At 39.9% G+C, this 144,179-nt stretch overlaps 2 protein-coding genes and 3 non-coding genes across 5 annotated transcripts; 4 read left to right on the top strand and 1 right to left on the bottom strand.

Annotated features, from left to right (window-relative positions):
- The first annotated feature begins 31,249 nt into the window (after positions 1-31,249).
- LOC131240297 (glyoxylate/succinic semialdehyde reductase 1) lies at positions 31,250-44,181 on the top strand. Its single transcript, XM_058238435.1, has 8 exons — positions 31,250-31,515; positions 33,514-33,624; positions 33,693-33,794; positions 37,472-37,573; positions 39,889-40,004; positions 41,926-42,004; positions 42,114-42,284; positions 43,978-44,181. Exons 1-8 carry the CDS (start codon positions 31,411-31,413, stop codon positions 44,074-44,076), a joined length of 885 nt encoding a protein of 294 aa, XP_058094418.1. The 5' UTR covers positions 31,250-31,410; the 3' UTR covers positions 44,077-44,181.
- A 4,986-nt stretch (positions 44,182-49,167) lies between these two features.
- LOC131240299 (golgin candidate 1-like) lies at positions 49,168-95,843 on the bottom strand. The gene is made up of 21 exons (XM_058238436.1): positions 95,585-95,843; positions 92,178-92,255; positions 91,924-91,973; positions 91,139-91,795; positions 90,964-91,026; positions 72,527-72,604; positions 72,191-72,394; positions 68,369-68,425; positions 68,172-68,246; positions 68,015-68,086; positions 64,630-64,692; positions 64,420-64,518; positions 63,880-63,957; positions 62,081-62,149; positions 61,873-61,920; positions 61,702-61,797; positions 61,492-61,568; positions 51,308-51,353; positions 51,125-51,223; positions 50,977-51,021; positions 49,168-49,676 (listed from the first exon to the last, which is right to left on the bottom strand). The coding sequence occupies exons 1-21, from the start codon at positions 95,610-95,612 to the stop codon at positions 49,605-49,607; spliced, it is 2,154 nt and encodes a 717-aa protein (XP_058094419.1). The 5' UTR covers positions 95,613-95,843; the 3' UTR covers positions 49,168-49,604.
- Positions 95,844-95,904: 61 nt separating this feature from the next.
- Positions 95,905-95,977, top strand: TRNAK-CUU (transfer RNA lysine (anticodon CUU)). The gene has a single exon. It is a non-coding gene; the product is annotated as a tRNA-Lys (tRNA).
- Positions 95,978-109,843: 13,866 nt separating this feature from the next.
- Positions 109,844-109,950, top strand: LOC131241598 (small nucleolar RNA R71). Its single transcript, XR_009169160.1, has one exon. It is a non-coding gene; the product is annotated as a small nucleolar RNA R71 (small nucleolar RNA).
- A 17,655-nt stretch (positions 109,951-127,605) lies between these two features.
- Positions 127,606-127,712, top strand: LOC131241728 (small nucleolar RNA R71). The gene has a single exon (XR_009169287.1). It is a non-coding gene; the product is annotated as a small nucleolar RNA R71 (small nucleolar RNA).
- The last annotated feature ends 16,467 nt before the right edge of the window (positions 127,713-144,179 follow it).

The following is a 144,179-nucleotide window of genomic DNA, read 5'->3' on the forward strand; positions in this document are numbered from 1 at the left end:
CATCATGTCAAGTATACATCAACTTTCACCCTTTCCCAAGCAACCCCCCAAAGTCAAAAAGTTCTTACACCACCCATATCCCTTCTTACAACTTTTGCCAAAAAAGTCAAAAAGTTCTTACACCCCTATCCCTCTCTCTCCCATCCATCACTCCATCACCCATCATTCTCTCTCTCTCTCCCTTACAAGTCTCTCTCTCATTCAAACTCTCCCATAGCAAAAATTCATACGTATGAGTCCTCCCTTGGTGAGAAAATTGCATTTGTGAGGCCCACCCTTCCTACCCCTTCATCTCTCATCTCAACCATCCATTTTTCATCTTCCTCCATCTAAGAGAAGCACAAGGAGCTAAGGAAGCCAAGCGAGCAAGAAGATCAAGTGGTGGGTGTTTTGATAGGGTAGATTTTGATGTTTTTAAGATGGGCCAAGTGAGGCCAACCGATCAATGGTTTGGATCTCACTTTGGACCCTAAGATGTGGCCAATGGCCCACTTGGATCATCATGATCCTTCCATGATGGGGCCATTCTCCATGGACCCCATCATGATGTTTATTTTCTTGTATATTTAGGGTCATCTAGACCGTTTAATTTAGTGGAGAAGGGATCTCCACCGTTGGATTTAATTTTAATGGACCCACATGTAATGGGACCCACTTGATGTATGATTTAGTGCAAGGGAGGGCCCATAGTGCCGGGGTCCCTCCATCACACGGTCTCACTCTCTATCTCTCTCCCTTTTTATTTTTTTTTAATTTTATTTTGTTGTATGATGATGAGGTTGTGTGGCCCACTTGAATGGACCCCACCATAGGGTATGTATTCCATCCAAGTCACCTACAAGTGGGGCCCACTTTGTGTGTAGTATCCACACCATCCTCCATGAGGTGGCCCACATAAGCAAGGCCCACCTCTAGTGTATTTACAGAGTCCAGCGTCCAGGGACGCTGGACGTTTCATGGGAAATGCAAATATTAGCTTGGTTTGGGGGTGGTCCACTTATGTAGGTCCCACCTTGATGTATGTATTAAATCCATGCCGTCCATTCCTCTCCCATGCTTATTTTAAGCGTTAAGCCAAAAGATGGGACCAATCAGACTTTCATGCGGGCCATGGTACGGCAAACGACGGGTTTACCATTGAATTTTCCCTGTTGTTTCTATACGCCGAAACAGGCCCAATATTGGGCTTGTTTTAAAAAAAAGGCCCATAATGGCCATTTCGGCCTGTAATGGTCTGTTACAGGGCCCATACAGGTTTTTTTCTACAAAAAATAAATAAATAAATCGAACACCCATTATTGAGTGAATCGTAATGGTAACAGTGGTGGCCGATGGGCTGGTTACCGTTTAAACCTTTCAGGCCCCACTTGATGTTTATCTACTATCTAAACCGTTCATGTGGTCGGCCACTACCCGACGTGGGCCCACCCCAAAAATCAGCCTTGATCCAAGACTCAGTGGCCCACATCATAGAAACAGTGGGATTGAACCACTATCATTGAAATCCCATTTTGGGCCCACAGAAGTTGTAGTTCACCTGAAATTTGTTTTTGCCCTTCACTTGGGCCATGCGACCTTATCAACGGTCTAGATGGAATATAAACATTATGGTGGGCCCCACATGGAGCCCACAAAGGTGTGTGTGTTTTAAAGCCACCGTCCAACCGGACGGATGGTGGAGCCCACCGTGATGTTTGTGTTATACAGTCCCACCGTCCCAAGGACGGTGGGCCTGTGATGGTGTGGTGCGTGCGTGTGTGTATATATATATATATATACATATATAATATTATATTATATATAATATTATATGTAATGTATATATATTATATATTATATCCTATATAATATAAAGGTGGGGGGGGAGGCCCATTTCAGTTCACTTATGGGCTAGGATTGAGGCCCACTTTGATGTATATGCAAGGCCCATGGGTCCGGGCCCATTTAATGCATTAGGGGCCAATGGGTCGAGGCCCATTAAGATGTAATGGGGCCAACGGGTTAAGGCCCATTGCAATGCACATAGGGCCCATTGGTGTGGCCCAATGATGTGGCCCTTTGATTTATAAGGCCCAGGTGAGTAGGCCCAGTTGATGAAGTCTAAGGCCCACGGGTTAAGGACCATTGCAAAGCACATAGGGACCATTGGTGTGGCCCAATGCTGTGGCCCACTTGATGAATATAAGGCCCATATGATTAGGCCCATTTAATGCATTCTAAGGCCCACGGGTTATAGCCCATTGCAATGAACATAAGGCCCATTGGTGCGGCCCATTGATGTGGCCCACTTAATGAATATAAGGCCCATGTGATTTGGCCCATTTGATGTATTTAAAGCCCAATGGGATGTACCTAAGGTTCATTGCAATGTGCAGTCCCAACATGATTTATGTAATGATGTTTACGTCAGGGCTATGCCTTGGGAGCAATGGTGGTTTAACGTCCACATTGCAAGTATAGTGTGGTTAAATGTCCGCATTATGACTTTCCCTAAGGCCCATTGTTAGGCTCGTGTGTCTGATGTGTAGGCCGTCTAGGCCCATCTTTGTTATGATTATCATCCATCCTATGTAACATGTTTAGTTCCATGATTCATGACCATATGCATCATACGTATGCTTGATATGAGAAATGACTGATCATAGCATATGCCTTCGAGTAGATTGTTTAGGGGCTCCCGTACAGGGGTGTTGCCCTACATGACCGCATGATACGCGCAGGATTGTTGCATGACCGGATAGTGTGATTCATGCATTCGCATTGTGTGATATGGTTACCGTACGCCCTAGCGACATCAGTGGCCGTAGCCTCCACGCATATCGTGGTTGGCGTGATCGATACCGAAAATACTGCTCTACATGGGGTGCGATAGATATCCCCGGGTGAAAGTTCCTAAACCCTTATGGTACCAAGAGGTTGCTCCAACGCCTAGACCGAGTGGGTGCATGAGCGCCGAGTGCCGATTACTGAGACGGTTGCGCTTTCCACCGTGTCGTGGTCGGTTGGAAGGGGGTGCGGCCTTACCCGCCCGAGAGTAGGGGGCAATGCTAGGCCGAGTCTACCCACTCGAGGAATGGGTCCGCTATCGACGAGCCGAGCCGATATTGGCAAAGCGGATAGTGAGGTCTTTCCTACTCGCTTTTCGCGTGATGGGGCGGCAATCTGGCTTGGAGTGTACTAGACCCCGGTGATATTCTAAATTTTTGAGCTATATTGATGTGGACTTAGATGAGGATTTGTATGCTTGAGTTTCATTTCGCATTGCATGGCCTTGGTATGGCCGACATCATTCTTTGCACCGCATGGCCTTAGTACGGCTAATGGTATTCTTGGCATTTATCAGCATGTTCCACATTACTCTGATACTGCATAACTGCATTACCACCTTATGCATACACTTTCACCACCCTCTAAGCTTTCTATAAGCTTATGCACGACCGTTGCGTGCAGTTGACGTTGGATCGCAGCAGCGCTGAGGCTTGGGCGTGTAGCTGATCTTTTTGGAGCTTTTGGTCGATCATCATTGTATTTCCCTTATGCTCATTGTACTTGTAAAGTTTTTTATTATAGTGAAAATGTGATGGAGTTTTTGGTTGTTGTTTGTGGGTTATGCCCTTGGTTATGCTGATTACGAATCAAACTGATGTTGAAAATCCTCCTTGTAGCATCCCAGTGTTAACTTGGCGAATGGGCGCCGGGAGCCGAGAATGGGGTTCTACGAGGCTGCATCCGATACATCCAAGTGGGCCCTATGGTTAGGGTCTCACGGATGCTGCTGGTTGAAATCAGATTGTGTACTGTTTATTGAATAAAAACTTACTGAGTAAACTGTGTTGGGCCCACCATGAAGGAAGCGGATTGGTTGGTGTACCACACAGCAGCTATATAGCTGGTGTAGGTACGTGTCGTGCGAAGACGAGCATGGACGCTCCTAAAGCTCTGAGTTGTACGAACGGTTCAAAGGAGATCTAATTTACATGAGCCCCACAATGATGTATTTATTATATCCACACCGTTCATCCATTTTTCGAGATTATTTTAGAGTACTATTCAAAACATGAATCATATCCAAAGGTCAACTGGACCACACCATAAATAACAGCCGAGATAATGGTTTTCACCATTAAAAACTTCATGGGGCCCACCGTAACGTTTATTTTCTATCCAATCTGCTCATAACGTTCCAAAGACCTGGATGAAAAGGAAAAACAAATTTCATATTGATCCAAAACTTCGGTGAACCCCAAAAGGGTTTCAATGGTAGACGCTCAATCCCCCACTGCTTTTTTTAGTGCGGTCCAATTGGCGATTAGATTTGTTTTATTTTTAGTCTCAATATTTACAACGAGCTCACAAAATGTATGGACGATTTGAATATAACACATACATCATGATGGGACCAAAAAACTTGCGACAATACATTAGCTATATAGCTGGTGTGTGGTACACTAACCAATCCGCTTCTGACCTTGAAAGCATTTGGCTCGTCTATCCATTTTTCCATGCCGTACGCAGATTTCTTGTTAAATCCTTTCACAGTAAGTTCCTGTGCGAGGTTGTTAGTAGAGCTAGGCATATCTGACCCGATCAGACCCGATCCGACCCATTCCGAACCGAACCGACGGCCTGGATCGGTGCGGATCATATAGGGCCATTCAGATCTGACATTTTTCGGATCTAGATTGGGTTGTGGTTAATCCGAACTGATCCGATCCGAAAACCAGATCCAAATGGATCCGGACTGATCCAATCCAACCTGATTTGAAGTGGTTCTTATCAATGATTTTACTTTTTCCTGTGGTATGGTCCACTTGAGCTTTGGATATCCATCAAATTTGGGTTCAACGACTAAAATTATCTGGAAAAACGAATGGATGGCATGGATAAACCACATGCATTCACGGTGGGCCCCAAAAGAGTTTATTAGTATAATAAGAAGAGGTTTGTTGGTGTACCATACACAGCTATATAGCTGCTGTAGGATAGGATAGCTGATGTAGGATATAGGCTAAAGCTGGAGGTGCATGTCGTGCGAAGACGAGCACTGACGCTCCCTCGAGCTCTGAGTTGTACGAACGGTTCAAAGGAGATCAAAGTTATATGGGACCCATAGTGATGTATTTATTATATCTACACCATTCATCTATTTTTAGAGATAATTTTAGAACATTATCCAAAAAATGAATCATATCTAAAGGTCATGTGGACCACACCACAAATAGCAGCGGAGATAATGATTTTCACCACTAAACAATTTGTAGGGCCCGCCATAACATTTATTTTCCATCCAATCTGTTCATAAGGTCACAAAGACCTAAATTAAGAGGCAAAACAAATTTCAAATTGATCCAAAACTTCTGTGAGGTTGTGACCCAAAAAAGGCTTTCAATGGTAGACGTTCAATCCCCACTGCTTTTTTCAGTGTGGTCCACCTGATAGTTAGATCTACCTTATTTTTCATCTCAAGCCTTAAAACAAGCTCGCCAAATGGATGGACGATTTGTGGACAGTTTGGATATAACACATGTCCCATGATTAGACCCACAGAACTTGTTAACATAAATGCAACAATGCAGGCACTCTCGTGCACGGCACGCTACACGCCGTGTACAGCACATCAACACAGCTGCTTGTAGCACCTCGAGCTCTGAGTTGTACGAACAGCTCAAATGGGAAAGGAGTGGTCGGTGGTCTGTGGGCTTCAAAATGATGTATATGTTTCATCCATGCCGTCCATCTATTTTTTCAAGTCATTTTATGGTGTGAGACAAAAAATGAGGTTTATCCAAATCTTAAGTGGAACACATTACCAGAAACAGTGTTGAATGAGCGTTGACCATTTAAAAACTTTTTGGGTGCCATAAAAGTTTTGGATCAATCTATTCTTTATTTTTTCCATTCATCTGGACCTTTATGACCTAATCAACATATTTGATTTCAAATAAACAGTACATTGGGCCTTAGGAGGATTTTAATTGTGGATATCCAATCACTATTGTTTTCTTGTGGTGTGGTCCACCTGAGATTTATTTCCCTCTCATATTTGGGTCAAGTGTTAAATGATCTTTAAAAATGGATGAATGGAATGGATTAAAAACACACATCATGGTGGGTCCCACAGAGCACCGACCACCAGCCACCGAGCTGGTGGTAGGGGGAGCAGCCAATCCGTTTTCGCTCAAATGATATTAACATCACATGGGCCCTACAATGAAGTATTTATTATATACATATTGTTTATCCATTTTTCATGATCATTTTAGAACATTTGGAAAAAAAAAAAACAAATCATATCTAAAGCTCAAATGGACCACACCGAAAATAGCAGCAAGAATAATGATTTTCACCGTTAAAAAAGTCGATCCAAATCGTACCCAACCTGATCCGACTCGATTTCCCTAACCAAGTTAGACTTGGTTCAGGTCGGGCTGAACCGTGTGTCGGATCGGTTTGAGTCCTGTGTCCCAAACTCGGTCCCGGATCGAATCGGGTTCACATCAGCCTAGCTACATTTCGGACCGAATCGAGTTGGAGCAAATCTGATCCAACTCGGTCCGATGCCCAGCTCTAGTTGCTAGGTGGGAAACGGATTAGCCACTCCCACCGACCTGGTAACTGGTGGTCAGTGCTCTGTGGGCCCCATCATAATGTATGTGTTTCATCCATTCCGTTCATTCATTTTTAATGATCATTTTAGGGCTTGATCCCAAAAATGAGAGGGATATAAATCTTAGGTGGACTACACCAAATCCTCATAAGGCCCACTGTACCGTTTATTTGACACCGATCTGTTGATTAGGTCATACAGACCCATATGAAGGGAAAAAAACAAAGATCATCTTGATCCAAAACTTTTACGCCCTCAAAAAGTTTTTAATGATTGACATTCATTCAATAATCTTTCCTATAATGTGGTCCACTTGACATTGGGATATACCTCATTTTTAGTCTCATACCATAAAATGATCTAGAAAAATATATGGATGGCATGGATTAAACACATACATCATAGTGGGGCCCATAGAGCATCGACCACCATCCATTAGCGGGTGGAAATTCACCCGTCCATCCATTTTAAGAGCTCATTTTAGGACATGGAATAAAAAATGAGGTGGATCCAAAACTAAAGTAGGCCACACCATATAGAAAATTAGGAAAAGAAATTCTCATCATCCAAACCTTGTTGGGCTTCACCTTAATGTTTATGTTCCATCCAAATTGTTCACAAGGTCATTAACATTTGCATAAAGTAAAATTACTAAAAATATTGTCCAAAATAAAAAGTTTATGGCCACAAGAATGTTTCAACGATTCACATTGAATCTCCACTGTTTCCTTAGGTGTGACCCACTTAAGTTTTGGATACACATCATTTTTGGTCTAATATCCTAAAATGATCTCAAAGAACGGATGAACTAAGGGAATTTCTCACAAATATATCGGTGCCCTACAGAATCCTTGGATGGGAACTCACTGCGAAAGGCTTTAGCAGGAAAGCCGCCTCATTCCATATCAAAATTGAAGCCGATCAAAATCTCAAGTTGATGGAAGTATTAATTTCCACCATTGAAACCTTTATAATGAGATATTTATTTGTCATCCAATCTATTTATAAGATTACATAGAAATGGATAAAGGGAAAACACAGATATCAGGTTGATTTAAAGCTTCTATGGCCTTTGTGAACTTTTGAACAGTAAATGTTCAATCCATACCGTTTTTGGTAATTTGGTACACATGAGCTTTGGATATAATTCATTTTTGGGCTAAAAGTATCAGGTAAAATGGACGGAGTAGATAAAATGACAGTGGGCTTCACAGAGTTTACCCAGTACGCAAATCGCTTTCTTGTTGGTTACTGGTCGCAGTCATAGTCAACTTTTTAGACACGTAAACTGGAGGGAGCAGATTAGGGAAGCGGATTGCGTGGTAACCCAGTACTAGAGGTGGGCATTTGTTACCCGATCTGCCAAATCCGACCCGATCAGACCCTATCCGGCCTGTTCCGAACAGAACCGACTGCCAAGATTAGGCCTGATCGGGTTTGAATGTTCAGGTCCGTTTGATTTTCGGGTCGGGTCTAAATAGACCTCTGTCCGGACCGACCCGACCCGTATACCCGAACCAAAGAGACCCGACCCGAACAGAACAGACTCGACCCCGATGAGCGAGCAGTATAAATTAAAATTTTATTTTTATTTTACCCTAACTTTCTCTTTCCCCTCTTCTTACCCTACCCGTTTTTACAGTGACTCTCCCTTTACTTTCTTTTCTTACCCTAACGGCCTAACCCAACCCGAACGATGGACGATCGTTGATCGCTGCCCGTCGGACGATCTTCTTCCTCTTCTTCTTCAGCGCCGACGTCCGTCACTGTCCCGCCGTCCATCACTGTCCCGTCGTGGATTTTACAGTGTCGTCCCTGTCTGCATCGATCAGGTAAGTATTTTTTTTCTAAATGCTCACTTGATTCCTGCCAATGTCTTCAATGGTCATCAAATCCGAACAGGAGTGTAGAGCTCATGGTCGAAGCATCGTGCAATGAAAGACAGATTCACTGCAAAGCTTTGTAGGTTGAGTTTGACCTTCAAAGCGATGTATAGGGCTGGCCATGATGCGTGCATAACATCTGTCGGTTGTGTGCTTCCTCTCATGTTTGCTATGGATCAAAAGATTGGGTGGGCCACACTATAGGGAACAGTTGGATGAGAAATCACACCGTTGAATACCTTCAGGATTGTGTGGGGCTCACAGTGTTCGAATATGTTATCCGCCCATTCAAAAGATGGTCCCCACTAAAATAAATGGACACCCAAGAACTCAGGTGGGCCACGCATGATTTTAGAGGCTTTAGGAATGGCACACTTGAGTTTCGGATATGCTTGATTTTCCACCGCCATTAAGAGCACGATGGGACTTACACAGATGGACAGATTGCATGCCATGAAAAAATATCAGTAGCCGGGCACATCACCTTTTCTGTTAAGATTAACCCACAGAGCTTTGTAGTGGATCCAACATCTCTGTGCAATACATCAAGCGGCTAGAGACACTTTGGCTTTGGGATGAACTTGTGAATCTGTGATACTCCCACATCAGCAGCATTTCTTGCTGATGCTACACATGAAACAGGCTGATTGTTTTAAAATAGCACTCCGAGGAGACGATTTTACAGCTTTTCACTAGAAGGGAATGCATGTAGATTACCTGTATCTTAACAGATAATATACCTATGTACAACACATAGGTATAGATCCTATCCTAACAGGACTCACCTGATAGATGATGTTTCTTGAGAATCAAATTTGCCCAACTCATCAGGAGAGCCATGAATGTGAGAAGACAATGGACCTTTTAGAAAAACTTGCCAATAGTCCATATTCACCTTACCACTTTCTCAGTCCAATCGACTGATCCAGGTTGTCTGATAGGTCCAACACACATTTAGTGGGCTACCATGTAAAATATCATAATGTTCGGATAATTTTTAACATTTCGATCAGTTGCCTATAAAATAGACTGTCAAGATCATTTTTATGAAAAAGTAAACCAGACATTTGATTGTTGGGCCTATCATGGATTGCTTATGGTTCTAAAGAATCATTTTTATCAAGGAGTCTCAATAATCCCATCCAGATTTCTGTTAGTTATATTGAGTTTCACATGCAATTACCATGCTGAGCTCCCCTAAAATGAGGCATGTCCAAATCTCGGGTGGACCACACCACAGCAAACAGTGGTGGACCTGGTGGTTCATCCATTTTTCCCTAACATTTTAGGGCTTGATATAAAAAAATGAGGCGGATCTAAATCTCAAGTGGACCACACCATAAGGCCCACTGTAATCTTTATTTGAAATCCAACCTATTGATTAGGTCATACAAACATGGATGAAGGGGGAAAAACAAATATCATCTCCATCCCAAAACTTTTCCAGCCCTCACCCTCAGGAAGTTCCTAATGGTGGGTGTTCAATCAACATTGTTTTTTCTGATGTGGTCCACTTGAGATTTGGATCTACTTTATTTTTGGGTTAGTACTATAAAATGATATGAAAAAATTGGATAGATGGCATGGATGAAACACATGTATCATGGTGGATAGATGGCATGGATGAAACACATGTATCATGGTGGATAGATGGCATGGATGATATAGTTAGCTTAATATGTATTACATTTTTTCTTCTTAAATTATTATTATGACTTGTTAGTTTATAGTTGTGACTTGTGATTGTTAGTTGTAAGTTAGATAATTAGTTACCCGTTTGAGGATTTCTATGTGGCCATACATAGATAAAGTGTATTTTTGGTGGCATAGAAATCGCTCAAATTGTCCCTTTTTGGACAGTTCAAGGTTAGATGGATGGTATGCTTTCATATAACCTATTTAAATGTTCATACCTGATCCACGATCCATCTCCCCGTTTCTCTCTAGATATGTTTCTTTCGTTTCGTATTCAATATCAAATATCTTTACATTGCTTTAGATATTTGACATCGGAATGTAACGTAAGATTAACTTATCTGGAGAGGCATGAGGAGATGCTGCCGGATTTTCGGCGTAGACGTTTAAATAGGAATATGAAAGTATTACAATCTATCCAACCTTAGATGGGTAACTAATTTAGGATTTAGTATAACTCTATTAGCATTAGATTGCTAATACTAATATGATTTAGTATATTTCAACTATCAGATGGAAAGCGAGGGTCTTTCCAATACCCTGTCCCTGGCCCCTGGTGGTCGATCAATTACATCACTGGTGATCCTTGAAGATGAAGGATTAGGTGTTAAACATAGAGAGGTGCCCGTTGACATGGTTGATACTAGTACCACACAGTCACATGTTGCGGAAAATACGAAAAGAGGTTGGCAGTGTGGAAAGATTTTGAAGAAGTAACCTTGAAGAACGACCAAGTGAAGATACAACGCAAGCACTGCAAGAATCAGTACACTAAGCAAGCAGATGGTTCGACCACAACATTGAAGAAACATCTAGCAAAGTGTCTTAAAAAATTGAGAAGTGGGCTAAGGCAACAAACACTTTCATTTTCGCAATCTGCAGGGGGTCCGTCAGTGTCCATCTACAAGTATGACAAAGAGTTGGTGAATGAGTGGACGGCAAAGTTAATTATTTCAAATGGTAGAGAGTCCTGCTTTCGTTGGACTAGCCAAGTGCCTTAACCCCAAATACGAGAAGGTCTCTCATACAACAATCAAGAGGGTGCGTATGAAGATGTATGAAGGCGAAAAGGTTAAGTTGAAATGAGAGTTGGCCATGATTTCCTGAATTAGCCTGACATTAGATTTGTGGACGGCATTCAATCAACGATAGGGGTATATGTCCCTAACTGCTCACTACATTGATGCCGAATGGAGGCTTTGCAAGAGAATAATAAACTTCCATTATCTTGCGCCTCCTCATAGTTGTTTGATGATTTCAGACTGTATACATAGATGTCAATGGAGTGGGGAATTGAGAAGAAGATCTTGACAATTACACCAGACAATACGTTCGCAAATGATAGCGTGATAATGAATTTGTGCAACCAGTTTAAGGTCACCGGTGACTTATATTTTGGTGGAAAGATATTTCATGCTAGGTATTGTGCCCACATCCTAAACTTGATTGTACAAGAAGCCCTTAAAATAATCGATCCTACGATCGAAAACATAAGAGAGAGTGTGAAGTACATACAGGGGTCACCTTCACGATTACATGCATGGAATGAGATCGTGAAGTGGTTGAATTTGTCAACTCAGAGAACGATGAAGTTGGATGTCACGACACGTTGGAATTCAACTTTTGAAATGTTGGATTCAGCGATAAATTTGAGACCTGCCTTCTCTCACTATACGGAGCGTGATAGTGCGTATATTTGGCTGCCTTATGAAGATGATTGGTCAAGAGCTGTATCAGTTCGTAAGTTCCTTTCTATTTTTTACAACTGCACGAAAAAATTTTCAGGCTGCAAGTATCTAACAAAAAATATATTTTTGCCTGAACTTTGGAAGGTAAAAGATGCATTGCGCAAAAGTAGTAGTGGACAAGACTTTTTACAATTCATGACCATAGGTATGCAGGTAAAGTTTGATAAGTATTGATCTGAGTGTAGTCTGGTAATGGGTGTTGCAGTCGTTCTTGATTTCCGGTACAAGATGTTTATGGTTGGCTTCATATGTAATAGGTTGTATGGTGTGATGGGTGTTGCCGAGGCTGAAAAGATTTTTGGTGCAGCCAGTGAATTGTACAATTTGTATGCGTGTACCGCAAAAAGAACAATCTCCTCCTGTAGGTTCTAGTTCTGTTGTTGATGAATTGCAAGAAGACACGACAGATGATTTCATGTCTTACCATACATAGCTGAAAGAGACTCAAGTACAGATGCATAGATTAGAACTTGAAGAGTATCTCAAGGAGGATATTCTAGTTCTAAACAAAGGCAAAGATTTTGATGTTTTGGAGTGGTGGAGGTTGAGATCTGGTAAGTTACAGTACCCTGTGCTCTCGTTAATGGCACGCGACATATTATCAATTCTAATTTCAACCGTAGCTTCAGAATCCGCTTTCAGTACGGGGAGTAGGGTCGTAAGCAAGTATAGAAACTCACTTACACCTGAATCGGTTGAAGCGCTCATTTGTACCCAGGATTGGTTGCGTCCGATGTGGGGAAAGAGACCTCTATTGATGAGGAGTTCGATGAAGAGGAGAGTGACAAGATTGAAGAGACAGTGCCTGCAGCTGCAATATGATTTTGATGCCTTCTAATTTTGTTAAAACAGTTACATTGAAGTTTTATGGTTATGTTTTATGGGTGGATGAATATTTCTCTTTTTTCATTAGTAATATTAAATTAAATAATGTTGTTTAATTCTCTTATTATATTGTTAGGTACTTGCGTTCATTCATAACTTTAATTTCTTTAATTCTCTTATTATATTGTTAGGTACTTGCGTTCATTCATAACTTTAATTTTTTTTTATCCTAAGCCAACCAAATATACACTAAATATGTCATCCGAAGATGATGCATCGGCAGATATTCGGGATTATGGAGTCCAAATCTACTCCCAGGATGGAAAGATAAAGTTGAAATGTAAGTTGTGTGGAAAATAGTTTGTCAACAAAATAAATCGACTCAAATTACATTTGGCTTGTCGGGGAGGAGACGCTGCACCTTATAGAAAAGCTTCTTAGGAGGTCCGAGATTTATTTGGAGCCATTCGCGACTCTAATACATAGACTTCCAACACCCCTCACCCTGCAACTACAACCAATATAACTAATAAAAGAATATATAGAAGTAAGCCTGTTATAAATGAAGAAGGGTTTAGTAGAGGAACTACAACGGCCTCTAGCTCTAGTTCCAGGCCTTCCACAACCACAATTAGTAGAAAAGAAGAACAAGAGAGAATTTTAAGGGAGCAAGAAGAACGGGATTTTTAAATGGCCGTCAAAGAAAGCATGCAAATGACATACAAATCAAGAAGTACCAGACAACAACATCTACCTCCGAGACAACATGATGCTGAAGCAGGCACAAGTAACCTATCAAAGTTTGTTAAAAGTCTTGCAGCATTTTATAGGCTATTGGGAATCCCGTACAAATTGGATCATAAAAAGCGTCTGAAAAATGTTCTTGCATCTGTGAATGAGGACGATGGGAAGAGATCCCCACCATCCGATTTAGCAGAGGTGAACGACCATTTGTTGGATACATCCAGCTCGGAGTCGCCTAAGAGTTCTCCTGCAGTTGAATTTGTAAAAAGAGAACCGAAGGATGAATCTGGCGACGAAGGTGAAGGTGGAGAGGGGGTTACTATTATGGATAAGGTTCATATAGTTACATGCCACAAAGGCATTCATCATATGAAGGGTATTGAATGTATGAAAGTTTTACCTAATCTATATGTCAGTATATTCATGTTAGGTTTTTTTACTTTTGATTTTGAACATGATGTTGGACATGGTTTATGTCAGTATGTGCATGTTACCTAATCTTTTTTTTTTTTTCTTTCTTTATTATTTTTTAAATTTTAGCTTAAAGTGTGTTTGGTACCAAATTTCATGAAAATCTACACCAAATTAGACTGATTAGTCATGAAATTTCATGGTATTTGCTGCAACCATAATAATTTTTTATCCATACAACTTCTTAACATCTTGGTTGCACTAAATATCATGTCTAATGTGGTACAAAATATCATGATATTTTCATGAAATAATGGTGTAATCTAACACATTGTCTCAATAACTTTTGTTTTGTGGGCTATTGATGGTGATTTTCAAGGTAGCCACCATCGACTTTGAAGATATTTTTCTTCTTAGAAAATGTGATTGAATGGAGTGTTCTAGTGTTCTTCTACTTAGGTAAGTCTGTTTTGTCCTTTCTTGTACTCTATTTATTCCCAAAGGGAGCTGTAAGATTCTCCTTTTTCTCATGTCAAACTTCAACTCTTGTAGCATTGAGCAAGGTTCTCCTTGATTTGGATTGACTTGGTTCTAATATTAGTCATAAAAATGCAAACACTTCTCTGCATTTGTTGACTGATCAGGCAAGTGGAATACACCCTTTGTTTTATGTATATTTTTTTCATGCACTTAAATTTAGATTGTCCAAATCGTGGGGTTGGTTGTGGATGGAGCATTTCAAATTGAGCATCATCCTATAACTTCCTATCAAATGGATGCTTACAGATGTAGAAATTGTTTAATAGTCTAAATTTAACAAATGAAATAAGATGGCTATGATCATTAATTAGTTCCGGTATCTGGCTATGCCCCACTATTTCAGTTTGGCATCAACATCTCTCTCTCTCTCTCTCTCTCTCTCTCTCTCTCTCTCTCTCTTCCTATGAGTAGTAGGAAGGAAGAGGAGCGGAACGAGAAGATCATCAGAGGTTTGATGAAACTGCCTCTGAATCGGAGATGCATCAATTGCAATAGCCTGGTAATTGCAATCTTGCCTATATTTTCTTTATTTTTTGGCATTTTCTTAGACGAAAATTGCAATTTTTTTCAACTTCTAGGGTTTTGTATGGAAATTTTCGATTTTTTCTGTTTCTGTTATGTAGAGATCTCCCTCGAATTATATCAAATTTCTAATTTTTTGAGAAAGATGTTTTTTTTTTTGTCTCTTGTCTGCAGGGGCCACAATATGTTTGTACGAATTTCTGGACTTTTGTATGTACAATTTGCAGTGGAATACAATGAGTAGATGTTTTCTTTGCTGTAAATTTCCCATTTTATCTAATTATTGCGATTGTGCTATTTTCTTTCTTGGAAAATGTTTTTTTTTTAACTGTATAGTGGGGGTCAGGAAGAAGATACTGGTTTCATGAACTTTGGACATGGCGGGTGTGTTTGGGCATCTGGACAAGTTGGAATTTGGGACGCTCTTAAGTCATTTAAATTGGTGTTCTCCTTCTTTTTTTGTTCTTTTCAAATCTCATACTGAAAAAGCTGCATCTCCAATCCACATCATGAGGGGGGGCATTTCTCCCAGGATTTGATGCGCTGCACTAGTTTTTATGGGGAGAAAGTCGGCTCCACTCATATTAAGAAGTCCACTCAAACTTGCCTTAAGATTTTTTTAATTTATTTTTATGATTAATAATCTAACTGATGAACCAAAGCACATATTTTCAATCGAAGTTCATGTTTGCAGAATTTTTTGTGTTTTAATCGAGTTTCGAAATGGTAGCTACTTTCGTAGAAGTTATAACCACTTATTTGCAGAATTTTGTGTGTTTTAATTAAGTTTCAAAATGGTAGCTACTTGCGTAGAAGTTATAATCACTTGTTAACGGTTTGAATATAGACTAACCTCAACTAAACTAAAGATGAAGTGTTGGTAGAATCATTAATTGGTTGAGCATTGGTCAAGAAGTTGTGGCTGTAACTTCCTTGGTATTGTTAGTAGCATTTTGATTGGTTTTAAGCATGGCCCCCTTAGGTAACCTTTTTGTAACCCTTGCACAAACCTTCTACCTAGGTTCCAATCCCAGCCTCCTGCTTTGAATCATGTGTCACATCACTCTCCTGCCTCTTAACTATATATATATATATATATATTGGTACTCACTACCATTTCTCTCTTCAAACTTGCCTACTCACTTCTCTTCACAATTCACGTGACTATGTGTAACCATAATCCTTTTATTGGTGTATGGGATGCCTCTTCATTCTGAGATTTGTTTGTGAGTTTACCATTTTTTTTAACAAGAAAAAGGAAAATGTTGATACTGGCACAATCCTGTTTAAAGGAGCAGATGAATGGCCCATCTAATAACAAAGTTTATGAACAAGGTGCAAAAGGGGAAATGTTGAGACCAAGTCTGATAATTAAATATGAAAAAAAATAAAAGATCACCGATAGCTAGGGAGCTTTTGCTTTGAGAAATGTTGAGAAATGTTGGGACCAGGCCTTCAGTCTTTAGTGTCAGGCCGGATCTGGGCTAGCCTGGCTCTCTTCTCTCTATGGATTTTTTGATTCATGAAAAGTAGAGGAAACATTATTCCGCATTAAACTAACTCTTCGGTGTCTGTGAGTTCCTTTATATATATATATATATATATATATATATATATATATATATATATATATATATATATATATACATATATATATATATATATATATATAAACCTTCCACAATGAAAGGAAAATGGGTTTCTTGGTTATTAACCTCAAATGTGCTACCATACATCTTCAATCACTTCACATATGTCAATTTTGATGTCAATATCCATCTTTCGTTAATGCCCCATATATGCTACTTTGCCACATGTGCCATCATCTATTTTCTCTTTTAGCCCACATGTATAAAGTGCCCCACACATGCTAATCAGATAGATATACCACCATTTATCTTCTTCATAACCACATGTTGTAACGCCCTGAAAATCGCACCTAAGTATAAAGACTTCGATCCCGAGTTCTCGGGTGTTAACCTAATGAGAATGCACATGTTTCCTCATTCAGATTCAAATTCATTTTACATACGGATAATCAGAGTAGCGCAATTCGAATTAGCAGATCCAAAGCGAGGTAGAGATAACAATAGATTCAGAAATATATGACTAAAAGTTAAAAATATAGATCGAATTGTGATGATTGCCCAAAATAGGATTATACAAGTCATAATATACAATATACATACCAAAGACGGTTAAAGTGTAAAGCTTTCGGTTTACACCTAATCCTCCAAAATATAATGGCGTTGGCATAACCCGATATGAGCCTACCTGTCTGAGGTCTCACTAGTACCTGCATCAATGATATGCTTGGTTGGTATTTTAAAACACTGTCCCAGGTGGGAGTGAGTAGCTAACTCAATGGTTCCATTAGTTTTAAGTTAAACATGTTATCAACTCAATCAGCGCAGGTAATGATAAAACAAGAAATCAAACATTTCCTAAATACTCATGTTAAATGTACATATGAAGATATGACATGATGCATGCCCTTTCTAAATAACACTCCCTCACACGCGACTCCGACTACCTGTTTTGCAAATGACAACACCTCCTCATCACGTAACAATCACGCCTATTTGCCACATTCTAAGCTAATTCAATGTGGTAAATGATCATGTTAGCCAAGTAATTATTAAGTTCAATTCATCCAGTATATTGGCAAAGTAGGATATCGACGTTATATCAAGAGTTCTTATCCGGATCACGTGGCTCGTTGCCGCACGTAGTGACTCCTTACCAGTGTCTCTTGATCCAAATTTAGGTATCACTCGTTTATATCACAAATTAATAATTCTAAAGATATAATATGATACCTAAATGTATGAGGATCAACCCAGTATGGATCGTCACCCAAACCAAGTATGATTACTTAATTCCGAGGTGCGGGCTTGTCACATAAAATTGAAAAAATAAATAAAGGAAAGTGGCTTATAACCCAATTCCATTCACGCCTGGGTCGTTCAAATGGTGCTCTAGCACGCAAACATCAGCCGGATAATTTGACGGGGGCCGTTTGAATAATGGTCTATCACTTCCATCAGTACTCACTGGTCAGGCTCGTCACCCTAGCATAGGCCGACAGCTCGGACACAGTATCCCATACCACTATGCCCGACTCATGAGTCTAAGTTGCTCACTGGTCACTACGGGGAGACTCGTCACCTCAGCGTAGGCCGAAAGCTCGGACACAGTCTCATACTACCATGCCTGGCTCATGAGTCTTAGGGGGATCGTATCGCACTAACAGTTATGAATAGACCATCCATTGGGAGCATGGTATCCTAGATTCAATTTAGATGTGTCATGCATTGTGAACATAAATGATCAGTCGGCTAGTGGACTAATTTGATTGACCTGTGAGAACCCCGACGCAACCGGCATTAGGTGCAAGCAGCCCATGTAGTTCAGCTACTGTCAGTCGTTCGTGTTCAACCCATGTCGATCGAACAAGCCTAGGGTGGCCGCCTTAACTTAGGCCACTCCTTTAGTTCGGGCGGTTAGCCAACCGACCCAACATCATAGAAATCCTAAGTATCGCTATGGACTAAACATTACATCACATAATTATAGCAGGGGTTCTACTACACAATCACTCAAGCATTTCATCGAACATATGAGCATCAATAGAAGCAACACACCTATTTAGACATTTTTTCGAACATGTAAGCATCAATGGAACAACACATCTACTTAGGCATTTCATCAAACATGTGAGCATCAACAAATAACACATTCAGTTGGGCATTCAATCAAGCATATGAGCATCCATAAAACAACACATTCAATCACCTAGACCTTTTATCAAATATGTAGGCATCCATATGCAACTAATAACATATATTATAGAAAAAATTAAAATCTCAATATATTAGCATGCACAAATTCATCTACAAGCATTTAATTATTAACTGAGACCCTTAAGGGTTGATAAATGAACACCTATAAATAATGGTCCGCACCTTAAGAAGGAATATTGAATTTTGAGCTCATAGGATTAGGGATTTGGGGAAAATAACAAATTCCTATATAAATGCCAAGAACTACAAGAGATTTATGCAATTCATTTTAGAAAAACTTAGGTTAGGAAGTAAGATTTGTTTCTTACCTCTCAATTGCAAGTAAGGTGGATTCGGTGGAGGAAAATGATTGAGGCTAGGGCCTTGATTGGAGGAGACCGATGAAAGGAAGCACCAAAACCTCTAACTCCTACTCCCACTCTTCTTCTTCTTTCTCTTTCTCTTTCTCTCCTTTAGAAAATGCAAATTCGTATGGAGAGATGGGATGCTCAAATGAAGCCCTTATATAGTGTCAGATTTGGTGTAAATGGCCCTAAGGGCTGGGTTTTTACTATACTAACCCTATGGGAGGGTTTTTCTAACCTCTAGGACCCACTATGAGATGTACATATTGACATACACCGTAAGATAGTTAGCCCTAATGATGATCTACGTACGGATATTATCGGCCCGCCATTTGGATGCGCCAATCGACATATATGATTAGAAGTTTATTCAACAGTCATCGATAGTCATCGGGGTCGTGGCTATACGGATATATTTGGAGAAATATCTTTAGTCAGTACCCCAACTTTGGTCATGAATTGACGGTCCGAAAGCTACAACTTTGTGAAAGAACAAATGAACTTATTTCACTTAAGTTTCAAGCTTCAGCCTAAGGTATTTACGCATTTCAAGCACTCGGCCTCTGGCTCAAGTTGCGCAGTTCTAGATACTATCTTAATTCTCCACCTGCGATAGATGTCAAGCCCAGTGAGACAAACATTATTCTATAGTATCGAGTTTAGTGGCCTACTAACGAGCAGTTTAAAGCTTATTTGGATAATCAGGGCATTTCTGAAATGCATTGAGTATCGAGATTTCTTGTGCGTAATGATTAGGGTTTAGATTAGTTAAATTCATAGTGTGGCCTATTCGTAACTAGCAGAAATGATGATTCAGTTATACTCGCCCTAAACCGTTGGTTCTTAGGCTAAAAGGATAAGTGGGTCAGTTTAGTTTGCTAATTAAGATTTGACCCCTAATTGTCTTGACTTTTGGTAGGTCTTTATTTAGTTATGGTTGTCTTGATTAGTTAGTGATCGGTCGGTTAGATTTGGGCTCCATATGACCAAATCATGCGGTTAAACTCGATGATTAAGTGATTGGCTAGATTCGTTGGCTTCCTACGGTTATTTAATCGGATTTGTGCGGTTCTTTATTGGTACCACTTGCGTATAGGCTAACATCAAGTGTTAATGGTCAGTAAGTGACAATATAAGTTAATAAAAATGAAAATTTTCAAGGGTTTTTTAAAATCCATGATAACGAAAATCCAGGACGTCACGCATGTACACAACACTCCCACATGCATCAATGTGCCACATGTGTTATTGTTTATTTTTCAATCACTCCAACGATGTCATATTTGCCAATAGTGCCAAGATGCACAATGCATCTAGCTTCAAGTGCCCACATGTGTCAAATGTGTCAATGTATGTCCTGTGCCACATGTGCTATTGTACAGCTTTAAGAATCTCACATGTGACACACGTGCCACAAATCAGCTTCAAACACCCAACATATGCCATCTACATCTTCAAACATTCCACATGTGTCACATATAATAATCTCGTACTTGCAAATAAGTGATGAAAAATATTTTCCAATTAATAGTTTAACTCTTTTTCTTTGAATACGGATGTTGTCTTTTAATTTTGAATAATTAATGGGTGTACATTTTCCACTTTGAGAGTATTTTGGTATTCTTCAACCATAGCAAAGATCATCATAAAACTAATTTAGATTAGAGAATAGAACACTGGTCCAACTGTTAAAGGTCTCATCATTGCATTCAATAGCAATAGGATTTAACGTAGGGAATTTTACTGAAAAAAAAAAAACTTAACATGTTATTTATATGCATGTACCTTTTTCAAAAAGCTACCTCATTGAAGCTGCTATGCAAGAAAATGGGTAAGTGGCTCAAGTTGGCCCCACCAAGATGTCTACATGATATCCACCCCAACCACTAAGTACATCACCCCATGTTAAGTCAAGAGCCAAAAACTCAGCTCCATTTGTGATTAGAGTTGGGCATGCAAGGACTCGACTTGTCCAACTCGTTCAGACTCGACTCGACTCAAACCGAGTGGGTGAGTCGATTCGAACTAAGTAGACTTTGTCCAATCCGAACTCAAACTAAGTCGAGTCGAATCACTCAGTAACTCAACTCAACTCGACCCGAAATCTGACTTGTTACTGACTTAAGCCGATCTAAAACCTGACTAGTACATATAAAAAAGATGCAAATTTGATATTTCAGATCTAAGATGCCGTGTAGCTGATGGATAGGTTTTGAATAGTGATTTCAACCCATGGATACCTGTTGTACCCAACCCAACTCAGTGCTGACTTGACCCGACTCAGTACCTATGATCGAGTCAGACTTGATCCAAGTTAGTCCAAGCTAGACCCGGACTCGGATCAGGTTAGGCATGCTGGACTTAGTACTGAGTCGGGTCGAGATTGGGTCTTGATTATTTCAAAATTAGGTCGAGCCGGGTGAGCCCTAACTCGATTTGACTTGACTTGATGCCCAACTCTATGTGTGATTCAGATGGACCACATGATTGCAAACAATGTACAACAATGCTCGCCCTTTAATTTGTTTCCATTAGCGTGCTCCAAGTGAATCAGGGACAAATGATTTTTGCACTAGTAGTCTAGCTTTTTGTGAGGAATCTGAGGAGTTATTTAACAACATGGATTGGAGGGCATTCCAAATCCAGGGTTCTTTGGATCCAGGATATTTTGGAATAGAGGGGATTGCCAATCCTCTCTTTTGTTGAGATTATCCATCATGCAATATAGGTGACGTTAGGCTATTAATCTATTATACACGTGGCTCACCGATGATATTCCAAAACAATCAGATTATCAAGTGCATCACTAAAATTATAAAAATCGAATGATCTAAGCAATCCAAAATTAGCCATGTAAATCAATGGTTAAAAAATGTTGGTTTGTCACTCGATTGTGATCCTGTGCTTGTGGCTCATCTGATACTTGGAACTCATCATTTTATACAAACGTATATATTTTAATAGACTTATTACAATCATCGTGTCAAACATCACAACCATACGCTCAATTAGGGATACTAAAGTTGATTTAGTAATTAAATTTAAATTCTTGTAAATATACTAAATAATTTCAATGAATTGCTATTTTTTGGATTATAGGATATTTTAAACACAGGACACCAAACACAACTAATGAATCACCTTAGATTCAGAATCCAGGTAGTTGAAATCAAGCTCCCAAAGGTTCCCTAATGGTTAGAGTGGATTTCACATGATCATCACGGTGGATCTTTTAAAAATCGAGTGTGGACATCTCTCTCCCAACTATTTCCTTTGGTGTGGCCTACCAAAATCACAAGTGAGGTTGATTTCTTATTTATAAGCATGATATGGGACTAAACATCTAATGATAGGAGTGGATTTTGCATCAACATCATGGTTGGCCCCTCTCAAAATCAAGAGAGGCTGCCAGGCAATTCCTCATCTTTTTTCTAACTTATGTCCTGTACTTTTGGACAGAGGCACCTGAGAAATCTACTCCAAGTTGTAGGGCCTGTTTGGGATGTAGATTTGGAACCCTTGGATTTGAAATCCTTGGCACCCTGGACTAGGAATCAACTTTAATCCAAAAGTAGATATGCATGGTATATTTACAGGGATTTGAATTTAGGGCCTGTTTGGTTTTCTGGCTCAAGTGTAATTACATTGTAAATGAGTAATCATTATTTACCAAGGTAATTACCTTCATCTACCTTCGTCTTTCCCGATACTAACTTGATCGGTTACTTTTTAAGCACTCAAATCGAAGAATTTATAAAATAAATATGGGGCCCACCATAATGTGTGTGGCTTATCCACACCGCCCATTCATTATGCCAAATGAATTTAAGGCATGAGCCCAAAAATTAGGCAAATCCAAAGGTCAAGTGGACCACACCACAAGAAATTATGAGAATTAAATGCCTACCATTAAAAACTTGTTGAGGCCTTAGAAATTTTAGATCAGGCTTATATTTATATTTTTCACTTATCCATGTCCATGTGACCCTATGAACAGGTTAGATGGTAAATAAACCTCAACGTGGGCCCAGTAAAAGAATCAACTTTCAATGGTGGACAAATTAAGTCCATTGTTTCCTTTCACGTGGGCCAATTGAACATTAGATCTTCCTAATTTTTTTTCAGATAAAGCCTCAACATATTCTAATAAAATAGATGGAGGACATGGATAGATTATACACATTATGGTGGGGCCTATGAATTTAAATCAACATTTTTGGACCGGTTTCCCAAGTAAGATTACTCACACGTTTCCAAACTGGTGAAAGAATGTAATAATTACTTTTTTACAATAATTTATAGCAATTTACTTGTATTGTGAAAAACCAAGCAGGCCCTTAATTACTAAATCAACTTTAATGTCTCTAATCAGTGACGTATGTAATGTTTGATACAGTGGTTGTAATAAGCTTGTTGAAATATATGATTTGCCTCGAAATGATAAAATAAGTCTCAGATGGGCCACAAGCACAAGATCATGTCCGAGTGACTAAACAACGATTTCAAGCCGTTGATTTACATGGACAATGTTTGGAGGGTGCTGATCATCATATTAAAACAATTATAGTGATGCAATTGATAATCTAATTGTTTTTGGATATCATTAGTGCACCATGTGCTCAATATTATAATAGTACGGTGACACGCATGCTACACATGTAACTATACAAAGGATTTTAGGTGTAATTAAAGCTCTCACCGGGATTTGAAACCCCTCCTTTGAGGGGATTCGAAACCCCGTTTGCTTTTATCCTGCCAAACAACTTGGGGATTTGAAATCCCCTCAAATCCATGGTGCGAAGTGACCCATAAGATGCATGATCCTAGTTTAAGTCTAAAGCCAGGCTGACTTGTGATTCAGCTACGCCACAACTGGAAGAGAGACTTTCCACCCTTGATTTTTATGGGGACCATCACGACGATTATCTGAAATCCACTACGACCATCAGATACCAAACCAAAATTTAGGCTTGGGTCCTAAGAACCTGATCCATCTGTGATTTAGGTGGGCCATATCAAGGGAAACAGGTTGAAGGGCAATCATTGTCTGTACACTGCTTCCAATCATGTGGTCCCTCTGAATCACGAATGAGGGTGAATTTTGAGCCCTTGGTCTAACATGAGCTGGTGCACCTAGTGATCGGGTGGATTTTAAATAAATATTATGGTGGGGCCCACCCAACAAGCCTACCCTTTTGCTGGCACGCCCACTCAACCTAGTGTAAGAGAAAATGATAGCATGACAATTAATCCATTAGTGAGGCTGCGTTTTTTTTAACCTTTTTAAAAAAGTACCCAATTTTAATTCCATGGTAGGTTGTATTTTGTAAATTTCTATTCAATTTATCCTAACAAAACTTAGCTGGCGACTGTATAAGGGGTTCTCTAGATTGGAGGCAATCCAATTCTAGTACCATAATGTCAATTTGGACCTGATTTTTTGCATTAATACGCACCGTTGAAAAAAAAAAAAAAGAATAAGGAGAAGGATGGTCTAAAGAAGAATAAGAAAAATGAAGAAAGAAAACCCCACGGGACCTACGATGGATGATCTAAAGCAATGATGAACCGGTTAGTGTAATCAATATGGACAGTCCATTTCCTTAGCTATTGACTGGACTATTAGGTTGATCCAATTGATGTGATTTTTGAGTAGGATGGACAATCAAATATGGGATCCATATGATGGATGGTCTAGATCAGTGATTGACCTGTTTTTAGTATGATCAATACTGATTCTCCATTTTCCTTGTCATTGAATGGACAGTCAGGATCATTCCAATAGAATAATTTATTAAAGGAATGGAAATTTAAAAGTGGGCCTCACCTGATGGATAGTCTAGATCAATGACCGTACTATTCCTAGAATGATCAATATTGGTATGAGTGATCAAAGGTGGCCCCCAATGAGGGTGGTCCAAATCAATGATAAGAGCTACTATAGTAATAGCTCAATATGGACCGTCCATTTTCCTAGCCAATAATTGGATTGCTAGGATCATGCCATATGATTAGATGGTTATTGATTGGACATTTGTTATATGATCACTTTGGACTGTCCGGCCCAATTGATTTTAGAAAAGGAATTGGCAATTAAAGGCGGGATCCACATGATTAGATGGTTAATGACTGACCATTTGTTGTATGATCAATTTAGACCGTCCGAGTGACTTTTGGGAAAGATGGTCTATCAATCGGTGGGACCCTACAAGGACGGACTCAGTCCTGGTAGGGCTGGGCCTGTCAATGGGCTAGGCTGGCCCATCCGGCCTTTGAACCTGGTTAGTCTTGGGCCACGCTACGGCTGTAGTATCAAGCTCGATGGCTGGGATTGGGCTTTAAGTATCAAACCCGTTTTGTAAAGAGGCCAAACTTGGACCATGTATAACAGCCCATCAGTCTGGCTCGAAAAATAAGAGCTTCTGACGTAATTTTGTAATATTTTGTAAGAAGATAAAGAAAGAGAGATTCATTTTCTTTCAAAACTAAGAGATCTTTCTCCTTCTTTTTGCCGGGCTCAGGCCTGTATAAAATAATGGGCAGGGGCTTTGTGGGGCCCACTATGATGTATGTGTTTTTCTCTGCGTCATTTATCCATTTGCCACGTCATATTAGGGTTAAGCCCCAAAAAAGGGCAGATCTAAGGCTCAGGTGGATTTTACACAGTGGGGATTGAATGGCCACGATTAAAAACTTCTAAGAGTCTTCGAAGTTTTGATCAAGCTGATATTCGTGTTTGAATTTCATCCATCGAAGTTTATGTGACTTGATTAACATGTTAGATGGCTAATAAACATCACGGTGGGCCTTAGGAAGGTTTCAACGGTAGGTATCATTTCACCAATGCTTCGTGTGGTGTGGTATACTTGAACCTTGGATCTGCCTCATTTTTGGTCTTATCCTCTAAATTGATATTTTAAAATGTATGGACGGTATGGATGAAACACATACATCTTTATGGCGCCATGGAGCACCTGCCAGCAGGCAATCCACAGTCATTACCCCAAGGGAGCGGATTATGTGCAGCCCTGGCCATGGGGCCGAGCTTGATGTATATTTTGTATATCCACGCCGTCCATCTGTTTTTCCAGCTCATTTTTGGGCGCTACTCAAAAATTGAAGCAGATAGAAAGTAGAGGTGGACCATACCACAGGAAGCAGTGGTGATTGACCATTAAAATTTTCTTATCAGCCACAAAAATTTTGGATCAAGCTTATATTTGTTCCCACCCCCCCCCCCCCTTCATTTAGATCTGCATAAGATTATCAACAGGTTGGATGGAAAATAAACATTATGGTGGCCCATAGAGAACTTTTTATGGTAGGCATTCAATCACCACTATTTCTAATGTTGTGGTCCTCCGTAGATTTCGATCTTCTTAATTTCTAGGCTCATACCCTAAAATGAGGTACCTAAACGGATGGACGGAAGGTGGGCCGCTATCAGGGCCACACCGTGTTGGGTGAGGCTGGGACGCATGGGAGCGGATCAGGTGCTACCATGCGGCCAAACTTGGATGTATGTGTTCTGTGGGCGCGGATTGCGTACTACCCCTGCCCGTCCCTAGCTCCGAACGGGCAGTTCTGTGGGCAGTTCTGTGGGCAGGCCCACCGTGATGTACCTGTAAAATCCAAGCCGTTTATCCCTTTTCTAAGATTATGTTAAAGTATAAAGACTAAAATGAAGCAGATCCAACAGTCAAATGGATCACACAACAGATGACTCTTGCATTTAATGCAATTGACATTTAATCCTCCGTACATTTTAATGCAACCAAGCTTATTATTTGGTGTGGTCCACTTGAGCGTTAGATCTGTCTCATTTTTGTGCTCGTTCCTTAAAATAATGTGAGAAAAGGGATTGACGGCTTGGATGTACAGATACATCACGGTGGACCTGCCCATAGAACTGCCCGTTCGGAGCTAGGGACAGGCAGGGGTATTACGCAATCCACGTACGTGTTCTATCTACGCTGTCCAACTGTTTTGTCAGATCATTTTATGGCATGACCCATAAACGAAGTAGATCCAAATTTGAGGTGCACGAACACCCTACCATTAAAAACTTTTTAAGGCCCACCATAAGGTTTGGTTAATGTTTATTTTCCATCCAACTTGTTGAGAAGGTAACATAAACCTGAACGAAGGAATAAAACAAAAATTAACTTGATCCAAAACTTTTGTGGCCCATCATTGATCAATCACAAAGCCGATGGCATGGTGTGCCACACACCACTAATCTTAGTAGTGTATTGACGTCACCAATTTCTGTGGACCCAACATGATATATGTCTTGTTTTCTCACCGTCCATGCATTTTATGATATCATTTTACAGCATGGCTCAAGTAAACCACACCAAATGGCTCCAACAATGAGGCAGATTCAAAGCTCAAGTGTACCACACTGTAAAAAACAGTGGAGATTGAACATCTACCATTGAAATTTTTTTGAGGCCACAGAAGTTTTGGATCAAGCTGATATTTGTGTTTTCCTTCGTTCTTAGATGGCAAATAAACATAATGGTGGACTGTATGGAGGTTTCAAGGGTTGATGTCATTATCAAAACTGCTTTATGTGGTGTGGTCCACCTGAGCTCGGATCTATATCACTTTTGGATTCCTGCCCACCTAATCCTTGACAGGCCCCCTGTAATGTATATGCCTTACAAACACACCATCCCATCTATTTTAACCACTCATTTAAGGGCATGATGTAAAAAATGAAGCAGATCCAAATCTTAAGTGGACCATATCGCAAGAATAAGTTGTGATAGAATGTTTATTTGCCATCTAACTTATTGATAAGGTAACAAATTCATGGATGAAGAGATCACATATCTAAAATTATTATAGCCCACGAGAAGTTATGATTGGTTGATTACTGCTATTTCCTATATCATGGTCCACTTGAGATTTGGTTCGACTTATTTTTCGGATCATGTCCTCAAATAAGTGCTCAAAACATATGAATAACATTGATATAAGGTACATATATTAAGGTGGGCCCCCATGATCATAGATCACACCATTGTTGTCATGTGCGATCGCATATGTGCATATCCATATGCAGATTGCATATGAGATCACATATGTTGCATATGTAAAAATATGCGATCGCATATGTGATGTATACAATTACATACAGTATATGCAATCGCATATTGGCCAACGGTTGGCATATTATTTTATTTTATTTTATTTTTGTAAAAAAAATAACTTTTAGTCTATAAGAAAGCTTCCAAACCTCTCCCATCTGCAATATTCTCACTTCAAAATTCTTTTACTTTATCCGTATCTAATATTTCTTAATTCTAAGTGATCTCTCTCTCTCTCTCTCTCTCTCTCTCTCTCTCTCTCTCTCTCTTCTATTTCCTACTTCTAAGTGGTCTCTCTGTCTCCCCTACATTCCCTTTCTTAGAAGTTGAAATATTAAGATTCAAGCACTTGTTATTTAATTAATTGTTTAATTGATTTTATTTCTCTCAAATATATTTTAAATATGTAAAATTAGTTATTTATTAACTTAGAAAAGTTACCCTTAATTTTTTCTTTCTTTTTCTTTTTACAAATTTTTTAATTATTATAGTTTTTCCAAAAATAAAAAATAAATAAAACAAAAAATATGCGATTGCACATGTGCATAAGCATATGCAATCGCACATCATCGCATATGCAATTCGACAACATTGGATCACACCCACTTTAGTAGATCTTGGGATCCACCTAATGCATGCCCTCCCTTACAAGGCAACATCTGCCTTTGCTTTGACTTGTCACAGTGATATCTCTGTGCCCAGGTGGAGTCTACATATATGCCCGTAACAAATCCATTTCATCTATCAGTTTTGAGAGATTACAATAAGATACAATTCTAAACATCAGCCAATTTCAAAACTCAGGTGGGTTACACCAACAAAACATTTGAAACAACAATGTCCAACCATGGAGCCTTTTTAGAGCTGATTATGATATTTATATGAATCCACTTCGTATAATTATTACCACCAGTGGGAACAAAAATCATCCAAATAAAAAGTGCTCGTTTGATGACCACCGCATAAGTTACCTTTTAAACTTATCTAAGTAGAAAAGTAACTTACCTGGCACAAGGTTGATTCATGATAAATTATAAATAGAATATTTTTTTTTATAAAAAAGATTTAAAGTTATTTAATTACTTCAATTTAATAAGTAAAAATCAAGATACTTATGGGTCGGGTAGACTCACAAGATGTCATAGATTCTAGTGCCTATTGAATGGAAAAATGAAACAGTTATAAATACCAAGTCGACCACACTGCAAAAAGTGGGGGGGTTTTTATTTTTTATTTAACAAGATTATTATTATTATTATTATTTTGTTAGCTTGTTAGTACACCCACTGTGGATCACACTTCACTGTTAGCCACCGCTACTAAGGAATCGATGCTACGACCTCAGTGTTAAAACATTGTATCTTTCACTGTCTACCACTTGAGCTATAGATCTGGGTGTAAAAGCAGTGGGAAGGATATTGAACGTCTACCATCCAAACCCTTTTGGCGGTCACAGGAATTTTAAATCAATATGATGCTTGTTTTAAGTCCTGCGACCTCATGAACATATTAGATGGAAAATAAACGATTATGGTGGGCCTAGAATGTTTTAACGGTGAAAATCACTATCCCGGCTGTTATTTGTGGTGTGGTCCAATTGAACTTTGGATATGATTCTTTTTTTTGGCTCATACTTTATAATGATCCAAGAAATGAATGAACGGTGTGTATAATAAATACATCATTGTGTGTTACACCAGCCAATCCGCTTCTCCAGTTATGCTTACCAGGTGTCAAATTCCTGCTGGCTTAGAAAACGATCGGCCGGCAAGTGCATCGCTACTCCCTTCAGTCGTGGAATAAAAAGTGAACTCGCTCGCGTCAAATGTAAGTGGGGCTTTGTTTTGAAAGTAAACAACATAGAATACGATCGAGAAATCTGACCTCTTTGTCAGAGGGGAAAAGTGTGATTTCTCTGTTTCTCAAAATTCAGACTGGTATATTTTTTATGTGCGACACATCTTATGAGAAGAAATGGACCGTTCGATTAGAAGATCAATGATCTGTCTTCAAAGAAAAATCACTGCTATCAGAGAACGCCCTACATTCATTATAGAATGAAAAATATTATTAACGGTTGAGATCTTTAACCAGTTGCTCAAGTTGTCAACCGTGTCGCGATGTCATACGTACATCTCACGCGTAAAAAGCAGAAATTAGTCATTTCGATTTCCTCTCTCTATGGTTGGTTCATACACGTGCACTCAGGAATGGAATTTTCAGCATCACTTAACTCAATTTGAACCGTCCAGATCGTTTAAAATTCTGTTTATAGCTCATAAATTTATATTATAACACAAAATTTGGCTATGATTAGTCGATGTTTGTTAATGAAATGAAACTGTTGAATACGTTTCATCATAACCATACACTAGATGTCCACAAAATCAGATTATTTATTGGTCTTTCATACATATAAAGTCAGAAAAACTATTTTAATATTTTAATTCGAGTTAAATATATGCCACGTGTACAAATATTTAGTGAATGTGTATAAAACCATCATACTCTGTCGGTGTATCAAATTTTTTTTACCTTAATACGTCAGCGCTCTCTCTCCTCCCATAAAATAGCGAGAAGCAGAATATTGACGTGGACGACATCGACCCACCTTTTATCTATTCCCCGATGAGAGTGCTAATTGCACTCGCGCGAGCGCATTTGCCTCACACGTGTGTATCATCAGACCGGCTTATCAGGCGATCCGCACCGTTCACATTCCATCCATTTTAAATCAAACCAATATAATAATCAGGCTAGTCCAACACGTGTAGAAAATTTGAACAATTGCTTAGTTTATTTTAACCGTCCATTTGTTTCGTACAAGTGCAGTCGACTCAATGGTCAGGGACGCCTGATTTCCGCCACATCGGATCTACATCGTTGGGATTACGGAACAACAGGATCTGATCTTTCACACGTGTGCATTGTGTACACGTGTGACGTGAAAATACACTCGAGGGAGTGGAATTAGCATTTTTATTCACAAGATTCGACACAGAGACAACGGCGACGGAAATGTTAGAATATTCATTACAATAATCTCTCCTTCTCAACATAATCCTAGCTTTCAATCAACCTCATTTTTCTTTATTAAGGGAAGAGAGAGAGAGGGGGACAGAGGTTTTCTGCTGCTTTCTTCTCTTCTTCTGTTCGTAGTTGTAGTGTTTTTGGGATTCTTTGAGAGAGAGAGATGGAGGTGGGATTCTTAGGGTTAGGTATAATGGGAAAGGCCATGGCTCTCAACCTCCTCCGCAATGGCTTTAAAGTTACTGTCTGGAACAGAACTCTTTCTAAGGTAATCCTATGATTCTGTAATTTTCATTGTCATCGTCATCGTCGTTTTTTTTAATTTTATAGATTCTTTGAGGAAAGATTGATTTTACATTTGTACTTTTTTATTATATTTTTTCATTTTTTGTGAGTTGTTAATTTGATGCCATGGCGGTTCCGACATTTTGTATCGGTTTGGATGCTGAGTTGAGTGCCTATGAGGATGAAAATTCTGATTGGTCAGGTTTGTGGGGCCCATTGATCGGTCGACCGATGATGGGGATGACTGAATGGACGGATGATCTTGATTGGCCCTGCAGTAGATTTGTAACTCTATAAATCTCATTGGTTGGACAATCTAGCCTTCTGATCAATGAAAGTGATCATGGGTTATGTTCAATGAAGAAAATCAGCCATGTAGGGTTGGTTACACTGGTGACTTGTACAGTTATCTGTCGATCATAAGGCCTGCCAGACTGATCGATCGGATCATCTGACCGTGGCCTATTCATATGGGCTGAGAAATAGACGTAAATCCGGTGAAAACAAAGCATTATCAGTTCATTTGCTTATCATCTTGAGGCTGGGATTATATGCAATATTGACATTAGGTGTAACTAGTGGGTTTTGCACATGCAATGCATGTCTAGAGAGAGGAAGTGGTTTGCAAGACATGGGAGGGTGGGAAGACAAGTGGGTGTGAAAAGGACCACACTAGCTCCACTCGTGTAGGCATAGAGGGCGTGACTTGCGCCAATTGAGCTCCACATGGGGGGAAACATAAATGAGATCCACCCCCTCCATCTTGGGTTGCCTCATTTTCACCATGGATGCCAAAACTCAGGTTGATGCAAAACTCAGATGGGATACATGTAGGGAACAGTGGAAAATCATGCCTAGAACCTCTAAATTCACGTGGTATGGCCCACAAGGATTTTGAAATCCTGGTTTTTCTTTGGTGTTCCTTCATCCTAGTGGGCCACATAAGATGAATGGATTGGATTGCATATACATACCTTGGTGGATCTATGAACAATTTAGAAGGTTTTAATGGCGGGTGTTTCCATCCAACTTTTCCCTATGGTGTGGCCCACATGAGTTTTGGATCAGCCAATTTTTTTCGCTTAGGTATAAACGCAGTGCTGCGCACCTGATGGACAGGGTGGATCCCATGCATAGAAAGTCTTTCCCTCCGCCTTAGCAGTTAGCACAAGTCACACCCCCTATGCCTAGGTGAGTCATGCGAGCGTTTCCATGGTAAAAGAAGTGAGTGGGTAAAATCTAGACCAGCGAGCGAAATCTCAGCTACAAGTTGTTAAATGTATGGCTGGAGTCACTACTAATCATGTCGATACCATTTTATCTGGTTAAAAACCCCTTCCATATCCTCAAAGTAAATTTATAGTGATGTCAAAAACTAAATGCCTGAAAAGTTCTGCCCCTGGCTGCTCACTGGTAGATATAGTTATTTTGATAGAGAGGAAATGTACAATTTGTAATTACCTTTGCTAATCTTTATAATGAGGAGGTGGCTCTCAAATTGTAGTTACTTTCTTTTCTTTTTTTGAATGTTTACTTAAATACGAGTCCAACCTCCAACCTGAAAGTAACATGGTTGCATTTTGGCCTAACCCCTCAACATGAATACGGAGGAAGCAACTACGATTTGGTCATTTCCACTTTATTGAACTTCATTGAAATCAAATCAGTAGTGCATCCAAACACAACCTTATTAAGGCATGATCATAACTATGTCTAAGAATATTGGAATGCTAGTGTGTCAGCTCAAGCCTGATATTCACATGGAAGGTTTCAGATATTAATGTTTCAAAGTATATTGCACATGATTGGATAGTTGAATGGCTATCGCTTGCTAATATTGGAATTTGAACTTGCCTTAGAATATAAGTAAAATGGCTTTGAAGATGAAACTTCAATGATCTTGATAATTGTCTTAGCATGCATTATGGTGCACTGGCTGATTTAATTTTTTAAGCTCTGAAGTCTGAACATATGGTTACAGTGTGATGAGCTTGTGGAGCATGGTGCCTCAGTTGGAGAAACCCCTGCAGCAGTGATCAAGAAGTGCAAGTACACCATTGCAATTCTGTCTGATCCTTCTGCTGCTTTCTCGGTCAGTAAACCAGTGATTGATTTCTACAAGTAGGAGTTTCATTTGATCACCATTTTCCTCACGCACAGGTGGTTTTTGACAAGGATGGCGTGCTTGAAGAAATATGCAATGGAAAAGGCTACATTGATATGTCAACAGTTGATGCAGAGACATCATCAAAGATCAGTAAGGTATCAATTACATGTTACTGCTAAAGTTATTGGATCTTTTAGGGGTCTTTAACTCTTATTCCCTTGTCTTTCCTCCTCTTTTCTGAGAGGAATATGTCTTGTTTCCAAAGCCGCAGATACATTTCTTTTAATTCTCATGAATCCACATAGACCTAATTACCAAAGAAAAGTTCCCATTTAGTTGGCCCAAAAGTTATCAGTTGAGATTACATTTACGCAAAGTTTGAAAGTACCCTGAAATTAGAGTATTGTGTTTTCTCCTTAGTTACCATCAAAAGCAAGCCTTATCCAGTCATGAGAAGGGAAAGTATAGTTGTCAACAGGGCAGGATATAAGGTCTTCATTAAGCAATCCAGACATTAGCCCTAAAGTAATCCTTATGAAGGATTAGTTAGAGATTTCAAGAATGTTCACTTTGCAATGTCCCTCAAGCCAAAAAAACACCTGGCTATTCATCCGGATGCTCAAGAGAGTGGAGAGGAAATAATACAATAGAGAAATTTGGATTTCTCTTTCTCATCCACTTGACACCGTTGTCCAAAGGTCGGGAGTGAGAAACTTGTCAAAAGTTCTGTACCTCCCATGGTAGGCTCTGCAATTTGGCTTCTTGCAATGAGGTGAAATTCATTGATTGCTTTGAGAGATTAGGTGACCAAGTTGTTTGCTCCCGTCTTTCATGGAGATATAAATGAAGTTGAGTTTCTTAGTCTCATGGATCACTTAATCACGTGGTATCTGATCCTTTCAAGGAGGATAGGAGACTGTGTGGGACCCATCCCAGAGCTCTTTGGTAAAATCAGCTATAATGGAGTTCTTATGGTCACCTTCATCGTAGGAACATGGCTTTGGTCGATGGATGCTGTTTGTGCCTGAGGAGTACCAGAAACGTCAATCATTTGTTCATCCATTGCCCCTTTGCATTTGAACTGTGTGCTCGATTGATATCCTTATGAGAACTTGGGGATTGTGCCCTAGAGGTCGTAGGAGGAAGGCATTATGGAGGCTTTGTTTTCTCACAGTTGTGTGGGCTATCTGGAAGTAGATAAATAGTTGGACTTTTACTTTAATAATAAATGTGAATCTATTTCCCATATAGTTGGGAAGAGTTAAACATCTTGTTAACTCTTGGGCATTGGCCTTGGAGATTTTTGCTAATGCTGGTTTAGCGGGCCCCTGTTTGAATGGGAAGACCTTTTTGGTTATGCTCTAATGTTGTAGGTGCCTTTGAGTCCCTCTCTTAATAAATTTTTTTTTTTTTTGAAGAGTCCCTCTCTTAAGAAATTTGTTTCTTACCAGTGAAAGAAGAAGAAGAAGAAGAAGAAGAAGCCAAATTACAGTATGAGATGTTGGAAGATTGAGAATTCTAATATGTTCAAGGCAGTTTATGAATATTTTGTTCGAGGGTATACATGAATGATCTTAGAGACACCAATCTCATTTGAGGTGTGTGCCTGATGCTGGCAACATCTGCATGTCACCCCTGACATGCTTTAGCATGAACCTTTACTATGGTGCATGACTCGAGCACAGCTGCCATTGATTTTGAATTCTGCAGTCTGTATGCTTTAAAGAATGCAAAAATGTCAAGAGCGCATACTTCCTTGGAGATTTGGGCATTCTCAAGAGAATCCATTGGCCTAATTAGAAAAGTTGATAGAACTGGAAAAGAAAATGTTGATCTCATATACTTCGGATTCAACAGTTCCAACCTTTTTGCTGTATAATCTTATTTTTTGGGTCCCTTGCTGGTCGGTTTAATCCACAAATTAACATATAGTTAATTTCCTTTTCAATTCAAGGACTTATTTTATGTTGTATTATTATTTGTTAGATATTTCTCATTTTTGGCATTTACGTTGACCCATTCAGATCTAGGGTTGGACTTATATCTGATGGCCCTTGTTCAGATCAGTGTCTAGTTTGTCACTAGGTTAATGAACTTTTCCTTCCATCTACAATTTGAAATATCTTTTATGCATTTTTTCACATTGAATTTGTAGTCGCTGTTTGATGATTCCTGCAATCTCCAACTGTGCTGTGGGAAAATTCTATCAGATTGACAAATTTTCTGCTCATGCACATGCATCTGTTTTGGGAATGCATATATGGTTGCCTCACTTCTTCTTCCTTTTTTTTTTTCCTTTTTATAAATTTTACGCCAAGTGTATGGTTACATGTTGTCTACTTACATGATGCATAGGTGAATATATCAGATTTTTTATTCAGTTTTTCAAGCTCACGCTAATGCACTACTTTGGTTGATATCTGTGGATCTGCATCTCTGCATATATATGTGAGAATCGCAATGCATCAACTCTTAAAGTAAGATTCGAGTAGGTAGTTTTCCTTTTCAAGCCATTTAAAGCTTGTGGAAGGCATTAGATGCTGATTAAATTTGTTATCTCATTGTCATAAAGATAGATACAATGAAACTAAAAGAGTTGTGCAAATGAGCAAGTGTTAAGAACAAACAAAGTGTACTCAACATAGGACGATTCCTCCGAGCCATAGCTGATTCCCGATCAGGAAGTCCATCCCACCGAAGGAGCTCCCGAGCATGTTCTGGATCCAGATCGGGGAGAAACAAAGTATACTTAATATCATGAAGGGGACTTGTTTATATACAGTAACTAAAGTGCAAAATCAATGCTTTGGCTGCCTTTCATATCATCCGTCAATTTGCCAAGTGTCAAGTATAAGAAAAAAGTCCATATGTTTATGAGTTTATACTTAAGTAAACTTATATTGTCAAATTTAACTACATATTGTAGTGAAATCTAGAATGTACTATGTAGTATGGGAAAGAGTTTCAACATTTTGATCCTTTCATTGATATGTAAAAGAAAATATTTACATATTAAACAAAAGTAAGCTTGTAAATCATCCTGTGTCTTGTGCTTCTAAATTACTGATTTTGTGGCTTTTGGCGCCACTTACATCTATCTGTATAGGGTGTCATTAGATTGCCTTGAGTGTATTATTTAAAGGGGAATGATCACATGGAGCTGACTATGCCATATAGCTGATGCATGTGTGAGGCCCAGGTCATGTGTGTGTGACATCCAATCCATCCAAAAGGTGTGCCCCATCATGAAATTGGGATGTCCCACAATCATGGCCAATCTAATCATCTGGTTGGTACCGCCTCTTGAACTTGAAGGTTTTTGTTTGGTTGTCCATTGTTCCTCTAGTGAGACCCACCTGATGATTGGATTGACCTTGACTTTTGGATTGAGCGATTTGATGGGGAAATTCCTGTTGGACAGGTTGGCTGTCATATACAAACCAAGGTGGGCCCCCATACTGAATTTGGAGCTTTTGGGTGGTTGTCCATTGTTGTCTATGGTGTCACTCACTTGATGATTGGATTGGCTTGTCGGACTGGCTGGATGGTGTGCTCGTATCGTGGGGCACCCCAAACAGCTCAACTTTACTCCAATTGTGGTAGAGTTGACTGTATGTGATCATTCCCCCATTATTTAATATTTTATCATGGTTCTTATTGTTGCCTCAAGTTTGATTATTATTCTCTTGATCTATATTTTAGCTTAACCGAACCTAAATAGTTGGGATACGGTTTAGATGATGACCTATATTTTAGGTGGTTGCCTTGGCTATTTTAAACTCAGTTGCATCTTTTGATTGAATGCTCAGTTCTGGACTCTTCTGACCTGTAGGCAATCACAGAAAAGGGCGGATACTTCCTTGAAGCTCCAGTCTCAGGTAGCAAAAAGCCTGCTGAAGATGGCCAGCTGGTCATTCTTGCTGCTGGAGAGAAAGTAAGTTAAAATGCAGATCTTGAGTTTGCAGTTGCTTGCTTTCATGTCTTGCAGGGGATTGCCTACATGTGATTATGCATGCTTTACGTGTTGGAATGCATTTGCTTTTATGTAAACTGCAAATGGTTTAATGCTGGTTTTAGATTTAGCATGTTATGTTTCTTATCAGCACAAGCAATAGAAGGGCATAGGCTGAATTCTTTCATAAAAAAGGAATAAGAAATAAATGGACTGGGATGGATTCTGAATCAGCAGAGCACACCCAAGAATATGCAGGCTTAAATGTATGAAGGGTGCATCTGTGTGTACCACCAGATCATGGTTAGTATGTCGTGTAGGACGGCCTAATCCAACCCTTAATGAATGCGGTATTTAAAAGGGGCAGATTTATGTAAGCATTAACAATCAAAATTTAGCACTATACATTATAAAACAAGAAGTAACTACGGAAAATTCAGCAATGATCATGGCCATCCATTACAAAAATGTTGTATTGAACCTTAAAATATGAATTTAGTCGGATCCGGCGAAACATAGGACTTTCATCTTACAATAGGTTTGTCTGACGATCCAACTGGATTTTCTAATCCAGGAAATATGAATTTTCTAGATTGGAAAATCTGAAAAATTCAGAAAAATTGATGGTTCTCTGATTATAGTACAAATCTAGGGCCTTGGGTGATGGGATTTGAAGAAGATCAAAATATGTTTATGTGGGGATCAAGATCTTTCAAGATCTAATGATTTGAATTGAAAAGAAAAGAGATTGTCTTCTAGATCTAGAGAATTTAGAAGAAAATAAAGAAAAAATAGGTTTAAAGAAGAAAATACCTTGAGAAAAGAAAGAATGAGAGAAAATAAGAAGATGGGAAATCACTCCCTGGGCCTCACGCCTTCTTCCAATCACTGGAAGTTGAAGACGGAATCGTCCTGCCTTAAAGAAATAATAGCTCTCCTTTTTTTTTTCCCCCATAAACGTAACATAGCATTCTTTTTTAGGTTTAGGGCAAAACAAACTTATAAATTCGAAATTATATTAAATAACCAAAATACCCATAATATAAAAAAGTTTAAAAAAGAGAGAAGAAATTCACACAAAAAATTGTGCACGCACTGTCTCAAAACTCAAATAAATAAAATGTTCATAAAATAAATTCATATCTAAGATGCTCAATGAGCCCTAATGATAGCGCAATGAAGGTGGGTCGTGACAATCCAACGGTCCGATCACACAATCCTCGTAATCCAACGGTTCAAATATCTCCTTCAAGCAACTTACACATGTCACGAACACATATTTAAGGTCTTCAACCTCTAGAGACCCGACCTATACCCGTCATCCAACCACATTGACACGGGTAACGCATACCTCTTGTGTTTATATACTTTGAATGGTTTGATGTCCACATCAGGATGACTTCCCATGCATACTTAGAGAGGCAAATGGATCGAGTGGGGTTGAGGGAAGTTCCAAATGATACTTGTTAATATCTAGGTTGGGTCAGGTCCAATTCAAACTAATTTGGGTTTGTTTGAGATGTGTTTTCCTAGTCTCTAATTCTGTATTGAATATAGACTTCCTTTAAGCTCCTTACCTCATGTTTTCTTTTGTTAGGTTCTTAGGTTTCAGTTAATTGCCTTTATTAGAGAAATTTAAAGGGTTGGGTCCGAGTTGGACACATTTTGGATCATCAAAACCTGACCCAGCATGGGCAGTTCATGTTGGCTTGGAGAGGTTCCAAAGCTGACACATTTGAATTGGCGTAGTGTTTCAGCCCAAACCTGTCTGAATTGAGATCCATGAATTTATTAGCGAGTCGGGTCCAATGATCTTCTGGTCAACCCAACCCATTTGCACCTGTATGCGTACTTGATATGATTAGTACTTGAGGTGGTCCAGGAAAGGGAATCTATTTTAGTTATGTCTGCATTCTAGGTCTTTCCTCCTGCCAATAAAACTTTATTGCACCATCTTCCAGTCTTTTCAATTAATCATACAAGGGATTTTTATGATGTTGGTCTTTCCTCAAACCCTAACCTCGCGGCGTGAAGCCATTACATGGACTAGCTAAGAAAGGGAGGTGAAGGACAGCTCTTGCATTATTTAAGTCCATAAAAATACAAATGCAGAAAATTATTAGAAATCTAGGCATTCATAGATTTCCTTATAAAATATGCCAGCACATTAGGCTTGTGTCTTAATGTTGATACCTCTAATGGTTTCAATGGGAGATATGGGCTGCAAAAATAAAAAATAAAAAATCATCATTGATCTTATTTGTTAACAAATGTTACCGTCTTGTTTATAAATGCAGACATTGTATGATGAAGTAATCCCAGCTTTTGATGTCCTTGGAAAGAAGTCTTTCTTTCTAGGGCAAATCGGGAATGGAGCAAAGATGAAACTTGTTATCAACATGATCATGGGCAGGTAAAGGTTTATTTTGATCAGAAGATCTTTTACAGCTTTCATGGAATGTTTCATTGGCAGGGCTACAACGTTGTGAAAATCTGAAAGTTGGTAGAGGTAAGACCACAATGAAAGTGGAGAACATTGACTAGGAATACCTTGGAGTGATAAGAGAAGATTATTGCCAAGCATGGTTGACTTCATCGTAACTATGCTACATGAGGATTTGATTATCATAAACATGAGAATTACGTAGACTAGTCAACAGGCTCTCTTTAACAGTTAAAATGATTTTGTGAAAAACATGGATCATCTCACCTTTCCTTTTCTTTGGTTATTGTAAATATATATTTAGGGTGCGTTTGGGTGCCCTATCAAATTGAGCTGCAATTGCGAGCCCAATAATGGGGAAACAGCCAAATTATAATTTCCTTACCCTGCATTCCTGTTGAGGGTGTATTCTCCCAATTGCAATTACATTACTTTCAAGTTATACCTGAGTGAATTGTTACTGTAATTTGAGTTCATTAGATAATGTTCATAGTTCAATTTACTTGTGCACCAAAATTCAATCTTAAGTTACCAAAACCATCGACTCAGAAGAGTACTCTGCCTCAATTAAAGTTTTACTCGTTGTCATAATGCAGCGCAATGAAACTGAAAATCTGATTTCATTTAATAGTTTCGTGATAAGAAAATAATATGAAATCTGATGAGATTTGATTCTTTGTGATTGGTAGCACTTGTATGTGATAAGATCACAGGCTATAAACAATGCTCCTCACCTGGTTGAATAATCTCCAAGAGTCACAAGTAGGATGTAAAACTCATAACGGATTGTTGAAGAAGACTCCAAACAACTTTCTAGGGCATGAAACAACTTGCACTATTCTAAACACTCCAGCCACTAGAAGCACAACAATGCTTACCATATTTGTTGAAATAACATGCCTCTTGGTTGGATTTGGGCCAACATGGGACCTGCTTGTGCACCCCTAGTATGTGGGCCCCACAATACTTGTGCAAAAAACCCCCATTGGGAGCCATACAACTCCCCCTTCCTCTCCATTTTTGGTGGGTTTTCAAAGATCAACTGGTCTCCCCCATTATATCTATATATTTACACATAATGGGGGTGCTCAAGAACTCTTTCCAACCCCAAAAACAAATCCCTATGATGGACAGAATAAGAGAGAGAAGGGGAGAAAAGGAGAGGAAAGAGAAATGGGTCTGGCCTACTTCTGGGGTGATTTTGTCTATTGGTCAAAAGGCTCATCTCTGTTTGGTTGTCATCTATGCCCTTGGTTGAATATCATCTTTCCTTCTCATGGTAGTTGGGTTGTGGATCACCAGACCGCTCCACTGTTTTGCTTCAGCTTCCTTAGTCCAATTCTCAATGTTGTTGTATCACGTGTATTGAGACTTCCATATTGTCTTCTGTGCCTGACATCTTGAAACCATTCGCATGGTTTGCATATGTAGGTTGTACTTTTGCTAATTCCCTATTTTAGTTCAACTGCTCACAGTCTTGCATGTTGAATACGTTCATAAGAAGAAAGAATTCAATTAACTACTGCTTGCCCGAGAATGAGAAACAATAATACTGATTGTCATTTTTCTTATCAGTCAATATATACTAATTGTAATCAATCCACACTTGTGGCCCTATGATCCTCATGGACCACATTATGGAATCCTCTCAACCAATTGAATCCATGGGCCCTACAGGTGTATGACGATACATTTGGTAGGTAGCACTGTATCCTGTTTACAAAAATGTTTATTGGCTTGGCCCACAATCTGATGGGACCCAAAACCAGGCCCATAGAATCTGATCCATGGATTCTTTGCATACATAAATGAGATTTAAATTGATTGATATTAGTGGAACCTTGGTTCATCTGATTTCAATTTGACAAAAGATAATTGTTGGTTTTTGCAGTATGATGAATGCCTTATCTGAAGGACTTGTTTTGGCCGAAAGAAGTGGACTCGAGCAGCAAAAGCTTCTGGATATATTGGTAGGAGATTCTGCATCTTGAAACTTTTAAAAACATCAAACTGAGAGCTTTCTTTTTTCTTCTTTCTTTCCATTATGAGATTTAGAGTCTCTGTGTGATTTTCTGGCAGGATTTGGGGGGAATTGCTAATCCAATGTTCAAGCAAAAAGGACCTGCAATGATCCAAGGTAGTTTTCCCCCTGCATTTCCTCTTAAGCATCAGCAGAAGGATATGAGGCTGGCTCTTGCCCTGGGGGATGAAAATGCAGTAGCAATGCCGGTCGCTGCGGCAGCCAATGAGGTAATGGGTCTCCCTACTATCTTTTCCAGAGTTCAAAAACTGAGAAACCCAACTCAACTCCATGTCCAGCTCGCTTGGATTGACTGGAAGACTCAGGCGGGTCTACTCTTAAGCAGTGTCATCAAAATCCTATGGTTTACAATGTACGATTTACGATTTGAGTCGAATCTGAAGCAAAATGATTTGAATCCAACCTTTGAATCCCTTTTTATATGAATCCTATGATTTTATGATTTGAATCCTACGATTTACCATTCAAATCCCGATTTACGATTTAAATTATACTTGTTCTCTTCTATTTAAGCTGCACTTGGCTTTCATTGTGTTTTTAAATTGGTGGGGCTTTAAGTATTATTTAGAAAAGAAATTGAAAAATAGAAAAGAATTTGAAAAAAAAAAAAGAATCATTTAGAAAAGATAAATTATTTTATTTTATTCTTTGTAAGAGAAATGAAATGATGTATATTCTCTTAAAGTCTAAAATGATATATATTCTCTTAAATGCTAAATCGTAGATTTTTTTTTTTTAAATGATTTCTTACTTCGTAATTGGTCGAAACACCAAACTGATATATGATTTATCTGGAAAGTTTTTGTGGATGGTTATGATCATGTTGACTTATATGTATTGTGGAATGATGGTTAGAAATCAAAATATCTTTTTCCGTCTGTCTACAGAATCAAGTACTGCTTTTCCAATGTGATTCTACATTTAAAAAAGGTAACAAGAACATTTTTTTGAACAAGAATGGTAACAAGAACATAAATTATTAAAGGATCCTTGTATGTTTTTAAGGAGAATTTCTTAAAAGATAAAAAAAGGGAAAGATACGAATCTTTTAACACTATCATCACACGGTATTACTTGGTGCATATTGATGGCACCTGAGGGTTGAATCACCCTGATTTTTGGGATCAAGGCCAAACAAAAGGGTGATGTACCTGATGGACAAGGCAGATTTCATGCATGGTAAATCGATCCCCTCACATTAGAGAGTCACCCCAGTAGGTACCAAGAGCGAGGAACGCTAGCATTTTCCATTCGAAAAATATTATCAAAATGAACGACTTAAGAATTAACATATGAACTAGCATAGATGAAACAATTAAGTATTGCATTCCACACACCAATCCATAGCTCAAGTGATAGATTGAGTGAAGATAACCTTTCAACACTGAGGTCTTGGTATCAATTCCCAAGTGGGGTGTGGCGAACAGTTGGGTGTGTGCTAACAAGCTCATCCAAAAAAAAAAAAACAAGCAGTCTTGCATTCCAAAGCTAAATGAACAGAAAAGTGCTGGTGACTCTTAGGGGGTGTTTGGATCTTAAGCTACTTAAGCTACTTATGCCTTAAGTAGCTCATCTTGATTTCTACTTATTAAATTGAAGTGATTAACTTTAAATGAAAGAGCTACTTATAATTGATCATAAACCAAACTTACTCATCTACTGCTGTAAGTAGAAAAAGTAACTTATTTGGTGGTATCCAAATGGGCTCTTAGAAAGACTTCAACCTTTATTGTTATTATTACTATTATTCATTTAAACCTGTTAAACTGAGTCTGTAAGGTGGGTGCACGAAGAAAAGGTGATTCAACTCAAAATTCTGCCCGGTTGAGTCAGGTTGATGAAGTTTAAGAATTATGATTGATCTTCTCAAAGCTGGTGACTGACGCTGTTTTTCATACACAGGCATTCAAGAAAGCTAGAAGCTTGGGGCTGGGTGACAAAGATTTTTCAGCCGTGTATGAGGTAGTGAAGGTTTTACAGCACTCAGCAGGTAAGTCGTGATACGTGCTTAGATACAGACTACACATATAGGCACTGGACAGAAGAGACTGCAATGCATATTGTGATGAGAACGATTGAGCTCTACATATGGTTTGTTCATCTTCATGGAAGACTACAGATATAGGCAGTCCTTGGAAGATGACCAACTAGCTATGAAAATATTAGTTGCTTTTTTCTTTTACTTTTTTTTTTTTTCCCTTTTTTCTTTTATTGTATTTGTGTAAAGAATAAAGATGAACCAATCTAAACAGGCTTATTAGTGATTATCGAGTCTATCGGGTTGAGTCTTCGAGACCCGAATGAACATCATGTTGAGTTTCAGGTTTTCGAAACTTTGGTTACCCGCGATCTGCATCCATCAAATGCTGGCCTACATTTACGGACTCCTATTCGGCAGTGACGCCTCTGAGAGCCACCTTCGTGCTGGGCGGTGCTTGAAAAGCTGTGGGCCCTACTATGATGTATGTGTTTTATCCATGCCATCCATCCATTTTGCCAGCTCATTTAAGGGCATGAGGTAAAAAATGAGGCAGATCCAAATCTCAGGTGGATCACACCACAGGAAACAGTGTCGATTGAATCACCACCATTAAAAACTTATTATGGCCCACTGTAATTGTTTATTTGACATCAACACTATTGATTAGATCACACGAAAAAACACATAACGGAATAAACTTGTGTTCCCCAATAAGTTTTTAATGGTGGGCATTAAATCACTACTGTTTTCCCGTGATGTGGCCCCACCTGAAATTTGGATCTTCCTCATGTGGTGGGCAAAATGGGTGGAGGGCGTAGATAAAACAAATACATCATGGTGGGGCCCAAGCACCAACGTCCGTATTTGGAGGGGTCACTACCGAATCCGAGTCCCCTGTACACGTGGCACATGTTCATCGCATATGTAAAAGTGGAGCCTACAGTACACGGGGAACACGTTCATCAATCCTAGTCCACCAGCAAGACTGGGCGCGGATTTGGCACTACAACAGGCTCTGAGGGGCCACCGTAATATCTAATGTATGGTTTTTATCCAAACATGAGGCAGATCAAAGGCTCAAGTGGACCGCACCGCAGGAAGCAGCTATGAAAATGACGCCCACCGTTTGAAAACTTGATAGGGTTCAACTTTATGTTTATTTGCTATCTAATGTGTTTATAAAGGTTGCGTAGTACTGGTAGACCCGGATGAAGGAAAAACAAAAATATCAGCTTAGATCCAAAACTTGCGTGGCCCTTAAAGAAGATTTCAACCGCATGTATTTAATCCCCACTTTGGTCCACTTGAGCCTTGGATCTGCTTTGAGCTCATGGGAACTCCTTGGGAGATCGAGCTGTGTGGGCCCCACCATGATGTATGTCAAACATCAACACCGTGTATTTGATGGGTCCCCTTTAAATTATGGGATATCCCAAAAATCTGCCATATGCAGAACTCAGGAGGTGGGCCATATCATCTAAAATCATGTGAAGACATGGCTAAAAAATATAAAAGCACTTGGCGGGGCCCACCTGAAATTTGGATGCGTCCGAAATGGTCTGACCCCTCATCCAAGTGGGACACACTGAATGGATGGGCTGGATTTGTGAACCACATCTCGGTGGGCCAAAAAATGATTATGAATGTTTTAATGGAGGGAAACCCCTCTCAACTTTTGTATGTGGTGTGGCCCACATAAGTCACTGATTAACTTGATTTTTAAGCCCTAAGCCTATTATGGAATGGTGCATCTGACTCATGCAGTAGATGTTTGACACGCATCATGGTGGGGCCCACGCAGCTTCACCTCATGGGGAGTTCCCATGAGCTCGACCGCATAGAACCTTTTCCATATATATATATATATATATAGAGAGAGAGAGAGAGAGAGAGAGAGAGAGAGAGAGGTACTATGCGCTCGAGTTGACAAGACCGTCCCATGAGGTCGAGCTGTGTGGGCCCCACCTTCGAAAATCTACCCCATCAGTCAGATGCACCATTCCATTGTGGGCCTAGGTCTCAAAAATCAAGTCAATCCGTGACTTGTGTGGGCCACACCACATACAGAAGTGGGGAGGGGCCGTGCACCATTAAAACATTCATAATCATTTTTTGGGCCTACCGAGATGTGGTTTGCAAATCCAGCCCATCCATTATGTGTGTCCCACTTGGATGAGGGTTCAGACCAAGTTTCAGCAGCATTCAAAACTCATCTGCGCCCCAACAAGTGCTTTTATATTTTTTAACGGTGTCTTCACATGATTTTAGATGGTATGGCCCACCTGAGTTCCGTATACAGTTGATTTTTGGGATATCCTATAATTTAGAGGGAACCCATCAAATGCACGGTGTTGATGGTCGACAGGCATCACGGTGGGGCCCACACAGCTTGACCTCACGGGAGCTTATCTTGAAGTCGAGCGCATAGTACCTTTTAATATATATATATATATATATATATATATATATATATATATATATATATATATATATATGAAAAAAATGGATGGACAGTGGATAAAATCCATACATTACGGTGGCCCCTGAGAGCTTTAGCTTGGGACGTGCGGGGAGTAGCACCCAATCCCGGTCGCGACGAATGCATAAGTTAGGGTTGAGTTTCCAAGTAGAGAGTGGCACTTTTTCATCCCGAAATGTAAAAATAAGGGCCCACTCTACATGTGGCCCATGTTCATCAATCCTGCCTCAATGGCGATGGACGCGATTTAGCTGCGGCCCGGATTCAGTGATTTGGGAGGGACCTGCCGTGGGGCCCACTTCAATGTATGCATTGTATATCTACGCCGTCCATCTGTTTTGCCAGCTCATTTTAGAGCCCTACAATTAAGTAGATCCAAATATCAGGTGGACCACACCCCAAGAAAGTGGTGATTAACCATTAAAAACTTGTGGCCTAAAACCGTGGACCACAAAAGTTTTCGATCAAGCTGATATTTGCGTTTTCCCTTCAGATCTGTGTGACCTTATCAACTGATTGGATGGCAAATAAACTTTACGGTGGACCCTAGGAATATTTTAACGGTGGGCATTCAGTCACAACTGTTTCTTGTGGTGTGGTCTACTTGAAATTTGGATCTGCTTCATTTTTTATCCGATGCCCTAAAATGAGCTGGCAAAACAGATGGATGGTGCAGATATACAATGCATACATTGAGGTGGGTGCCATGGTCAGGTTTCCACCTGCTGCAATGTCGATAGGATACGAGTGGCGGGTGAAGTTTCAAGTTGATAGAGCGGCCACCACCATAGACTACACACATGGGTCATAACTAAATGTAAGTCACGTCCACTATATCTCCATCACTTGCTTTAAAAAAATAAAAATAGACAAGATCCGGCTGAGACGGCTGTACGCCCCAAATGGATATAACTCAATCTGAGCCAAATTGCCAAACTATAAAGACAGACTTTCCATTTCAGTGATCTAAAACTATTATCACTTTCAGCAATATAGACCGTCCATTTCAGCTATCCAGACTGTTGAAGAGTTTGTTTAGGAATGATAAGGAATGGGTTTTTACGGTCATGGATAAAAAACACAGGAATTCATATGTTAAAAAGCATACCAGAAAAGGCTATACCACCAGTAACTGCAATCATTCATGTGGGGCATTTACATTAGATGGCAATTGCAACGAACACAGGTTGCGTCCTACCACTGCCCGTCATGAACTCGACAGAAGATCCTGGCCATCTGATTTAACCCAATGAATTTGGTCCTCTCACCAATTTTCTTTTAACCATGCATTCATACACACCAAACAGAAAGTAACATCTGTGTAGTGTGATTTTCTGGGTATGCGCCATCCACAATGTGACCCATGATTTGGATGGTCCGTATAGGAGCAGATTGTCTAGTTACAATAGGGATTCTTAGAGATTTAAATATAAATCCCATCCATGTAAAAAAAGAAAAATACCATATGTGTTTGAGAGAGAGAGAGAGAGAGAGAGAGAGAGAGAGAGAGAGAGATTATGTCTAGGTGCTTCCCAATGATATGAGGTATTCCCCGTCCATGGTTCACTTCAAATCGACAGTCTGGATTACCAATTCTCGTGTTACACTTGCACGTTACGACCTCACAATTCATGGAAAAAGCAAGAGAATCATATTCGATTGTGACTAACATAACCCAGCCTCAGACCCGATATACCAGGTAGGGCCCGTGTTTTGGTGACTATCTTGAAGTTCCCTATTATGTAGTATATACAGAGTTTGTACATGTGGGACCCATTGCTATAGAAGAAACTTTCCCATTATACCATTTTGTACATGTGGGGCCATGGTTCAGTGATCCAGACCATCAACTTGATGGATGGATCGTGCTCCAATTCTCCTCAAAAGCCAAATCCTACCTTTTCAGCCATGCCATTGCTTAGCATAGACGGTTAAAAAGGTAATACACCCGATCCCCTTTTAACAGGAAAAAGGCCAAAAACGTCATGACTAGGATTTTCCAATTTTGGGTGATTTTTTGGGTCACCCATTCACATGGGGTCCGCCTGACTAATGATTTGGATAGCCAAACAATGGGCCCATATGTAAGAATCCAGACCACATTGTTAATCACATGGCTGGCATCACCTTTAAAATACTAAAATACCCTTAGGTTTCAAACCCTTCCCATGTTCTAACTAATACAATTTAAGACACTCAAAAAGTAATTGTTTAAAGGAATGTGCCCATAGACTACTTGGGTGTTATATGGAATAGATATAGGGTCAGATTGCCCAAAGCTTGAACCCAACCACAGCCCTACCTAGGTTCAGATTGAGGATTTCCAGCCCTAACCCAATCCGACCTGACCTGACCAAAGGTTCAGGTTGGCCAGTTGAGTTCGGGTTGAACCTGGCCCAAGTTGCACCTCTAATTTAGATTCATTCGTTTAAAAATTGGGCCGACTTGGAGCACACTGGGTCCATTCCAGGCTAGAGCCCAGAAAGAAAAAAAATTCCAATAACCATATCGGTATTCCCTTTGGTTACATCTTGGATGGTGGAGAGGTAGGGTGCACTGACTGTTGGTGCAGGAAGGCAAGCACAATTTCTTCTCTTACAAATTTTTATTAGGAAACTAATCAGTATAAAAATGCTTCAATACAATTGTGTTATTTCATTGATTACATCAGTCAAACATATCAGAATGTCTATAAAAAGTGATTTAAAACCCAGATAGGACTGGGAAGATCGGACCATACCGGCTATCAAAACAAGCCAGAGTCACACTAAGACCCGGTCCAGCACAGGTTTTAAAACATTGCCAATACAGCAAACCCATGAAATCCATGTTTGTATTTTACAGACTAGAAAGTGAGCTACCTATCTTTACTTTTGGGTAAACATACATTTTTTGAAAACCTTAATTGCACATCAACATCAACCACATAAGAACAACAAATAAAACCGTTAAGAATTCTACAAGGGGAAAGAATTTCTATGCAGGGGAAACCTTCCTGTAAACTTTTGGTGATGCCTGTGGATGGCACCAGAACAGCTCCGTTGTGGCCCAGAATTGATGACCATCATCTCATGGCAAGTTAGATTTGTCCAGTCCCATAGACGCCGCGACTTCTTTAGAGGCGAAGTTGTCTGCTTGCTCCTATAGATTGCACAAAGCACAAAAGCTGTCATGTTTGTTTTTTTTTTTTTTGTGTGTGTGTGTGTGTGTTTTTTCTCTCTCTATTAGTCAGTTTGCATGCAAGGATGCATGTGATGGTGTTTGTATCTACATACTATGTAATTTACTTGTGTAATCACGAGTTATCAGTTCCAATTTATGCACAATGGCAAAGCCTTCTTTTTGAGAATTTGGTTAATGGCGTTGATCTATTCTTCACAAAAGTAACTTGAGGGTGCACTTTGGTTATATACAAACAAAGGAGGGTTTTTTGTTTTTACAAATAAGTGAAATACAGGGGTTTTTTCACAATATGGTGAAAAGGGAGGGCTATCTTGAAAAAAACCCAACATTTATCAAAGACAAATACAACAATACATTGACACTTCTCATTTATTTGCTTCCTAATCTTCGTGTATCAGGGCATGTTTGGGCCATAGTTCTAAAGCTAGGTAATTCGACTTGAAACTCAGCTGAGTCAACTCAACAAAAAAATAAGCTGAGTTAACTCAAAACTCAGCTGGGCAAGATTTTGAGCCGAGTCATTGTGAAACCAGTATAAGCCTGACTTGGCCTCAACTCGGAGTGACTCGTTGAGTCAACTCACTGACTGTCGATCGATTAAACATGACTCTAAGCTAGGAGATTGCTTGGAAAACATTTTTAATGAAAAGAATGTAAGAAATGGGTTTTGAACCATGACATGTATGAAAGGTGGAAACACCTCAAACCACTAAGCTAAATATAGTGTATTCATCCATTATTTTTATATTTTATAGATGCATAACATTTAAAATATTTATAAATAATTTAAATATCAGAGATCGGATCAAGTAAAAACTTCTCCAAGTCTTTGAGTCAACCCAAACTGACTAGGCGCCCAGTCAAGTGTTTTGAGTTTTTAAACTATGGTTTGGAGCAGGTGAACATCCTTTTCATGATTATCAGAGAGAATTTGCATCTGAAGCTATTGGGTCTTATTTTATCCAGAGCACCCTGGCACATGTGGGAAACATGATAAGAGTCTAATCTATTTATTTCTGTCTACCACTTGAAACGAAATGGATAGAGATACTGTATCCGATTCGATCGGTGCCAGCCTGGAGGCTAACAGACTCTTAGATTCTTGAGCTGATACAAAGAGAGCAAATGCTTCCATGCCAATACACGAGGGGAAAAACAAAAAAACAAAAAAGATTGCAGCGGTGGGCTGCAACTGTAGGGTTATCATTCAAGGGAACACATTTCTTTAAATGTTGCATTCAAATGTAAACCTGCTTACCTGTAGCCGATGCAACAAATACATCAAGAAGAGATGTACAAATACCTGCAGAAGAGTACAGAAAGTTATGAAAACTTCAAAATCTTTTAAATTTGACAAAATTTTAAACTAAATTGCCAAAGAAGTAGGATTTAGGAGTTATTCTAACCAGGTAGAAGAGTAGGATAACTCGAGCAATTGGGTACCGCCAGAGAAATCTAGTAGCACTGACAGCACCCGAGTCTAAAAGCTTAGCTGCTCTTTGCAACTGCAAGAATCAATTATCAAGACAACATCCGGCAGTGGTGCAACGAATGCGATGGTGGAAGGAGAGACAGAGAGAAGGGGTTACCTGCATGCTTGCCCCAACCATATGACGTTGGTGCAAGGGGAGAGGCCTGCAGTTGTTATTCATTAGAAACACTATTACTTCTACTGTCTGTACATGCGAAGGAGAGATGCGTGCATGACCCATTTGACAATCGCTAAAAAAAGGCTCATATTGAGGAGTGGGAATGAGTGGCTAATTGAAGAAGAAAGGACTACAAATCATCGATTTCTGACCAAAGATCAGTGCTGGGTTGTATCTGGTCTTCTGGCCATTTGTTTTGTTGATAAAATTTCTTATTTCCAATCAAGAATAAAAGGAAAAAAGAAAAGAAGAACAGAAAACAAAAGCAGCAGCAGCAGCAATAACAACAACAAGAGAGAGAAAAGAGTTGCAAAGTTAAAAGAGTGATGGTTATCATAAATGTTCAAAAATTTCTATAAACATGAGTCTTCTTTTGCTGTTCCATAGATTTGGGCATCCCCAGGCTGATGTACATATGCATGCATCCATGCATTTAAATAAGAATGTATTATGAATTGTTTTATATGATTCTTACTTTAAAACTATCCGTGGCCAATGTGATGGATTGTAATCACATTTGTTATAATAATTATGAATGGTTTAGTGTAGACCTATCTTGGAAAACTATGTTTAACTAAAAGTGATGGTTTGGTAAATCTTGATGGGCATACCTCACTGGGATAGTCATTGACGCTATCGAACCATATTCAGTTGGTGCAGGAGACGTAAATGATGTACAAGTTAGTGCTCATGTGGAGCATGAGGAGCTGGATGATCTTGCGGCTCTAAATTATAGATATCATTTATATTGATTTTGTACTTTCCTGTATTTGTAAGACTTGAGTCATTGGTTTGTATAAGCCTTTGTATATCTTGGGTATTTAAATGTATATTTAGACTGTCCCTTTATGCTTGATTTGTTTCTCTTTCGCTTGAGAGCTCACTTATAAAAGAAAAAAAAATTTATGTTATGAAATGTGGGCTATCTTTAAAGGTTAACATTCGGGATTTCGGAAAACAAGTACTAAATTTGGGTTATGGGGTGTCACACATATAACTTTATCCAATATCCAAATTGTACCCTTGTAGATAACTACTACTAAAACAGGGAAGTATGTTCAATATATTTTTAACGTTGGTATTTTTCTAGTTAGGAAATAATGAATGTGGCATCTATGCATCTCCTTCCATAGGCATGAGCGAGTCTACTCAGTTTGCCAACTCAACCTGATATTTTTGCCGACTCAACCGAAACACCTAGAAACCCAAACTGTCCTGAAACACTCAATTGAGATTGAAAACTCAGATTTCTCTCCCTACATAATGTTTGATGTCTGGGGAAGACCCAAAAATCTTAACTTCAAACTTTGCAGCCAAAAGATGGTTTTTAACCAAAAGCCAAGTCAGGTTCTAGTTAGGTGAGTAACTTTGAACTGTAGAAACTCAGGATCTCCTCAAGCCTTTAGATTGAGATTTGGGAAGATACCAACTCCTGTCACACCCCAGACTCGGTAACCGGAATCACAAGGAACCCGATGGCCGGTTCTGGCCGTAACAGCCTCCATAGTACCCCATTCTCGGCTCCTGAAGCAGGTTCCGATCTTGGGATCCTATAAGGAGGATTTTCATAACAGTATAATCATTTCCAATATGAGCATGCCCAAGATCACAGCAAGTACATCTGAGAATAACAAAGGCACACATCGCAAAATTCACTATAAATTTGAACATTTACATCATCCATAAGGTCCAAAAGGACATACATGAGAATAAAAGGAAAAGAGAGAGAAATCAGCAACACTAGAGTCCTCACTGCTCAACTCTACTCCACGCTCTGCTGCTACGGCGCCTACCTAGAGTCTCCTGCATGCATCAATCGTGCATAAGCTTATAGAAGCTTAGAGGGTGGTGTAAGTGTGTGACAATGGTGTGCAGAAGAATAGTAGGAGGTATAAGGAGAGAAGCATGATGAATGAGCATATCACTAGCCTTACCAAGGCTTACCATGAACGCGATGCAATGAGTAATGGGTGTCATACCAAGGCAATGCATGAAGGGGGGCTTGTACAGCCAATACTAATGCGATGCAAGTAATGTCAGTGCTCATATCCAAACCATAAGTCAAGTACATTTCCAATCATAAGGAAATCACCGGGGTCCATTACACTGCTGAATGACTGCCGCTTTGCAGACCCCGCACAGTCAAACGAGCGTAAGAGACCTCACTACCTGCCTGTCGACAACCAATCACCAGCAAGGCCTGAAGGTAGCGGACCCATTTACGAGCTGGTCAGACTCAGCCTAGTAATGCCTCCTCACACCAGGCAGGTAAGGCCACACCCCTATCCAACCGACTACACGACAGTGGGAGTCGCGGCCTAACGGTATAAGGCTCTCGTGCGCTCATGTATTACACCCGGTCACGGCGTTGGAGCAGATCCTTGGTACCATGGAAGTTTTGAGAATTTCACCCATGGGCATCCTATGCACCCGGTATGCTCAACTAATATTTCCGGTGTCCAGACATACGGTCATCCACAAATACCCCTGTAGAGGTAAGGCCCTGATGAAGTAAGGGCGGATATCCACAAGCTATGCAATGCCAGATGCATGAATCACACAATCACCCATGCATCAATCCCAAGCATCTATCTCTCGGGGAGATACCAACATGTCCTATACAATGGCACAACCATGGCCAATCACACCTCAACCAAGCATGCTTATGATGCATATGGGAGTGGGCCATGAAGATGAATAGGGGTGCCAATGAGGTGAAGATGAACTCTCTACCTAACCATGAAGGGTCTAGGTACTTAACCAATTCCTCATAAGGAATACAACCTCTAGTGGGGGCCCATATACTTGGGATAGCCCACGAGACTAAGGAGAACAATGGTACAGGCCTAAATAGATGAAACGGGCCTAGTAAGGGTCTATGGTGGGCCTTTAACCACCCATAGAAGCCTATGGGCCTACCTTAGGGCCACCAATGTGGGCATCCAACCACAATTGGTCCCCAAGGGATAGCCCATCTCTAATTGATCATGGATCAAGGCTCAAGGACCACGCAACATCAGAAATAAGAAACGGGCAGTCATAGTCATACCACAAACACTCATGTTGGGCTTCAGAAATGCGGCCCAAGGCCTATCCAAAACATGAGTCCAAGGGAAACACACATAGCCCAACCCATATATACCATTATGGGCCCATAGGGGAAAGGTTAGGGCCCAACATAAAGGCCACTAATCTCATATATTGTGGTGGCCTAGTGGGCAACCCATTGCTCAAACCACATGGGCAAATGTCATGTTCTTAGTCAAGTGAGTTGGGCCTACAACCCAGCCCAAGTATAAAGTTGATTTGGTGGGCAACCAAGCGCCCATCTACTTGTGTAATCCAGCCCAGTGACCCAACACAATAGTATGGTAAAATGGCCCAAGAGTTCAATGGGCCTATCTGGAAAGTTCCAGCTCAATTGGGCCTAAAGAGTTCAACAACTAGCTACATTCATGGACCTAATTAAATTCAACTGTGGTGGGCCTCAAAAGTGCATTTATTAAGCCCAACATTTAAAGAACCAAAGGTATAAATTATTCCCTCTAAGATCTTCACAATGTGGTGGGCCTCACTCCTCAAAATTTCAGCCCAAAGGCCAAGCATAATTATAACATGTTGCTGTCCTAAATTTGGGCTCCCAGGGCCTCTAAAACTCTGGAAATTGAGGGCCAAGGCCCCTCATCATGCATACAATGAGAGGAAACTCAAAAAGGTGGCCCACTATCAGATGAAATATTTTTGAATTATGCTTTTATCAAGGCATATTGCTGGACTGCACAGCAGAAAATCTGGCAGCCCAACTATCTTGGCCCATTCTTTTGGATGCCCAAATGAGGTCAGTTGGGGCTGAAATTTTACAGAGTGATACTCCCATAGGTGGGCCACACCCTCTTAAAATTTCAGAATTTTTGGACATCTATAAATATTTTAATTCATTTAAAGAAATCAATCTGTCCTGAAAATCGGACTGATCTGGACACCATATTGTAATGGGCCGGTCCAGCCACCACTATGGTGTATACAGGTGTCCATTGACTCCAAAATTTTGTAGTTGGGTCCCACCATGGGTGGTCCACCTTCCTGTAAATTTTTATAATTTTTACACACCCAAAACTATTTTAATAAATTTTGGAATTCTAACCTGTCTAGGGTGGATTTCTGCTGGAACAATGCAGAAAATCCAGACTGTCCACCTCACTTGGACCACACCTTTGGGACCCCAATGAATGTCAGATGGGGCTGAAATTTGGGGGACATCAAGATGAGATCCCCACCTTTCAGAAAAGTATATTTGGTGGTTATGAATAGTCCCCCAAACAGTCCCAAAATCTGGTCCAAAATCAACCAGAAACTGTTCAGAAAATTCTGGACAGCAACATGTACTTGGATAAAATTAATTATATAAGTTAAATAAAAAGGAAAAATACTCCAAGAACTAGGTGCTATGGCCCTCCCTAGTGGGCCCCACAAATGTCCAAAATAAATCCGAAGGTTACCACACTTGCATGCATCAATAAAGGTCAGCAAATGGGACACCCAACCATAGTGTAGGTGGGTATGGATGTCCCACCCTAGCTGGACTTTTCTAGACTATCCAGGCCCACCAAGTGGACCACACACATCATCAACAATCATAGGAAAGGTGGAAGAAGAGAGAAAAAACATTCCGGCCATTGGGAGAAGGCTCCGTCACTATTGAGCCTTCCCCAACACAATCACACCCATACATTGCATTTCCATCTATATTTCACCATGGATCTTCATCATGCATGATCTACACTAGAGATGAATGGATGAGATACCATCCCAACCATGATGCAAGGGTCTAGATGACCCATCATGTTATGGAATGTGGAGAACCCTCCATGATGGGGTCCATCAAGAGGAAACCCCATGCATGGGACATGCATGCATAAGATGGACCATTTGGCCACATCCAAGGAATTGTGTAGGATCTCCACCATTGATTGGTGGGTCCTACACTTTGCGAATGAAAGAAGAAGAAGATCTACACTATGGAAAAGAGATTGCATAGAATAAAGAGGCACCCACCTAAATATCTTTACCAAAACTTGGATCACCAAGCTCCAAATGCTCCAAGGATCCAAGATAAATGGATGAGATGGGTTTTCAATGGATGGATTAAGAGGAAAAGGGAGGAGAAGAGGCTGGAGAATTTGGAGAAGAGAAGAGAGAGAGAAATGAGTGGGAAAGAGAGAAAAATCTAATTTAAGCTAAGTAATCATGAGTTTCTTACCTTGGATAGAAAAGAGAAATCATGGCAATAGGGAGTTAGAAATAATGTTGTAGGGTTAGTAGGCTTTTTAGGTTAGTGGGTGGTGTAGAGATAGGGCCTAGGTAGTGTGTGTGTGTAGTGTGTGATGGAAATAGTTCCAAGAGATGGGACCTACCTAGAAATCCGTGCACATCACCCTAAGGTGGGCCACATGATCATGATCAAGGGCTTAGAAAATGAAATGCACCCAACTTACAATCTACACATTGGATGGACGCACAAGACGCGTCGATAGAACCGCGGCGACGATGCGGTCACAATGGCATAGGTCTCAACTCGATCCGAGTCGGGTTTTCATGACTAGGCTCACAGATGACCACAAACACTATCCAAGGGTCACGGGTCGCCTGGATTCGACCGGTAGGACTGCGGGATCAAGATGGATGGAATGCATACTCACACACACACATGCACACCTGCGAACTCGAGTCGGGTCTCACAACCCTCCCCACCAACAAAGAAATTCCATCCTCGAAATTGAACAATGTAAGACAAAATAAAAGACAAAACACTACCATCATATAGCAATCATCATATAAGGAAGGCAAACACACGCGGCAACGATGCGGTCACAATGGCATAGGTCTCAACTCGATCCGAGTCGGGTCTTCACGACTGGACTCACGGATGACTGCAAACACTATACAAGGGTCACGGGTTGCCGGGATTCGACCAGTAGGACCGCGGGATCAAGATGAACAGAATGCATACTCACACACATACTACATAGGCCATATCCCTACACCACCCATCTCTAAAACACCACCCACTAACCTAAAAAGTTTACTAACCCTACAACATTGTTTCTAACTCCCTATTGCCATGATTTCTCTTCTCTATCCAAGGTAAGAAACTCATGATTACTTAGCTTAAAAAAGATTTTTCTCTCTTTCCCTCTCATTTTCTCTCTTCTCTTCTTCCCTAGCAACATTCCTCCAAAAATCCCCAAATTCTCTAGCCCCTTCTCCCTTTTCCTCTTAATACGTCCATTGAAAACTCATCTCATCCATCTGTCTTGGTTCCTTGGAGCATTTGGAGCTTGGTGATCCAAGTTTTGGTGAAGATATTTAGGTGGGTGCTTCTTTATTCCATGCAATCTTCTTTCCACAGTGTAGATCTTCTTCTTCTTTCATTCGCAAAGTGTAAGACTCACCAATCAATGATGGAGATCCTACACAATTCCTTGGATGTGGCCAAATGGTCCATCTTATGCATGCATGTCCCATGCATGGGGTTTCCTCTTGATGGACCCCATTATGGAGGGTTCTCCACATTTCATAACTTGATGGGTCATCTAGACCCTTGCATCATAGTTGGGATGGTATCTCATCCATTCATCTCAAGTGCAAATCATGCATGATGAAGATCCACGGTGAAATATAGATGGAAATGCAATGTATGGGTGTGATTGTGTTGGGGAAGGCTCAATAGTGACGGAGCCTTCTCCCAATGGCCGGAATGTTTTTTTCTCTTCTTCCACCTTTCCTATGATTGCTGATGATGTGTCTGGTCTACTTGGTGGGCCTGGATAGTCCAGAAAAGTCCAGCTAGGGTGGGACATCCATACCCACCTACACTATGGTTGGGTGTCCCATTTGCTGACCTTTATTAATGCATGCAAGTGTGGTAACCTTTGGATTTGTTTCGGACATTTGTGGGGCCTACTATGGAGGGCCATAGCACCTAGTTCTTAGAGTATTTCCCCTTTTTATTTAACTTATATAATTAATTTTATCCAAGTACATGTTGCTGTCCAGAATTTTCTGGACAGTTTCTGATTGATTTTGGACCAGATTTTGGGACTATTTGGGGGACTATTCATAACCACCAAATATACTTTTCTAAAAGGTGAGGATCTCATCTTGATGTCTCCCAAATTTCAGCCCCATCTGACATTCATAGGGGTCCCAAAGGTGTGGTCCAAGTATGGACAGTCTGGATTTTCTGCACAATTCCAGCAGCAATCCACCCTGGACAGGTTAGAATTCCAAAATTTATTAAAATAGTTTTGGATGTGTAAGAATTATAAAAATTTACAGGAAGGTGGACCACCCATGGTGGGACCCACCTACAAAATTTTGAGGCCAATGGACACCTGTACACACCATAGTGAAGGCTAGACCTGCCCATTACAACATGGTGTCCAGATCAGTCCGATTTTCAGGACAAATTGATTTCTTTAAATGAATTAAAATATTTATAGATGTCCAAAAATTCTGAAATTTTATGAGGGTGTGGCCTACCTATGGTAGTGTCACTCTGTAAAATTTCAGCTCCAACGGACCTCATTTGGGCATCCAAAAGAATGGGCCAAGATAGTTGGGCTGCCAGATTTTCTGCTGTGCAGTCCAGCAATATGCCTTGATAAAAGCATAATTCAAAAATATTTCATCTGATAGTGGGCCACCTTTTTGAGTTTCCTCTCATTGTATGCATGATGAGGGGCCTTGGCCCTCAATTTTCAGAGTTTTAGAGGCCCTGGACCCACTCCAATGGAGTGCCCAAATTTAGGACAGCAACATGTTAAAATTATGCTTGGCCTTTGCGCTGAAATTTTGAGGAGTGAGGCCCACCACATTGTGAAGATCTTAGAGGGAATAATTTATACCTTTGGTTCCTTAAATGTTGGGCTTAATAAATGTACTTTTGAGGCCCACCACAGTTGAATTTAATTGGATCCACGAATGTAGTTAGTTGTTGAACTCTTTAGGCCCAATTGAGATGGAACTTTCCAGATAGGCCCATTGAACTCTTGGGCCATTTTACCATACTATTGTGTTGGGTCACTGGGCTGGATTACATAAGTAGATGGGCGCTTGGTTGCCCACCAAATCAACTTTATACTTGGGCCGGGTTGTAGGCCCAACTCACTTGACTAAGAGCATGACATTTGCCCACGTGGTTTGAGCAATGGGCTGCCCACTAGGCCACCACAATATATGGGATTAGTGGCCTTTATGTTGGGCTATAACCTTTCCCCTATGGGCCCATAGTGGTATATATGGGTTGGGCTATGTGTATTTCCCTTGGACCCATGTTTTGGATAGGCCTTGGGCCGCATTTCTAAAGCCCAACATGAGTGTTTGTGGTATGACTATAGCTGCCCGTTTCTTATTTCTGATGTTGCGTGGTCCTTGAGCCTTGATCCATGATCAATTTGAGATGGGCTACCTCTTGGTACTAATTGTGGTTGGATGTCTACATTAGTGGCCCTAAGGTAGGCTCATGGGCTTCTATGGGTGGTTAAAGGTCCACTATAGACCCTTGCTAGGCCCATACCATTGTTCTCCTTAGTCTCGTAGGCTACCCCAGGTATATGAGCCCCCACTAGAGGTTGTATTCCTTATGAGGAATTGGTTAAGTACCTAGACCCTTCATAGTTAGGTAGAGAGTTCATCTTCACCTCATTGGCACCCCTATTCATCTTCATGGCCCACTCCCATACGCATCATATGCATGCTTGGTTGAGGTGTGATTGGCCATGGTTGTGTCATTGTGTAGGACATGTTGGTATCTCACCGAGAAATGGATGTTTGGGATTGATGCATGGGTGATTGTGTGATTCATGCATCTGGCATTGCATAGCTTGTGGATATCCGCCCTTACTTCATCAGGGCCTTACCTCCACAGGAGTATTCGTGGATGGCCGTATGTCTGGACACCGGAAATATTAGTTGAGCATACCGGGTGCATGGGATGCCCATAGGTGAAATTCTCAAAACTTCCATGGTACCAAGGATCTACTCCAACGCCGTGACCGGGTGGAATACATGAGCGCACGAGGGCCTTATGCCGTTAGGCCGCGACTCCCACTGTCGTGTAGTCGGTTGGATAGGGGTGTGGCCTTACCTGCCTGGTGTGAGGAGGCATTGCTAGGCTGAGTCTGACCAACTCGTAAATGGGTCCGCTACCTTCAGACCTTGTTGGTGATTGGTTGTCCACAGGCGGGTAGTGAGGTCTCTTACGCTCGTTTGACTGTGCGGGGTCTGCAGAGCGGCAGTCATTCAGCAGTGTAATGGACCCCGGTGATTTCCTTATGATTGAAAATGTACTTGACTTATGGTTTGGATATGAGCACTGATATTACTTGCATCGCATTAGCATTGGTTGTACAAGCCCCCCTTCATGCATTGCCTTGGTATGGCACCCATTACTCATTGTATCGCATTCATGGTAAGCCTTGGTAAGGCTAGTGATATGCTCATTGATCATGCTTCTCTCCTTATACCTCCTACTATTCTTCTGTGCACCATTGTCACACACTTACACCACCCTCTAAGCTTCTATAAGCTTATGCACGATTGATGCGTGCAGGAGACTCTTAAGTAGGCGCTGTAGCAGCAGAGCGTGGAGTGGAGTTGAGCAGTGAGGACTCCAGTGTTGCTGATTTCTCTCTCTTTTCCTTTTATTCTCATGTATGTCCTTTTGGACCTTATGGATGATGTAAAAGTTCAAATTTATAGTGGATTTTGCGATGTGTGCCTTTGTTATTCTCAGATGTACTTGCTGTGATCTTGGGTATGCTCGTATTGGAAATGATTATACTGTTATGAAAATCCTCCTTGTAGGATCCCAGGATCGAAACCTGCTTCAGGAGCCGAGAATGTGGTACTATGGAGGCTGTTACGGCCAGAACCGGCCATCGGGTTCCTTGTGATTCCGGTTACCGAGTCTGGGGCATGACAGATTCTCCCAAGATGAAGTTTGTGCACAATACAAAGAATCAGAGGCAAAAAGTTTCCCCATGCTATCAAGAAAGCACTGAGATCCCATAAGAGGAAAATAAAAAGAAGCAATGAATCTAATTAGAGAAATATCAACATACTGGAGTGCTTTTAGATCAGTTTCTTCTTCCCAAGATGATGATGTTCGACGAGAAACTCTACTTCTTTCTGCTTCAACCTGTTCAATAGAAGCCAATGTATTTATGCAACAAGAAAACCATGAGCTCCCTATGGTAAGAAGAACTGAAACATAATGCTGAAGATCAAGCTAAAATTTGAGCTGCACAGTTTCAATAGTTAAAAATGTAAACCTGTGCTTCTTGAAGACGCTTTGCCTCTTTCTCCAATTGGAACTCTGCTGCAGATTTTTCACTAGCCATGGCTTCTAGCTGTGTTTGCTTATAGTACTGAATCATGGAACATCAGTTGCGAAACTTAACGATTAACTTCATAAGAGTGAACAAGTATGGCTCCGTACATACCAATAAATCGGTTAGCTCACGGTATCGTTTCTCCAATTCCATGTGTTCCTGTATAGTGTTGGCATACACAAGCAAGAATTATTCAGTGAAACAACTGAAAGTATTATTGAAGACATAATTCATCAACTAATAATAGTGTAAAGTGTGAAGATAGATGATTGAATACTCTCTCTCAATAAAAAACAGAATAGAACTAGGAGTGCCTGACCTGCCGTGAATAATGCTCTGCATCCCTTTTCATGCCAGCCATTTCCACTCTCATCTTTTGCATCTCAGCCTGCAGATGCAGACATAACCATGGAGGTTCTAAGCAAGGAGCTTGAAGTGCCTCTCTTCAGAAGTCATAACATGAGTTAACATAATCACGGAGGTTCTAAGCAATGAGCTTGAAGTGCCTCTCTTCAGAAATCATAACATAAGTTATTTCGATTGAACTGAGATCAGAGCAGTCAAACGAACACCCACACAAATGAGTCATAACATGAATTATCTAGAGAAACGGTTATGGAGATTTGGGGAGGAAGAGGAAATGTGCAGAAAAAGGGTACTTGCTCACAAATATGGGGGAGAAGGAGATGGGTGGTTCACTAAGCAATCCACCCAATATAAAGCCTTTTTGAACTTGGAAAGCAGTTTTTAGGTTGAGTCTATTTTATGAGAGAGGTCTCTTTTTCTCCTGGGGACGGCACCCAGATGGCTGTATCTGCTTCTGGAAGGACTGCTGGTGTGAGCTCGTGTATTGCTATTCTGCCTCTGTTCAGAGTGGCTTTGGAGGTGAATGCAGCGGTTGCTCAGTGCTCCATCAGGGGACAGAGTGGGGTCTCCTCTTTTTCGTTAGAATCTGTCCAACATGTAATTTGAAGAATTGGCTACACTCTTGGATCTTTGCCAAGGTCAAGGGGGGTGCTTTGAAGGAAAGAGACAGATGTGGAATTTAGAGAGACCAATATGCTTCATGGTCAAAATCCTTCTATTCCACTATTTGTGCCGACCCTTCATCTAGCGTGTTGCCCTGTTGAGCCCTATCTGTCACATCTGGAAGCATTTGGGCCTGCCACGTGCAATGCCATTCGGTTGGTTATTGGCAAGGACACGATTAAGGGAATAGACAAATGATCATCACCAATGAGTGTATCAACTGGCTTCACAATATTGAACCTGTGTATCACCGATTTATGCATTGTTGCTGCTTGCAGAAGATTTTTTTTTTTTTTTGGGGGGGAAGTTAACTGTTTTATTGATAAACCGGCCAAAAGGCCAAAGAATTACAGACTTTCCCAATCATTACAAGAAAGATTGCATCCTCTTAATGCTGAGGATCCTGAAGCCTGTGCAATTACATCCATCTTTGCCCTATGGAAGACCCCCAGAATGTTCCCCAATATGTTGCGAGAGGAAGCGAAAGCAACAATTGTTCCTCTCCCCCCGAATTGCCCATAAGCCGGCTAGCAAAGGCCAACCTCCAAACTCTCCAAATTGCAGAAGATTTGGTCTTTCCTTGATATGTTCAAGGTGGATTGCGTGATGCCTGTTTCGATTGGTGATTTCTTCATATTGTGGCATTCTGACAGCTTCGGGAGGAAAAGGAAGATATTGCAGAGGATTGCCCTTCTAGCTGGCATTTGGTCAATTTGGTTGGATTGCCTTTGAAGACAAGTCGAGCTCATTAGAGGTCGTCGCTTTAAAAGCTGACGGTCTGATGGTTGCATGGGCTTGAGTCCTCACCTGTGTTAGCTAATATCCCTGTGGAGCCTACCATGGATTGTTAAGGTCTAATGTTCTTGTTTTTCTTATTCTCTTATCATCAGTTTGTATCTCCATTAAATGCTTTTAATATCTTTTCAGCTAAACTTTAAAAATCTACACTGATTGCTAATCTCCCTCCTAGTTATATAACACCATTTCCAGAAGAATAAAAGATCATTTAAGATACTGTCTTCTTTAACCTATAAATTTTTAGACACGTATAATATTAAAATTATTGGCCAAAAAATAAAAGAAACATGCCTCCAAAGAAGAAAGCTTGCTCTCTGCATCTCTTTGACCTTGGCGGGCACGCTCCACTTCCTCCTTCCATGCCTGCATCTTGAAATTTGAAACTTGGGGTAAATCGCTGAATGATTAGGTATCGTTGATAAAATGCATATCCACGAATACACAACATTCCTGTTAGGAAAGCAAGAAATGCTTGCACCTAACAATTACGATGGTTGAGTACAGAAAGCACAAAAACAGGGTCTTGAGTCTAAAACTCTAGCCTATCCCTGAACCTTGGCCTTGCCTGGTTAAAAACCCATGGTTTGATTAGGAGATCACTGACACAATATTTTCTGAATAATTAATAAAATGACAGTTCTTTGTTCTTTGTATAGACAACAGGTGCTAGCACAAGTCACCTTTTGCCAAGCATCTATATGATGCAGAGGAATCCACAGTTTTTAGCACATAAAATGAATTGTTGTGGTTTAAAACGGTCAGCCATCCATGATTAACGATTTTGCTCATGAATAAAGTTAATCCCAACCAATACAATCTTATGCTATTTACCTGAAGGGCTTGATTTGCTTCATCTGGAGACCTCTTCTGTTCACGACGAGCACGGGCTTCCATGTCTTGTAACTCTTGATTTAAAGATGTACATTCCACCTGATGAGACAAAAGGGATGGATGGATAAAATGAACAAGTTGGGAAGTCACGTCTTGATCTATAAAAAGAGAAACAAAAGAACAACAAAAAAGAAGTGAAGAAGTTTTTACCTCAAGCAGTGCCAATTTTTGCTCGAGTTCAGATGCTTTTGATGTCCTCTCCTCCACTGTTCTCTGACAATGAAGCCCCTTGTTAGAGACTAATAACATAAAATTAAAATGAAAGATGATGAGATAAATGAATGCATGTAAACTTCAGCAGGGGAGAATAGGAAAAAAATACACAACTTGAAATAACAAATAGAAGGACAGGAAAAGAAAGTTTATGTGCCGCATGTGAAGTGAGAAAATGCATTCTGCACTCTGATGAACAAGTCCACAGGATCAAAGCCTCCCCATACTATGTTCAAAAGGCATTCTGACACTCTGACGCATAGGTCCACAGGATCAAAGCCTCACACTGTCTTCCCCCTTTAAACCAAACGGAGCTGAGGCATCTAACATCTTGCATGGAAACCTTATGTATGCAAAATGAGCTGATCTTTTGGAGTACTGCCCCACCTGGGATACAGGTCAACTGAAAATGTTCAGGCACTCCACATGGAACAAAACACAGGAGACCCCCTAAAAAATGAGCTAGAACATCTTTACCCAAACAAAAATGGAACTTCCATGCAGCACTTTTGGCTTTTCTTGGGGTCCCATGACTCTCATCTAACATTGAGGCAGACCCATAGTATGGAAATAGTACTATCCCCGTCTGCTAGGAAAAATATATTGGTTGAAATTGATTCATTAGTAGTGGAAAAAATGAGGAGAGGACATCAGAGAAGGGCTTCCTCATTGGATGCATGGAGAACTGGTGGAGCTTTCAGTGTTTCGGTATAGAAAATGGAGCTGCTGATAATTGGTGAACTTAAAAGTTGAAAAAAAAAAAAGGGAATAGGAGATGGTGTTTATTCCTTGGTGAAATGGGGTAATTTTATATGCTTGAGAAGCTTCTTCTACAAAATTCTTCTCATGAGGGATTGAAGAGCTTTGTTTGTCACTTCCTCTTTTCTTTTTGGCAAGTAATGATTTTACTAGAAGAAACAAAAGAGTAAAATAACAACATCTATGATGGGAAAAGAGTTCAAATCATGCTATTAGGAATTATTTGCAACAATCAAATACTAACATCTTCTCTTAAATTTCAGTTCCAAGTTTTCTTTTCTGTGGATAGAAGGGGAATTCCAAGTGTTGACACAAATCAATACAACTTCAACTGCATCCACTAGTCCTAAAGAAACCTCATATTTGCCAACCCATCTAATGGCATATGGAATTCTTATCCACTAGGGCTATAAATTGGACAGAAACAGGTCCAGTCAAGACCGACTTGGATCTGAACCAAGTATTAAGTTGACCCTGAATCCGGATCCAGATCCAACCAATAAGAGCCAAATCTGGGTCTGGCCCTGGATCCGAGAGAGACCAAGCCCGCAGGTTATTGTTAGATCTGACTTGTTGATGCTCTAGAGGTGCGAAAGGTTCAGATCTAGATGGATTATAGCCAAACCCACTGGATTAGTAATTGGATCTTAGGACCTGGATTTGGACGTGTCTACCAAATGTCGGTCCAGAAGCAGATCTGTGGGAACCAATCTAATGGGTTGTCAGGTCGACCGGCCCATTGACAGTGCCCCATTATCTACCACCGAATCACCTGATAGCCAACAACAGAAAAGTTTGATCCCTTGAAGCATCAATTGGATTTCTACTTGTGTGAACCTTTAATGACCATACCCAATATGAATGCCTCACCACCCAAGCAGTTGAAAAGTTGTGTTAGGCCTTATCCATTTTTACAACCTTCATTTTGTGTGTGTGTGTGTGTGTGTACACACGCACACACTTTATTATAAAGCCTGTCAAAAGACAGGAAAAGAATAAAATGCAAATCAGGGCTCTGAATCACAGAAAGTATTAGCCGAAGCTGCTTTTACGTTAGGAGCCCAACCCTTTACAAGCTCCATGATTATCTTAATCACCCAACCACCGAGGAACTCCCATTTCTAAAACACCCCCTCCTCTGTGCCATGCCTAAAGGAAGTCTTACATGACTCTGGCATAACCTAGGCCACAGATTCGGCGAGGAAGTAATCCCACACTTCCTGAGCAAAGGCGCAATGTATAAATAAGTGATTGATTGTCTCTACATCTTTCGTGCACATCAAGCATATATTTGGGAGGACAAGGGATCTTCGTTGGACGATGTCGATGTGAGAATTCACTTTCGGCCGACTAACCACACAAATGCTGCCACACGAGGTAGGGCCCCATAGTGCCAATGAAGATAGGGGTGGGAGGGACCTTGGGAGCTACCAGAAGCTGAGATGTAGCAGAAAAAATAACTGAGCATCCACAAATACTACAAGAATCTTTTACTGGATTGTAAATTGTACACTTTTTAAAGATTGGCTAAGGATACTAAGAAAAGAACATGATGACCATTGGAAAAAAAATATATAAAAAAAATCAAAGAGTAGGATATTGCTTTGGGATTTATTCCCATACACACACATTGCTTAATAGCAATAGATGACCATTATCGTAGGATTAGTGACTGGTTGATAGAGCAGCCAGTTTGTGGTTCATAGTTTCAGAAAAGCAAATTCCTGAATGGCTAAATATTTTTTGCATAGAAATCAATTATAATGTACATCTATATTATTGTCAGCAGCATTTTCCTAAAAGGCACGTTGCACCAAAGTTTTCATTTTGTTGTAGTTCAATTACAAATTGCACAATTCTTCCACGCAGTGTGATCTGGTTAGCTGCTTCTTAGTAGTTACACATATCACTTGGTGCTCATTAAATGAAAAATTTTTATGGCAGCTAAAGTTGAAAAGACTGCATATATTTCCACCATATATGAGAAAAGGACCTCTGCCAATTTCTATTGAAGAGCTGTGCTCCATAAAAATGCTTCTTGGTATGGAACAGAAAAACAGGGTTGAACTCATTAGTAATTCTAAATGCATTCTTCACTGCACTGCAATTTTTTTTTTTCCTTTCTTTTTCTTTTCTTTTCTTTATTTCTTTTTCTTCTTCTTTTTTTTTTTTTTCCAGTGGGAATGGTAGAACATATTTTATTACCACCAGTCAAAGAGGAACCACAACACAGAGAGGAAAGAGATGGTGAGAGATCATCCAATTCTCCTTGCAACAAAAGATTAAAACAAAACCATCCCAAGTGCACATCTTTCCTTTTACATTCCTTAAAAATAGAGGATTCTGATATGTGATGAAAATTGGTAGAAAATATAATTCAAATTTTGAATACATAAAGAGAAAACAGAATGGACCAAGTTCACTAATATTTTCAGCCAGCTCATCACAAACATTGGAGAAGTATTTATTCTCCAGGTATATTATCAGTGCAAATTCAAATAAAAGATTTTTGCATATGCATAATATAAAGAGGAAACGCCAACAACCCCACTCTCTACAATACCTGGAGCCTAACAAGAGCTGTGGATGCCTCAATAGCTCTATGTTCTAGTTCTACTTCTCTTTCCATGGCGGCCTGTTTACTCAAACAATAAATGAATGGGCAGGAAAGATAGTAACTGACGTGAAATAAAAAAAAACAACACAGTTCTAGATAGAACCATTTTGGTTGTGCTGTGTGCAGAACGCTCTTCTTCTGCCCTGCGCTCTGCAGAAGCCAGTTCTTCGCGTAGAGCCTAGTATATAAAACATTTATGCCATTTCCATAAACAAATGGTAAAAGCAATAGATTAACTGAGAAGATATTCTAATGCATCAAATCAGAATATTAAGGGTCTGAAAGCTCTGAACTGCATACCTGCATCATCCGTGTCTCTGTTAGTTCCCGGTTTCTCACAATAGATTCCATGTTTGCCTGGTTTAAAGAAGGAAGTGCTGTTAATAAAGCAACAAATACTATAAATCGGAGCTGACAGCTTACAAGAGAACTAGATCAAATGGATACACAAATTTTGGAACCACATCTTAGATCACAGAGGCAGAATGTACATTTGACATAATTAACCCACCAAGATGATGAAAAGAGAGCCAAATGACTAAAATCAAGCTCATCTGAGTTAAGTTAGGAACAGTAGTGAATCATGGAGTTAGACATAATAGTCTGCCTGAAGGGATACATTTTCTGTATGGTTGTGACTCTATATAAGCAGACATAGTGTCTGCCTCAACCTCAATAAATGCAGAGGCAACCTAGAGATAGTCCCAAAGATATCTCACAAGCCGTCCATGTTGAAGGGTACGGGATGTACACACATACACACATTGTTCAGAGTATCTCCAATATTATCTGTATCTCCAGCTCGGCAATACTGATAACACTGGTAGTGATGCCGATAGCACTAGTAGTATCAGAAATTCCAGGTATCGGTGCTATATCGCAAAGTATCACCAATGTACCGATATTGATATTGTATTGCCACTATTTTCGACTGTAAACTCCAAGTGCCTCTTGCATCGCCAATATCACCAATATTTGCTACTGTGTAAATTCCAAGTGTTGCTTGTATCGGCAATATTTCAATAATATCGCCAATGTATCGATATCGCCAAAAATCTGTTTATTAAAAAAAAACAAAAATCATTTTTCAATGGGTGCATGCTTGTATGATGAAATGCATGTTTGTATGTGTGTAAATGCATACGTGCATGGATGGATGGATGGATTTACGCATGGATGGATGACTGGTTGGATGGATGGAAGTGTGTGTGTGTGTGTGTGTGTGTGTGTGTGTGTGTGCACGCATGCATGGATGGATCATGCATGTGTATTTGTACGCATGTACGTGCATGCATGGATGGATGGATGGATCCACCATTTTCCCCATGTTTCCCAGAGTCAACGATACATGCTTTCATACCCCATTAAAGGAAAAATTATTATTTGATTTTTAAATATGTAAATATGCATCTTTTTCACCATTATTTGATTCTTAAATATGCAAATGTGAATTCTAGCATCTCTTGAAGTTTCACTAAAAAATTCCACCATTTTCCCCATGTTTCCCCGCAGTTACGGGAATCGGCGTTATTATCAGAGATAACTGTTTTGTTTCCGTATCCCCGACTAGCGAAACTTGTAGCGATACCGATACTTCAAACACTGCATACACATGCATAAACACGCAGTAAAATGTGGGATATTGAGTTCATATTTTAAGTATTAACGGTAGTGATGTACACCCACATCACCTATTCAATGCAAAATTTGCAGAAAGTCGCAAAAACCTAATTGGGTCTATCCAATTTCAAATCATTCTTTGATGTAGAACGTGTCATAGATATGTTCCTAGTATGGTTGGGCCAAAAGAAGGTGGACTGCAAATTGATCGTAACTTTTGATCCGGGTATCGTTACGGGGCACGCAACCTATCAATCTTTACTGAAACAGGCCATCCGAGGTGAACCGACCCACAAAGTGGGTTGCATCTGTCCATTTCGTCAAAAAACGCGCGCTTTCAGATCAAAAACGAAATTATAGGAAAAAATTATTATTTTTAGTAATTCCGAATTTTTTAATATTTTTATTTTTAGATTTTTAGATTTTCTTCTTTTTTAGGAATAACTTGTAATCGTGCTAGGACTCTTCTAGCAAAAGTTTATTAGGAATTTTTATCTTAGAAATTAGGTTTTAGAAGAGTTTTATTAGAATTAGGATTTTTGTTAGAGTTAGAATTTTGCTATTTTTGGTAATTACGAATTTTGGATTTTTTTTTAAAATTATATATTAATGGTGTAACAAGGACACATTAGACATTCATCAATCAAATTACGAATTCTATAGAATTTATTTTCTAATTTCCTTTCTTTTTCCTCGTGGATTCAAGAAGTCTTTGTGAGGAGTCCAGAGAAGCTCCATGGATTCGGAGTAGTTATCGTTAAGGGAGGAAAAGAGTGATCGACCTCATCACGTTCATCCCTGCGTCATTCTTCTTTGTCGCAACTCCCACGAGAGACAAACCCACCTCTTGAATTATTGACAATAATTTTCGATAGAGAGTAAAAACTTCCTAGCTGACCCACTTTTTTTTAACCAGTAAGATGAACCAAGGGCCTGTTTGATTTTCTGGCTCAACTGTAATTACCTTGTAAATGAGTAATCATTATTTACCAAGGTAGTTACTGCATCCTTCCCAATGCTGAATTGACCTGTTACTTTTTAAACACTTCAATCGAGAAATTTGCAAAATAAATATGGGGCCCACCGTAATGTGTGTGGCTTATCCACACCGTCCATTCATTATGCCAACTGAATTTAAGGCATGAGCCCAAAAATTAGGCAAATCCGAAGCTCAAGTGGACCACACCACACGAAATTGTGAGAATCGAATGCCTATCATTAAAAACTTCTTGGGGCCCTTAGAAGTTTTAGATCAAGCTTATATTTATGTTTTTCACTTATCCATGTCTATGTGACCCTATGAAAGGGTTAGATGGTGAATAAACTTCAATGTGGGCCCAATAAAAGAATCAACTTTCAACGGTGGACAAATTAAGTCCATTGTTTCCTTTCTTGTGGGCCAATTGAGCGTAGGATCTTCCTTATTTTTTGGCTCATGCCCTAAAATATTCTAATAAAACAGATGGACGACATGGATATATCATATACATCACAGTGGGGCCCACAGATTTAAGTCAAACATTTTTGGACTGGTTTTCTAGGTGGAATTACTCACTCATCTTCAAACAAGTGAAAAAGTAATAATTACTTATTTACCGGGAATTAACCAGCATCGTGGAAAATCAAACAGGCCCAAATTTGAAACGAAATTTGCAAACAGGCTCAGAATTACATTACAACATTACCTGGTTCCATTCCTGGTCCAAGTTTATCAGTGTTACTGATATATAATAATAATCAAACATAATTTTATATTTTCTCTTAACTGGGAGATTAACCCCACACTAGTAAAAGGCTAACAAGCAATCATGGGCCATGGTACACTTCTGGAAGAAAAGTAACATTGAACTGAAATTGGGAACATGCAAAACAAAAGACAACAGAAGGGACTTTGAAATGTTAACCTTTATACTTCTATTAGTAAACCAATGTTATTTTCTTAATCAGCTTCTATTAATTAACCAATGTTATTGATGATTTATATAAAAAAGGAATCAAGCATGTAATTGATGATTTTCATCATCCATGCAGTAAGGCCAATTGCAGGCAGTAAACCTTTGTTCTTAACAGGCTTTAACAAAAAATAAAATAAAATCTTCCCTGCTATAGCAAGAAGTTACGCAATCAAACATCTCTCCCTTGGCATATAGTCATATAATTAAAAGCTGGCACATTTTCACCAAAGGCAGAGAATTGTGATGGACAAGTCAGCCTAGTCAAAGGAAACAACTAATCGTTTCCACCATATAAATCAGGATATGGACTGAAACTTCTCTCTAATATGGTAGTTACAACATGGCATGAATTGAACAAAGGAGGGATTGCTGAGTGCTGACTAATTCAGATTAAAGCTTCAACATGACAGATACAACTGAATGTAGAATGCTGACAGGTCAAACTAAGAAAGCTTCTTTATCCAAACTCATATCATGCCCATATAAAGGATCATGTCATCAAAGCTTGACAAACAGAAGTACAATTGGAAATGTCAGAACAAGCAACCTGCAACGAGGCAAGCTTTCCTTCGGAGACAGCAGCCTGTTTCTTCACTGCATCCATTGAACTTATGAGAGCCTCAATTTCTGAATTTTTGGCTACCAAAGCATCAGCCATATCTGATTCAACTTTGGTCACTGCAATCTTGGATGCAGACATATCTTGCTGTAGCTGCTTTATATGAGCCTCATATGAATTACTCCGTCCTCTCTGGTAAAATAGCAGAATTAAATTAGAAAATAGCATAACATTCTTTCAACAACATAATTGCTTATCAATATACAAGTTTACTGAAGGTTGGCATTAAGTGAATAAGTAAATAACAGTATGCTGACATTGCACCTCGGCAACAAGGAGTTCTTCCAGCTGTGCATTTTCCAACTTGTATTCTTGAAGGCGAGATGAAAGTCCAGCACAAACCTGCACATTTATAGAATAAGGATTGATTAATGAAAATAAATAAAATTACAGAGCCTGAAGCACAGGGAAACCAATAAAATTGTGCAAGCAAAAGCACAGTAATCCCAGTATTTCCTGGAATGTGTTTCGGAGATTCCATCCATTGTTTTAAATAGCTACGCTACGTAGCATGTAGCTTACGCTAGGTAGCTCATGAAAATAACTTGAGTGTAGCCTACGCTACATGATAATTTGCATATGCGACACGCTATGTGGATCACATTGAATGTTATTTTTCACTAAATCATTAAAATCAATTACTGTTTTCAATGATCTGTTACATTTTCTATTTCAATCAAAATTACTGTATCTTTTCAATGCTTCTATAAAAAATCGTATAAGTAAGGGTATTAATTTAGTTCCCCTGCTCTTTCTTTACCTTTACACACATGCAATGAAGCTGAACTAAGATGAAATAGGATATATAGTTTGACACATGTAAGCTGCCAACTCAGTCCACTGAGACGAAATCAAGGTAGAAGTAGGTTTATTCTGTGTCAGAATCAGTGTTTTACCATCCAGACCAGACTGGATGGTTGGACCAGTTTGGACCAGAACCAGCCACAAAAACAGGTCAGGTCACTGGAAACTCAGATCAACAATGTGGTCAAGAGTTTTCCTTAAAAACTGCAATGTCAGTGATGTAGTTCCAATCCATGACTTCCACTTGGAAAGTAAACACCCTAACCACTATGTTAGATGCATATTGTTTGTTAAGTCTTATTAGCCAGGTTCATGGTCAAAACAGCTTGGAAGGGACCTGACTTGTTGGACCTAAACACCAAAAATGGCTCGGTGTCTGAATGTGTTTGTTCGGACGGGGAAAAGTCCATGCTAGGCTTAAAGACAGGTGTGGGTGTGGTTGGTGTGATCAGTGTTTTAAATAGCTTAAGTCATATGTAGCCTACGCTACATGATAATTTGAATACATTACACGCTATGTAGACCATGCTACACTCTACATAGCTCACATTACAAGTTAACTTTCACTACAAAATTAAGATCAATTAACGTTTTCAATGATTTGTTACATTTTTCTATTTTCAATCAAAATTAGTTAATCTGTTCATGCTTTTAGTAAAAATAATATAAGTAACCCTTATATTATTTTTACTTAATGATTACCCTTTCCTATTACTTTATGCTGCAGTGATTGCACCAAATATCATGAAATTTTGTTGAATTTCATTATTAATCAGTCTAATTTGGTGAATATCATGACATTAGTGCAACCAGGAGTAACCTTGATTAAAAATCTAGCTGCAGAGGGATGAACGCTATGCCGCACACACTTCGCTATTTAAAACACTAGGTGTGATTATGCTTGGTGCCTGAGTGTCCGGTACAAAAGTGCACAATCAGTTACACAGACATGGTACGAAATGATCCAGAAGGCACACTTGCATTATTATTGCAAACACTCCCACTCAAATGGGTAGGTTTTTGTACCGACAGGGGCCCCACCATTTCTGCCACCCAAGCTAAGCCTTGTGACTGCCACAAGGGTAAATGCTTGCTATTACAAGTATGATCACGAGGGTACAAATAACCAATGGCATGAAGACATAGTGGGGACTCAAGGGACACCAACAGATGAGGACACTCGGAAAGGAGATGAGACTGAAAAGGAATGGCCCAAGCAATATCTTCTTGGGCAAGGATGTACTGAAGAGTGAAAGCTTAGGTAGAGTCCCTGGGGCCTTTAGCTGAGGCCAGATCCCCTTCAGCAAGAATGCACTAACAGGTGAGCATGGTATTAAAAAACGGTTGTGCTACGACCATAATGGCCCTTATGTAATGGTAACAGTGTGACCATTACACAATACGGGGACGTAATACCCAATTTGGGAAAAAAAAAGGTCCGTAATAGGCCGATACAAAGTGAATATATTTTCCTTTAAAAAAAATTGATCGTTATGGGGTGCCTAACAACTGTCATCGCATGTATTGTAATGGCCATTAGGCTGGACGTTACGAGCACCGTTACCGTTATTGAATACCTTGCAGGTGAGAGCTTAGATAGGGAAACGGACTGCATAGTGAGTAACTCACTACGCTTAGTGTACTAAGTAAACTCTAGGAGGTCCACCATGATTTATGTATTTTATTCTCTCCGTCCATCCATTTTATCAGATAATTTTAGGGATTGAGCCCAAAAATGTGGCATATCCAATGTTCAAATGGACCACACCACAGGAAACAGTTGAATTGAACGTATACTGTTGAAAACTTCTTGGGGGCCACAGAAGTTTTGGATCAAGCTTATATTTTACCTTCATCCATGTCTATATGAACTTATGAAAAGTTTGGTTGACAAATAAACATCACTGTGGGGCCTAGAAAGGTTACAATGGTGGAAATCATTATCCCCACTGTTTCCAGTGATATGATCCACTTGATCTTTGAATGTCCTTCAGTTTTGGGCTCAACCCATTAAATTAGATGGAAAAATGTATGGACGGCGTGGATATACCACATACATTTAAGGTGGGCCCAACTGAGTTTACTCACTACAATAAGAGCGTACTAAGTAACTCAGTACGCAATCCGATTTCCTTTTATAGTCCTCCCCATTCTTTAATGCACTGCTAAATTGGCATCAAATAGGCATTAAATGATTGCCGAAATCCTTGCACAGTTAGATTCTACAAATCAACATGGAGTCTTCATCTTGGAAGTGACTGAAAGTGTCTTCTTGACTCATTGAGCATGACCCATCAGCCACCCACCATTTGCATTTGTCAATATGATGCTCCTGGGATGTCCCTTGATGATTACTACCTAGCCGAGTGCTCGACTTCGTTGAATAATGCTTGGCTCAGTTCATTAGTGTTGACAGCCCTACTGTTCCTCTATTGAGGTAAGTCTGCATGAACAGAAGTAGTTGAGGTGCCTAACAGATTGCAGTATCAAAAGTGTCTTGATGCAGGACAATTAACCGCTTGCTCTAAAAGCTCGAACTGTTAAAGCATGGCGAATCAATCCCTTTATCTCATAGCCCATGCCCCACATCGCATGAGTTAGGACCTCGGCCGAACCCCCCTCGTGGGCCCCAAATCACATGGGTACCGCCTCACACGGGCTACCCACCCCAAGTGTGCCCTTGCATCCCACAGGCAACCCCACTAGAGCCCGATATAAAAATGCCCCTGCATTAATCACCACCAGTGAAGAATCTCGAACATGAGACCTCCCACTCTAATACTAATTTTATGCAGGACAATTAACCACTTGCTCTAAAAGCTCGAACGGTTAAAGCATGGTGAATCGATCCCTTTATCGCATAGCCTAGGCTCCACATCGCATGGGTTAGGACCTCGGCCGAACCCCCCTCGTGGGCCCTAAATCACATGGGTACCACCTCACACGAGCCACCTATCTCACACGGGCTGCCCACCCCGAGTGTGCCCCTGCATCCCATAGGCAACCCCACTTAAGCCCGGTATGAAAATGCCCCTATATTATGTCTATTATGGGTTTTTAAAACATTAGTCAAAAGAAACTTGATTAACTTCAAGGATTTCCACCGACTTAATTCCAAGGGCTATGGGAATCCCTTATCCAAGGTTGGAATCAAATTCTAGAGATGAAACTTCAATAAGTGAGAGTATGGTTTCAAGTAATGAGGAAGGGAATGCATTAAGCACCATACTCACTTGTGCAAGAACATGATCTCTACTTGTATCATAGCGGGAAAGGATCCGTGGCAATTTCCTTAAAAGGCATGAGGCCTACTTAAGGCGATAGAGACCTATGAGGTGAGGTGTAACTAAATTCATGTAAGACTTGAGGAGCACCGATGCATTATCCTCAAAAACTAAATCCAAAAAACATTTAAAATAGGAAAAAAATTATAAAATGAAGAAAACTTTAAAAAGAATTGAAAATAACTGAAACATAAATTACAAACAATGAAGTATAGCATGTACGAGGCATGTTGAGTCTATCACGAAGAAATATAATTGATTGATTTGTGTTATAATGGAATAATAATCTACTATTACTAATTAGCCAATGCTATAAATAACTAAAGAAAGCTGATGGGGACATCTCGCGCAAATGCACGCCCCCCTATGCACGTACACAAGGAGGAGGGCCCCACCATTGATCTGGATCGATGACGACATCCATGGAGGGTCTCCTAGTTAGAGGACTGTGTTTTGGTTCCTTGGGGTGAACTCGACCATTCATTGGATCTCATGATCGTGGCCCACTACCCTAGGTCACCTAGGACTTTGAGTTTTACTTATTACCATTATTAGGAACATCTTGAACGGTTTGGATTGCATTGATTAATTATTATTTTTTATTACTTCGTCTTTAAGTAATAATATGTGCACATGGCAGGGCTTTTGAGGTATAGGTTTTTCTTATAAATAGGCAACCCCTTGTAAGGTTTTTTTTCATTGAAGATGATTAATAAAATTCTGCGTTTTCCTGTTTCTCTAATTCTCTGAGTTGTGGAAACCTAATTGGATGCGAAACTCTCCCTTCTTCGAAGGGCTAACTACCGTGATGCGAAGCCACACTCATCCCAAATAGCCCCCATCTCCTACCCTCCATATTCCTCATCTCCTACAGCCATCCCCTTATCAAATCCACCCATGCTTGCAGCTAATCTTTCTTATACAGTAGATTTCCAGAATCTGCCCCTGCGGGAGGGTTGAAACTTCGGCGGAGCACCGTGTTCAAACCGATCATCCGTTTGGCTTCAAATTTGGAGGGAAGGTGGCCCATCCTTGGCCAACTAGGCCCTAGCTGGCTGATTCCAGATTCGTGGGCCCCACAGACATGTGGGCCGCCATCCACACACGTACGTCAGGCCGGTTTGCTGTCCACACGTGTGGGTTGATCACAAGTTCCCTCTCATCTCTATTTCACTCCTCTTTCACCTTGTTTCCATAACTCCAACCCTAGATCATCTCAAATCCCCAAGTTCTATTCCACTTTTGAAACCCTAGGATTTTCCGAATTGAAACATGTGAATCCCTTTGATTGGAAAAATAATCCTTTGCATGTGTGGATGAATCTACTCTCCTTTGATCATTGTTTGGTCTATAATTTTAATTGATTCAGCCCTAGCATGTGTAGGCTTGGACCCTTGTAGATTCCCCTTGATTGAATGCTTGATTTTATGTGGGATGTGCAAGTTTTGTGAATGTTTCTAAATTAGTATGATCTAAAGTCTGAAATCTTACATATCAGGTTTAATTTCCATGTCCTGCATCAAATTTGGTATCAGAGCCTAGGTTTTTCATAGGAGATTGTATTGCATGTTTAGGGTTTAGTCTACTCACGTTTAATTTGCATTAACTCTCGTCCTATAGGGCTGTTTAGGACCCATCATTCACAACATGGGATGCTGAATTTTCTGTTGACAGACTTTTTGGGCAGTTACATTGCTGGAATTTTAGTAGCATTGTGTAGCTTCCCTCATATAGAGCCCAATAGGATCATTTAGTCTCATTTAGGTACATATAGTTGTGTTAGAGGGTCTTTGAGTTGAGTGAGCAGTTGTATGCCCACACGTACTAGTCATGGTTTTGGCTTACACCCTACACTAAACATAGAGCAATTGCAAGAATCAATGAACAATATTGAGTCTTTAGGTAGGTGCTTGGAACAACGTATGGACCAACACTTTGAACAACTTAATGTGCGCGTTACCCAATTAGAAACCTCCACCTGGGCAAACCTCACCATTGGGGAAGATGTTTAATCTCAGAGAGGTGGTCAAGAGGATAGACCAAGGAATGGAGGTGGCCAAGGAATTGGTCACCGCGAGCGGCATCATGATCATTATGACCCAGATGCGCAACTTCTCAAGGGAGTTAGAGTAGAGGCGCCTACATTTGATCGCCACTTAGACCCTAAGGCTTTTCTAGATTGGTTGGCAGATATGGACCACTATTTTGAGTGGTATGACATGTAGGATGCTCGTTGAATCTGATTTGCCAAGATGAAGCCCGTGGGCCAAGCAAAGAGATTTTAGGCTACTGTAGAGCGAAAGAAAGAAAGGTCGAAAGAGGACCCAATAGTCCATTGGGGAGAAATGAAAGAAACTCTTTAAGAAAAAGTACCTCCGTTTCTCTTATCACTTGAGGTTCTTTGAGGAATGATAGTCTCTTTGACAAGGTTCCATGGGTGTTGCTAAATACATTGAGAAGTTCGAAGAATACTTGACCCAATGTGAAGTTGATAAGAATCCCGTACTCACTTCTGCTCGATTTAAGACGGGCATCCGTTCTGACATTAGGAGAGAATTGCTCGCCAAGGACATATATACTCTTGAACAGATGTATCAAGTAATGTTGGAGATCGAGCAATACCTCAAAGCATCTGTGAGAAGTCAGTTTGAGTCTCGTGATTCTGGCGCTAAGGCCAACCCTTCTGGGGATAAACCTGACACTGGATATCAGTACAAGCATTCCAGTCATTCTCAGTCTAGGCCCAAGGATGTTAAGGGTAAAGAAGTTGTCGGATCTATCTTGCGCAAAAACGATGCGACTAGGTGTTTTAGATGCCAGGGGTTTGATCACTTTGCCCCCCAGTGTGGCATAAAAGAGGGCACTAAGGTGTTCCTTATTGAGGGGCAAGTGAAAGTAGTGCCTCCAGAAAGTGACAGTAAGGAGGAAGAATATGAGCCAGCAGAAACCCCTAGTGATGAGGAAGAGGGAGCACAAGAGTCCGCGACCCTTGCATTTGTGCATTGCGCCTTTGTACAAGCAAAGAATACCGACGATTGGCGTCGCAACACAATCTCCAATACGTACACAAAATGTGGTGATAAAAGCTGCGAGATGATCGTGGATAGCGATAGTTATGCCAACATGGCATCAACTGGCACTGTGAGCCGTCTGGGCTTGAAGCTTGAAGCCCATCCCCAAACCTATAGAGTATCTTAGGTTAATGAAACTTCCATTCCAGTTTCGCACCGTTGTCTTACTTCTATTCAGTTTCGATCATATAAAAACACATTTTGGTGTGACGTTATTCCTATTCAGTTTGGGACATATAAACCTAGGAAGCCTATTGATTTTGTCCCTATGTCCCTGTCCCATAGGCCATCAGAGTCTGCAGAGTCCTTTGCACATCACATTAATTCATTGCATCAAGAAATCAGGCAAAAGATCAATACTAGTAATGAACATTACAAAAGTTTCTGCAGACCAACATAAAGGATTCAAGGAATTCAATGTAGGGGACTCTGTGATGGTCCGCATCAGGCCAGAGCGGTACCCTTAGGGAGCAATTCGTAAATTACATGCGTGTAGTGCTGGACCATTCAAAATTATAAAACGAAACGGCCTCAATACGTATGTGATAGATCTTCCACCTTCCATGGGAATTAGTTCCACATTCAATGTGGAGGATCTAGTTGCATTTCACGGGACCTCTGATACATTGTCCAGCCTCTCACCTAACCATTTTGATTTCCCAGACCTTTTCCTTGATACATGGCTTCTTCCCGACCCTTCTTCCCAGCCTCTACCTCCTATACCTACCATTCCCATACCCAAAGAAGAGATAGAGGATATCCTGGACCATCAGGTGGTATCAACGTCGAACGGTGGGTTTTAAAAGTATATGGTTAAATGGACGTCACGCCCAACTTCAGATAGTACGTGGCTCACTAGGAAAGAGTTTCAACGAGTTGATCTTGACATTTTGGAGCGGTTCAAGAGTTTTGTTTCACCAGTGGCGAAATCTTTGCAGACAGGGAGAGTTGATGGGGATATCTTGCGCACACGCACGCCCCCTACGCACGTACATAAGGAGGAGGGCCCCACCATCGATCTGGATCTATGACGACATCCATGGAGGGCCTCCTAGTTAGAGGACTGTGTTTTGGTTCCTTGGGGTGGACCCAATCATCATGTGGATCCCATCATTGGGTCTCATGATCGTGGCCCACTACCCTAGGTGACCTAGGACTTTGAGTTTTGCTTATTACCGTTATTAGGAACATCATGAACGGTTTAGATTGCATTGATTAATTGTTACTTTTTATTACTTCGTCTTTAAGTAATAGTATGCGCACATGGCGCGGCTTTTGGGTTATAGATTTTTCTTATAAATAGGCAACCCCCTGTAAGGTTTTTTTCATTGAAGATGATTAATAAAATTCTGCCTTTTCCTGCTTCTCTACTTCTCTGAGTTGTGGAAACCTAATTGGGTGTGAAACCCTCCATTCTTCGAAGAGCTAACTACCGTGGTGCAAAGTCACACCCATCCCAAATCACTCCCATCTCCTACCCTCCATATTCCTCATCTCCTACAGTCATCCCCTCATCAAATCCACCCACGTTTGCAGCTAATCTTTTTCCTACAATATGTTTTCAGAATCTGGCCCTACAGGAGGGCTGAAACTTCGGCAGAGCACCATCCCAAATCGCTCCCATCTCCTACCCTCCATATTCCCCATCTCCTACTGTCATCCCCTCATCAAATCCACCCACGTTTGCAGCTAATCTTTTCCCTACAATATGTTTTCAGAATCTGGCCCTGCAGGAGGGCTGAAACTTCGGCAGAGCACCATGTTCAAACCGATTATCTGTTTGGCCTCAAATTTGGAGGGAAGGTGGCCCATCCTTGGCCAACCAGGCCCTAGCTGGCCGATTCCAGATTCGTGGGCCTCACACAAGTGCGGGCCGCCATCCACCACGTGCATCAAGCCGGTTTGTTGTCCACATGTGCAGGCTGATTACAGGTTCCCTCTCGTCTATATTTCACTCCTCTTTCGCCTTGTTTCCATAACCCTAACCCTAGATCATCTCAAATCCCCACGTTCTATTCTACTTTTGAAACCCTAGGATTTCCCGAATTGAAACATGTGAATCCCTTTGATTGGAGAAATTATCCTTTACATGTGGGGATGAATCTACTCTCCTTTGATCATTGTTTGGTGTATAATTTCAATTGATCAAGCCCTAGCATGTGTAGGCTTGGACCCTTGTAGATTCCCCTTAATTGAATGCTTGACTTTATGTGGGATGTGGAAGTTTTGTGAATGTTTCTAAATTAGTATGATCTAAAGTCTGAAATCTTACATATCATATTTAATTTACATGTTCTGCATCAAAAACTATTCGAGAAACCTCCCTGCAATTAGTGTTTCCGAGAATAGCATGCCTTCCCAGATTGTAATCTCCCGGTAGTTAGCTACTTCTCTTTTCGTGGAGATGTAACAGTTTGGTCTCCTAATAGTCAGAGGAACCTTCTAGACCAAGGTATCCCAAATCGGTTACGTTTCGGCCGTAACGGCCGATACGTAATGGTAATGGCATCAACTGTTACGCGATTCGGCCCTGAAACGGGGCACCTCTGTTTTTTGGGTTCGTAACAGCCGTTACGGGACTGTAACGGCCGTTACGGTCCATAACCCTAAAGAAAAATGAAAAAAAAAATGGTTTAAAAAAAAAAAAAAAAAAACATACCTTTTTTTTTTTCTTTTCTTCTCCTTCTTCTTCTTGCCCTGCTGCGGCTGCGGCCCGAGCCTCCTCCTCCTCCTCCTCCTCCTCCTCCTCTCTCTCTCTCTCTCTCTCTCTCTCTCTCTCTCTCCCTCTTTTTCTTTTCAGTTTCCCTCTCCCCCGTTTTTTTTTTCTTTTGAAATCGGAAGCGGATTAACTGGTGTACCACACACCAGTATAGCGGCTGTAGGTACGTGTCATGCTAAGACAAGCACTGACACTCCTCGAGCTCCGAGTTGTACGAACAGTTCAAAGGAGATCAAAGTTACATGGGCTCCACAGTGATGTATTTATTATATCTACACCGTTCATCTATTTTTAAATATCATTTTAGAGCATTAGCCAAAAAATGAATCGTATCCAAAGATCGTCTGGACCACACCAAAAATAGCAATAGAGATGATGATTTTCACCATTAAAAAATTCATAGGCCCACCATAACGTTTATTTTCCATCCAATCTGTTCAAAAAGTCAAAAAGACCTGAATGAAGAGGAAAAAAAATTTCATATTGATCCAAAAGTTCTGTGATCCCAAAAAGGGTTTCAATGGTAGACGTTCAATCCCCCACTGCTTTTTGCAGTGTGGTCACTTGATAATTAGATCTGTATTATTTTTCGTGTCAAGCCTTAAGACGAGCTCGTCAAATGAATGGATGGTTTAGATATAACACATACTTCATGATCAGACCCACAAGACTTGCTTGCGTCAAATGAATGGACTGCGTACGAGTTACGCAGCACGTCGCACAATTTAATAAAATGTACATGTGCCACATGGGCCCCACCATGATGTATGTATTTTATCCATGCCGTCCATCCATTTTGCCACATCATTTTAGGTTATGATTCAAAAAATTAGTAAGATCCAAATCTTAGGTGGACCACAGCATAGGAAATAGTGGTTATAGAATGCTCACCATTAAAAATTTCTTAGGGTCCACTGTAATGTTTATTTTCCATCTAGCCTGTTAATAGGGTCACACTGACGTGGATGAAGGGAAAACACACATGTCAGCTTGATCTAAAACTTTTGTAGCCCCAATAAATTTTTAATGATAGTCATTTAATTATTGTTGTTTCTTATGATGCGGTCCACCTAAGCTTTGGATCTACCTCATTTTTGGGCTCATGCCCTAAAATTATTTGGCAAAATGGATGGACGGTGTGGATATAACACATTCATCATGAGTGGGGTTCAAAAAACTTCGACACTCGTGTGCTACACTTCACAATCCGAGTCTTACCTAATTCGGGCCCTTAAAAAATTGTACATGAGACATGTATTAACTTAAAATTTACCAATTAAATTATGGACTGTAATTGCTAACTCAAAATGCCAAAATCAAATTGTTTGAATAGTTTTAATTGTTAATTTGTGGACACTTATTTTTTAAAATAGGGCCTTTTGAATTTATTTTTTTTATGATTCACTATCCAATAAATGTCCACCAATTCACAAGTGGGATAATGCCAATAAATAGCATGAATTTGAGGCTGATTTGGGGCATGGATTGGTCCTCCAAATCAGTCCCAAATTGGCAACACGATGCACCTGAATTTAATTTCATTTTTTAAAAGAACTATTGGGAGAAATGATATCAAATTGTTAAGTATATAAATTAGATATTTGGAAAATTAAATATATGAATTTTGTAGTCAAATTCAGGTTATCTGGTTCATAAATTCATCAGACAGTCCGATACAACTTCTCACCAAAGAGTAGACCGTTACACCACCATAAACATGTTCCAATTTATAAATGAATGCATATTTGGAATGCTTAGAATATTCCGGATTTAATCCATATTTTTTTGGTTTTTTTTTTTTTTTAAAAAAAAAAGCACCGTTACGGGCCTTTACGCCCCCGTATCGCCGTTACACCCCCGTATCTGTATCGGTATCGGAGGGCACTGTTACGCCAACCGATATCGATACGGGATACCTTGTTCTAGACAGAGAAGTGGAGTATGTGTCGCTTTTGGATTGCATCCACTTATGTTGTCTGGTGAGAGAGTTGGATAAGATGGTTTGGCTGAACATCAAGTCACGGTGCTTCTCGGTTCACTCATTCTCCCACATGCTTCGCGCACTACGGAGGGGTGATGCGCATGGGCAAATGTGACATGTGTCGTTTTATGGTGCACCCCTGAAGGTTGAGGCATTTGGATGGCTAGTTGGGAGCGAAAGGGTCTTGACTGTTGATAATCTTCAAAAGCAGTCAATGGTGCTCCTTAATGTTTTTCTTATGTGCATGGCAAGAACCGAATGGGCTATTCATCTCTTTATTCAGTGCCCGTTCGCATGTTAGGTGCGGAATAGCTTTTTAAGGCTGTTCAATATGCTTTGGGCGATGCCAAACACAGTTGGCCATCTCTTTACGGCTTGGGATGGTGTCAGGCTAAGGAAGCAAGGGTTATTTGGAGGCCATGTTTGCTGGCTAGTTTTTACGCAATATGGGAAGAGAGGAATGGTAGATGTTTGCAAAACGAGAGCAAAAAGGTGGAGAGGGTCTTTAGTAGGGAAAAAGTCTATATGGTGGAATGGGCTTCATGTATAAATGGTTTAAAGCATTGTAATTTATTTTTTTTTGCGTAGTAGTTTCACACCATCTCGGCGCCTTTTCTATTAAAAAATTCATCATCTTTCAAAAAGTAAAGAAAAGTACAGAGCACCAAGTTACAAATTAGCAAATGCTAGTTTCCCGGTAACCCTCTCACAACGCAATAAGTGATAGCGCAATGGATTGCATCTGGACACATGGGCACCCAACCAATCAATCTAGATAGTGCATTAGGCTTGGCTCACACTTAATCAACCACCATGCAAAGATCATGTTAATCAAATGATCATATCCATCAGAAAGCTGGTCTTCATTTAATACCTAATGGTTTTCAAAGCCATGGATTGGATGATTATGATTGTTCAATTGAGGTGATTCCATGAAATCAAAAGCAATCCAACTAGGGTCGCTGAATAGATGGCTCAGACCAAAAATGGGAGCATAGCAAATATTTTTCTATATTATAATCTTGATCATCCATTTTCTGGCCCTTGATAGAGTGGAATGGCGGAATGGGATTCATGTAGGTGACCCCTATTAATTGTGATACGACTTAGATGATGACGATGATGATGATCCATTTTATGGGCAACTTATTAGAAGCTTAGAATAATCCGTGGTGTGATTTTTGCTCTATGGCTACGAAGTTTGGTCCAAATCAATTGATTGGAACATCCTCGAACCTAAATGGAACTCAGCTGCAAATTTGTGTCCAAGCGTTGAAATTGAATGAGTTTTTTTTGCCTTTCTTTCTTTCTTTCTTTCATTTTGAAAAGGTAACTCATGGTTTTCCAGTGGTTTGGATGTCAGGCTTGAATTCCCTGTGCTTTGAAAGATATGGAGGTTTATGTCAGGTGTTTTCTTAGAAACTGCAGTTTTTTTTTTTTTTTTTTTTTTTTTTTTTGTAATTAGAGCAATCTTTGGTGCCTCAATCACAACTCAGTGCTTGGATACCTTAATAGGGTTATCTTAGGATAGTTGGAAAGAGAAGTTGATGCACTAAATAATGGTAAAGTGATGGGATTTCATAGAGAACGCAATGGAATAAAACTTTTCTTTGCGCATAATCAACAAATCCCGTCATCCAGGACTTCCCAATGATGAACACATCAAATTTCTAAATTTAAACATAAAGAGTTTAAATCATACTTGTGAACGCAATCTGACGATGTAGAATGCTCTGGAGTTATTCATGAGTGAAGAGATTGAGAAGGATGTTGCCCACAGAATTCAAGTTGGGTGCAAGAAATGGAGTAGTTCCTTTCAAGTTTTATGTGATTTTCGTGTACCACTCAAACTGAAAGGGAAAATTTATTGGATAGCTATAAGATTGTTCGTGCTTTATGGGACAAAATGTAGGGCAGTTAAGGAACAACATGTTCATAGGATGTGTAGCTGAAATGAGGATGTTGAGATGGATGAGTGGCAAAACAAGGAAGGATAGGACTAGAAATGCATGTATTCAAGGGGACTTAGGAGTAGCACCAATAGGTAATGTGATGAAGGGATGTAGACTTAGATGGTTTGGTTGTGCGCAGTGCTTGAATTGTCGGTGTCGCTACAAGTTTCGCTAGGAGGAGATAAAGATATAATATCGTTATCACCGATAATATCGCCGATAACTGGAAATTCGGGAAAAATAAGAGAGAAACATGAGGAAAATGGTGGAATTTTTCAGTAAAACTTCAGGATATGCCTAAATACACATATTTGCATATTTAGAAATTTTTTTAAAAAAATTACAAAAAAATGCATTACATAACTGTGGGGCCCACTGTTTCCCATATTATGGTCCACCTGCGATTGAGATCTGGTTATTTTTTGGATCATGCCCGAAAATGAGTTTTCAAAATAAATGGATGGAGTGGATATAAGGCACATGCATCACAGTGGGCCCTACGGTCAGGGAATTCCACCCACAGTGGATCCAAAGATCCATTAAAGCCGCACCCCAAAATCCCTCAAAATCGGGAGCCCACCTTGATGCATGCACTATATATCCATGCCTTCCATATGTTTTTCCAGCTTAAATTAGGGTGTGGTCCCAATGAATGAAGAAGCAACAATTTCAGTTACCACAACAAACAGTGGTCATTGAACGTCCACCGTGAAAAACTTCATAGGCTCCACCGTAATGTTTGTTGATTATCCAACCTATTGATAAGGTCTAACAGACCTGGATGAAAGAAAAACAAATATTTGTTTGATCCAAAACTTTTGTGGCCCACAGAATATTTTTAATGGCTAATAACCACTGTTTCATATGGTGTGGTCTACATGAAAATTATATATGTTTCATTTTTTGGACCATGCCCCAATTTAATTTGGAAAAACTGATGGACGACATGGATATACAATGCATGCATCAAGGTGAGCCCTACGCAAGGGTCCCACCCACATCGCTGGTTCCGGCGTCTTACCAAAGTCCCGCTCCAAAATCGGAGACGGAATGTGTGGTGTGTCACACCACCGACCTACTTGGTGTGTTGATATTACCAAGTTCGGTTGGCCCCACCATGATGCATGTGTTATATCCACAACGTCCATTCATTTGCAATATCATTTTCAGGCATTGGCCAAACAATGAGTAAGATTCTAATCTCACGTGGACCCTACCACAGAAAGCAGTGAGGACTGAACGTCTACCATTGAAAACTTCATGGGGCTTTCAAATTTGGATCTACTTAAGATTTCACATCAATTCATAAAATGACCTGTAAAAACTAATGGACAGTGTGGATATACAAAAAATGCATCAACGTGGCCCTGCACATTAAGGTTAACACCCACTAAAGTATTACTGGCATAACACCTAATCCACTAAAGTAACGTGAGAGCATACTTTGTAAATTATGTGGGGCCCACCATGATTTGGATGTCCTATCCAAACCGTCCATCCTTTTTAGAAAGAAATTTTATGGAAACTTACCAAGATCTAAGCATATCAGAAGCTTAGGTGGACCACACCACAGGAAACATTGTGAATTAAATGCCTACCATTGAAACTTCTTCGAGGCCACACAATTTTTGAATCAAGTTGATATTTGTGTTATCCCTTCATCCTTGCCTTTGTATCCTTATGAAAAGGTTTGATGACAAATAAACATCACTGTGGGCCCTCAAAAGGTTTCAACGATGGATATCATTATTCTCACTGTTTCCTGTGGTGTGGTCCACTGTATCTTTGGATATGCTTCAATTTTGGGCTTAGCCCCTAAAATGAGTTGGAAAATAGGATGGACGACGTGGATAAACCATATACATTCAGGGTGGGCCAAGAGAGCTTACTCAGAACGATAAAGCGTACTGAATATATCAGTACGCAATCCGCTTCCACGAAGCTTTTAAAAAATTATTTGCAGGGGAGGGAATTTCGCCGAAGAAAGGGGGATTTTGCAGGGGAGGGAATTTCGCCGAAGAAATGGGGATTTTCGAAATGACGATTTCATTTACATTGAAAACTCTCTCATCTCATAAAGGGGGATTTTCGATTGAGGGTTTTAAAACCCTAAATCCAACCCATATCGGGAAGAAATCCCCCAAAATTCTGAATTTTTTGCCGAAATCATCCATCTTACAACGTCGAAGGGAAATTTTGAGATTTTTCTTACCTCTATGGAAGAGGGAGCTATCAACATGGTATGCCAAATCGGTTACGTATCGGCCGTATCGGCCGATACGTAACGGTAACGGTGCGAACCGTTACCCGTTTCGGGGCCGAAATGGCCGATTCGATTTTTTGTACCCGTATCGGCCGATACGGGACCGATACGGGCCCGAAACGGTAACTTTTTTTTTTTTTTTTTTTTTTTTAGCTCTGTTTTTGCTGTTTTTTTGAAACCTTTTGCTTCCAAACTGTTTCTAACTCCTTCTACTACTAATTTCGATCAACCTTAGCTATGTATTTGATAGAAAAACACATTATATTATAGATTTTTTTGAATCAAAGCTCGGTGGGCCATTTTTCAGAAATTCGTCAAAAATAGGTATTTATACTTTTTTTAATATATTTTGCTGTTTTAATCATGTCATATGATGTGTTAATCATAGTAGAACATGTTAATGTGCATTTTACAGATTTGGGGTGCCATTTAATAATTTTTTAATATTTTTTTCTATTTACGTATGAATTTTGGCCCCTTTTTTTAAAATTCGAAAAATCAGTTTTTAATGGTTGTTTTGCTGTTTTAATCATGTCATTTGATGTATTAATCATAGTAGAACATGTTAATGTGCATTTTACAGATTTCGGGTGCCATTTTATATTTTTTTCTATTTACGCATTTATTTTGGCCCTTTTTTTGAAAATTCGAAAAACCATTTTTAAATGATTCTTTTGCTGTTTTAATGATGTCATATGATGTGTTAATCATAGTAGAACATGTTAATGTGCATTTTACAGATTTGGGGTTCCATTTTATATATTTTTTATATTTTTTTCTATTTACGCATTTATTTTGGCCCTTTTTTTGAAAATTCGAAAAATCATTTTTTAATGATTCTTTTGCTGTTTTAATGATGCCATATGATGTGTTAATCATAGTAGAACATGTTAATATGCATTTTACAGATTTGAGGTGCCATTTTATATTTTTTTTATATTTTTTTCTATTTACGCATTTATTTCGGCCCTTTTTTTGAAAATTCGAAAAATCATTTTTTAATGATTCTTTTGCTGTTTTAATGATGCCATATGATGTGTTAATCATAGTAGAACATGTTAATGTGCATTTCACATATTTGGGGTGCCATTTTATATTTTTATTTTTATTTTTTTCTATTTACGCATTTATTTCGGCCCTTTTTTTGAAAATTCGAAAAATCATTTTTTAATGATTCTTTTGCTGTTTTAATGATGCCATATGATGTGTTAATCATAGTAGAACATGTTAATGTGCATTTTACATATTTGGGGTACCATTTTATATTTTTTTTCTATTTACGCATGAATTTTGGCCCTCAAAAATAATTGCAAACACCTAAATGTAAGATATTTTCATATTACATTCATTCTAATATATCTATCATTGATAGTAGATAGTTAGAAAATTAAATATATGAATTTTGTAGTCAAATTCAAGTTATCTGGTTCATAAATTCATCAGACAGTCCGATACAACTTCTCACTAAAGAGTGGACCGTTACACCACCATAAACATGTTCCAATTTATAAATGAATGCATATTTGGAATGCTTAGAATATTCCGGATTTAATCCATATTTTTTCATATTTTTTTGGCAAAAAAAAAATTTTGCACCGTTACGGGCCGTTACGCCCCCGTATCCGTATCGGTTTTGGAAGTCACCGTTACGCCAACCGATACCGATATGGGACACCTTGGCCTATCAATGGATGTCAGATCCTCTTCTTCCGAGTTCCGATCAACCAGGTAATACCGAAATCAAATCTTTTTTTTTTTCTATTAATTTTTTTCTTCCAATTTTTACTTATTTACGCAAGGCTACAGGCGATATTCTCGGCGATAACCCAAATTATCGACAATAACGAAAATTTCGCCGATGTTTCACCGATATTTTGGAGAGAAACGAAAAATTGGGGTGTCGGTGTCGCTAGTGCAGCGACACCAATATTATCGGCGATATTTCGATAATATCGTCGATAATTTAAACACTGGTTGTGCGTAACGGAGAGTAAGAACCACACCGGTTAGAAGGAATGGGTTAGTACAAGTGGAAGGCTCTAAAAGGGCAAGGGGTAGGCCCAAAAGGACCTGGATGGAGGTAGTAAGAAAATGCTTGATGACCCATGGTCCAACCGAAGGAATGCCCCTTGATAAAGTGGAATGGTGGAACAAGATTCATGTAGCCCACCCCAATTAATTGGGATAAGGCTTAGATGATGAGGACGATGATGATGAACCTTCCACTTGATTGAAGCCAAGGAATTGACTTTGGCTTCAAAAATTCCCCACAGATCTAATGCACCACAATATTCTGTTGAAAATAATTTTGGATTATGAATTGGGTGATTCATTCAAGTCCCAATGAATACAGCTTGCCCTACATGTTTGCCAGTTACATTGCATTCCACTTCCATTACAAACCAGCTTCCTTTCAATCTCACCTAGAAACCATATGTCATAGACTCTAGCACTGTCCCCACAGATATAACGCATCACATGAAGTGTCATATACTAGAGAGTTTGTTTATGCTAGGTAACATGCATGCAAGACTAGCAGATTGACCAAATTATAGTTCTGCATACATATGCAGAAGGATGAAATAGATATGTGATCTCCAGGATAGAAGAGTGATATGAAATCTTACCCTGGCTAACCTGGCCTCTTTTGACTGACCAGTGGAAATTGTACTTCTGAGCAGACCCTGAGCCTGCCAACCAACTAAAGGGGCTAGTTAATGAAACTACTAAATTCTAAAAAATCCAAAATAATAAGATAAGTGAAGTGACACAAAATGCTTTACACTATAACACATGCTCTACCTCATCAAGTTGGTCTTGCACTCTCATTGGATTAGTATCAGTTTTATGTTCCTGTTGTTTCTTCAGATTTGCTATAGGTTCTTGCAAGACCTCTACATCTTTATCTTGAATATCAGTAATACTACCATGTCTTTCCAACAATCCAAGTTCAGATCTTTCTTGGTCAGGCTTCAGAGAAACATCCTCACCCACCAACTTAACTTCTGTGGCAGCATCAGCTGGAACTGAATGGTGTCCATTAACATATTCAACTCCTATGCCTGTAAATTGTAAAGAAGAGGACCTCTCAAGCTCGTCTCTTGCATTCTCAATTGTAAGATCGCCATTTACAGAGGAAGTGACGGGTTCTACATCATTCTCAGTAGTTGAGATTTCCATTTTAATATCAGCATCATCTTTGCAAGTGTCAGTTGGAGGGGTCCCTAATGAAGTAGTGCCTGACAGTGCAGTAACTTTATTCACATCAGATGGTGGCTCTGTACTTTTCTGGTCTGTAAAATTACTGGACACGGCAACAGCATTTTCAGATGGGGCATCTTCATCTTTATCAGATGTCACACTTGATGCAGATGCTTGTATGCTAGTCTGCTCTTGTTCATGTTCAGGATTGCTTGTTGTAGGATTAGGAGGTTCAGCAGTGGAGAGTGTCAACTGACCCTATAAAAACAATCAAGTTTAAGAATTTTTTATATAAATAACATAATTGTTGCTGTGGGGCAACAAACACATTTTAAGTATTCTGCCCATTAAAAAAAAATTTATTTGAAAGATAGGCATTTAAATACCTTCTCCTTTGATTTCTCCCTCTTGGCTTGAATTTCTTTACCATTGGAAGCTTATTTGTTGCCAGAAGAAAACAGAGAAAAGTTTAGCAGACAACCATTAAAAAATAATAATAATAATAATAATAATAATAATTAAAATCCATAAAATGTCATGAAAAGCATGTGTAAATGCTCAAAACAAAGGTGTTCCCCCTCCAGGTACAAACAAAACATATTGTTAAATAGAAAACCATTAAATGCATTGGGATGCATACCTGATGGCAGTATGGACTGTTCATCTGACAACTCACTCGCAACCAGCTTTGCTCTTCGATCAACAACTTCGAATAAACCTGATAGCAGCTAATGATTTTAGATTCCCAAAAGATCATCATATCTGAATATTAACCTCTTGCATTTAGTTAACATGAATAAAGCCTCACAAAAATTTCATGAAAAATGCCCATGTGAAAAACAAAACTAGTACCAAAAAAAAAAGCCCAAGTGGATCCCACAGCCTGCACGATGGACATATCAGGCCATCGAATATGTCTGGAAGCCTGACGGCAATTTTGATCACTTTTATTTCCCTACATTAGCAATCGGATGGTCCACACAACACTTAGATCAAGCGGTGGGCCCCACATTGTACATGCTTGAAGAATTTGCCCTTTCTAGCCCCTATATGAGGTCTAATTACACGAGTGTCTAATGGACCAATCAGGCCACACTTGTGCTTTAGGACCAACATAAGATCACACACATGATTAGATATTCATCAATCATGGGGAGCATATAAATCCTAGACTCACACAAATGACCTTACTGAGGTAAGAATTGTTAGCGTTGGTTAAAGACAAACAATTTTCAGTATGATTAGCTTCCATGTCATTAGGATAAGCTTCCTTCATCTGTTAAAGTCCTAGTTGGACTTGATTTTGATTTATCTAGGACTTTTGCATTGGGATGTTGAATGCATATGGAATTAAATAACAAACTACCATTACTGGAATGAAGCAAATTTACTTTCTAAATATTCCTGTGACTGCAGCTATTTGGAAATGAGGTTCTTACTAATTACTGTGGTGTGACTATGCATGTATCCCCTATTATTCCTCCCCCCTTCTTTTATAAGTCAGTTGGGCTTGAACCCGAGACCTCAATGTTTAAACTCACTCAGGACCATTGAGCTATTGTTGTCTTTATTGCTGAGTCTGTTGCTGGTTGAGTCAAATTTGTTGGAATACAATCGGCAACTGCAAATCTGCCTGGGAAACTAAAGATCAGATCTGAATGTTCATCTATGCCATTCTACTCCTCAATTCCCAGAAATTTAATCAGGATTTCAATTTTCAGATCAATGCTCTGTCACTGTAGGGGCTAATGCATTTCAAAAAACGGCCAGTACATGTATTCTTGTGAAAAGAAGAATTCCCCAGCAAAAACAAGAAAACAAATGTTAGAATAGACATGCTCGCTGACACCATATGTTAAAGCCATCACATCCTAAAAGGTTCATTAGGTAACAAATTATTTTATTTTTCCCCTTTATAATGCCCAAGGTTGCTCACAACAGTATACAACTACATACACTAGATTTGTACCATTGGCCACCAAAAGATGACAGATCTATTGCACCTCAGTGATATAATTATGGATCCTGACAAAAGAAAATGACCAAAGATTCCTTATATGTAACCTTGTGCCTTGTGAATGGAAATGAGAAAAATACAGGAGATATAGGAGGGGTAGCTTTCGTTACAAGGTGTCTTAGGGATCTTGCAAAAAGAGTGTATGGATCAAGTGAGGCTCTTTGGAAGGCCACAGTTTCCTAGCCACTATCTACTTACCATATCCAATGATAGATGACCGGTTAGGTTCCTCTATCAAACTTCCCAAGCCTATTTAGAGGCCATAGAGGTTAAAGCGCGTTTGTTGCCATCGACGAAGTAACTTCTTAATCAATGATGTCACTTTAGGCTGTGTTTGAGAGCTTTAAAACCAAATTGTGAAAATGAAGTAACTTTTTGAAACACAATTTCAAATAAATAAATGGGATTGGAAATGGAGTGCTTAGAAGATTTTCCATTTCCTCATGAAAAAGTGGAATTAGCTTGACATTTCATTTCCTCTACTTAGTAATGATGGTGTTTTTTTTTTTTAATAGCCTTTGGGAATATAGACAATGTGGAGTAGAGCCGTTCTGGCAATTCGAACTTCTATCACAATTGGCCACTTTGGTTGTTATATTGGACTACATCTCCACTGTTGAAATAGGAGAAGTCCTGTAGAAGAAGTCTCTTGGGACACAATGAGATAGACAGCATGGTCTATCCATGAAGTGACCCACCAGATCAACGGTCAGAATCACTAAAAGATATGCCCACTTATACAAACCAAAAACCTGATTGCATCGTGGACATTGTTGGGTAGAAGATCATATCATTGATCATGATAAAGACCCATTATCTTTAACAACCTGTCCTCTAATATATTAAAAATGTCATTTTATATCCTAATTGCTTAATCAATACAGACATTCTAGCTTCTACTTCTCAAGGCATGACTCCTAACTACTACTTCGTAACTCCCTAGTGGTTTGTACTTCCTGAAGCTCTTGTAAGTTACAGTCCTATCTATCTGGTCTCTCATTTCTAATTGTTTCTATTGCTTCTTTCATAAGTTTTCTTTCTTTTCTCTTTTCTAATAGTTACCTTAGTTACCTCCTTTTCAGTTTGTCTCATAAGCAATCTAACAAGTATTGCTGAGATTTCGAAGATCTGGCAACATTTTCTCAGGAAATTAATCAAATGGCATTATCACATTGTCTCCCCTCGTTAGATGAGCTGGTAGAGGCAGTGTAGTGGGTATGAGTGATCCAGTGTTCAATCCCTGGTAGTGTTACATTTTTATTTTATTTTTTTAAATGCCATTATCGCATGAATATCGCAACATCTTCAAAATCTCGGAAGTTTCTCATTTTTCACAGTTTTATTGCGAGATTATCACAATTTGAATTCAAACATTGTTTAGAATTTTTTTTTACAAAAAATATCTTACACCTGTATGTATAAAAATTTAAAATTATTTCTTAACTCATAATAATTAATAAATATCTTTTATTTTTCAGTGAGATTTTATCGACAATATCACGTAAAAACCTCAAAAAATATGAAAAGCTGCTCAAAAATTCCCAAGCCAAGAATGAGATCTGTCACTCATAAGCTACAACCCAAAGAGGCTGCATTTGGATGCACTTTTGAATGCGATTACAAGTATTGGTCTAATGAATTGGAAATAATCAAATACAAGTCCCCTTAACATTCATGACGAGGTTCTAGGTTTCATATTGCAATTACATTACATTCAAGTTGGGATTTGAAAGGAACATAACTGCAATACTACTACTACATCCTCATTACCAATGCTAGGAAACATCATGAATCGCAATTCAGTTCACTTGTGCAACCAAACACAGCTAAAACCTTCCTCGCTGAGTATCGACTTCCATCATATCAACAGAAACTCCCCAGACGCGTCACAACCGATAGGAATCTCTACCATCGAATCATGAAAATCGGAGAAACGCAAACCCAAACATCCATCGCATTGATTGCCGTCTCCAAAACTACGGTCGAATGGTTGGAAGGAAATATGAAAAAGAGGAGTTTGCGATCAGTACCTTCAGCGACTTTGAGCCAAGAAGCCATCGGAATTTCGTATTACGACAGCAGAAGAACGTGCCCTAGAAGAAGATTGAGGGATTCCTAGCAACGTTGCCGGATCTATTCCTGCATGTTTCGTGACGGAGAAATGCGATCCAAACAGCTTGATCGAGATTTGGAACCGGTTTCAAGTGAACTTCTTGGAATTGCTCGACGATTGAAGAAAGAAAATTTAGGGACAGAAGAATACGATTGGCGCTTTCTTCCGTCGTTTTAGATGCGCACTTTAGTAGATTTATTAAAGTCTTATTTATAAAATATAAAATTATATTAATAAGCCCGTCTAGCTCAGTTGGTAGAGCGCAAGGCTCTTAACCTTGTGGTCGTGGGTTCGAGCCCCACGGTGGGCGTTATATTTTATTCTTTTTTAATTATTCTGTATGTTTATTTTTTTAATTATTCTGTATGTTTTAAATTTTATTTTTTTAATTAATCTCTATGTTTAAATTTTTTTAAATTATTCTGTATTTTTAAAAAAAAATTAATTGATTATTGTGTATGTTATAAAAAAAAAAAATTACTCTGTACTCCTATTAAATGAGTAATCATAACCATCCTACTAATGTCCACTATATATATGGTGGCTGGCAGTTTCCCTGATTTTCACTGCCTGGACAGCCATACAATCATCTTATGTGTGTAATTGGAGTCACAGTGTCACTTTTAAGTTGCTAAACTATTGTGGGAGCTGTTCCATTTCTTCCTTATTTATTTATTTATTTATTTTCATTCATGTGATTTGAAGGTTATGCATGGACCATTAATTGCAAATAATTTCCAAAAGACTTTTCTTTTCCTAACAATCTTTTTATAAGTTGGGATCTCATAAAAGTGCTAAGGGTAATTGTAGAGTTAGATGTATTGAAGAAACATATAGTTGTTGAAAGAAAATACGAAGACCATACACTTGTGTAATGTATAAGCAAATTGGCATGTGCACCGAACATGTTAAGAGGATGGGAGAGAATTAAGTATGAATATTAAAACAAGAGAAGAAAACCAAAGAATAGCAAAGGCGTGACTATATAGGCAGTGAGAGAAATTGAGAATGACACTACGATTATTTGGGAGCTTATAAATGAAAGTAAATAGGAAATGAAATTTGAGTTAAATGAATTAAGAGTAAATGGCTTACGTGGTTATTTTTAGATAGGAGTAACTGAAATACATTTGAAATTCAAATATTCTATTTGAATGGGAGTAAATAAGAGAAATTAAAATACATTGAAACTTTTCAATATATTCACAATAACATATGTTATATTTTAAATTAACTTTAATATTCCAAAATTAGTGTACATATATGATATTAAACAAAATAATTATAATAAGCCCATTGAAATATATATGTTGACAAAAAATGAGAAAATTTTGAGCCTCAGGTGGGCCACAAATGTAATGATTACAAACAAGTAACTTGCCAACGTTTTTAACTGTCCATTTAGATGTCCAACCTTTGAATGTTTTGGATCATTCTATTAATGTGGTTTTAGTTATGTAGCAGATAATTGAATTGTTTAAGAGTAAAATCAACACACCATGTGTATGGTAGATATGTGCATAGCAATACCTTTGTTTACTTGTGCGACTCTCCAAGGGAGCTCAAAAAGGCATTTCACCCCATTTAGTTTCAAATTATCTCTTAAGTAATCCTCTCTTTAAGAGAGGATTTTATTTACATGCCCATTTATCTCAATTTCACTTCATTTCTTTGCATTTACTCACATTCAAACACACCTTAAATGTCATTTACCTCCATTTACTCCTAATTCCCCCATTTACCTCCATTTTCTCAAAAAAATGAGAAAATTTTGAGCCTACACAAGGCAACCCGAGCCTACACAAGGCAACCCAAGCCTACATAAGGCACAACCTACGTAAGGCTACACGTCCTGCACAAGGACACAACGTATTCAAAGTTTGGAAGCCTACAACTAGGACTTGGCGAGTTTGACACTTAAACTCTGAATCCCAATCCTTTATAAGGAAGGAGCTTCAAACACATTTAGACTCTAAATACTTATAAAGTAAGTTGGTAAGTCCTGTTCTCGTGCAATGTGATGTTCTTCGATGATGACGAAGAAACTTCAGCTCCCTTAAACCACAACCTACTGATGATGATTTTACGAAGGCTCTAAGGTTGTGAGGTTTATAGTTTTTGATCTTCTTTATTTAAATTATAAGATTTAAATCAATAAAGAAGATTTGTAATACCCCGTACTTTTCATTACTCGGGTATTACCATGAAAATCAAGTTTAGTATAAATACAAATTTGATTCATCTAGATATTCGCTTTTGATCTAACCTAAATTTGACCATTAAAAGGATCCCCATCCTTAGATCAAGTCATCCATCCATCATCTTTAAAGATGGACCATCACATAACAAGAGAGGTTTATTTTTAGGGTTTTCATCTCTTTGATAGGCAAATCAAACCATCTATTACCAACACTGAACTCCAGATCGTAAGATCCACCGTTCATTGTGTTCTTGATAGCCTAACGATCAAACCATGACTAAACCATACAAACTAACTAATCAGCATTTAACCAGCCGTTAAATTCCCTTTAGAGCTGACTAGGAATCCATAGGAAGCCTGAATATCAGATCTAGAGGCGATCTGACCATCCAATCAATAGAAATCCATAATAAAACCTAAAGGGCAAACATTGTGTAGCTCATTCATGTTATATGACATCAATCTAAAATAGATAGTGACTTTAAGTGGTTCACTAGTTGGATGGATGATTCTGATCGTAGGATTGGACCACAAATAGTCATCAGATTGACAATAATGGGCACTCAAAAGCCATATGTCAACAGATACCCACTTAATATGGCATACCTAAGCCTTGGATCTGCCTCATCCTTTGGGCTAGGCCTTAACGTGAGCCGCCAAAATAAATGAACAGAATGGATTAATCAAGATCATCCACATGGGCCCCACAGAGCATGGACTGTGCACTGCAGGGACCGCACCCGTAGTGCACCGGACTAAGGGCACGAGTAAAAACGCCTTGACTCGATAGATTCCAGAAAAAGGGAGAAATCCCTTTTCTTTTGTTTCCCGCCCGCGACAGCTTCAAACAGATGGATGGCTGGATGGCCTGGTGGCACACCTAGGTGGCCTAACCCTCTGATCTGAACTGTTGATCGAGTTGAGAGGACCCGGATGACTGAAACCTCGCCGACCGCTCCAACCTATGCAATCGTGCACATGCACAAATAGGGGCCCAAACCGAAGCATATGACGGTTTTCACCCAAAACAGAAATAGGAGGCTGCCACGCTAGCGATCTGCGTGCGCCTTCTCCTTGGGATCTTAGCCGTTCGTCCAGCGAAGATCCCGGCCTCTCTTTCAGCGCCAGGAAAGGAGGAGAAACCTGCCGCTGGAAAAAGGTGGTCAGCTGGTTTCCCTTTCGGGAAAATCATGTTGGCTCCATCCAAGCCTCCCACCTAGACTCCAGAGACGATCTAAACCCTTCGCATTAGGGCAACAATGACCTTAGCAGATCCACGAGAAAATCCTCCCTCCGCACGAGAAACGAACAGCCGCGGGAAGATCTCATGAGTCGATTGTGCCTCAATCAGGGACAAGATTAATGGGCCCCATGATGATCCTAGCGCCCATCCAGTCCCTCCAAAAAGTTTGGATTGACAAGATCTACTGCCAATAAAAATATGCCATTAGTAGGCAGTCGTCTCCTCCGTTTAGCCCGGAAACCCACCATGATACTGTGGGCCCCATTACCATATCTAAGGCACTCATCCGGTGGGCCTTAATGATGTGAAGCCTACCCCACTGGTGGATTACTCCCATGCAAGATGAGAAGAGAGAGAGAGAGTGTGTGTGTGTGCGTCCAAAGCAGGGCTGCAAATCTAAACCGTCCATTGGGAGGTCGAATGCGGTCGTAGAATAGCCCTAACTCTATAGATAGAGCCCTATCTCCTCGGGATTCCCACCAAGAAGCTCAGAGAGAGTGAGAGAGAGATACAGCGGGTCGAGTGTGGTGTAAAACAAGTGCTGCACGGCACCGAGTTGAGTCGTTTAAGCCGGATCGAGTCGGGTCAGTGCAGCCCGAATGCACCATTGAGAGAGAAGGGAAGAGGGAGAGAAACAGAGATAGACAAACAAAGAATGTGAGAGAGAGGATAGCTGTAGAGTGAGGACAGTAAGTTGCCGGACTCGGTGCTGCACTACACCAAGACGACCGTTCGAAACGGAGCGTGTTAGGTCAATGCAGGCCAGAGACAGCATTGTAGGGAAGAGAGAGAGGAGCGGGAGAGAGAAAAGGAGAAAAAGAAAGGTTTTGGTGCGGGCCGTATGAGTTAAACCTTCAGGTAGACCTCCTCACGAGGCTTACTATCTCAATGGGTAGTTGTAGGCCATTAAATACATAGCTATCGTAAATCTAACTCTGTTGTATGGACAACAACACTTAAGAGACAATGGCAAGCTAGACCTCTAGCCAAGTATGTTGGATCTCTTGGTAACAGCTTTGAACACGGTAAGCTACCTCCTCATACGTACCTCACCTCTTAAGAGTTTTTTAAGTTCATATCAGTTGCCTAAGGCATGATGGTGTTTTTGGCTAAACAAGAAATTCCCTTTAAAGCTGATCCAAATCAACCACCTCACTACAAACGTAAGGTCAGCAGATAGGGCTCAACCTTAAGTATCACACATACTAAGCATCACCGTTGAGATCGACAACTCCCAAGGTGAGGATTCTCCCCCTTGAGCTTTCCTCTTCCATGTTAACTCATGTGTTAGTTCAACTCTAATTTTTATCTAATAATTAATGACTCCACTTTCATGAATATTTGCGATGGTTATTAAATTTAATTACATGCCCAATACCTATTTTGTGAAAACTTATATATGTGGTATGCCAATTTTTGCTTAAAGGATAAATATGTAATGCATGGTTATAAACCTTGAACGATGACATTTATTTGAATGTCTACCTAAACTAGCTACTTGCAAATTTTGAATAATAATAATCATGCATACATGGCACTCCTATTTTCGAATGAACTAACTGTTTGAAAAGTCCATTCCTTTATTAGGGATGAACTGACTGTTTAAAAGGCTCATCCCTCGGCGTGAATAAGCTGACTGTTTGAAAGGCCCATTCACTGCTTATGTGAGCCAACTGTTTGAAAGGCCCACACTATCTTACTTAAACGGGTCGACTGTTTGAAAGACCTCTAAAAATAAACCTCTCATTTTAGAAATTTAGGATCCAAACTCTTTCTATAAATTCCTTTAGTTAGAGATAACATTATTATAACACTTATGAGTGGAATGAATGTACCCTTCGTAGAATTTCCTTAGTCACCGGATTGTACATCTGATTGGACACAAGTGCTCTCTAAACTTAAGGATCGCACTGGAAATTATAGTTTGAATCCCCTAATACATCTCCTTACTTAGATATAACATTTTCCACAAGTTTCAGCACGTAAAGATTAATTAGAGGTGCACTTATAAAATCTTAGGCAAATGTTCAACAATAGTCTGAGCTTGCTGAGACTATATTTGAAATCCTAGGTGAATTCGACAAATTTCAAACTCACATTTCACGTAGAAATTTTGGTTGTGAAATTTCTTTCTAGTAGTGCATTAGGTGATCGGAGTGCGCGTGATGGTCGTTCACGTCTATTCACGTAAATTTCAGGCACTCTCATTTAAAAATTTGAAGATCACATGATATTTCCCATGAGTCTAGGGTAATCGGGATCACGAATTGATGAAATCATGTTTATGCGATGAGTATGCGGTTTGACCTAAATTCTAAGTCCTAGCAAGTCTCAATGGTCTCAATGCCCTGATCAAGCAAATGATCGAGATTTAACATGATTATGAATTGATACCCAAATCCTCTGCTATATGTCAGCAAATGATCGATGTATCGGGCTCAAACCTACTATAACCATTTGTCTGTGTTAGTGATGTTTTATTTAAGCCAACCTGATTTAAATGATTTTAAACTCGCAAGTATACGAATCAGATGTAGATATGGTACGTATTACGAGATCGTTCCCACGAGGACTGGTTGTCACAATTCAAAATTAAAGACTCTTCTTAACTAATCCTACAAATATTTGAGATAGTAATTGAGTAAACTAAACAAAAATCAATGGAAAAATAACCGAGAGCAATAAGGAAGATTCAATCAAGGAGAAGACTAGGACTTTCGAATCCACCTCTAATTATCATAAACCTTGTTTTACCTGTTGATTCACCCTAATTCAGATTGATATCAAAAATAAATAAAGCGCACTCTATGTCCTTGGTCGGGCATACAGAATGTATAATTCCTTAAAGCATATGGATCACGTCTTTCCATCCATGGTCAGGCATGGAGAGATGTAGATTCCTGTTTCTTCCTCTATAGGAACCTGTTCATGGTCAGACACAAGCACCTAAAATAATATTCCAAACAACATTCATAACTAGACTTTGGTTGAGCTCTTAAAATGGAGGAGTACAGATATTCCAGTCAAGTACACTAGAGAAAGAAACAAATCAATCAAGTTAAGATTAAATCAACAAACAAGGATCATTCAAGTTGGAGGCTTCATCTCAGCCCTAGCTAAGGAATTTAGCTATCCATGTGATCAATTAGAAAGTAAGAAAAATAACATTGATGAAAGAAAAACATCCTTCTCTCTTTCTATTCTCCTTTTCTTCTCTTTTCTTCTCCTTTTCTTCTCTTTCTCTTCTCTGGATCTGTTCCCTGGCTCTCCTCTCTCATTGTCTACATTTTGCATCTCTTTTTGTAGCTGCTGGAGTGGTTGGAATGGAGAAAATCGGGTTTGGAAAGCTGTCGTATGCGCAGCGAAAGCCTTTTTCGCGGCAAACTTCTGTACCTTCATAAGTCCCTTATTCTTTGTACTTTATCCGTAAAATCAACGTCTCTTGGGATGTTTTTTACTGGTCTATATGATGGACGGATCAGATCTTCCATCTGATTGAAAATGGTGGGCCACAACCGCTCGGAAGTCCGCTTTTCACGAACGTGCGTAAGCCTTCGCACGTCCGGCGCTGTGATGCTCGGTGGGCCCCACATAAGCATTTTTGGAAAAATTCACCCCGTACATTGGATTCAGGACGAAATTTCGTTCAAAGAAGGATGGTTTTGAACGTCCATTGACGCGGCCCAGAGAAGGAATCATGCTGAGATCTTTTTGAACGTCACAGGGCAGCCCGCTTGTGACCTCTGTAACGCACACGTGTGCACGTATGGGCACAAACTGTAAATATGATTTTGTAGCTCTTGAACCCTTCTACACGATGAATGGTTTGGATTAGACGTACGTGCCGTGGGTGGGGCCCACAGAGGTCCGTAAAAATGGACTTTCCGTCCGTTACACCGCGCTAGAAACGGAAGCTTCCATTTTTTGAAAAGAAGTCGGGTCAGCGCTGCTGACCGACGTGAGTTCGTTCGGCGCACGGATAGTGCACATGTGCATTATGCACATGTCACACAAGGTGGGGTCCACTATGATGCTGTCGAGAAATCCAATCCGTCCATCCTATTTCTCATCTTATTTAAACCGTCTAGGTCAACTTTGAAGTATATGCAGATTGTAGGTGGGCTTAAAATTGGAGATTAATGGGCTGATCTGTCTGTTGGCCCACTTCTCGAGATATCCAATGGTTGAAATTTAATATGTACGGTTTATTTATGGCCTCCAGGCCATGTATGAAGTTTCGAGTCAATCGGATGGCAGAAACCATGTGATCTTTCATTTTGGACCATTTTCAGGCCTTTTTAACGTGAACGGCTTGATTTCCTCGGATCCCTGGCATGTAAATTATTCAGTCTTAGTTCTCTGGAGTGCGTCCCTTGCTCTGGTGACTTCGGAGTGTCAAATCCATGCTTGTAGTACTCTTTTTCCATCAACGCTCCTGATTTTATCCTGCAACAAAAATATAATTAAAATACTCCGTTAAGCATTATCATATACGTAAAATCAGATAATAATTGGGGTCTGATATGTAATATTCGACCCTCATCACAACCCCCAACCAGCATTTTGCTAGTCCCGAGCAAAACATGCGAATAATTTCAGAAATACTTGACAATTCCTATGAACCCGAGTGACTTGTGAACAGATCATCGAGGCGCGAGAATTCTAAGATTCATGAATGGTGTACAGAATTTTTTTCTTTCTGGAATCAAGCTCACGATAAACTTCATAATCAATTTCAAAATATTAATCCATTAATTAGAATATTCTAAACATTGAGTTCCAAGAGTGTATAGTGTAATCTCGGCTTACTATCGTTAAGAGATCCAATTGTCAATTTCATGATATCATTAGTAATTAACAACGGAATGCATGACAACTGAAACCAACACTTGCCTAATAGGTTAACTTTTCATTCTATCAGCCTTTGATTTTTTTATGAACAGTAACGCCAAGGAAGGAAATTAAATCCTCACCTATAGGGAGCAAACCTATGGTAAAGATTGTACACCTAACCCTTTTCTCATGTCAACCATGGGGAATCGAATCTTCATCTATAGGGAGCAAACCTATGATGAAGATTATATGACTTACGCTTTCTCTCAATTCTTAGTTATAGACCGAAGCTAAAAATTTCAGGTTGGTTCCTTTCATGCTTAGTGATTACCAAGTTAATCATTTCATGTTGAAACGGAACCTTAATGTGCAACCGAGGTGTGATATGTGAGATCATGACTCAATCAATGTTTAAAAGTTCTAATTATGGGTTAACAATTCAAACTTAACTGTGAAATCTAACGGATGGCTGAATCCAAGAGTTATAAATTACCGACATTCTGTACCTTGCGATGTTAAAATCACCCTTATCCTTCACAATCACTTCAAATGCATAAAAAATTCCAGAAAAATTTAAAAATTTTTTACAATTTGTGCTCAAGACCAAGAAAATACTGATGAGGTAACCTAATCGCCTACCCCTAACTTAAAATCTACATTGTCCTCAATATAAAAGAAATAAACATGCAATGCACATGGGACAACGAAAATAAAAGAGGAGTGATGGAAAGATATCCGCGTAAGAGCGGGTCAGCACAAGAGAGAAATCAACAACAACAAAATAACAAAACATAACATCATAAAAAGAAGATCCTACTTATACCACTTTCGCAGGTGCTCTCGATTGCATTTAGCGTATGCAACAAGCCTTTAAACTCCTAGGTTGCCCCTAGTGGACAAGTTGTAGTCTCGTGAGGGTTTGCAGTAATGTTACCCATAAACATTGAGCTAACTAACTAGGAAAATAAAATGAAATGAAAAGATGGGTTGCCTCCCAGGAGCGCTAAGTTTAACGTCTTCAGCCAGACAAGAGTGGACCATGAACTAATCAATCTTGATAACCTGGGTCCGCCAAATAAATTTTCTCTACATCTTTGTTCACCAAATCATCTAAATATGGTTTCAGCCGTTGACCATTTACTTTGAAGATATTCCCATCTGTTAGATTTTGAATCTCAACTGCTCCATGAGGAAATACTTGTACCACTCGATAAGGACCATACCATCGCGAACGTAGTTTTCCAGGAAAGAGGCGTAGCCTAGAATTGTACAATAATACTTTCTGATTCGGTTCAAATGTCTTGCGAAAAATTGCTTTGTCATGGAAGATTTTTGTCTGCTCTTTATAAATTTTTGCATTCTCATATGCCTCATTTCGAATTTCCTCTAACTCATTGAGTTGAAGTTTACGGTGTGATCCAGCCTTGTTTAAATCAAAATTAAAAGTTTTGATGGCCCAGTAAGCATGATGTTCTAATTCCACAGGTAAGTGACGGGCTTTCCCAAAGACAAGCCTGTACGGAGATATTCTAATCGGGGTTTTGAAAGCCGTACGATATGCCCAAAGAGCATCATTCAAACATTGTGACCAATCCTTACGATCGGGGCGAACCGTTTTCTCAAAAATTTGTTTAATCTCCCGATTTGACACCTCAACTTGACCACTTGTTTATGGGTGATATGGCGTTGCAACTTTATGAGTGATGGAATATTTCTTCATTAAAGATTCAAACGGTTTATTGCAAAAATGAGTACCCCCATCACTTATAATTGCTCGAGGAGTGCCAAAACGAGAAAAGATATTTTCTTTTAAGAAGCGGACCACAACTTTGTGATCATTCGTTTTACATGGCACTGCTTCAATCTATTTAAAGACATAGTCGACGGCCACAAGGATATACATATAACCGAATGATGGGGGAAATGGGCCCATGAAGTCAATACCCCAAACATCAAATATTTCAACAATAAGAATATTGGTAAGTGGCATCATATTCCTGTGGGAAATATTACCCGTACGTTGGCATCTATCACATGTTGAGCAAAAGGCATGGGTGTCTCGAAATAGTGTAGGCCAATAAAATCCACTTTGTAAGACTTTCGCAGCTGTTTTCTTTGAACCAAAATGACCACCACATGCATGATCATGACAAAAGGAGATTATACTATGAAACTCACTCTCAGGCACACATCTCCTAATAATCTGATTAGGACAAATTTTGAATAAGTATGGGTCATCCCAAAAGAAATGTTTAACCTCAGCAAGAAATTTGGATTTATCTTGTTTAGTCCAATGAGAAGGAAGTTGACCTGTAACAAGATAGTTTACAATATCCGCATACCAAGGTAATTGAGAAATAGTTAGAAGTTGTTCATCAGGGAAAGACTCGTTCATTGGCAAAGGATCCACTGTGGACTCTAAGACAAGTCTAGACAAATGGTCGGCTACCACATTTTCGGAACCCTTTTTATCTCGAATTTCAATATCGAATTCTTATAGCAAGAGAATCCATCGAATCAATCGAGGTTTTGCGTCTTTTTTAGAAAGAAGATATTTCAATGCTGCATGATCTGAGAACACTATAACCTTTGACCCTATGAGATACGACCTGAATTTGTCTAGAGCAAATACCACCGCCAACAATTCTTTTTCGGTGGTAGAGTAGTTGAGCTGTGCATCATTTAGAGTCCTACTAGCATAATAAATGACATGAGGCATTTTGTTCAATCTTTGTCCTAGGACGGCTTCAACAGCATAATCTGAAGCATCACACATAAGCTCAAAAGGTAAACTCCAATCAGGTGGTTGGATGATTGGAGCAGAAGTCAGTAAATGCTTCAACTTATCAAAAGCTTGCCGACACTCATCATTAAGGACAAAAGCAACATCTTTAGCTAGTAAATTACATAAGGGTCGAGAAATTTTGCTAAAATCCTTAATGAATCTCCTGTAGAATCCCGCATGCCTTAAGAATGATCTAATCTCCTCAACCGTTCTGGGTGGAGGAAGACTAGAAATTAAATCAATCTTGGCTTTATCAACTTTAATGCCTTTACTTGAAATAACATGCCCGAGTACAATCCCTTTTTGAACCATAAAATGACACTTTTCCCAATTCAATACCAGGTTCGTTTTTTCACATCTTTCCAAGACAAGAGATATATGGTATAAACATTCATCAAATGAAGATCTAAAAATTGAAAAATCATCCATGAAAATCTCAAGGAAACGCTCAACCATGTCTGAAAAAATACTCATCATGCATCGTTGGAAGGTTGCAGGCGCATTACACAACCCAAATGGCATACGCCGATAGGCATATGTGCCAAAGGGACATGTAAATGTGGTTTTCTCTTGATCCTCGGGAGCAATGGGAATCTGATTATACTCGGAATAACCATCCAGGAAACAATAATAGCTGTGCCCTGCCAATCTCTCAAGCAACTGGTCTATGAAAGGAAGAGGAAAGTGATCCTTCCTTGTGACCAGGTTCAGTTTACGGTAATCAATACAAACTCGCCAACCCGTAGTCATGCGAGTTGGCACTAACTCCTTATCATCATTCTTTTTCACCGTAATCCCAGACTTTTTGGGAATAACTTGAACTGGACTGACCCATGTGCTATCTGAAATGGGGTAAATGATACCAACATCTAACAATTTCAGCACCTCAGCCCGAACGACCTCTTTCATGTTAAGGTTAAGCCTCTTTTGCATTTCTCGCGATGTTTTTGCATTTTCTTCAAGATGAATACGATGCATACACACCGTGGGGCTTATTCCCTTTATGTCCGCTATTGTCCACCCAATAGCCGCCTTATGTTCTCTAAGAACATTAAGCAACTTACCCTCCTGTTCTTTATCAAGGTTAGCAGCTATGATGACAGACAGGGTTTCAGAAGGTCCTAAAAATTCATACTTGAGAGTTTCAGGTAATTGTTTAAGGTCGACTTTGGGTGGTTTCTCAATAGACGGGACCAGTTTAGACTCAGAAGGTGGAAGAGGTTCCACTCTAGCTTTCCATTTTGTTGTATTTATTTCTGGATTAGAGTCAAGCAATGCATTGACTTCTTGGATGGAACTTTCTATGTCAAAATCTCTGCCAAAATGTGCTAAACAAGTCTCAAGAGCATTTTCGAAAACTTCAAGGAAAGAGTCATGCACTAAACTCTCAATCATGTTCACTTCAAATATATCATCTGAGTCTGACATTTGTTGTCCAGCATTGAAAACATTGAGTTTAATCTTCATGTTACCAAAAGATAGCTTCATAACTCCGTTCCTGCAATTTATGATTGCATTGGATGTGGCCAAGAATGGACGTCCTAAGATAACTGGGATTTGACTTGTAGGATTCTGGACAGGCTGAGTATCTAGAACGATGAAATCCACTGGAAAATAAAACTTATCAACCTGGATTAGCACATCCTCAACAACACCACGGGGTACCTTGACCGATCTATCAGCTAGTTGGAGTGTTATTTTGGTTGATTTCAGCTCACCAAGTCCTAGCTGCTCATACACAGAATATGGTAACAAATTGACGCTCACCCCTAAATCAAGCAATGCCTTTTCAATCTTATGATCTCCTATGACGCAAGAAATGGTAGGAGCTCCTGAATCCCTAAATTTAGGAGGGGTGTTGTGTTGAATCATGGAGCTGAGTTGCTCCGCAAGGAAGACCTTCTTATGAACATTCATCTTACGCTTTTGAGTGCATAAATCTTTAAGAAACTTAGCGTAAGCAGGAACTTGCTTGATAGCATCAAGTAACGGAATGTTGATTTGCACTTGCTTAAACATGTCCAATATCTCATTAAAGTTGTTTCCTTTCTTAACCGGTGCCAGACGTTGAGGAAAAGGTGCTTTAGGCACATAAGATGGCACATGAGTGGTTCTTGGAGAGTCAGAGTGTTGTTGGACTTTGGATGCACTAGTATGTCTCTCCATTTCATTTTGATCTTCCGCATTGGACTTTGATTCTTCCCTAAGCATCTCTACTTTGTTCTCGATCTATTTACCGGATCTAAGGGTAATGATTGATTTGACTTGCTCATGATATTGTTCTTGATTTGAATTAGAGCTAATATCATACTGTCCTTTTAGATTTACCACAGGTTGACTAGGGAACTTGCCCTTCTCTCTCTCACTTAATGTGACAGCAAGTTGACCCAACTGTACTTCCAGCTTAGCAATGGATTACGCATTTGCATGTAAACTCTACTGATTAGCTAGTAAAGTATGTTGGGTGTCTTTTTGAAATTGAAGTGAACTCTGCATAAAAAGATTGAGTGTATCCTCAAGAGATGGTTTCCTAGATTGTGGAGGTACTTGTTGATACTGTGAGAACTGCTGAGGTTGCATAGGAGGATTTCCAGATGGTCCTCCTTGTTGTGGTCCTTTTGCCCAAGAGAAATTTGGATGTCTAGCCCATCCTGGATTGTAGGTGTTTGAGTAAGGATCATTCTCAGTTCTCCGAAAGGTATTCATAGCATGTACTTGTTCAGAGAGAAATTCTGGAAATGCTGAACTAGATGGACAAGACTGCGTAGGATGGGCGAGACTAGAACATATGGCACATGACTCGACTTGAGTTGTTTGTGGAGGTCCATTGTTTAACATTAAAGCATCCACTTTCTTTGTCAGGCTATCAATTTTGGCATAAAGATATGGCGTGACTCCTACCTCATATATACCCCCTTTCTTTAGTGGTTGAGGACTTCTTTCACCTCTATTTGAATAGTCCCATTACTGGGAGTTTTCACATAAGGTTTTAAAGAAATTCCAAGCTTCAACATCACTTTTGGTCATGAATGACCCTCCACTGGTGGCGTCAACCATGCGACGGTTTTGGGGTGTCAGACTGTCATAGAAGTATTGAACCTGTTGCCACTTTTCAAAACCATGGTGTGGACATTTAAGAAGTAAATCTTTCCATCTTTCCCAACATTCATGAAAGTGCTCACCCTCTTTTTGTGTGAAATTCGTAATTTCTCTACGGAGAGCATTAGTTTTGTGAACCGGGAAGAACTTGTTTAAGAACTTCTTAGACAATTGGTCCCATGTAGTGATAGACCCAACTCCTAGAGAATTCAACCATGCTTTCACCTTATCCTTCAAAGAAAAAGGAAAAAGGCGCAAACGGATCGAATCATCTGAAAAGTTTTGGAACTTAAAGGTGGAGCAAATGTCTAAGAATTCTTTCACATGATGATATGGATCCTCCTTATCTGAACTATAAAAGGAGGGCAACAATTGTATGACCCCAGGCTTAAGTTCAAAGTGCGCTGCCGTGGTGGCAGGCAACACTATACATGAAGGCGCATTGAATTGGACAGGAGCTGAATAATCTCTAAGACCTTTAGTTCCATTCTCTTCGGCCATTTTAAATAGGATGTTTCTAAATCTTCTACGAAAGGTTCTTTCTATTTCAGGATCGAAAGGTGTTAGTTCTATGTTCAGAGATCTACGTCCTAGCATAAACTATGTTATCAACATAAGAAAGAAAACTAAACTAAGATGCAACTTAAGATGAACAAAACTAAAAGAAAAAGTTATGAATTCCTAAAAACAAGAGAAAGCTATGTAAACGAGAATTGGAAGGAAGAACCCGGAAAAGGAGATGATGAATGTCTGAAGATTTGAGAGCTCCTCTTTTTGAAGACAATCTTATTTAGCATCTTCCTTCCTCAATTCTTGTAGACATAACAAAAATAAATTGAATTTCCTAAAATAATGCTAGAAAAATCCTAAGCAACGGTTAATTTCTAAAAAAGAAAGTTTCTAATCTTAGAAATAAAAGCTAAGTTAGTTTCTAAAAAGGGAAAAAAATTTCTAAAACTAGAAAATAGAAAGTTACTTAAAAGAAGAATCAAAATCTAAAATTAGAAAATAGGAAATTTCTAAAAAAAAAAAAAAAAAGCCTAGAAATAGAAAATTTCTAAAAAAATAAAACCCTAATTCTAAAAATAGAAATTAGAAAAAAAAAATAAAATTTGGAAAGAGATTACAAAATTAGTAGTTTATGTCAGATCCCTACAAAACAGGAAATAGGTTAGTTTCTAAAAAAAAAAAAAAAAAAATTTAACCTAAAGTTAGTAAAAAACCTAAGACTATGAATTATGATAAGAGAGAATCCTAAATCCAATTGGACCGAAACAGTCCCCGGCAACGGCGCCAAAAACTTGATGTTTTATTTAAACCAACCTGATTTAAATGATTTTAAACTCGCAAGTATACGAATCAGATGTAGATATGGTACGTATTACGAGATCGTTCCCACGAGGACTGGTTGTCACAATTCAAAATTAAAGACTCTTCTTAACTAATCCTACAAATATTTGAGATAGTAATTGAGTAAACTAAACAAAAATCAATGGAAAAATAACCGAGAGCAATAAGGAAGATTCAATCAAGGAGAAGACTAAGACTTTCGAATCCACCTTTAATTATCATAAACCTTGTTTTACCTGTTGATTCACCCTAATTCAGATTGATATCAAAAATAAATAAAGCGCACTCTATGTCCTTGGTCGGGCATACAGAATGTATAATTCCTTAAAGCATATGGATCACGTCTTTCCATCCATGGTCAGGCATGGAGAGATGTAGATTCCTGTTTCTTCCTCTATAGGAACTTGTTCATGGTCAGACACAAGCACCTAAAATAATATTCCAAACAACATCCATAACTAGACTTTGGTTGAACTCTTAGAATGGAGGAGTACGGATATTCCAGTCAAGTACACTAGAGAAAGAAACAAATCAATCAAGTTAAGATTAAATCAACAAACAAGGATCATTCAAGTTGGAGGCTTCATCTCAGCCCTAGCTAAGGAATTTAGCTATCCATGTGATCAATTAGAAAGTAAGAAAAATAACATTGATGAAAGGAAAACATCCTTCTCTCTTTCTATTCTCTTTTTCTTCTCTTTTCTTCTCTTTTTCTTCTCTTTTCTTCTCTTTCTCTTATCTGGATCTGTTCCCTGGCTCTCCTCTCTCCTTGTCTACGTTTTGCATCTCTTTTTATAGCTGCTGGAGTGGCTGGAATGGAGAAAATCGGGTTTGGAAAGCTGTCGTATGCGCAGCGAAAGCCCTTTTCGCAGCAAACTTCTGTACCTTCATAAGTCCCTTATTCTTTGTACTTTATCCGTAAAATCAACGTCTCTTGGGACATTTTTGACTGGTCTATATGATGGACGGATCAGATCTTCCATCTGATCGAAGATGGTGGGCCACAACCGCCCGGAAGTCCGCTTTTCGCGGACATGCGTAAGCCTTCGCACGTCCGACGCTGTGATGCTCGGTGGGCCCCACATAAGCATTTTCGAAAAAATTCACCCCGTACATTGGATTTAGGATGAAATTTCGTTCAAAGAAGGATGGTTTTGAACGTCCATTGACGCGGTCCAGAGAAGGAATCATGCTGAGATCTTTTTGAACGTCGCAGGGCAGCCCGCTTGTGACCTCTGTAGCGCACACGTGTGCACGTATGGGCACAAACTGTAAACATGGTTTTGTAGCTCTTGAACCCTTCTACACGATGAATGGTTTGGATTAGACGTACGTGCCATGGGTGGGGCCCACAGAGGTCCGTAAAAACAGACTTTCCGTCCGTTACACCGCGCCAGAAACGGAAGCTTCCGTTTTTTGAAAAGAAGTCGGGTCAGCGCTGCTGACCGACGTGAGTTCATTCGGCGCACGGATAATGCACATGTGCATTATGCACATGTCACATAAGGTGGGGTCCACTATGATGCTGTCGAGAAATTCAATTCGTCCATCCTATTTCTCATCTTATTTAAACCGTCTAGGTCAACTTTGAAGTATATGCAGATTGTAGGTGGGCCTAAAATTGGATATTAATGGGCTGATCTGTCCGTTGGCCCACTTCTCGAGATATCCAATGGTTGAAATTTAATATGTACGGTTTATTTATGGCCTCCAGGCCATGTATGAAGTTTCGAGTCAATCAGATGGCGGAAACCATGTGATCTTGCATTTTGGACCATTTTCGGGCCTTTTTAACGTGAACGGCTTGATTTCCTCGGATCCCTGGCATGTAAATTCTTCAATCTTAGTTCTCTGGAGTGCGTCCCTTGCTCTGGTGACTTCGGAGTGTCAAATCCATGCTTGTAGTACTCTTTTTCCATCAACGCTCTTGATTTTATCCTGCAACAAAAATATAATTAAAATACTCCATTAAGCATTATCATATACATAAAATCAAGTAATAATTGGGGTCTGATATGTAATATTCGACCCTCATCAGTTAGCTCGAACATTGAAAATGAAAAATTATAACATACCTTAGACAATCGGGAACTATCATTAAATGTAAAAGAAAATAAAGAGAAAGATACAATATTATTAGTCCCCACTTAGATGGACTTGTAATCTCAATAAATACTATAGGAAATCCTGATGTTGGTAGGAATTTAAATGATTGCTACTTTTGGTTAATACTAGAATGATTTCTAACCTTAGTGGAACTTAAACACCTTGGTTGTCCTTCTAGGCTAAAGACTTACAGTTTGTGGTAGGTCTATATACAACTTGTTGGGTTTTCACACTTGGACATATCGAGAATACGACACACTGTTCACTCCCCAAGTATAGGGTTGTGATGTAGTAATAAACTCGGTGAGACCGAGGTTGAATCCCAAGTGACTGAAACCTGTACATAATCTGAAACTAAGTAGAACTAGAACTAGAATAAGATGAAATTTAAATCGAGTGTAAATTGAGAAATAATGATAAAATAGTAAACTAAAATATGTAGAATTTAGGGAAGGGAAACTAGGGATTCAGAGGATCCATTTGTAGAGATCAGGGAGATCTACGATCGATTTATGAACTCAACTGGACTTAGAGTCCCATCTTCATCTAGTTGGAAGATATATCCTTAAAATTGAATCTGAACTTTTGTTGATATAGTTTTCAAGAGATAAGACAGTTGTAAATTATAATAGATTCCATCACAAAACCATGCCTATGAGACAAAGTAAACAACAGAATTAAACTAATTCATAGCCAATCAGAGAGATGTATGAATGTCAGGAAGAGTTCCGTCATCCAACCATGCCTAGGAGACAATGATGAACAACAGGGCTTCCTAAATTCATAATCCTTATAATGAAAAGGAAATACTCAAAGCCATCGCAGATCTATTGTAATTTCAGTCACAACAAACCATTAAAAATTGGAAACATTCCTATTAGTCAAACAAAAATCAACATCAGTTCATAACCATGAATCCAATTAGTAGAATCACCCCATCACGCTACAAGCTTCACCTCTTAGCCCTAGTAGCTAAGAGGTTTTGTCACGCCCCAAACCCAGAAATCGGATTTGCAGGAATCCCGATCACCGAATTCGGTGCCGACAGCCTCCGTAGTACCCTATTCTCGGGTCTTAGCGTCCATACGCCAGATTTCGATCCTGGGATCCTACAAGGAGGATTTTTTTTTATACATTCAACTCATAATAAGCATAACCACAAGATTACCCAATTCACAAAGGCAACATCATCATCACATATCCACTAATATAATCATTTGAGTACAATGCTGAAAGGAAAAAATACATATATCGAAATCAAAGCTCCAGAATACAACTACACGCTCCAAGCTCAACGCTGCTGCAACCTAAAAACACCTGCACGCATCTATCGTGCATAAGCTTATAGAAAGCTTAGAGGGTAGTGTAAGTGTGTGCACAAGGTAAGTGCCAAGTATTCAATACAATGTCATTATCATACAAACTGGAAGTACTGGTAATCCATAAATCGTACAATATCAGAATAAGCAAAGATACTAGCAAGATCATGAATTATCTGAGTAAGCAGAAATACTAACAAGAGCAGAAATTATCAGAGTAAATAGAAATACTCACAAGATCATAAATCATACAATAACAGAGTAAGCGGAAATACGAACAAGTCCATGAGCCAATCAATATCAGAATACGCAATATATAACAGCTACGCAAACGAGGAGTCATAAAGAGCAAAATATTAAATGCTGAGAATGCAATGGGGTATATAATTCCTTATGTGTTCACAAATACGTCAGCCATATCTAGACCATATAAATGCAGAAGCACAGTAACCCAAGATGTCGTATGCCGCGGATGTAATGCAATATGCGGTGCGGATGGAATGACCTGCTGGAGTGTGAAGTCGGGATGGTAGTACGTAGTATCGCAGGCTATGAGATCCATCACAAGAGACCTCTATCTAAACCTGTCCCATACCTAAATTTGGATAGTCAGACTCAATGTGGTAGACTCCTGATCTCAGGTTAGTCGCGCGCCCTAACCGAAATCCTAGCCATTGCGAAGGCACACGTAACAAATAGTTGCGTACCACTAACCCGAGTGGATAGTGAATGAATGAATGCATGAATGAGTATGCAACTCCTGCTCACTAAATCCACATATCAGTACAGTTCATCTTTGGGGTCATCACCGGGGTTTAATACACTCCAAATGGAACTGTCTCTCTCCCAGCAGCACAATCCAAGTGAGCGTAAGAAACCTCACTATCCGCCTGGCCAATAGTCTACCAATACCTATCCGGCACGTCGATAGCGGACCCATTCACGAGCTGGTCAAACTCAGCCTAGTAATGCCCCCTACCCTCGGGTGGGTAAGGCCACACCCCCTCCCAACCAACCACGACACAGTGGGAGACGCGGCCTCCTGGTATTCGGCACTCGGGCGCTCATGTATCCACTTGGTCTCGACGTTGGGGCGTCTCCTAGCCTCGGAGGTTTAGGAATTTTCACCCAAGGACATCTATGACGCCCGTATGCTAGAACCAAACATTTTCGGTGTCCCATCTGACCATCCACGATATACATGTGGAGGCTACGACCCTAATGTCGCTAGGGCACACAATGCAAGATGCATGAGTCATTCAATCCAGTCATGCATCAACCCTGCGTGTACTGTGCACTCATATGAGATAACCTCCACCTATCAGGGAGTCTCATAACAACATGCTCAATGACATATGCAATGATCAACCACATCTCACAACAAACATGCAGATGATGCGTATGGGCATGTATCATGATGCTATGCTGTCACATACTCATAATCGATATCAATAACCGGCACCAACAATTGGTATCGACAATCGACCTCGACAATGTGGACATTTAACCAACATTGCCCCTAAGGAGTGGCCCACATAGAGCCTATCATATGGTGGACCCATGGCCTCACACAAGGGCCAAATACATATCACGATGGGCCTCATATAAGTCTCGACAATCGGCTTCAGCAATCAAAATCGGCCTCAACAATTGGAATTGACCTATACAATCAGCCTCGACAATCGGAATCGGCCTATACAATCGGCCTCGACAAATCGGAATCGATACTCGGCCTCGATAATTGGAATCGGCAAATCGGTCATGACAATCGGAATCGACTGTTAATCAAAATCGACAAATGGTCACGTCAATTGGAACCGACAATCGACCACGACAATCGGGATCGATCGATAATCAGAATTGGCAAATTGGTCACGTCAATCGAAAATCGACAATTGGCCACGACAATCAGGATCGATCGATAATTAGAATCGAAAAATCGGCTACGACAATCAGGATCAATCGATAATCAGAATCGGCAAATCAGTCACATCAATCGGAATCGGCAATCGGCTACGACAATCAGGATCAATCGATAATCAGAATCGGCAAATCAGTCACGACAATCGGGATCGATAATCAGAATCAACAAATCAGTCAAGTCAATCAAAATCGGCAAATCGGTCACGTCAATCGGAATCAGCAATCGTTCATGACGATCGAAATCGATCGATAATCAGAATCGGCAAATTGGTCACGTCAATCGGAATCGACAATCGGCTATGAAAATCGGGATCGATCGATAATCAGAATCGGTAAATCGGTTACGACCATCAGAGCCACAACAATCGGGATCGATCAATAATCAAAATCGACAAATCGGTCATGACAATTGAAATCGATCGATAATCAGAATGGGCAAATCGGTCATGTCAATCGGAATCGGCAATCGGTCACGACAATCAGGATCGATAGATAATCAGAATCCGTAAATCAGTCATAACAATCGGGATCGATCGATAATCAGAGTCGGTAAATCGGTCACGACAATCGGGATCGGCAATCGGCTACGACAATCGGGATCGTTCGATAATCAAAATCGGCAAATCGGTCACATCAATCGGAATTAGCAAATCGGTCACGACAATCGGAATTAGCAAGAATGGGCTTAACAAAGCCTAAGGGAATGTCACAATGGGGACATCTAACCAACATTGCTCCCAAGGAGTGGCCCACATACGGGATTTATACGCAACATAACGGCCACACATACATCACATCGAGCCTCGCCCATGTGCCTTAAATACATTGCAATGGGCCACAACCCATGGGCCTCGAATACACAATAGGTGGGCCTTACACATAGGTCTCGTAACAACAAATGGGCCACGTATCTGAGTCTCGAATACATCAAATGGGCAACACGTCATGGGCCTAATACACGTCATAATGGGCCTAGTGTACATCAAGTCGGGCCTCATCATATGAGCCTCATATACGGCAAGTGGGCCACATCAATGGGCCGCACTAATGGGCCTCACACATATCAAGTGGGCCACATACATTCCAAAAAAATAAATCGTATCGAAAGATCATCTAGACCATACTACAAGTAGCAATGGAGATAATGATTCCCACCGTTAAAATCCCATAGGGCCACCGTAACATTTATTTTCTACCCAATCTGTTCATATAGTCACAAGGACCTGAATTAAGTGGGTTTTAAGGGTAGCCCTTCAATCCCCTCACTGTTCTTGCAGGATGGTACACTTGATAGCTGGTTTGGATATAACACATACATCATATGGTGGGGTCCGCGTCCAGGGATAGACGGCCTAGATAAAATACTTACAGTATGGTAGGCCCACGTCCAGCCCGGTGAACGGTGTGAAAACATCACATACCTCAAGGTGGGCCCTACTTGCCCAGAATTCAGATGAACGGCGAGGTTGAAAATACATACATCATGTGGTGGGCCTCACCGTCCAAAGGATGGACGGATGGATGGATTTACAGCACATACATCAACAAGGGCCCCACCCAGCAAAACATTCCAATGGACGGCTAGATGGAACGGCATGGATTCAAAATACATACACCAAGGTAAGCCACATGGTGGGCTGCGTAGGTAAAACACTTACATTATGGTGGGCCACGTGCTGCCAGTACGTACATCTGGTGAATCCCCACCGTCCAAAAACATCTGGACGGTGAGTATACATCATATACATCACAGGTGGTCCCACCGTCCAGACCACTGGACGGTGAGGATGATAGAGTGCATGCATCAATGTGGCCCATCTCCACCTGTACAACTCGTGTGGAGTGGGTCCACAACGGATGGAAGTTGTAGGATATTAATACATACCTTATGTTCAGACCCACAGTCACGTGTGAAATTCACACGTAGATGGACGGTTTTGATAAAACACTTACATCACGGTGGATCCCACCGTCCTTGCTGGACGGTGAGGATGCCACACGTGTCCACATGTGGGGCCACGCTGGCTGCATGGATAAAAGACATATATCACAGTGGGTCCCGCATGTTGGGCCCACATAACTTGCTGACGTAAAAACCTCAGCCATATAGCGTACACCAGCCAATCCTTCCAAGCAGGTGGGTCCCACGTGGGGCCCACCATATCCTAGGTATATTAATATATAATTAAATATGATGAATGTATATAATACAATATATTATGTAATAATATTATTATATATTTTATTTTATTGTTAAAATCTCCAACGTCCAGCCCACCGTCTTGCTGGACGGTGCTGGATAGCGCACACGCATCATGGTGGTCCCACGTCCCGGTGCAGAACTGGATGGATGGCGTTGATATAGAATATATGCATCCAAGGTGGGCCCTACCCCACACGTGCAACATGTGTGGGTGGGTCCCATGCACCAGACAAAAATGGATGGCTGTTATGTGTATAACACATACCTCAAGACTACCTGCTGGCGCTAACATCAGCAGATGGACGGTCAGCAACAAAAAAATCCATACATTGAGGTGGGTCCACACGTGTGGGACCCACCAGCTCCATGTAAAGCTGATATTTATGATTTCCTTCATCCAGGCTCCACCGTCCCAGCTGGACGGATGGATGAAACACATATGAAGGTGGGCTCCATGGTGATGGATGGCTGCGTGGATACAACACACACGTCATGGTGTGTCCCACCACTTGGACAGCAAAATGGATGGATGGTGGAGATCAAATACGTGCATCATAGCGGGGTCCACAAAATAGGAAGAGAGAGAGATAGAGAAAAAGAGAGAGATCGGTGGAAATAGGAGGGACCCCGCCACTATGGGCCCCTCTAGCTTACAATCACATACATCAAGATGGGTCCCACCATAAGTGGGCCCTCAAATCACAAAATCAAATAATAAAATCACCCACATCATAAAAGTGGAGAAATTTACCCTAAAGATGCACCCACCTCAAGATCCTCTTAGACTTCTTCCGCCAACACGATCTAAAGCTCCAAGGAAATGATTCCGACGGTTGAGATGGACTTTGGATGGTGGAGATGGAAAGTAAGAAGGTGGGCCACACATGGCATTCTCTCATGGAGGTGGACGTTGGCTCTCATGGGTTGCTTGGAATGGAGTGAAGTGAGAGAGAGAAATGATGTAAGGGAGTGATGGGAGAGAGGGATGGTGAGGTGATGGGAGTTAATGAGTTTGACTTATGGGGAAAAGGGAAGGTGGTAGGGTAGGGTGATGTCACCCCTAGGGTGACATCATAGTAATTATGTTTGTAGGGAAGTACAACAACATGGATAGGTGGGTCCCGCGATCAAGCAATCAATGGCCGCGATAGTGCACGGGCCGGATCTCATAATCTGAGCGTCGCATTGACGCACGAGACGCGTCGTTGGAACCGCGACGATGGTGCGGTTGCAATGATATAGGTCTCGGCTTGAGTCGGCTCGGGTTTATAGGATATGACCCAAGAGCGTGCGCAAATGCTATCTACGCGTCGCGGGTCGTTGAAATTCGACTGGGAGGACCGCGAAAATTTACGGAACAGTACGGGCTAGGATACGGGTCTTACAGGTTTAGCCCGCCATGATGCGGCTAACCCTTAAACAAAAATAAAAATAAAAAGAAAAGAAACATAACAAAATTACTATCTCCCTCTCACGTCCAAGCCAAGCCAAGCTTGAATCCCTTGCTCTCTGATCTCCCTCTTTCTTCCTCTCTTTCCCTTTTATAGACGACTGAGGAAGGCCGTGAAGATGCCCTAGCTGGAGTTGGTGGTGTTGCGTGGCTCTTACGCAGCCAGTTACGCAGCCTGTTACTCCCCCGCATAAGCTTTGTTTACGCAGTCACGAAGACAGCGCCAATGATGCCCCTTTTCCTTGCTTTCTTCCCAAAAGAATAATGTCCCCTGATGTGTTTTTGGGTGGCTTACATGATGGACGGTCTGGATTACGGATCCGGTCACGGACAGTGGCCCAAAATCGCCCGAAATTTCTGGATTACCCGAACACGCGTAAAGCCTACGCGGACGTGCTGACGTATTCGGTGGGCCCCGTAGTGATGTTTTTTATGAAATCCACCCCGTCCATCAGATTCCTCTCAATTTTTCGATCGAAATGGACTGGTTTTTGTCGAGTTTTGGTGTGGCCCACATGATTTTCCATATTATCGTTCAACCTGCGTTTGAACGGTATTTTCCTGTGTATGCGAGCATAAATTTGAAAAAACCTCATGTGTACGGTCGGTTTGACCTTCTTAAACAAATGGACGGTCCAGATCATCCTGTTGGTGGCCCGCACTAAGATCTCAGACGGACAACTCGTTAGTCTATTGTAAACAGAGGAGGACTCTGTTGCGGGCGAAAACTTGCGGTCAAACACAAATTTGACCTGTTTCTTTTGCTCGGTGCACTGCGAGTGCACAGCCAATGTGCACTCCCACGTACGCACGGTGGGTCCCAGCTTGATGCACGTGAAATCTGATCCGTCCATCCTCTTTTTCATTTAATTTAAGGGGTTGATACCGAAATTGAGGTATATCCAGAGATTAGGTGGGCCCAAAATCAGAGTTTTATGGGCCGATCTGTCCGTTGGGCCATTTCCACAGGGATCGAACGGATGAAATTCGACATGTACGGTTAATTTATGTTCCTCAAGCCATGTATGAAGTTTCGAGCTGAGCGGATGGTGGAAACCCAGTGATCTTGCATTTTGGCTGACTTTCAGGCCGCTTAAGCTTCAGTTTCTCGATTTTCATGGATCCCTGGCGTGTAATTCCATCGATCTTGGTCCCCTGGAGTTCGTCCCTTGCCTTTAGTGTCATCAGAACGTTAAATCCATGCTTTAAGCTTCCTTTTCAGTCCATGCTCGTAAATATATTCTGCATCACAAACATGATTAAAGCGGGCCATTAAACGGTATTATGTTCGTAAATCCAATCAATAACTGGGGTCTAATATGTAATATTTGACCCTCAACACAACCCCCAACTAGCATTTTGCTAATCCCGAGCAAAATATGCGAAAATTAAGTTGAGAATCATAGGAGAATTTCTCGAGTGATTTTTGAAAAACTATCCAAATTCCAGAATTCTAAAGTTCATAAATGTTAGGCATAACTTTCTCCTAAATTCAAGCACACGGTAAACGTCATAATCAAGTTCAAAGTATTAATCCATCAATTAGAATAATTCTAAACATTGAGTTTCATGGGTGTATAGTGAAATCTCGACTTATCATCATTAAAAGATCCAGTCGTCAAATTCCTAATAACATTGATAATCAAAAAGGGTATTCAAGACAACCAAACTTTCCATACAGTTTTTCTTTTCATTCTTCCAGCTTTTTGATTTTCCATTGATGGGGAGGGGAATCAAGTCCTTACTTATAGGGAGCAAACCTATGGTAAAAACCAGTCGCCTAAAATTTTATTTTTATTTATTTATTTATTTTTTGTTAAATGTCAACCTTGAGGAATCAAACCTTCACCTGTAGGGAGCAAACTATGGTGAAGACTATTTGCTCAATCCTTTCAAGCTTAGTGATTATCAAGTTACACATTCCATATCGAACTGAAATCTTAATGTGCAAGCGAGATGTGTCTTGTGAAATTATGACTCAATCAATGTTTAAAATTTCTAATCATGGATTAACAATTTAAACTTAAATGTGAAATCTAACAAACAACTGAATCTAAGAGTCATAAATTACCAACATCACGTATCTTGAAATTCCAAGTCACAGATGGATGTCCAATTCGCATCAAATTCACAAGAATTTCTAAAAAAAATTCACAAATTTTATTTCATTATTTTATTATTTTTTTATTTTTTGCTCAAGACCAAGAAACCACTGATTAGGAAACCTAATCTCCCACCCCCAACCTAAAATCTACATTATCCTCAATGTAAAAGAAATAAACATGCAATGCACATGGGACAACGAAAATATAAGAGGAGTGATGGAAAGATAGTATTTGGACAAAAGAATCAAGAGGCTTTCCAAAGATATCTACGTAAGAGTGGGTCAGGATAAGAGAGAAACCAACAGAAGTAAAATAAACATAATAAAAATAAAATCCTACCTACATCACTTTCGCAGGTGCTCTCGATTGCATTTAGCGTATGCAACGAGCCTTTAAACCCCTAGGTTGCCCCTAGTGGACGAGTTATAGTCTCGTGAGGGTTTGCAGCAATGTTACGCACAAACATTGAACTAACTAACTAGGAAAATGAAACGGAATGAAAAGCTGGGTTGGCTCCCAAGAGTGCTAAGTTTACCGTCTATCCTAAAATAGCATAAAAAAAACTATCCTAGTCCTATGAAAACAGGAAACCTACATATGCATCCATCAGACTAGGAGATCAATCCTGGTAAACAAGATCAGTCAGAGGTATGGACATGTCCTCTGAATCAAATTTCTCGACAAATGGCTTTAAGCGATGTCCATTTACTTTAAACTCCTTGTCATTGTCAGGATCTCTTATCTCAACAGCCACATGAGGATACGCAGTGACCACAATGTAAGGGCCAGTCTAACGAGATCGAAGCTTACCTAAAAAGAGATGAAATCGAGAATTATACAAAAGGACTTTCTGACCAGGTGTGAATGATTTCCGTAGAATACGTTGGTCATGAAACGCCTTCATTCTGTCTTTGTAAATTCTCGAGTTCTCGTACGCATCGTTCCAGATTTCTTCAAGTTCATTTAATTGAAGTTTACGTAGCGAGCCAGCGTTGTCCAGATTGAAATTCAGATTTTTGATCGCCCAGTACGCTTTATGTTCCAAGTCCACAGGTAAGTGACAAGCTTTCCCATAGATAAGTTTAAAGGGAGACGTTTCAATAGGGGTTTTAAAAGCAGTACGGTATGCTCATAAGGTATCGGTCAATCGGATTGACCAATCCTTACGATCAGGGTTAACCGTTTTCTCTATGATATGTTTGATCTCCCTATTGAAAATCTCAGCTTGTCCACTTGTCTGTGGATGGTATGGGGTGCTCACCTTATGAGAGATATCGTATTTCTTCATAAGCTCTCGAATGATCTATTACAAAAGTGTGAGCCCCCATCACTAATGATGGCTTGAGGCGTCCCGAACCGCGAAAGGATGTTCTCTTTTAAGAATTTAATGACCGTGTGATGGTTATTATTTCGGCACGGAATTGCTTCGACCCATTTAGTGACATAATCTACAGCGATCAAAATATACACATTTCCAAATGATTGGGGGAATGGTCCCATGAAATCGATGCCCCAGCAGTCAAATGCTTCTATGATAAGGATGAGATTCAAAGGCATCATATTTCGACAGGACAATGCTCCCAATTTTTAACAATGCTCACAAGCCTTGTAAAACTCATAAGTGTCCCTGAATATAGTGGGCCAATAAAAGCCACACTGTAAAATCTTGGCCGTGGTCTTTTTAACAGAAAAGTGACCACCACAGGCTTGTGAATGACAGAAGGAGATGACACTCCGATACTCGTCATCTGGCACACATCTCCTTAGAATTTGGTCTGGGTAATATTTGAATAAATATGGATCGTCCCAAAAAAAGTTGCGCACCTTGGCAAAGAATTTCTTCTTATCTTGTGCAATCCACTGTGTTGGTATGGAACCTGTGGCAAGATAATTAGCAATATCAGCGAACCAAGGTGAATGAGAGACTCTAAACAGTTGTTCATCAGGGAACATGTCATTGATATGGGTCACCTCAAGGGAATCAGAAGTATAAAGGCGAGAAAGGTGGTCGGCCACTATGTTCTCTACTTCCTTTTTATCTTTAATCTCCAAATCAAATTCTTGGAGTAGAAGGATCCATCGTATCAGGTGGGGCTTAGAATCATTCTTAGAAAGAAGATACTTAAGTGCCGCATGGTCTGTGTAGATAATGATCTTGGATCCGATCAAGTAAGACCTAAATTTGTCTAAGGCGAACACTACGGTTAAGAGTTCCTTTTCCGTAGTCGAGTAGTTCACTTGGGCAGGATTTAAAGTCCTACTCGCGTAATGAATGATGTAAGGCCTCTTATCTTTTCTCTGACCTAGAACCGCTCCAAGAGCATAATCAGAAGCGTCGCACATAAGTTCAAAAGGAATGCTCCAGTCGGGTGGTTGTATGATGGGTGCACTAGTCAACATGCCCTTAAGCTTAGTGAAAGCTTCCTGATATGGCTCAGTCCACTCGTATGGTACATCTTTTTGAAGTAGATTACATAAAGGACGAGAGAGGAGACTAAAGTCCTTTATGAATCTTTTGTAAAACCCAGCGTGTTCTAAGAAGGATCGCACATCCCGTATGTTCTTGGGTGGAGGTAGGTTAGAGATAAGATCAATTTTTACCTTATCCACCTCGATTCCTTTGGACGAGATAATATGTCCAAGGGCAATTTCCTTATAAACCATGAAATGACACTTCTCCCAATTAAGTACGAAGTTCTTCTCTTCACATCTTTTCAGCACACATTTAAAACTTTCTAAACACTTGCTAAAAGATGAACTGAAAACAAAGAAATCGTCCATAAAGACCTCTAGATATTTCTCCACCATGTCAGAAAAGATACTCATCATACATTGCTGAAAGGTGGCAGGGGCATTATATAATCCGAATGACATCCTTCTGTAGCAAATGTGCCTTAGGGACATGTAAATGTGGTCTTTTCCTGGTCTTCAGGGGCGATTTCAATCTGATTGTAGCCCGAATACCTGTTAAGGAAACAGTAATAGGAATGACCAGCTAGCTTTTTCAAGATTTGATCAATGAAGGGCAAAGGAAAGTGGTCCTTCCTCGTGACGGTATTCAGCTTCCTGTAGTCAATGCACATTCTCCAACCAGTAGTAACTCTAGTTGGCACGAGTTCATTATTGGCATTGGCTACAATGGTGATCCCGGACTTCTTAAGAACCACCTGAGTTGGACTCACCCATTGACTATTGGATATAGGGTATATGATACCCACATCTAATAGTTTAAGAGCCTCGGATTTAACCACTTCCCTCATGTTTGGATTTAGTCTACGTTGTGATTGCCGAGCAGTCTTCGCATTATCCTCAAGATATATGCGGTGAGTACAAATCGAGGGGTCGATTCCCTTAAGGTCCGCTATCGTCCATCCAAGGGCTCCCTTATGCTCAATGAGAGAAGATATGAGCATACTCTTCTGTTCTTTCTCCAGGTGGGCAGAGATCACCACCGGGTATGTCTCATCTTGACCTAAATAGACATATTTCAAATCAGAGGGTAAAGGTTTTAGGTCAAGCTTCGGTGGCTTGAGGTTAGACGGTAGAGGCACTACATCAGTTTGGGGCAACTCTTCAAATTGTGGCCTCTACCGGTTAACTTCAAGTACCGGTGCAGTATCAAGCAAGGCACACGTCTCCTTAATCATGTCATCATCAAAATCATGGGAGTGGGCCAGGCACGTCTCTAGAGGGTTAGAGGATAAGGTCAGAGGTATCGTATCTTCCACTAAAGAGTCAATCATGTTAATGTCATAGAAATCGTCATCATCCTCTAAGTTTCTGCCGTTATTGAAAAAGATGTTTAACTCCAATGTCATATTCTCAAAGGACATAGTCATGACACCATTCCTACAATTAATAATTGCATTTGAAGTGGCAAGGAATGTGCGACCAAGAATGACGGGAATCTGAGTGCTCATGTTATTGATGGGTTCGGTGTCCAGGATGATAAAATCTACAAGGTAGTAAAATCTATCAACTTGGACCAACACATCCTTAATTATCCCTCTTGGTACACGAACAGAGTGATCAGCAAGTTGTAGTGTGGTTAGGGTGGGTTTTAATTCACCCAAACCTAACTGTTTGTATACCAAGTAGGGAATCGGATTGACGCTCGCTCCTAAGTCAAGAAGTGCATGATCAATTTGATGGTCCCCGATTACACATGATATGGTTGGGCTACCGGGATCTTTGAATTTCTGTGGCACGTCTTGCTTTAGGATGACACTCACTTTCTTGGTCAAGAAGATCTTCTTTTGAATACTCTGCCGTCGTTTGGTCGTGCATAAGTCTTTCAGAAATTTGGCATATGAAGGTATTTGTTTTACGACATCAAGTAGAGGAATGTTGACTTTCACTTGTTTCAATACCTCTAGGATATCCTGAGAGTTAGAGAGAGGTTTTGGTGCGACCAACCATTGGGAAAATGGAGCAACTGCCTTTTCTAGAAGTTCTGGTTCTAATTTTTGTGGGGTCTCACTAGATCCATTATTGTTATCCTCTTCTGGTTCTCGAGGCTTTTCGGGCCTAACCGGGAGGGTTTTATCAATGATCTTCCCACTCCTAAGAGTGGTGATCGATTTAGCGTGCCCCATTTGATTTGAAGAGTTGGGATCACTTATCTCATATTGTGGTTTAGGATTGGGAAGCAGTTGTGCAGGAAGCATCCCCTTTTCTATAACCGTCATTCGTGAATCCATCTTTTACATAAAGTCTCGCATTGCCTGGGTCAGCTCTTGCATGAAATTTTGAACCGGTTCTTCTTGAGGTTTCCCCTGATTTGGATTTTGATTGAAGAAACTTTGAGGGGTAGCAGTTTGTCAATTTCTCCAACTAAAGTTTGGATGATTTTTCCAACCAGGATTGTACGTATTAGAGGTCGGTCCATTGAAAGGTCTTTGATAATTATTTACAGCATTGGATTGTTCATTCAACAATTCTCGAAAGGCGGGTATTGTAGGACAATTTTCAGTTGTATGAATGTTGCAATCACAGATGCCGCAAACACTTTCATTAACCTTATCTTTCTTTCCTTCCATGGCCTTAACTTTCCTTATGAGCGTAGTCACTTTACACTTGAGATCATCCTCTTATTTCAAGAGATACAATCCACCTTTCTCCTTTAATTGAGTCGGCCTAGACGTGGTGTTCGATTTTGGGTAATAATCCTATGATTGTGTTTTTTCAGCAAGACTATCGAGGTAATCCCATACCTCGTCGACATTTTTATTAATGAATTCTTCATTACACATTGTCTCGACCATTTGACGCATGGAAGATGTCAGTCCATCGTAGAAAAAATTTGTAATGCGCCACGTTTTAAAGCCGTGTTGTGGGCATGAACTGACCAAATCCTTGAACCTTTCCCAACATTGGTAAAATGTTTCATCCTCCTTTTGGGTGAAGTTCATGATTGCTTTTTTAAGGGTAATCGTTTTATGATGTGAAAAAAAATTTCTTTATAAATTTCCTTTGCATATCATTCCATGTGCCAATGGATCTAGGACGCAGTGAATGTAACCATGTCTTAGCCTTCTCCTTTAAGGAAAAAGGAAAGAGTCTCAGCCTGACTGTGTCCTCAGACACATTTTAAAAATATAAAGTGGCTATGATCTCATCAAAATCTTTCAAATGTAGATATGGTTCTTCAGATTCAAGCCCATGGAACTTAGGAAGGAGTTGGATAACCCCTGGCTTGATGTCCATATGTCCTGTATTTTCAGGAAAAATCATGCATGAGGGCGTACTCACCCCCGCTGGTTGTAAATAATCTCGTAAAGTACGTGGCGGGGGTGCTTGATGCACCTCATTCTCATCCTGAATGTCCTCCACCCTAGGTTGGGGTAGAAGAGGTTGGTTTTCAGCCATCACTTCAATTAACTCAGGGAATTTCGAGTGATGTTTAGTCCTACGATGGATAGTCAACCCCTCAACCAATCCTCCTTCAGTCAAGAGACGTCGAGTGTTGTCACAGGCCCACTTGGGTATGAAACACTCGCAGCCCTCAATCAAATTCAAAACCTAATCCTAAGAAAGGAAAAGAAAATCTAAAAAGAAAGAGAGGGTTGGAAAGAAGTTACCAAATTAGAGTCCCTAAGTTAAAAACCTGCAAAATAAAATAAAATAAGTTAGATTCTAAAAAGAGAAGAAAAATCCTTAAAAAGAAAGATTGCAGTAAACTGATTTCTAAAAGAAGGAATTCCTAAAAGAAAGTGGAAATTTCTAAAATAAATTAGGAAAGTCCTAAACTAGAAAGTAAGTTCCTAAAAGAGATCTGAAAAATAGAAAGTAGAGAAAGAGCTTACCGAATTAGAAATTTCTATCTTAAAAGCCTACAAAAGAGGAAAGTTTCTAAAAATAAACTATTTCCTAAAAATAGAAAAATACTAGAATTAGAAAATTTCTAAAATTCAAATCCTAATTCTAAAAATAAAAAAAGTAGAGGAATTAGAAAGGGATTACCAATTTAGAAGTTTGTGTCAGGATCTTACAAAACAAGAAAATAAGTTAGTTCTAGAAATCAATTAAAAATTTAAAACTAAAGTTAGTAAAATCCTAATCTTAAACTAATTCTAAACCTAATTAATTTCAGAGAATCGCAACCGTCAATCCCCGGCAATGGCGCCAAAAACTTGTTCACTCCCCAAGTATAGGGTTGTGATGTAGTAATAAACTCGGTGAGACCGAGGTCGAATCTCAAGGGACTGAAATCTGTACGTAATCTGAAACTAAGTAGAACTAGAACTAGAATAAGATGAAATCTAAATCGAGTATAAATTGAGGAATAATGATGAGATAGTAAAATAAAATATGTAGAATTCATGGAAGGGAAACTAGGGATTTAGAGGATCCACTTGTAGAGATCAGGGAGATCTACGGTTGATTTATGAACTCAACTGGACTTAGAGTCCCATCTTCATCCAGTTGGAAGATATATCCTTAAAATTGAATCTGAACTTTTGTTGATCTAGTTTTCAAGAGATAAGACGGTTGTAAATTAGAATGGATTTCATCACAAAACCATGCCTATGAGACAAAGTACACAACAGAATTAAACTAATTCACAACCAATTAGAGAGATGTATGAATGTCAGGAAGAGTTCCGTCATCCAACCATGCCTAGGAGACAATGGTAAACAACAGGGCTTCCTAAATTCATAATCCTTATAATGAAAAGGAAATACTCAAAGCCATCGCAGATCTATTGTAATTTCAGTCACAATAAACTATTAAAAACTGAAAACATTCCTATTAGTCAAACAAAAATCAACATCAGTTCATAACCATGAATCCAATTAGTAGAATCACCCCATCACGCTACAAGCTTCACCTCTTAGCCCTAGCTAAGAGGTTTAGCCCGCCATGATGCGGCTAACCCTTAAACAAAAATAAAAATAAAAAGAAAAGAAACAAAACAAAATTACTATCTCCCTCTCACGTCCAAGCTAAGCCAAGCTTGAATCCCTTGCTCTCTGATCTCCCTCTTTCTTCCTCTCGTTCCCTTTTATAGATGACTGAGGAAGGCCGTGAAGATGCCCAAGCTGGAGTTGGTGGTGTTGTGTGGCTCTTACGCAGCCTGTTACTCCCCTGCGTAAGCTCTGTTTACGCAGTCACGAAGATAGTGCCAAAGATGCCCCTTTTCCTTGCTTTCTTCCCAAAAGAATAACGTCCCCTGATGTGTTTTTGGGTGGCCTACATGATGGACGGTCTGGATTACGGATCCGATCACGGACAGTGGCCCAAAATCGCCCGAAATTTCTCAATTACCCGGACGTGCGTAAAGCCTACGTGGACGTGCTGATGTGTTCGGTGGGCCTCGTAGTGATGTTTTTGATGAAATCCACCCTGTCCATCAGATTCCTCTCAATTTTTCAGTCGCAATGGACTAGTTTTTGTCGAGTTTTGGTGTGGCCCACATGATTTTCCATATTGTTGTTCAACCTGCGTTTGAATGGTATTTTCCTATGTATGCGAGCATAAATTTGGAAAAACCTCATGTGTAAGGTCGGTTTGACCTTCTTAAACAAATGGACGGTCCAAATCATCCTGTTGGTGGCCCGCACTAAGATCTCAGACGGACAACTCGTTCGTCTGTTGTAAACAGAGGAGGACTCTGTTGCGGGCGAAAACTTACGGTCAAATGCAAATTTGACCTGTTTCTTTTGCTCAGTGCACTGCGAGTGCACAGCCAATGTGCACTCCCACGTACGCACGGTGGGTCCCAGCTTGATGCATGTGAGAAATCTGATCCGACCATCCTCTTTTTCATTTAATTTAAGGGGTTAATACTGAAATTGAGGTATATCCAAAGATCAGGTGGGCCCAAAATCAGAGTTTTAGGGGTTGATCTGTCCATTGGGCCATTTTCACAGGGATCGAACGGATGAAATTCGACATGTACGGTTAATTTATGTTCCTCAGGCCATGTATGAAGTTTCGAGCTGAGCAGATGGTGGGAACCCAGTGATCTTGCATTCTGGCTGACTTTCAGGCCGCTTGAGCTTCAGTTTCTCGATTTTCGCGGATCCCTGGCGTGTAATTCCATCGATCTTGATCCCCTGGAGTCCGTCCCTTGCCTTTATTGTCATCAGAGCGTTAAATCCATGCTTTAAGCTTCCTTTTCAGTCCATGCTCATAAATATACTCTGCATCACAAACATGATTAACGCGGGTCATTAAACGGTATTATGTTCGTAAATCCAAGCAATAACTGGGGTCTAATATGCAATATTTGACCCTCAACACATGCCGCTAGGATAATTCTCTTACATTAATAACCAGGATGAACATTATCAGATCCCGATGGTAAAACTTTCTTTAAGGGGGGTAGATGAGATAAGTCATGTCCTAGTAGTGAGTCATGAGCGCTTACTTATACAAATAAACTTAGTGTGGAGAACTGGCGGATGCACGAAGACACCATAAGATAGATTGTTGTTCACGTTCATAGGAAAAGTGCGAAATTTCGGGGGTGAAATTCTCTTTAAGGGGGGTAGTTTGTAACACCCCGTACTCTCCAGTACTCGAGTGTTACCATTCAGTATGGATATAAACCTAACCTACTTAAATATTCACGTTCATTTCGGTTTAAATCTGATCGTTTCAAAACAGTCTCAGTCCATATGTTGGCCCATCCATCCGTTGACGTTCAAGGCGAACCATCACACTATCAGCACAACCTATTATTAGGACTTTGGTCGCCTCGATAGATGAATCAAACAATTTAGTAATAGTTAATAAGTATACTATATTCTTTTTTATTTAAATTTTATACAAACATAGATCAAAAAAATTATAGATGTATTTTGATAATTTATATAGAAATGTATGAAAATGTATTGTAATAGAGTGATACATATATATTTAATGTATATAAAATATTATGAAGATAACATTATATTAACTAAACATATTGAAAAATAATTTTACAAAATATAATTGAATTATAAATATTAATGCAGTATTAAATATCTTTTATAAAGATGTATACAAAAATTATTAGATATTTTAATAAAATTGTATATTATTTAACAATGTGATTTTAAATATGTTATTGTACAATTCGTATATATGTACAATATGATATTGTATATTATGAATTAGATATTAATAAATATGTGATCAATAACATGTATAGTAGTATGTTAATATTAAAATTATATTTATATATGTGTATGAGATTTTAACCATTGTAAATATAAGTAATATATAATAAGTAATAAAATTTATATTAATATTAGTGTTGGTCAATAATATATGATGAAAGCTTTACAAATGGCCCATTAGGACCCTTTTAACCGTTGGTATTCAGATTCAAAGTTATTCGACCGTTAGATTAGTAGAAAGCCACCGTTAGAGCTAAGAATCAACTCGTATGGCCCACCTTTGAAATTGCGGTAATGACCGCTTTAGTTGAAGTGAGAATATACCAATTTGTCCTAGAGGGGAGTGAATAGGACTTTTTAATATTTTATGGTAATTTAAAATCCTATCAAACTTATCTTCAGAAAATATGCATATATCAGAATTTCTTCAAAGTAACTCCAATGGCTCCCAAGCCAAATAAAGGATCCAGTCGTAATACTATTTGAAAGATGAACAAGATGCAAATCATAGCTTATGATAGATGGGACTGTGTGTGAGGTGTGATCTCAGATAAATAAATGTGAAAGCATTTAGGGAAATCACATAAGTAATCAAAGAAAATATCAATCTCAAACACAATTATTTTTATAGTGGTTCGACTACTTGTCTACTCCACTTCCTGCAGATGCACTCAACCCTTGAGTGTACCGGATCTCACTAAAGGAGGTTTCATAACAGGTTCACCTTAAACCAGAGGTTTTAAATCAAGTTCACCTCTAACCAGTATAACTTACACTTACGTTGACACAACGTGTCTACATGACACAGTTTATGCCCCACACAGGAGCAAAGGTCAACACACAGCACCTGAATTTTAGGCCACACAGGCCAAAGATCCACACAAGTAACCTCACTAATTTATGCTCCCACGAGCAAGGGTCAACACAAAGCACCCAACTTTTAGACCACACAGGTCAAGGACCTATACAAGGACCTAAGAGTTTGTGCTATCCACAGAGTAAGGGTCAACACAAAGCACCTCCACGTACACTCCCGTCGGAGGCCTCCTATGAGGGCTTGTAAGGAGTGAGAAACACCTTGGATCCAATCCTATAGAAGGAATGATTACAAGGGCCCTCTAGACTCTAATGACTTACAAGTAAGTAGATAAGCCCCATTTAGCGCGTTGATGAAGATCTTCTCCTTTGATGACAAAGAATCTTCAGCTCCCTTGAACCGTAACTCAAAAGATGTACCAATACATGGCGACGGGCTGGGTCAAGGTTATGATGAAATCCTACTCTATTAAATGTTTTCCTATAAGGGAGATAGAGCGATTCCAATCATCTATACATTCAAGGTATCACATCTTAATGATTAGTATTAAGGTAGTAGCTGCAGGATCCTTGAATGCGAAAGTTCATTCCCTAATCCACTCTATTGAATGTCAATGATGAGGGTGGATTGGAGGATGAACTTCCATGAGAGAAAAGGCTTAGGGTATATGATCTAGGGTTAAACACACAAAAGCATTCTCTGTTTTCTCTACAGACAACTAAGGGCAAGCTCTCATTAAATAGGCAAAAGGTTCCAACGGATATAAAACGGTCACATTTTTGATAAAGTTCGATATCATCAAGCGTATACTCTCGATAGCGATTGACCACTCGATGATACGAACTCAATTGTCAAACGCTTTAGAAATCTTTTGCCAACAGGTCGAGGAAATCGAACGTGCGTCGATGTCATCGGATTTTGAACTCCAATTTCATCGACACGAGGTTCGATTCCTTGATATTTGAAAATGTGAGAGCACTTGCCTTTAAAATATTTCAGGTATATGATATGATCGAGCATCACTCGATATCATCGGAATTTGAATATCAATGATATCAAGGGCAGTGTTGATTCATCAATAATTCCAAGGAATTTTCCTATAAGCTTGCTGGACAGTTTATGTCCACTTTTGATGACATCGACCATGCCTCGATATGATCAATATTTGAATATTGATTTTATCGAGTGACCCTTGATCCAAGAAATACAACCTGAAAACTTGCTGGATAGATTTGTGTCCCAATCCGATATCATCGAAGGGCTTCTAATATCATCGAGATTTGAATTCTAAAGATATCGAAGAACTCTTCAATATATCAAGGATTACATGATTTGTCTTAGCAATACTTTGAACACAACAGACCAAATGTCGATTTTATCGAGTCGGCTTGATGGACTCGAGATTCAAACTTCGATGATATCGATGAGTCCATCGATTTATCGATAATTCAGTCTAGATATCTTTGTGGTTGCTGGACATCACAAGTCCTTATTTCGATAATATCGAGTGAGCTTCGAGGACATCGATAACATAGTTCAATTTTATCGAGTCATGTATTGATAAATTAACAAAGGCAGAAAACTTAAAGATTTTTCTATTCTGTTTGTAAAAAGTTTTCTAACCAAAAACCCTAGGATGATCTTTTCAATTTTAAGGGTTTTAATTACCTGGTGTTTTGGGACATGGGATGTGAGGCTAAGTTTTACCTCTGCAAGTTAGTAATCTATCACATACACTCATATGAGCATAGGGCATTCAAAAAGATACCAATGCCTATACGTGGAGATGCGAATAGGGTGTATATGACTACTCCTAGATGATAGCCATATGGCGCAGGAGCGGAGGAAGATGGTGCTATATCGTCGCGACGGCAGGTGATCAAATCCACCAATTGTTGCACTAACTACTACACCCCTTGCACCAAGCGCTCTAGGACAGTGAACCTGGCATTCATTGACTCCTTCAGTTGAGTGACCTCTCGCAGTGTCACTCCAATCTGATCCTGATGTAGCTCGAACCTTTTAGCATGCCTGGGGTCGAATGAAGACGGAGCTTGTTGGGTCGCGAGAGGATCACCTTCAGCCATTCTGGTGCCTTCGGCTTGAGCAACCCCTTCACCACATTCTCCTTCTTCGTGAATCCCTTCCTCGGGTAGGTCTTCGGGAAGCCGGTAGAATTTTAAATCCATTCTTCTAATTTTATTCTTATTGAAGTGTTGAAGAGGAAGTTCCAGATCGTTTGTTGTCGGAAGACCAATCGCATTGCACACAGTTTGAATGATCTAAGGATAGGGTAAATGAACGTCGCGAGAAGTATGAATTGCATATACTAACTGATGAATAATTAGAGTAGGAAGACAAATTTTGATCCCAGTGGTGACTGAATATACTACCATGGCCATGAAACCTATAAGGTTGACACGATTGGTACTCCGAGGATATATGTTGGAGGCGAAGATGCCATGCAGAATTCGATACCTCGGTTCTATGAATTTTACTTTTAGTGCATTGCCTTGATGCCAGGTAATATCACGACCATGGTAGAGAAATTTCGTGACCATGGATCGAGTTTCAACATTCTCAAGGTCCATGTCCGGGAGACCGACGGGTGACAGAGTAAGGCCAAGGATGTTTGTAATGGATGCAGGAGTAATTTCTACATCGTCACCATCAACAGAAACAGTGATAGATGGAGGTTCAACTACTGAAGAGTGACTAGACGCAAAGAAGTTGTAGGTTCGTTCATAGTGACACGGACCGCCAAAATGGAGAAGAGGCAACCAATCAATTTCGCCTAACAGGGGTTCCAGATTGTATGGTTTTAGACACTTCCTGTCTATCCTCCTTTCATGAACTAGCTTCCTGCCAGTGTATTTGGCTAGCGCCGAATTCACCTTAGCAGGAGGGGGGCCGATGAATTTGGTGCTAGCCAAATACATTGGAAATTAATACACACCTAATTGATTCAGCACTAGCAATACCAATACTAGTGTATTTGGTATTGCTGCAAAAAGATCTGGATAAAACATTGGAAATCAATACACACCTAATTGATGATTTATAGCAATACCACTTAGATAATGATAAACTAGAAAGAATCAATATCTTCCTTAAATCCAAGTATAAAAAACTAAGCAAAGAGGTTGAGCTATTGAAAGATAAAAACATGCTCCTTCAAAATGAAAATCACATACTCTTGTTTGATTTAGAAAAATGCAGAAAATTTGCTAAGATAAACTATAAGTTTTCTCAGAGTAGTGAAAAATTAGAAAAACTTTTAAGGATGGGAAGACCTGGAAAAGACAAAAGTGGCTTAGGATATGATAAGTTTAAAACAAAATCTTATGCTTAAGGAAGTAAAACTGGGATTACTCCTATCTGTCATTCGTGTGGTGATTCTGGTCATTATAAGTTTGAATGCGTATTTCTTGGGAGGACACAACCCAACTCAGGTCAAAAGCATGCTGGTAAATTCAGACCAACGAGAAAAACAATCCAAGATGTCAGGTGTCCACCTAGGAATATGGATAGAGGAAATACACATCCATCACCACTCAGAATGACTGACGGAATGAAGGAGTTATTAAATCAAGTGGCTGAATTAAACAAAAAAACTAATGAATTTGTGAGACAAGGAAACATGATTCAGCTGTCCAACCTGATTAAAGAAACTAAAACTACCACAATTAAAAATCTTGTCACAAAATGGGTAGTGAAAGAAAAGAAAAATTGCCTTATTACTCACTTAAATCATATAATAGGCAATGAAGCTAAGTGGTACCTGGATAGCGGATGCTCAAGACATATCACGGGTGACAAATCCCTTCTCTCAAACTATTCAAATCTTAATGATGGGATAGTCACCTATGGAGACGGAAGCACTGCTAAGGTAATTGGAAAAGGAATTATCAAAGGAATAAATATGCTCGAAAATGAGAATGCCTTTTGCATAAAAGGATTGATGCATAATCTTCTAAGTATTTCTCAAATATGTGACAATGAGCATGTGGTTACATTCAACAAGCAGGAATGCAAAATCTTAGACCAATCAGGTAAATTAGTGATGAAGGGCTGTCGCACAAACAACCACTGCTATGTCGTCAAAGGCAAAGGAAGGGCTGATTCATATGCTTAGAAACATGTGATCATGAAAAACATGTCCAGGTTATGCATCTGGATCTGGATAGATATTGAAAAGATGCAATTTTGATGAACTTTTAACGATACATCTGAGGTTCCTCACCTCAATCTTTTTATATATAAATATCCTGATGTTTATAATTTTGGATTGTACAATGCATGTACAAATTTTGCTATGCATATTGTTTGATATAAAGATATACTATATTAAACATGGAAGATTGTCAAAATGCTGAAAAATGAAAGATATACATCTTCGATATGTCTGTCGATAAATCATGTGGACTCTCAATTACATCGATCATAAATCGATATCATCGACGCCTCTTTGGAATTGGAAGAGTCACATGATCGAGAATGTTATCGAAGACAGCTTCGATAACATCGAATGGGGTTATTCGATATCATCGAAATAATGTTTGATAATATTGAAGTGTGCCACCCGATAAAAGGCGGTCGAGCGGGAAAAATTGCATTTCACTTTTAAAAGTCATTTTTCCTTCTTTCCTGCTCGTTCCTCTCAGCCGGTCTACACAAAGCTTCATCAGAGAGTCCTAGACGTCCTTCAAATCCGGTAATAACCCTTCCATTCCCTCCTTTCATTAAGATTTCATCTTGTACTTTCTGGGTATTTCTAGATTTTTAAGAGAAGTTCTGTCCATTTGTCCCTAAAATTCCTCAAATCTCTCTCTGTGAGCACCAGCAAATGGGAAAGGACAAAGGGAAAATGTCCGGTTCTGGAGAATCTTCGAGATCCTCCAAGCAAAAGGTCCTTGCTTCGAAGGAAAGGGTGAGGGCTCCTGAACATGGGACTCCTACACACCAACGAACTAGGCAAACATCTTGTGGCGCGTCCCAACCTGAAGCTAATCCAGCCCCCCTCCTGCTAAGGTGAATTCGGCGCTAGCCGAATACACTGATAGGAAGCTAGTTCATGAAAGGAGGATAGATAGGGAGTGTCTAAAACCATACAATCTAGAACCCCTATTAGCCGGAATTGACTAGTTGCCTCTTCTCCATTTTGGTGGTCCATGTCATTATGAATGAACCTACAACTTCTTTACTTCCAGTCACTCTCCGATAGTTGAACCTCCATCTATCACTGTGTCTATTGATGGTGACGATGTAGAAATTACTCCTGCATCCATTGTAAACATCCTTGGCCTTACTCTGTCACCCGTCGATCTCCCGGACATGGACCTTGAGAATGTTGAAACTCGATCCATGGTCACGAAATTTCTCTACCATGGTCATGATATTACCTGTCATCAAGGCAATGCGCTGAAAGTAAAATTCATGGAACCGAGGTATCGAATTCTACATGGCATCTTCGCCTCCAATATATATCCTCAGAGTACCAATCGTGCCAACCTTATAGGTTTCATGGCTATGGTAGTATATTCAGTCGCCACTAGGATCAAAATCTGTCTTCGTACTCTAATTATTCATCAGTTAGTATATGCAATTCACACTTCTCGCGATGTTCATTTACCCTATCCTTAGATCATTCACACTGTATGTAATGCGATCGGTCTTCCGACAACAAACGATCTGGAACTTCCTCTTCAACACTTCAATAAGAACAACATTAGAAGAATGGATTTAAAATTCCACAATTTCCCGAAGACCTACCCGAGGAAGGGATTCACGAAGAAGGAGAATGTGGTGAAGGGGCTGCTCAAGCCGAAGGCACCGGAATGGCTGAAGGTGATCCTCGTGCGCCCCAACAAGCTCTGTCTCCATTCGACCCCGGGCATGTTAAAAGGTTCAAGCTACATCAGGATCGGATTGGAGCGACACTGCAAGAGGTCACTTAACTGAAGGAGTCAATGAATGTGAGGTTCACTGTCCTGGAGTGCTTGGTGCACGGGGTGCAACAGTCAATGCAGCAATTGGTGAATTTGATCACCTGCCATCCCGACGATATAGCACCATCTTCCTCCGCTCCTCCGCCATATTGTTGTCATCTGGGAGCTATCACATACACCCTATTTGCATCTCCGCATATGGGCATTGGTATCTTTTTGAATGCCCTACGCTCATATGAGTGTATGTGATAGATTACTAACTTGCAGAGTCTGACAAATTTTTTTGTTTTGGTTGTGATATCCTCTGAGTGAGGAACATATTTTATTTTTATGCCCATGGATGGGCCAGATACTTGTGGATGTTTTGGGTTGCCCATGGATGGGCTAGTTTTTTTTTGGATGGATGTTCAACTACTGCTAACCTTGGGCGGTACATATGTTGGATATTTTGTTTCATGGATGATTCTAATTCATATTTACTACCATGCTTCTTTGGTATGCTTACTGGTCTACTTTGAATGATGCTATCAACTGTGAATCTTATCCCCTGCTTTCTATGGTTTATATCGACTGTGGTTTGTGATGCTTGATGTTTAGTCTCATACTATTAGTCATCACAGTTTTTTTTTCTGAACTGGTATGCTTCCAAGGGATGTTCTTTTACATCTATCTATTACGATTATCCTCCCTGAATTTTGGTTCTCTGATATACTTCAACTTTAGTCAATATCCATTGTTAAATTATCCTTTGCCAATGACTGACAAAAGGGGGAGAACAAATTCCACACCCCTGGCCAAACTTGTGTGTATCTATTTGTTGATAGTGGTGCAGGTGTTAGGGGGAGCAGTTGCAAGAAGATAGGGGGAGATTGCTGTTAGGAGGAGCAGCTACTGAATTGCATAGTCATCTGTGTGTATGAATTAGATAGCTTTGTAGTTGCTGGACATCATAAGTCCTCATTTCGATAATATCGAGTGAGCTTCGAGGACATCGATAACATAGTTCGATTTCATCGAGCCATGTATCGATAAATCGATAAAGGCCTAAAACTTAAAGATTTTTCTATTCTGTTTGAAAAAGTTTTCTAACCAAAAACCCTAGGATGATCTATTCAATTTTAAGGGTTTTAATTACCTGGTATTTTGGGACATGGGATGTGAGGTTAAGTTTTACCTGTGACAAGTTCGGGCACACATCCAGTTGAGGCAGACGCTTGATCAATCTTCCTATGGGGCTCCTTTGTCTTGCTGACTCAACACTCATGCTAATTGACAAACTAGGGCACTTTCAACCTTGACCTTGGATCTGCCCCACCTTTGGTACAAGGCTATGGCAGGGCCCACAAAATAGAATGAACGGTGTGGATTTATCATAAACATCATGGTGGACCCCGCTTGATGGATTGCATGTGCACAGATGGTGCACACCCGCCATGCATCGGGTTTGCCAGCCCGGTTAACCAACGCTGACCCGCGCTTTCTCAAAATGGAGAGAATCTCTGTCCCTCTCTTCGCTTCCATCAGCGGACGAGGGTCAGTTTGCATTGATCTATGGCCCATCATCGTCATCCGCCCGGAAGATCTAAAACGTCCATCGTGTTCAGGGCTTGGGCCCTACCAAAACCTAGCTCATCTCGCGCATTGGAGTGCATGAGCGTGAACACAATCTCCAGCGCAAACCAACCCTATAAACACATCATTTCTAAAAAAAGGAAACTGTTTCCACTCCACGTTGGCAATCCGCGTGAGAGGAAGGATTCTCCATCCTGACCGTCCATCTTAAAACAATCCTAGCCCTACAAACTAGTTTTTTTGTTTAAAAGAAAGAAAATGAGAGAGAAAAATCAGCCGTTACCTTCTCCATTCGAACCCACCAAAGAATCCCCGGCCAAGCTTTGAAAACTTGGTTCGACAAGCTCCCCTATGCCCCTCCACAATATCCAGCAATGATGAAATGAGGAAAGACCCATGGCTTTGAAATCCGCCATTAACAGCGGTCTTCTTCTCCGCCATTGCTCGTGGTGGGTGCTGCTGCCACACCCTTGACTGGGTTACAAATCGAGTCGGGTGGGTCTGGTCAAGACCAGACGTCGTTTGGTTGTAAGAAAAGGAGAAAGAAAAGGGAAGAAGATGGGGAGGTGCGGTTGTTGCACCGCACCACCCCGACCTGACTCAATCGAGCTTGAATCGGGTCAGGCCAGGGCATCTTCTAACCCTGGTAGAGAGGAAGTAAGAGAGAAGAAAACTCGAAGAGAAGGCGTGAGGGATGAGTGGTGGTGCTGCACCACGTCGAGCCGAGCCACAAACGGGGTTCAAGCTGAGAACGGACTGAGTCGTGCCTTCATCAGAACTCGAATCGGGACCTAATGGATGGCTCAGATGGATTGGTTTGACTATCACTGCTAAGCAGAGCTGTCTATGTCAGTCGGATATATTTAGCCATAATTAGTCTCTATAATTATGGCATGATTTTGGTGATATGTAAATATTCTGTAAAATATTCTATAATTAATAGGTTGATTATATTTTCCTAGTTTAGTTTGATTCCCTATAATTGCTTCCCTATAATTGCCTTGTAAAGAGCTGACTACTTCATTATATATATGAGGAGGAACCCTTACATTGGGGTATCCAATACAATTGACATGGTATCAGAGCCAAACCCATCTAAATTAGGTTTCTGATTTTTTAGTGTTTCTTTTCATTTGTGGGTGCTGAATTTTTGTGGGTGGGATCTGTCGGTGGACAGATTTTTTTGGTGGATAGTGTTTCGTTGGTGCTGCCAATTTTTTTTCGGTGCTGCAGATTTCCTTCGGTGCTGCAGATTTTCGGTGGAGCTTTCTGGAGAGAATTGATCTGGGAGTTGGATTCATCCAGATTTTTGGTGCTCTTATGTTGGGTAAGACATATGCTGCCAATTTTTTTTCGGTGCTGCAGATTTCTTTCGGTGCTGTAGATTTTTGGTGCTGCAGATTTTTGTCGCTGCAGATTTTTGGTGCTGTAGATTTTCGGTGCTGTAGATTTTTGGTACTGCTAATTTTTTTCGGTGCTGCAGTAATTTCGAGTATCTATATTAGCTTCATCATGTTTTCTAGCGAATCTTTTGGAGTTCGTTTTACTGGGAAAAATTATTATGCTTGGGAATTTCAGTTTCAATTGTTTGTTATGGGCAAAGAATTGTGGGGTCATATTGATGGTAGTAATCCTACTCCTACGGAATCTAAGGAGTTGGGTAAGTGGAAGGTCAATGATGCACGTGTGATGTCCTGGATCTTAGGATCTGTTGATCCTCTTATTGTGCTTAATCTAAGACCTTATAAGACTGTGCAGACCATGTGGGAGTATTTGCGGAAGGTTTATGATCAGGATAATACCGCACGCCGTTTTCAGTTAGAATATGAGATTGCTAGTTACACTCAAGGCAATCTCTCCATTCAGGAGTATTTTTCTGGTTTTCAGAATTTGTGGGGAGAATTTTCTGATATGGTTTATGCGAAGTACCTGCTGCCTCTCTTTCTGCTGTTCAAGCTGTGCATGAGCAGAGTAAGAGAGATCAATTCTTGATGAAATTGCGTCATGAATTTGAGGTTTCTTGCTCAAATTTAATGAACCGGGATCCCTCTCCATCCTTGGATGTATGTTTTAGTGAATTACTTCGCGAGGAGCAGCATCTTTTTACACAGGCTACGTTCTAGCAAAATTCTAATCCGCATCAAGTCGCCTATGCAGCCCACGGGAAAGGAAAAGATATGCGTAAAGTTCAGTGTTTCGGTTGCAAGGAGTATGGTCATATTGCCGCCAACTGTACCAAGAAGTCTTGTAACTATTGTAAGAAATCAAGCCACTTTATTAAAGAATGTCCCACTCGACCTCAGAACCGTCAAGTTAACGGTCATCAGGCTGTAGTGAATACTTCTTCTGTTCCCGGAATGTCATCAGCTTCCTCTTCTGCGGCTGGACCATCTGTTCTTACTCCTGAAATGGTTCAACAAATGATTATGTCAGCCTTTTCTGCCTTAGGGCTCCAAGGTACTGACATTACTTCATCTAAATCTTGACTGGTTGATTCTGGTGCATCCAATCATATGACCAGATCGTCTAATACTTTATGTAATGTTCATCCATATCATGGTTCATCCCAAATTCAGATAGCTAATGGGAGTCATTTAGCTATTAATGAAGTAGGAGATATTAACTCTTCTTTTAGAGATGTTTATGTATCTCCTAAACTATCTACCAGTCTAATTTCCGTTGGCCAGTTAGTTGATAATAACTGTGATGTACATTTCTCTCGTGATGGTTGTCTTGTGCAGGATCAGGGGTTGGGAAAGATACTCGCGAATGGGCCTAAAGTTGGCAGACTCTTTCCACTACATTTTTCAATTCCTAGTAGTTTATCTTTGGCTTGTATGATAGTTAACAATTGGAGTGAAGTATGGCACAAACGTTTGGGTCATCCAAACCCTGTTGTTCTGTCTCATTTGTTAAATTCTGGTTTGTTGGGCAATAAAGAACAAATTTCTAAATATCTGTCATTTGACTGTTCTGTATGCAAACTTGGTAAAAGTAAGACTCTTTCGTTTCCTTCTCATGGTAGTCGTGCCGCTAAATGCTTTGATATTGTGCATAGTGATGTATGGGGTATTTCCCCTGTCATTTCTCATGCTCAATATAAATATTTTGTCACATCCATCGATGATTTCAGTCGGTACACTTGGGTCTATGTTCTTAAATCCAAATCTGAGGTATTGTCTGTCTTTCAAACCTTTGTCACATACATTGAGAATCAATTTTCTACCTGTATTTAGATTTTGAGGTCTGATTCTGGTGGGGAATACATGTCCCACAATTTTCATGAATTTTTACAACGCAAAGGAATTGTCTCTCAACGGTCTTGTCCTTATACTCCTCAGCAAAATGGTGTGGCCGAACGAAAGAATCGACATCTCTTGGATGTGGTTCGTGTCTTATTGCTTGAGTCTTATGTTCCTTTTAAATTCTGGGTTAAGGCATTATCTACTGCAGTTTACTTAATTAATAGACTGCCCTCTCAAGTGTTGAATCTTGATTCTCCTTATTATCGTTTGTATCATCAGCATCCTAGCTATCTTACTCTGTATACTTTTGGATGTGTCTGCTTTGTTCATTTACCACCTCATGAACGTCACAAACTTTCTGCCCAGTCTATTAAATGTGCTTTTATGGGTTATAGTCTTTCTCAAAAAGGTTATGTTTGTTATGATCCTTCTTCTAACAAATTTCGTATATCTCGTAATGTTGTTTTCTTTGAAAATCAATATTTCTTTTCTACCCATATTGAGTCATTGCCTGAGATTAGTATTCTACCTTGTTTCGATAAATTGACTCCTCTCCCTTCACAGTTCAAACCTGGACTCGTGTATACTCGACGTCTACCGACTTTGCCTCCTTCGGAGACTGACCCTTTATCTGAGATTTTTCTGGTAACTTCTCCTGAGGATAACCCCCCATCTGAGATCGTTCCACTCTGTGATGCTGAGCCTGACA

The sequence above is a fragment of the Magnolia sinica genome, chromosome 3 (genome assembly GCF_029962835.1).
Source record: "Magnolia sinica isolate HGM2019 chromosome 3, MsV1, whole genome shotgun sequence".
NCBI classification, from domain to species: domain Eukaryota; kingdom Viridiplantae; phylum Streptophyta; class Magnoliopsida; order Magnoliales; family Magnoliaceae; genus Magnolia; species Magnolia sinica.

Excerpts from the sequence above, each read along its gene's own strand:
- LOC131240297 (XM_058238435.1), top strand. The coding sequence starts at position 31,411 with ATGGAGGTGGGATTCTTAGGGTTAGGTATAATGGGAAAGGCCATGGCT. Across the intron at positions 37,574-39,888 it reads TTCTTGCTGCTGGAGAGAAA|ACATTGTATGATGAAGTAAT; the intron begins GTAAGTTAAAAT and ends TTATAAATGCAG. Across the intron at positions 42,285-43,977 it reads TCGCTGCGGCAGCCAATGAG|GCATTCAAGAAAGCTAGAAG; the intron begins GTAATGGGTCTC and ends TTTCATACACAG.
- LOC131240299 (XM_058238436.1), bottom strand. The coding sequence starts at position 95,612 with ATGGCTTCTTGGCTCAAAGTCGCTGAAG. Across the intron at positions 61,798-61,872 it reads GTGAGCTAACCGATTTATTG|TACTATAAGCAAACACAGCT; the intron begins GTATGTACGGAG and ends TCCATGATTCAG. Across the intron at positions 51,354-61,491 it reads ACTGATCTAAAAGCACTCCA|GCCTCTCCCCTTGCACCAAC; the intron begins GTATGTTGATAT and ends TAACAACTGCAG.